A 110,788-nucleotide genomic window follows, 5' to 3' on the forward strand; every position below is an offset into this window, starting at 1 on the left:
GGCACTCTTCACTAGGTGTTACTGAAGAGATGACCTTGACTCTGAAGGAGTTCTGGAAGAAACATTTCAATGTTCTCCATTACATTAACCTCACTTGACAAAGCCTTGGAAGAGGTCACTCACCGATCCTTAAACTCAACCTGGAAGGAAACCGGACAGAATGTGTCACTGAACGTGACTTTAAAAGGTCTGATGCAAATTGCAGAAGTAGAGGAGCTTGTTGAGGATTATAAGGAGGAGCTGACCACAGAAAAACTTTCTGAACTCCACAGTGAGCAGCATCAGGTGCTTTTTGAGGAGCATTCCACTGAGGAAGAGGAAGACAGGGAGGAGGTTAGCAGTGATGCCATAAAATTCATTATGGAAAAATGGAATGAGTACCATGATTTTTTGAGAAGCACTGCCCCAACATAACTGTAACAAACAGCATGTTAAAGCTGATGAATGATAACGTGGTCTCTTATTTCCGGAGGGTTATGCAGCGCAAGAAAAGACAAGTAACATTGGACAGATTTTTCAGCAAAACTGAGCTTGCGGCTAAGAGACAAAGAAGCGAGGAAATCCCTGAAGGAGATCTCCCCAATGTCCTTATGGAGGGGGACTCTCCCTCCAAACAATAACCCCCTCCCACCCAGCCTTCCCCCACGCCAGAAGTCATCTCAAGCAAACATTAGTGTTTTCTCTCTTCATACTGTACTGTGCTTTGTTTCATATTTTTGTGATTCAAAAACAAAACAAAAGTTCAAAACGGATTAACTGGATTTACATTGAACTCTATGGGAAAATTTGCCTCGATTCACGACCAATTCGTTTCACAAATTAAGTTAGTGAACCTGAGGTATCACTGCCGGTTGTTAAAGCGGAGGTCCACCCTAAAAAAAAAAAAAAAAAAAAATGCTCTTAAAAATCTTTAAAAAAAATAGAAAAAACATTTTTACTTACCAGAAATGGCTGTTTCTAGGCAGATCGTCCTAATCTGCCACGTTCTTCATTCTTCTCCTCCTCACGTTGTCTTCTGGGGAATGGGGCACGCTGTGTTTCTGAAAACTGTGTGTGTCCCAGAACACAGCCGGCCATTCACAAAGCGCTGCCCAACTCGCACATGCGCAGTGGGAAACGGCACCCTGGACAGGTAAGTGGGCTTATCAAAAGTCAGCAGCTACAGTGTTAGCTGCTGACTTTTAAAAAAAAAGTTTTTCAGCTGGACCTCAGCTTTAACCAGTGGGCTGGGAACCTCGGTTTTAAGCAGTGGGCTCCTTAACAACCATGAGTCACCATCTGTCAGTGGGCTTTCCCACTGACAGATGAATATAAAGATAAAAAATGCAGGCAATTCTGGCTTATCCAAATCTGAAAGCCCCATTTAACAGGGAGCCCCCAAAATCCCGACCCCCCCCCCATGTGAATGGGTATCGGGTACATCATACTCATTCACCAAAAAAAGTGTCAAAAAGTAAGAAACATAGAAAACAGTTTTTGACAATTCCTTTATTAAAAGAAAAAAAATTAGTGTCCCTTGATGTCCATCACGATGGACCCAATAAAATAGAAAAATGTCAAGCGATTCGCCTCCTATGAGGCTTCCCTCCGTCTGTTCTCTCTTTGGCTTTGACAGCTCTTATATAGGCAATGATGTTGCATGACATCAGACGGGGGGTGGTGCCACTGGGTGGTGTTCCATTCACATAGGGAGGTCAAGATATGGGGGCTTACAGATTCTGATAAGCCCCCCCCCACCTGCAGACCCCGACAACCACAGCCCAGGGTTGTCTGGAAGAGGCTTTGGGGTGGGGGCGGAGTCCCCCCTGCCTCAAAGCAGCCTCCCCTCAATGTTGAGGGCATGTGGCCTGGTATGGTTCAGGAGGGAGGGGGGCGCTCGCTCGCCCCGCCCCCTTTCTGGCCTGCCAGGCTGCATGATCGGATAAGGGTCTGGTATGGATTTTGGGGGGGGGGGGGTCCACTCCATTTTTTTTATTTTTTTTTTACATTTTGGTGTGGAGTTTCCTTAGGATACTTTCACACTGGGGCGTTGAGGGCGCTGACAGTAAAGTGGCGCTATATTTAGCAGCACTTTACCGTCGTTTAAGCAGCGCTATTTGCCCGATAGCGGGGCAGTTTTAACCCCCGCTAGTGGGCGAAAAAGAGTTAAAACCGCCTGGAAAGCACCGCTGCAGCGGCGATTTGCAAGTGGGTTTGCAGCACTGCCCCACTGTTTTCTATGGGAAGGGGCGCTAAATACACCGCTCTTACATCGCTTCAAAGATGCGGCTTGCAGGTATTTTTTGACCGCCCTGCAAGCGCACCTCTCCAGTGTGAAAGCCCTCGGGGCTTTCACACTGGAGAGACAATAGCTGTTTCAGGGCGCTTTGCAGGTGCTATTTTTAGCTCTGTAGCACCTGCAAAGCGCCCCAGTGTGAAAGGGGCCTTAAAATCCATACCAGACACACCATTTTTTTTTAAACATTATTCTACTGCCGGCATTCTTTATCTTTACATTCATCTGTCAGTAGGGAAGCCCGCTGACAGATGATGACTCATATTTGTTAAAGGGGTTATAAACCCTCATCTTTTTCCCCTTAATACATCCTATGAACCCAGGGTTCTCGGCTCTTGATTGGATAGATTGATAGCAGTGCAGCCATTGGCTCCCGCTGCTGTCAATCAAATCCAATGATGTGGGCTCTGGTGGGTGGAGCCAAGTCCAGGAATTCTGTGTCTATGAACGCAAATGCTGGACTCGGGAGGACGCCCACAAGGTAACCTCTAGGGAGAGAGCTTCTTCTATGGGGTTTACAGATGCAAAGAGGAGCCGCGAGTGCCCCCGGGGAACCCAGAAGATGAGATTCAGGGTCACACTGTGCAAAATGAACTGCACAGTGGAGGTAAGTATATGTTTGTTATTTTTTATTTTATTTTTAAAAAGGAAGGTCTACAATCACTGTAAGGATGCAGGTGGCTGGCTTCCTGGCCCCCTGCTTAACAACCAGCTATTTCTTCACACAGAATTCGAATTGGCCAATCATTTTTTGACCAATCCGAATTCTAATCGTTCTGAAAAGTTGGAATTCATTAGAAAACAAATAAACAAAGTTTTAACGATTTCCAACTTTTCAGAAAGATTAGAATTCGGTTCGGTCGAAAAAACGATCAACAGATTTGAATTCTGTGTGAAGAAATAGCTGGTTGTTAAAGAGGAACTACAGGGGGGGTGTGTCCGGATGTACCAGGAACAAGACGTGTTCCAGTGGAGCTCCGTAAATCCTGATTGCATCCGCAACCATCCTGAGCCTTAGAGTGCCGGGGGGGGGGGGGGGTCTCCAAATCCTTCCTATCTGACGCCAGCTAGTATCTGCATCGGCCCCGGTGGATATCGTGGTGCTTGGCCGGCTGATCGCTGCTTTACAGGGCCGGGTTCGGCCTCCTGCTCCGTGGACCCACCGCCATCTTGCGGCCTGCCTCGCCTCCGACGTCCTCGGGCTCCGTTTCCGCGATCAGCGGGAGGAGAGGCGGAACACCATGGCGCATCCACAGCGGCCACACCTGGGAGAGCGTAGGACGGTGAGGGGGCTGGATGCTTGAAGGGGACCCTACGAAGCCGCTCCTGGGAGCCCGCGGCCCCCCGCCATCTTGTGGCCTGACAATCCGCCGCCATCCTCCTGCCTCTAACACCTGGGGGGGGTCTCCTGTTAATCCCCCGAGGCCATCGGAAGTCTGCAGCACCCATCCCAGCAGCTATTTGTGGAGCCTTGCCGTTCAATTGGTCTCGGCGGGGCCGCTCCACACCTCGGACCCTACAGCCATCTTGAGGCCTACCCTCCAGTCATCATCCGCGGACTCAGGCTCTGCTGTCTGTGGGAGGCGGGCCGTCGAATCTCTTCACATCCGCTGGCAGTTCCTGGAAGAAGGTTGGTCTGAGGGGGGGCCTGGGGAAAGAGAGAGGGACCCCTTACAGGTACCATCTTGCGGCCTACTCTCCTGGGCTCATCCTCCACCCTCATCCTTTGCCCTCAGGTGCAGTGCTACGGCATTACAGTGTTGCCCTCCCAGTGACTGCTACTGTGCCCCGGAGGTGAACGCACTGCCCCCCCCCCCCCCCCGTGTGGCCAGCCATACAAGTATTGCTTTGGCCTCTCTGTGTCTCCTCTTGTAGTGACTGTGCCCTACTGGAAGCCCTGACCTTGAGCGGGTAGCTTACCCCACTCCTGTCCTCTGGCCTGCAAGGGGAACCTGGGCACCTGCCTGTCGCCCCTCCCAGTAAAGGTATTTGGGCCAGTCCCAGGGCACCAACACTGACACAGCTTGCTGTTGCCAAGTCGTAGGCTCTCAACCCGCAGAATCCTCCAAGATCCTCCTTCATCACAAGGTGTACCTCGGATGTGTCACCCTAAGACCCGCTGCTCCAAATCCGGCTCAAGGACTCCTCGTACCCCCTGCCGGCTGCTGCCTCAGCTACAAGGCGGTCCTCGGCTGCGATGGCGTCTGGCGCGCGGGAGGCTGTGGATTCGGGGGAGGTGGGGGCTCCCACAGGAGCAGAGATCCTGGCAGCCATAACATCCTGTAAAGAAACCCTGACAGCAAAGATCGACTTCTTGAGTGTAGATGTTGGCCTCATCCGCCAGGACATGGATAAATTCCACTCGCGTGTCGCAGAGGTGGAGGATAGGCTCTCCGCGGTGGAGGATATGGTCCGCTCCGATTCCAGGGAAGTGAAGGCCTTGCAGATCCAGGTGAAAGCGCTACAAGAACGTGCAATAGATACTGAAAATCGCCTCAGGCGAAACAATATCCGCATACTTGGACTTCCTGAAAGGGCTGAGGGCCCTAGGCCCGCTGAGTTTGCTGAAGGACTCCTGTCCACCTTGTTCAACCTGGGGGAGTTGCCACCCACCTTTGTGGTGGAGAGAGCCCACAGGGTCCCACCACTCCCTCCGAGGCCTGGGGCACCTCCGTGCCCCTTTCTGCTGCGGCTGTTAAATTACCGCGACAGGGACCGCATCCTGGCGGCGGCTCGTACCATGCCTGAAATCAAGTATGAGAACACCAAACTTCTATTCTTTCTGGACTTCTCTCAGGAAGTGCAGCAAAGACGCAAGTCCTTTACCGATGTGAGACGCCAGCTCAGAGAAAGAGGGGGCTTGATGTGGCTGAACGTGATCGCCGGGGGATAGCTACGTATCCCTCTTCTTTTTCAATGCTTCGACCCGAGTGGAATCCTGGCAACTTTAATCTTTGTTCCCGGCCCTTTCTCCCCATTGAGTCCAGCTTTGCCCTTGCAGATTGCTTGTTTGTCCTGCATCGCGGGATGGAATGTGCTTACTCCTGCCTAAGGAGCTCCACTGGAGGCCACTGAGTAGTCCACCTTTTGTTTGAGACGCACCCCCCTGTCTACTTCCCCTCCCCGTTCTCCCTCCAGGACTGGACTGCTCCTTCCGAAATTGGTGCAAACTCTACTGGGAAGGACTGTACCCACCTGTGGCCCATCATCCGGGGGTCTCGGTGACCTGAAAGTTCTAAAGTTATGGGAAGAAACCCTGCATCGGTTTGTATGGGTGGATGGCCTAGTGTTTTGGTCATCACCCTCGGTTCTTGTGATGTTGGGAGAGGGTTTTTTGTCTTAAAGCTAAGGTCAAAATAAGTGCTGTTCATCTACTGAAGAGTATGTATACTAAATTTGGGTTTGCCTCCACCTACGGGTGGTTTGGGATTATCCTGTTCTTGTTTCCCCCTGACGTCCCATGATGGCCTCCTCTGATACCAAGTCGCTAACTATTATTTCATGGAACGTCAGGGGACTCAACTCCAAATACAAGCGCTGTTATTTCAATATTTAAAACTACATAGTCCCCACATAGTCCTGCTGCAGGAAACACACTTGACTGGTAGTAAGGTTCCGGCTCTGAAAAAACCTTGGGTGCAAAGGGCGCTACATGCGACCTACTCCTCGTACTCTCGAGGGGTGTCGATATTGATCAGTAAGCGAGTGCGTGTATGATCCATGAGGTTCACTTGGATCCCCAGGGGAAATTTGCTATGGTGGTCTTGAGCATCTTTAATAAGAAATATGTTATTGTTAACGTGTATCTCCCTCCTCCGAGCCAGGTGCAGGTTTTGTATACTTTATATGAGAGGTTGGCTCCGCATTGCCCGGCGAGTGTCCTGTTTATGGGTGATTTTAACGCCACATTGTCCCGTGACCTAGATAAGCCCTCTCCACAAGCGACTTTCAATCCTGACCTTGGTTCGTGGGCCCTAGCAACGGACTACCAGGAGGTGTGGAGATGGCTTCACCCCCAGGATAGAGCATACTCCTGTTTTTCCTCCACGTTCAAAACGTCCTCCCGCATTGATCTGGCATTTGCAAATGACCTCCTCCTGGCTAATGTCCAGGAGGCTAGCTACCTTCCCTCCGGTCTTTCGGATCATCACCCCCTTAAATTGATTATCAGGACCACCAAGATAAGGAGTAAAGCCCTTTGGAGGCTACAGCCCCATTGGATCAGTAACGTAACAGTTCACGACAGAGTTGCTCCCTCCTTGCAGGACTAGGTGCGGAATGTGGGGTCAGCCTCCCTGGAGATGACGTGGGATGCTTCCAAAGCGTATGGTAGGGGACAGTACATTTCCGCTGTGGCGGCAGTCAGAGAACTTGGGGACAGGGTATCTGAGTTGCAGCACAGGGTTGAGGAGGCTCTAGATCAGTACTCCGCCTCAACGACGGTCCCCAATTTCGAGCACCTCTTGTCGCTCAGGCGAGAACTGCATCTCCATGTCTCAAACGCCACCAGGCTGGGTCTACAAGATAGCAGACAGAAATACTTTGAATATGGAGATAAGAATAGCAAACTACTAGCTATGCTGGCGCAGCAGGACAGGCCTGTAGCGGTTATACCTGAAATACTCACGGAGGACGGGGTACTGGTTACCTCTCCGGAGGATATTTTATCTGCATTCACCAGGTTCTACACCTCCCTGTATGTCTCCTCACTCCCTGAATGCTTTGACCCTGCACCAATGACCTCATTGTTAGATACGCTGGCACTCGGGTGGCTCTCTGATGCAGAGCGACAGCTCCTTGTTTCGGAGATCACACCAGAGGAGGTCACGATGGCCATTGGGTCTTTCCCGGCAGGGAAGACCCCGGGGCCGGATGGGCTACCCATAGAGTATTTAAGAGCCCACGTAGAACTGCTTGCCCCCAGGTTGGCTCAGGTGTATTGCTCATGTCTTGGACAGGGCTCCCTGCCCCCCTCTATGAGAGAGGCCCATATTATTCTTATTCCAAAGCCTAATAAGGACCCCAAACAGTGCGCCTCTTACAGGCCGATAGCACTCCTTAATTGTGATTTAAAAATATTGACTAAAATACTGGCCATTAGACTTAATAAGGTAATCAAATCTCTGATTGATTCTGATCAAACTGGCTTTATGCCAGGTAGGTCCACGGATATCAATATCCGTAGACTGTTTTCCAACATTCATGCCCCCCATGATAATCAAGGCACTAGGACTATTGCCACACTTGATATGAAAAAGGCATTTGATACAGTGGAATGGGTGTATCTGTGGGAGGTGCTTAGAAGAATGGGTTTCCCCCTGCAGTTTATTGCCTGGATACGCACACTGTACACCGGTCCCATGGAACGCATTAAACTGAATGGCTCCTTGTCTCCTCCGTTCCCCCTGCAGAGGGGCACCAGGCAGGGATGCCCTCTCTCCCTGGCCTTGTTTGCCCTAGCCATGGAACCTATTGCTGAGGCTCTCAGGAGTTCGGCTGTGGTCCGTGGTCTTCGGGTGGGCTGGCTGGAGGAGAGAGTGGCTCTCTATGCAGATGATCTTCTGCTCTTTTTGAATGATCCTGGTGACTCTTTGCGGGGTGCACTTGGATTATGGATGCCTTCTTTGTCTTTACCGGGTTAAAGGTGAATTGGCATAAATCTCAACTCTTCTCGGTGGACGAAGGGGCCAGGACCTCTCCATCCTCTACCAAGCTTCAGTGGGTGGATAGGTTTACCTACTTGGGTATTATTGTCTCAAGGGAGAGCAGGGACTTTGTCCGGCTCAATCTTGAACCTGTTCTGGTAGGGATCAGGTCCAAATTGAAGGCGTGGGGCAATCTTTCCCTCTCCCTTATAGGCCGCATTAACCTTCTAAAAATGAAGATCCTTCCCAAGCTTACGTACATTTTTAGGAACTCCCCACAATGGCTGACTAAAACCTTCTTTAACTCTCTGAAACAACTTTTCCTCTCCTTCATTTGGGGACCAAAGTCCCCTAGAGTCAGATATACCACTCTCACCAGGCCTGTGGGGAATGGGGGGTTGGCTCTTCCTGATTGCCACAAATATTTCTTGCCCACTCAGCTCGTAACCGCCCACTGGTGGTTGGGCCGGACCTGACCAATGCTGCAACGGTCCTGGAGGCAGCTATAGTGGGGTCGCTGGAGGCCTTGCGGGGGTTGATATTCAGGGGGCTGAAAACTCCTCACTGCCTCACCTCTTCTATGCCCACCACTATAAGGGCGTAGAGGTCGGGGGAGGCGCTGAGGACCCCCCTGCTGAACTCCTGGTCTCCCCACACCCCCCTGTGGCTGAATCCTAACCTCCCGCAGTTCAGTACCATCCCGGACCCGCAGGCCTGGGCCAAATGTGAAATATTAACTCTTGAACATGTCATCACTAACGGGGAACTTACTCCCTTTCATATACTACGCACTAAATTTAACGTGCCTGCGTAGGCCCATTTTCGTTATCTCCAAATAGCACATGCATATCGATGTCAATTTTTAAGTCAACTGGTCGTGCTAGAATACTCTGAGCTTGAATCCATCCTTCGGGTAGAAGACCTGGAGAAACCCATGTCTCAGATTTATAAGTCCCTGCTGGTTGCTGCCGTCCCCGAGTTGTCCTCCCTCCGTAGGAAATGGGTGGAGGACATACCGAAGTTGGATGACGATGACTGGAGGGAGGTTTGGGATTTTCCATTCTCCCCTTTGGTATCAGCCAGGGACAAATTGGTACAATACAAAATTGTTCATAGAGCCCACTTCACGCCTCACAGATTGCATCAGATGTCGCTGACGCATTCTTCAGCGTGCTGGCGATGCTCCTATCGGCCAGGAGACTTCATTCACATTTTCTGGACTTGTCCAGCGATTGAATGCTACTGGAAGGAGGTTCTCCTGGTGATAGTCAGGGCTACTAAGATCAGTATCCCTTGTGACCCTAAATACTGTCTGCTGGGGCTCGTGAAACAAATGTCGATCCTCAGAGCTAGGAAAAACACTCATATCCTTGTTATTATACTATGCACGAAAGGCCATCACCATGACCTGGAAGCAATCGTCCCCCCCTTCTATCAAATTTTGGAAGAACCTGGTGAACGCTAGTTTACCCCTCTATAAGGCCACCTACTCGAGCAGGGGTTGCCCACAAAAGTTTGACAAGCTGTGGACCTGCTGGTTGGATGATACCACTACGGCAACTGATGTAGTGATTAACCCATAATCCTTCATTGAGGTCATAGTGGGCTGTTAGGTTGACCCAAATGCTCCTATGCTATTTTATCCTGTACGTATAACACTTAGCACAAAACCTCCTGCAATAACCTCTCCCCACATTGGGGTATAGCTAGTTAAGGTTGTATTGTTTTGACCTGTCCTGATGCGGCCCGTTGCTGCATAAGTGACAGATTATATGTTAAGAGAATGTGTCCAAATGTGGCCTGTTGCCGCATTTGAAGGTTTGCCCCTGCGTGGGTAATGTTTGGCCCCTGCGTGGGCAATTGGTGTACCAATGAAAACTCAATAAAAACGATTTTTTTTTAAAAAAAGAGGAACTGCAGTCTGCTCACATAATTTGTAATAAAAACATCTTTGCCATTCTGAAGCTTCCCTCCAACCACTTTACATATTATTTTATATATACTGTGGTTCTGTACTTGCCAAATATGCTGCGGAAATCTCCGTCCACTGAGTCTGGCTGCAACCATTTTAACTGTGTCACTCTTCCAGCTTTGCAGCTCTCATTGGCCCTCTTATGACCCCCCTCGCTTTCCTGGCAAGCTGTGCATGATGTCATAAGCCTAGGCTTTTTACCAGACAGGAAAAGGTTGGGCTGTATAAGGTATTTACTGACAGAAAAAAAAAGTTAAAACAAGGGCAGAAGATTAAATAGATGGAAAGTTGAAAAAATTAAAAGAACAGTGTAAAAATAAAAAATAAAAAGGTAAAAATTAAAATTAAAAAAAAAAAATAGTTTTTTTTAAACGTGCCACGGGACGCTGATCTTGCGTGCAGAAGTGAACGCATATGTGAGCAGCGCCCGCATATGAAAACGGTGTTTGAACCACATATCTGAGATATCACTGCGATCGTTAGAGCGAGAGCAATAATTCTAGCCCTAAACTTCCTCTGTAACTCAAAACATGCAATCTGTAGAATTTTTTAAACGTCGCCTATGGAGATTACATCAGGGTCCCCAGAGAGCCCCCGTCACATCAGGGTCTCCAGAGAGCCCCCCCTTACATCAGGATCCCCAGAGAGTCCTGTTTGTCCTGTCGGATAATATTGGATGGACTCTGATGTAAGGGGGGCTCTCTGGGGACCCTGATGTAAGGGGGACGCTCTGGGGATCCTGATGTAAGGGGGGCTCTCTGGGGACCCTGATGTAAGGGGGCTCTCTGGGGACCCTGATGTAAGGGGGACTCTCTGGGGATCCTGATGTAAGGGGGGGTGCTCTCTGGGGACCCTGATGTAAGGGGGGGCTCTCTGGGGACCCTGATGTAAGGGGGGGCTCTCTGGGGACCCTGATGTAAGGAGGGCTCTCTGGGGACCCTGATGTAAGGGGGGGCTCTCTGGGGACCCTGATGTAAGGAGGAGGCTCTCTGGAGATCCTGATGTAAGGGCGGCTCTGTGGGGACCCTGATGTAAGGAGGAGGCTCTCTGGGGACCCTGATGTAAGGAGGAGGCTCTCCGGAGACCCTGATGTAAGGGGGGCTCTGTGGGGACCCTGATGTAAGGAGGAGGCTCTCTGGGGACCCTGATGTAAGGGGGGCTCTCTGGGGACCCTGATGTAAGGAGGCGGCTCTCCGGGGACCTTTATGTAAGGGGGGCTCTCTGGGGACCTTTATGTAATGGGGGCTCTCTGGGGACCTTTATGTAATGGGGGCTCTCTGGGGACCTTTATGCAAGGGGGGGGGGGGCTCTCTGAGGATATATATAGTTTCATAGTTTCATAGTTAGTTAGGTTGAATAAAGATGGGTTGAATACACACGTATATTACTGTATAGACATGTATTCCCACCCAAGCGTATGGTTTTCTTTACTACGTTGCTATGGGCTCCAGCCCCGGATCTTATGTAGACCTAGCAACTCCCTTGGGTGTCAGGCTACAAAAGGAAGCGCTGTTATTGGCAGGATCTCCAGGTCGTCCACATAGGCCTTGAACAGGGAGAGCTGCTTTGTATATGAAGGCCTGGCTGAGGCCAGCATGGGGTGAATGTGTGCTTTATACACCAAGGTAATGGTCTCCACAGAACAGCCGCTGAGGAGAAGACCTGAAGCGTGAGCACGGCTCGGAACAGCTCGCAGCCTCGTTAATAATGTAAGCGGCAGCCATTCATATATTTAAGACACTCTAACGACTGCCCTACCACAGCTCTGCGAGCCAGCCGCCGTTATCCTCCTTCATCTATAATTCACTCTCATCCATGTTGGAAACAAAAAAAAAGAAGAGGGTGGGAAGTCAAGGCAGAGCCATTCATCCCGGGAACCAAGGCAACCCGTCACCGCCCCCTGTTTAACAAGGAATACAGGCGGCGCTTTTCCATTGGTTTGCCCGCCTCGCCAATCCCAGGCTTCCGTTTCCACCGAGGGGGCAGGGGAATGGGACGGCGTAGCCACGCCCACCACCACTCTGCAGCTGTCAATCAGCTGACGTCAGCGTGTGCTCTGCAGGTGCAGGGAGAAAGCTGCTGCATTGGTGCAATAGGGAGCCGAACAAATATCGAGGGGTAAGAGCAAGGCTTGTTGTTCTTTATGTTGTGTTCGTGTGCTGACATGGAAAAGGGCGACCTGTGAGGGGGGAGAAGGTCCTTTACAAGGGCAGTTAGCATTGGCTTGCCTTTTGGTGCTGATGCCCGCTCGGATACAAGATCTAACCTTCATTTGTCATGGAAGGATGCTGCTGGCGCTGTTAGCTTGGGCTTTTCGCATTGCAAATCCATGGGCAGCCTTCATATGCTTGCATCACATCAGAAGCAAAAAAAAATAAAATCCTGATTGCCTTTTAGTATTATTGCTGGCTTTGTGTAATGGGGAAAGCAGATGATGAATCCATGATGAGCAGACAGCCATAGAGCTGGAGATGAGGGATCTGATGGGGGCAGACACTGGTCATGGAGGGGCTTCTATTGTCTCATGGACATTTGTCACCCAACGTTCTGATATATGATAGTCCTAGGGTCTAATTATACCATACGTGTTAAAATGGACATGCTGAATAATTGATGCGCTTCATTTCATAGGCAATGCATTTTTTTTTTTCCAGATTATTTTACACTTTGGGGGGAGGGGGATGAATCTATGATTCCTTGATTCCTGCCCCTCTGACATTGGGAGGTTCATATACTGTAGATGTCAAGCTGTATCCTATGATGCTGGGAACGCCAGGCGATTCACATTTCATTCATCAGACAATTCTCATTTGCTTTCCATGTAAATACAATCCACCTGACTTCTTCCATTAAGGATTCAGGTGTTTGCATGTTTTTGTGATTATTTTTTATATATATATATATATATATATATATATATATATATATATATATATTATACTCAATTTTTTTTTTATATATATTTTAGAGTGTGTGCGTGTTTTTTTTTTTTTTTTTTTTTTTTTTTTATATATATATATATATATATATATATATATACACATACACACACACTTCGTAGATTGCAATGTTTTAGAACATCAGCCAATATACCATTTCTGCATATACAGGGGAATTGACAAAAACTGATGGAGCAGCTGAAAAAAAACCAATCAGCTTTGAGCTTTCATTTTTCAAAGCTTAACTGAACAAACAGAAGCTGATTGGTCGCCATGCATAACTGCACCAGTTTTAGGCTTGATTCACACCTATGCAATTTTTTTTTTTTTTGTGCTTTTTGCAGATTTTTACTATAGTCCTTTTTTAACATGGTTTCCTATGGAATACGTTCTGTAGTGCAAATCTGCAAAACGCACAGGTGTGAATCAGACCTTACTGAATTACCCTCATAGTATTTTTATATTGTATGGTGTGTATAAATACACACACACTTACACACACACTTCCATTCAGCTTCTGCAATAGGTTGTGCCCATTGAAATTCTAAGGTGGGCTTGCCAAACCTAATTAACATGATCTACTCTTTTGACCATCCATGGTCATTGTCCTATAAGGATAACCCCCTATGTCAAGGCTGTACAATGAAAAATGAAAATGTTTTATGTGGATCGTGCTTTTTGAAGAATCGTCAGAAATGGCAAATAAGGGAGGCATGTGGGTTTTTTAAGAAAAATGACAATTCGGTGCTCTATAATAGGCCACACTGTAATCCCTTTTATCGTGCAAACAATATCGTCTGTACCTACAGCCCTGCAGCTTCTTGGCTTTCACAGCCTGCACTTTTCTCAGCAGGAAAGCATGCCGAATTGTAATTTGCTCTTGCTCAATGTCCCTCATCCACTGCAGCAATGGCTGAAAACGATTCCAGATCAGCTTTTTGGTTCTACCCAGTAGTTTCTCCTCCATTTAACAAGCAGGGGTTGTCTTTGGCTCAGCTTTCTGTTGAAACATTGTAATATGCTATAGCACCTTGTAGATTACTAGTCTGAGCTTGGTGGGGCCCATTAATAGCTGCTACCCAACTTGACTATATTTTACTGTCCCTTCTCTTGAAGAATAATGGTTCATTTAATGCTGTAGACACAATGCACGTCCTTCTTCTTCCTTCTCTTTTAGCGATTGTCAACAATTGCCTTGTAAAACAACACATTCAGTTTAAAATATAAATTAAAGGCAAAACGTTTATAGATATAAAAATAAAATAAAAAATAGAGAGAATATATATATATATATATATATATATATATATATATATATATATATATATATATATATAATTTTTTTTTGTGTGTGTAATATATAGATACACACACCTCTCTCCACATCCACACTGAAGTTCAAAGTGCTGGTGTGCACATCTTAGGGTGGCAATGATACTCCTGCATGCTTTTCTTGAAAGGTAGCATTGTCAGAATGTTTCAAGGGAACCCTCTCATGGGCAGGATCACTATGTGCCATTACTATGTGGCTTTTAGCTCACTCATAGCACATAGCAGCCTATCTGTCATCATTCACTTGTCTGAATGAGGCACTAGACCGTTTTCACGGAAAGAGGTTTCCATTTTAATTCCAGAAATTTGGATTTCAGTTTCCTGTGTCTTGGTGGCAGTAGTCACTAGACTAAATAGGGTAAATAACCCCAGTGGGGGCACAGACAGCAGTAAATCCTGGCAGAAGATATAATCCTTCCACACTGCACTAATACATACAGTTAAGCACACTGAGGTGCTGTGAGATGGTGTGTGAGAAAGATTTGTGCCATCATAAAGCCTTAAAACAAAAAAAAAAGGGTATTCATTGGAACTGAACGCTGTGCTCCTAGAGACACTCCCTAGGATTTTGGTAAATCTGACCTATGCAAACATCCCACCATGGCTCCCACATGGCTGATTCTACTATGGAAAATACCCTTCCCTATACTCTACTCTCTAACTTGGAGAATCCCACATTCTTCTTCCCCAACCCACAGGACAAAGTGTTCCCTTTTTTTATGCAATAGAAACATACGTTTCAAAAATTCAGCCTAGTTGATGACCAACCAGATTTATTTTTATTTTTTTATTTTTTTGTTAAAGGACCTGCTTCTGCTTAAAAAAATAAAAATAAAATCCAAGCTGCCCATTTTTTTTGCATGCTTGCTAACTAATTTTGAAAGGAAATGCTGGTCTACTAAACTCTACTTTGATTCTTGAACCTTAATCAAGAGCCATTCAAGTCGCCCTTTCATTCACAGTTCCAACCAAAATACTGACCCTCTTCTACAGGATCTCCATCAGTAATAGAAATCAGAAGATCAGTTAAAAATGTCACTCGCTGGTACAGCATTCTGACAGCACTATATGCCTCAAAGACATGCGAGAGATGTGACTTGGCACATGGAAATATGCTTCACGTTTTTGGATCTGTCCCATCCTTTTTAGACCTTTTGGTCACAGATCCACACCATAGTTCAAAGATTTACCAACCCCACTGTCCCAAAGACACCATTGTTCTTCTTGAAATCTGCAGTAATACATTTAATAAACAAAAATACATACCCACCTAGATTACTGCAGTGCCAATCCCAGCTGCAGCTGTCCTTGCCGCCTCTAATACTGAGAACTGAGCGATCAAAGACCACTGATCACTCAGTTCTCGATCTTCAGTGAGCAGAGAACTGTCTGTCAGTCACCGATATTTATTCAGCACTTACTGGAGTGGAGGGGGTGGGAGCAGCTGGCTCGGTCTTCCAGCAGCTTGCTGAGCCAGCTGCCAGTCCAGGCATCACCTGGATGGATCCTGACTGTAAAGACAATGTATTTTCGGCTCTATACTCTTTACTCTCGTTTGGATACCTCTAAGGCAAGGATCTCAAACAGGTGGCCCTCCAGCTGTTGAGAAACTACAAGCCCCATCATGCCTCTGCCTGTAGGAGTCATGCTTGTAACTGTCAACCTTGCAATGCTTCATGGGACTTGTAGTTTTGTAACAGCTGGAGGGCCACCAGTTTGAGACCCCTGCTCTAAGGTGCCCCCAACTTTTTGGGGTTTGGCAAACTGATATACCTGCATTGGCCGATGATGATTGGGAGGAGGGCTTACAGCAATACCTTCCGTTGATGATCTCTGCACAGGATAGATTTACCCAACTTATGTTCATACATCGGGCCCACTACCTCCCCTCTTCGATTGTCAAGAAAATATTCAGTCAACCTGCCCAAATGGTAGTTCTGATCCTGGTACGTTTCTCAATATGGTCTGGTCGTGCCCGTGGATACAGGATTTCTGGAATGTAGTGGTTAAGAAAATTTAATCTAATTGGTAAACTATGGATCCTTGCGATCCACTTATTTTATTACTTGGAATATGTAACACTTTGGAGGCTTCCCAATCAAAAAATTATTTGTATTTTACATTGCCTTTTATGCTAGAAAGACGATCTTCAATAGAAAAAGGCTAAACCCCCCCGACTATAACACAATGGAAAACTTTAGTTAATGCAGCCCTGCCACTATACATAAAGAATATACAAAGCCGCGCCAACCCTCCCTTACATATATAATATGAATACAAAAAAAATAAAAATAAAGACTAGTACAATTAAGTAATAGGTTTCAAAAAATGTGAAAGTGACCCAAAAAGGCCAAAAATGGCATAAAAATACAAAGTCCAATTAAAGAAAAGTTCACAGGTGAATCCAAATGGCGGACATAAGCGTTCTTAAATGACAGCACCACAGTGGTTCAGCACTTTCCTAGGCGCGTGAGATACCCGTCACCATATATTAAATGCGCTTACCAGAAAATATATGGAATGAAGCATATATAAATCATAAATGGATGACGTCCAAGTAAACCTTCCTCAGCTGGGTCAGCACTCCATCCCTTAGCGGTGATTCCAAGGTAATAATCTGTTCCGTGGTCTCGATATGATACGTTCAGAGGCCCACAGAAAAGAAAGGGACTAACATAGCGTAATAACGTAGGAACAGTTTAATGAATAAAAGTAATGCACTTACAGGTTTGTAGATAAAATGCAGCATAAAGGAGCAAACATAAAAAGCCGGGAGGGCACGCAGTGACGCCACCACGTTGTAGGAGAGGAGGACGGGCTCCTGTTTGCCGGCCGGCTTTTTATGTTTGCTCCTTTATGCTGTATTTTATCTACAAACCTGTAAGTGCATTACTTTTATTCATTAAACTGTTCCTACGTTATTACGCTATGTTAGTCCCTTTCTTTTCTGTGGGCCTCTGAACGTATCATATCGAGACCACGGAACAGATTATTACCTTGGAATCACCGCTAAGGGATGGAGTGCTGACCCAGCTGAGGAAGGTTTACTTGGACGTCATCCATTTATGATTTATATATGCTTCATTCCATATATTTTCTGGTAAGCGCATTTAATATATGGTGACGGGTATCTCACGCGCCTAGGAAAGTGCTGAACCACTGTGGTGCTGTCATTTAAGAACGCTTATGTCCGCCATTTGGATTCACCTGTGAACTTTTCTTTAATTGGACTTTGTATTTTTATGCCATTTTTGGCCTTTTTGGGTCACTTTCACATTTTTTGAAACCTATTACTTAATTGTACTAGTCTTTATTTTTATTTTTTTTGTATTCATATTATATATGTAAGGGAGGGTTGGCGCGGCTTTGTATATTCTTTATTACTGTTGGGTGTCATATCACATTTATTGCTGCTGCCTATTTTTGTTAATTTTGTCAATTTCACACTACTTATCCTAGCGCAGTTTACATTTTCTCTATCCTGCCACTATACATGCCAACGTACATGGGACGAAACTGCCTTTTTTTTTTTTTTACCCGCCAGGGTATTTTCATTCAGTTGTGAGATTTAGGCTGACCATACACGGTTCGAACCGTTAATGGACAGGTTGAATGTACCACGTTGATCAGTACAACCAGCCTGCCGGATTCTCTTGCTCTTATCGCTAGCGGCTCCTATAGCCGCTAGCAATAATCGCTGTCTTTTCCTGGCAGGGATAGTTTCCAATGGTTCCCGCCCTCCCCCCTCAGGAGAAGACAATTGCTGATTCCTTTGTCAGCACTGTCTGTTTGGGGAATCGGGGAACCACTGTCTATGGCATGCGCTGTAGACAGAGGTGCCTATCTTTTTTGCAAATATCTCTTAAACTGTGTAGGTTTAGGAGATATTTCTTGGACCTACAGGTAAGCCTTAATCTAGGTCAGCGGATATGTGTCTGCTAAAAACAGATGGATGGGGATACGTTCGCCATTTGTCGATTGGATGACCATGGGATAGAAATGGACATGCAGGCCATTTCCATCTGACTGCCCCATAGAGGAGAGGGGGCTGTGTCTGCTCTACATAGTGGACCGGACACGGTCTTGTCCACCGCCCGCTCAGCGGGGATCAGTGGAGAGATCCCCCGCTAAGCAGGTAGATCTGCTCTGTCTGAAATAGGCCATAATGTCTGGATCACCAGATGAAAATAGAAGAAAGGTGTTTGTTTTTTTTGTTTTACCGAACAGCTATCCCATCCAAGCTACACTTGTAAGCTGCAATATAACACATTTTTGCTTTTGTGTTTTACTACTGCTCAGACTTTCTATTAGAGGATGGCTAATTTTATTCTCCATGGTCCCACTGTGTATTGGAGCATACCCACCCTCTCTTGCATGCTCCCAGGATGGACTATGGAATTTGTGGTGTCCAGGGTGTCGTGCACATAATTGTAACTACGCACTGCTGATTCCAAACATGGAAATGAAGGGGAGAAAGAGTTTTGAGAGCTCTTGGAGGATGTTAGAGGAAGGCAGAAAAACACAAGATTCCATTTAATGGAAAATGGATTGCAGATCCATCAAAGGAGAAGTAGGGCCAAAACTCTTTGGGTCACTCTTTGGGCCAAAACTCTGCGGGTCACAGGAGTGCACTTAGTTGTGCACTCCTGTGACCCGGATTCAGCTGACACCAGGCTAAAGCTATTGGGCGTGCATAATTCATCTTTTATATTTTGCCAAAAATCCGGGTATTATATTGTTTGTGTTCACTAAAACTCATTAAAGTGTATTTTTTTTCCTAAGACTTTGCATTTGATAAACCACTGTACAAATATCCTGTGACATTAAAAAAGTAAGTTCTAAGTAATTATCTAGTAAAAAAAAAAAAAAAAAATGCAGATTTTTATATGTAGGTGCGAAGTGTCGGAATTGGCTTGGACAGCAAGTAGCTAAGAAAATATAGTTTGGTCTTCACATAATTCTGTAAACACTAAAGAGCAGCAGACTGATAAGGTCATAATTGCCTTCTTTGGGGTCAATTCACAAAGCGATCAATATAGAATTAATTTTTGAGTTAAAATAACTCATGCAGTATTTATCTCAAAAGTAGTCAATTCACAAAAAAAGTGTTCTTTACCAAATATGTTAAATATTTATGTTTTGCGATATCCCTTATATTTTGCTTTATTTTTGGTGTGTGGGTTTGTTTGTGTTTTTATTTTTTTTTAATTTTTTTTTGCAGTATTTATCTCACGTTTTTTTAACCACTTCAATACCGGGTACTTAAACACCTTCCTGCCCAGACCAATTTTGAGCTTTTAGCGCTGTCGCACTTTGAATGACAATTGCGCGGTCATGCTACACTGTAACCAAATTAAATTTTTATCATTTTTTTCCCACAAATAGAGCTTTCTTTTGGTGGTATTTGATCACCTCTGCGGTTTTTAATTTTTGCTAAACAAATAAAAAAAAACAAATTTTGAAAAAAATAATTTTTTTTTTGTTTCAGTTTCAAAACTTTGTAAATAAGTAAGTTTTTCTCCTTCACTGGTTGGCACTGATGGGGTTACACTGATGGGCAATGATGAGGTGGCACCAATGAAGTGGCACTGATGAGGTGGCATTGATGGGCACTCATAGGCGGCACTGATGGGTGGCACGGATGGGCACTGATAGGTGGCATAAATTGGCACTGATAGCTGGCACAGGTGGGCATGGGTGGGCGGCACAGGTGGCATGGATGGGCACTGATAGGCGGCACAGATGGGAACTGATAGGCGGCATTGTATTATAATATACTTTACTAATGGATGCCAATCAGTGCCAAACAATGCATGCCAATCAGTGATGCCCATTGTGGGCACTGATTGGCATCCATTGTGGCACTGACTGGAATCCCTGGTGGTCTAGGGTGGCATACCTTGTCCTGGGCATCCTTGGTGGTCTGGTGGCGTCCCTGGTGGTCCAGTGTGGGCATCCTCGGGGGGCTGTGCTGATAATCGATCAGCACAGGCCCCCCCTGTCAGAGGAGCAGCCGATCGGCTCTCCTCTACTTGCATCTGACAGACGCGAGTGAGGAAAAGCCGATCACCGGCTCTTCCTCTTTACACTGTGATCAGCCATGATTGGACACGGCTGATCACGTGGTAAAGAGTCTCCGTCAGAGACTCTTTACCGAGATCGTAGTTGCAGGGTGTCAGACTGACACCCCGCAACAACGATCGCCGCAATGCGCGCCCCCGGGGGCGCGCAGCGGCTCATAATCCTGATCACGTCATATGACTTCCGATCAGGATTATGCAACCACTTTGCCACTGTCATTTTGTTATAGGGCGGGCGGCAAGTGATTAACAAATGTGCGTAATTTCCTCACATTAAATATTTTACTTAGATGAATTGACTCTTATCTCATGCAATATTTAAAAAAAAAAATGGGTCACATGACCTTCATATCGCATATTCCCTGCTGACAGCTATATGTAGAAGAAAAAATTGCCGGCAATAAAAACAAAATGGGGGGGGGAACTGCGTGTGGTCCCCACCAAAATCCATACCAGACCCTTACCCAAGCAGGTAGGGCAGGTCAGGAAAGGGAGGGGATGAGTGAACGCCCCCTCCTGAAGCATACCAGGCCATATGCCCTCAACCTGCATGGGGACAAGGGCCTCTTCACCACAAACCTAGCCAGTGCTTGTGGGGGTCTGTGAGCAGGGGGCTTATCGGAATCTGGAAGCCCTCTTTAACAAGGGGGGAGCCCCCAGATTCCACCCCCCCATGTCAATGAGTATGGGGTACATAGTACCCCTAACCATTCACCTAAATTAGTGAGTAAAGACACAACACAGGTTTTTATTAAAAAATTTAAAAAACCACTCTCCCCCCCCACTCCTTAACAGCCAGCTAGTCAATTTATTAACCACTAGCCTCCATCATTATACTGCGGCAGGTCGGCTCATTTACGCAAATTACTGTAGGTGTAGGTCGGCACCTTTTTTAAGGGCGAAAGCAGGTGCCTGCTGCGTGTGGCCGGTGGACACAATGTCCGTCAGCCACCCACGATCGTGAGCATGAGAGCCAGAATGGGGACATGTGTATGTAAACAGACCCCCATTCTGACAGGAGAGGAGAGACAGATTATCTGTTCCCACTTATTAGGAACAGCGATCTGTCTCCTCCTCCAGTCAGTCCCATCCCCATCCCCCCCCCCCCCCCCACAGTTAGAAACTGTGAGATTAATTGCAAGAACTTAACATCTGGTACTTCACATTAACTGCATCTAAAAAAAAATATTTTTTTAAATAAATACCTTAATTTGTGTCTCTTTATATCGGATTGTAGTTAAAGTGGTCTTAAAGAGCAACTCCAGCTATTCCTTGTAAAGGTTGTCCTAATACTTCCTGTTCTGAGAGACACAAAAGCAAACAAGAGCAAATGTCCTCAGTGAAAAGAAATTCTCCTTTTCCCCTGTGGAAAAACAGAAAAATCCCTTCTCCTGTTGCTCCAATGAAAAACCATTTAGATTTGTCTGCACTTTCTGTGCTAAGGACCTACACAAAGTTAAAGAGAGCTTTAGAGAAGTTCTCTCCTTTTCACTCTATTCCACTTTAACCAAAACATAACCCCTTGGGGATGAGGGGATAGGCCAAAAGAATAACTGTACTTCTGGAGATCCTTTTTAAGGCTGTTTAATTTTGTTTTATTAAAAAATCAGGAGCAGGGACAGTACTTGCATTTAATGTCCTTTGTGCTGGTGCCAACTGTCCTAGATGAAATCTTATGCTCTCTCAGGTTAGTTACATCCTCTGTGTAGAGTTGGTTACAAGGCATGGTGGGTGTAATGCAAGGTAAATTTATGGGTGCCAGACACTTCTTGAATGTAAAGAGATTTGTTGTCTCTTAAACAGAACTGTAGGAGAGAGGGTTTAGGGCCAGGACACCGTAAGTGGTTGCCATGTTAACTGGCAGACTTTGAGACTTCTATAGGTAGACAGCCATGCAGAGAAAGGCACCCAGCTGGACACCACATCTGCATGTGTAGGATCGCTGTCTCCTATGGCAACGGTCTTGTAACAGTTTCTGACACAAGTTGTAATGAACCTCTTTACTTCCTTTACAATCTCCTCTTGTAGATCTTCACTCAACTGAGCTCCCAATATTTCACTAGACTTGCTGATCCACTGCCACTGGATCCCCTGAGCTCTTCCAACCTTCTCACTCAGTATCTTCCTCAAGCCTCACCCCCGCATCCCTGCTGGGTCCCTGGCTTGGCACACAAGACTGCTCTGCAAGCATCACCTCCAGTGTCCCCGGTTGGTGAGAATACTGCTCTGGTACTTGCTTCAGCTACTCGCTGTGGTCCCCGGTAACATGGATGATTCCTTTGTGGCGACAGCCTCCCCTCTACCTCTGATCATGTCATGTTCACCGACCGGCAGAACCGGCACTTCTGGTTGGACTGCAAGCTGCAGTCCCAACCCTACACTGCTCTCTTGCTTCTGGATAGGCCCCCAGACAGCCTAGCAGCCAGATGTCCCCAGTATAGGCCTCAGGCTCTGGCCTAGCAGCCTGAGGCAGTACAACACACGTCCACCCAGACAGCCATCCAATTGGCACAGGCCCCCGAACACCTGAACTCACCCAAATAGGCTCTCCCAGCAGGCCAAGGGACGTAAGAAAATCCCTGGCCATTGGCTAAAACGCCCCATCTATTCCTAATCTGTCCTTGCAATGCCCTTGTCTAATCTAATGCCACCAGATACCTGGCCATCTAGTGACAGAAGAGAGAAGTGCAGCAATTCCAGAATTGGGGTGAAATCAATTGAACTCCAATCAATTGGCCAAGGCAACAATCACTTGGCAGGTAAATTTGCTAGCAACCCTGCCTAAACATTGCTTGTGCGGGGTCCACGGAATTAAAGTGGCTGGTGAGAAGGCCATGCAGTGCCTCCTCACTGCCTGTCAAATGTTTTCTGAAAAATGATACGAACATCACACATGTGAAGTCCTTATGGTACAGTGTAGATATTTGCCAGCACACCATGGATCTTCAAGTTGTCCAAATGGCTTGAAGTAGAATCAAATCACAAACAAGAGAGTGCAATGTTACAGAGTCACGCAGGACCCCTTTCTCAGGCATGTGATGGGTCCTTATGGTGGGTTATCGGGGACACTGTGACTGATCACAAAAGTAAACCATGCTATCATGAATGGATGACAATCGTTTATTAATGGATATGTGATCACTGTGATTGGTCACAGCGATTACATGGTACCTGAGCAAGTCACAGTAACCTGGTACCAAGAACTGGACGCAGTGGTCACAGATTGCTGCTCCTGTGACAACAGAGCATCCACCCAGCCAATGTACATTAACTGTGCTTAAAACGATATTGAAGTTTTCACAAAAAAAAAAAAACGATCAATAAATGGTGGTTTTACATACTGTTCATACTCAGTCACTGAGATTCGTTTTCTGTATTCTGCAAAAAAAAACTGGTTGATCCTGCTGCTTTCTATCTCTACCTTCTGTTCATGTCTGTGCGGCTAGTGTCACACATGTGGGCGTATACACAGTGGTAAATGACAGCCCACTCCCACCCTCTTCCATGCCCACTAACCAGCTAAACACAATGGGGGTGGGATATTACATGTATTAATGGGGGCTTCACCTCCCTCTTATTCTAAGACACAGGCTGGAGGAGCGTGACAATAAAGATTTGATTTCAAATCTATTTGTATGCCAATTTGAAAACAGTTTATTGATATTATTTATTTTTACTCTGTATAATAAAAGGCTGTGTTTTTTGAACATGTGACCAGCAGCAGAGGACTAGAAGCTCCTCCTGTTTGTTTCCCTGCAGACAGGCTGGGAAAGATCTGTGTCTTGTGACTGCTGTATATGGATTAGGAAAAAGGGACTTCAATGTGTTTTTTTTTTTTTTTTTTTGTGTTTTGTTTTTTTAATTAACATTCCAGTGCCATCATCCATATACAGAAATTGAAGTGACAATGTGAATTTGACTGTTTGTTTAGTATCACTTTAAACCCAAACACAAAATGTAATATACTGCAGTTTATAATTTTTTTGTAGAGGGTTGAGACAAACCATTTAACACTAACAGGGTGCTTACAATGATGGGCTTTTATTCATTTATGCAAAACCTTTATCCCAAAAGGGAAAAAAAAAAACTATTGGCTGCCTGTAACTTATTATAATGCATTAGCTAGTGTTCAATTGTAAAGCCTCATTTCAGATTTACTTTATATAATTTGTTTGGGCCAAGCTAGCTTTTTACTAATAGATGTACCTGCTATCGGCACTGTATAAACTGCTACATACAGTATACTGCACTGTGTCCTCGCAGTGGCACCGGGGCTTCCCATCTGCTGAGCCCCATTGCAATCCAGCAATGTGCATGAGCGTCTTGGCTCTCTGAGGACTCCCCTTCCTCATTGGCTGAGACAGCAGTGGAAGCCATTGGCTTCCGCTGCTATTAATCAGACAGCGAGCCAATGTGAAGAGAGGGGGGTTCAGGGACGAGCCACCGCTCCATGTCTGAATGGACACGCACAGCTGCAACTCGGGAGCGTGCCTGCTCGGGAACCCCCACAGCAAGCTGTTTGCTCTGAAAGCACTCAGCAGGGGATAGGAGCCAGGAGCGCTGGTGGGGGACCTGAGAAGAGGAGAATTGGGGCTGCTCTGTGCAAAACCATTACACAGAGCAGGTAAGTATAACATGTTGTTTTTCTTTGTTAATAAAGTATTTTTATTTTTTTTATCACTTTTTATGTTTACTAAACCCTGTTTAGCATAAACACTATGTAATATAAATGCTTGTTTTCACCCCCTTTTTTTTTTTTTTTTTTTTTTTTTTTTTTTTTTTTTTTTTTACATCTTAGTGATGCTAATGTGTGGTAGCCTTTGTGGCCTCCTCCTGTCTGTATTCAGAGGTGGCTGCATGGATTATTATTTTTTTTTCAGGATGGGCTTCCTGATGGTGATGACAGCCTTCATAATGTGTGTTGAAATAGCCAGTAATGGGCTCTGTCTGAAGTCCATGTTTCAAGGTGACAACAAAGGGGCACAACTGGTAGACAGGGTTGAGAGTGTTGTCACTGTGCGGCTGGAAGTGGCAGAAAAAAACAAACCTTAAAGTGTTTGTAAAGGAATTTTAATTTTTTTTGTTCACTTCAGGTTTGGCCGCATAGCAGCAGGTTTACTGCTAAAGGGCAGCACCTGAGCACCGCATCACGGGAGCCCAGTGGCAGGTACCACAGACTCTATGTCCACCGGCATCCGCGATGATCGTGCAGAAGGGCAGAATGAGGGTCTGTCTATGTAAACAAAGCAGATCGCCTCTCTGACCGGAGGGAAGGCATGGATCCTGTGTCTCTGCAAAGCACAGATAGAAATTCTGTATCCATAGGGGTCTCACATTGTCATGTCACATATAAGATATTGGCTGTAAACATGAGTATGTGTGTCAGACAATCTAAGGCCCCTTTCACACGGGACGTATCCGTGATGATCCGCCCTGTGAACATCCTCTTGCTCAGCGGGGATCACTCTGTTGATCCCCCGCTGAGCCGGCGGATGACAGGGTGGTCCATGTCAGATCTCTGCTCTCCCCTATGGGGGGGGGGGGGATCTGTCCATGTTCATCCGATCCACTCTGCAGATGGATAGAAAAATAGGATTTTCCTCCGCCTGCAGAATCGGACCATAGCGGGGACGGATGATATCGGGTGTCAGAGGATGTTCATCCGCTATCCCATAGGGATGCATGTATGTCCTTATGTCATCCGAAAACGGATGGATGAAATATGGACATACGGTCCGCACATGTGAAAGGGGCCTAAAGTGACTGAGTAAAGTCAGTATATAGTAACATGTATGTATCTATATATGAATAAAACGCCTGAGCTAAAGATGGTAGGGACATGGAGACTGTCAAGGGGAAGTGGTAAAGAGATACCAAAAGCTGACAAGGGTGACAGTGGGAAAAAAGAGCAGAACAACAAAAGGAAAAGATAGAGAGAATAAAATAAAGTGAATATGCATAATGAATCCTGTAGCTGTAGATGGCCACCTGGCGTCGCTATGATTGTTCGGAGGCAGGCGTGATGTTATGACATCCTAAACGCCCCCGTCCTCGCATGCTCAACGCGCAGAAGCAGTAGGTCACGCCCACATATGTAAACGGCGTTCAAACCGCATGCGAGGTGTCAATGCGAACGTTAGAGCAAGAGCAATAATTCTAACAATTGACCTCCTCTGTAACTCTAAACAGGTAACCTGTATAAAAATGTAAAGTGTCGCCTATGGGGATTTTTAAGTACCAAAGTTTGGCCTATCTACTGGTAGTTACTCGGCGTAACATCTTTCACATTATGCAAAAAAATGGGCTAACTTTACTGTTTTGTGTGTGTTTGTTTGTTTTTTTGTGTTTATTTATTTATTTTTTAATGCAAATACCATGCGAGATAACACAATATGATAACCAGGGTGATTGGCGCTACCTACAAGTAAAACTCCTTATATGTATGTATATCAATATATAATTCTGAATATATCATGTATTCATCTAGAAGAATATATATATAATAGAAGGAGGCATAACCCCAAAAAAACTACCAATCTGCAATTTGAAATTCACAAGCTACTCAGAATTCCCAAAAAACAACAAAGTTCCTACTAAAGATAAATTCCTGGGATTAACAAATAATTCCAATAAGCAACAGAAAAGGAAAAAACGAAAACCAGACAACAAACTAGAAACCAAAAAGATTTTTTTGTATCTGTATCGCCAAGAGACAGTATTCCCTAAAATCGCATAAATGCCAAAGTGTGGTTTGAGTAGGCAAATTCCCAGTAAGAGGCGTATGTAAATGTGCTAGTGAGCTTATAATCCCAAACACGCAAACTAAGTGTAAAACGCTAATATAGATACATATGCAAGAATTTTTTTGCCTAAAGTCGCATTATCGCCAAGATGTGCAAAAAACCAAATAGAAGGTGTATATAAATGTGCTTAGTAAAATTAAAATTCACAATGCTAATATAAGCATACATATATGAAAAAACAAAAAATATATTAATAGTATATAGAAATTATATCAAAAATATATATCAAAAAAGTGCAGCTGAAAAAACAAAGGACAAAAAAATATGTGTACAAAAAAGAAGAAAAAATATATATATAAAAAAGCAAAAGGGTCTCTTAAAAAACAATAAATAACAAAAAATACAAAAAGTGTCCAAATTCCCCAAAAAATCTCTTCAACAGTGCAATTACAAAAAGTTCAAAAGATGTGACTAAAGTGCTCCTCGTGCAATCTCCAACGTGACTTCTGTGTTCCCCCACAAGGTCCCCCACTCACCAGAAGAATAAACCCCTGCAGGGGTAATTCGCCTTGGAATCAAAGTCTACCGATAATCAGCTCTTCATTCGCATCCAGAGAGAGTTTTTTCAATCCCTGCTGATGTCCGGCTCCTCAATCGCAACCAAGGGGGAGATTTCCTCATAGGAAAAAAATTGTAGTCTCCATAGTGTGATTTGTATAAAAAATCAATTTATTGCCACAAAAATATAAACAAATAAAAACATAAAAAATGATAAAACGGAAAAAGACAATTCTCATATGTTGAGACAGGATGTGGAACCACAGTCCATTAAAAAACCTTTCCAGCCTCCATATATGAATGATAACGTTCCAGGAAAAAAGGTAAAAAATCCTAGAACAGGGCTGAGAGAAAGGTAATAACCATACGCTAATGGCACTTTATCCCAGATAACACAAAGGACTAGACACCAAAAAATATGTATAATGGTAATGTCCCAGGATATAACCTGTTGTCTAGAGTCACTCCAGTGTTTGTAAGTCCCCCAGGGATAGAGCCCTTCTAGCGCGAAAAAATAATAATAATCCGAACGTGGAAGCCGCCCGGTGGACACGCAGCTACGGCTTGCACTCCAACTGCGTTCCAACGAACGGAACTGACGTAATAGGCGTAACTCCGTCGAACGCGTTTCGTCATTGACGTCTTCAGCGGCGGTGTCACGCTAAAACGTCTTTCAACTTAAATAGGAAAAAAGGACCCGATCGAGCAGAATCTGATTGGCCAACGTTCGTAATTGACACCCAAACAGCCACCAATGGGCTATGCCCTGTGTCTGAAGGAGTGACAACCACCGTATCCAATCCGCATGTAGTTATCACCCAGTTCCCAGCCAAAAGGCGAGGGGAGGATATCCAAAAAAAAAGAATTACAAAACTCAATTTATAGTAAAAAATCAATAAATTTAAGACCCATCTATTGTCCGCCTATTGGGTACATGGCACATAAGGGTGATCTATCCCAAAGGGAACTTAAAAAGACTGTATACATGATGACAGTACTTATATGTTAAAAACAATAATAACATCGATGACCCTTATAACAAGTTATCATAAACAGAAGTATGAAAATGAGTATTTATACAAATAAAAAATTAGGGAAAACCAGAAATAGGTCACTACTGACTGAGATGGCTGAATACAATAGATTTCATTAACAGAAGAAAAAGAAAAGGGGTCATCCTCTTTACTTCATTGCAATCCAGCTATTACCTGGTAAAAGTGCTCATATCAATCTAGTCTATCTATCAATCTAGTAAAAGTTTTCATCTCTCCACAGTGTTATATAGTGGGCTGTAAGGGAAGCGACCAGGACTAGAAATGGTATAACATATCCAAAAAAATTTAGTAATAAAAATAAATATAAATATAAAATTAACCCCTTTCTAATGGATCCGCATTTAAATGTTTCAAAAGGGGGGAGAGCCAAATCCTGTCCATATGTCTCAGAATTGGCACATGTGATCAACAATCAGCAACATTTAGGATAATCCCAAGTGGATATAAAGTCCTCAGAATAAGTCGATATATACAAGAAGGAACGTTGTCTTATAATGTTACATAATAAAGAAGAAAAAATAGAGAAAAAATGCAATAGTGCCAAACACTAACTTAATATCGATGAATATATAGATTCCAATCTACAACAGATTGGTAAGTAACATACATCTCCTAAAAGACAACGATCAAGAGACCATCAAAGAAGAGAGATTTATGGATCAGCTATGAAACAGTTTAGGTCTATATCCAGGTTGAGACCCCGTGGCACAAGAGATCCCAACCTGTATATCCATGCAGTTTCATTCTGCGAGATGAGGGTGGTTTTATTCCCTCCCCTCCAGTTATCTTTAATGCAATCAATCCCATAGAAGATTAATCCAGAAGGATCTCTTCTGTGGAATTCGTCAAAATGGCGGGAAAGGTTATGGTTTGGGAACCCTTTTTTTATATTGTTAATATGTTCCCTAATCCTAACAAATAAAGGACGTGTGGTCCTGCCCACATATTGTAAATTGCACGGGCACTCTATAACGTATGTTACATGCGTACTCCGGCAGGTAATTAATTCCTTTATTTTATATTCTTTATGGTCTGTTCTTGCCCTAAACGTTTCTTTCTTTCTTGGCTGTTTCTTGCTAACTTTACATGGGAGGCATTTCTGGCACCTATAAAATCCCTTCATGTCATTAAAGATTTTGATTTGTTTTGGTGGATCGATGGCGTTGTGTACTAGAAGGGAGCGTAAGGTGGGAGCCTTTCTGTACACAAAACAGGGCTTTTTAGGGAGGACCTTAGATAGCACTTTATCTTCTTGAAGTATAGGCCAATACTTTTTGATAATTTTTTCAAAGTCCCTATATTGAGAGTTGAAACCAGTAATAAAAGCCAGTTCCATCTTTCTATCTTTTTTATCCTTTTTCTCCAATAACGACTTCCTCTCCAAATTCCCAATACTCTTTTTTAATTGGAGTAGTGGTTCTGGCCTGTATCCTTTTTCTTGGAATCTCTCTAAAATCATATCTGCTTGAAGATGATAGTCTTCTGCTGAGTGGCAGTTTCTCCTCAGTCTTAACAGCTGACCCTTCGGAATGTTACTTTTCCACTTAGGGTGGTGACAGCTCGTGGTCGGGATGTAGCTGTTTCTGTCAGTTGTTTTGAAGAATGTCTTGGTACTCAAAACTCCATCTATTTTTGAGATTTGGAGATCCAGGTAGTCAATACTATGTTCGCTGTATTTACCAGTGAAGGTTAGACCATAGATGTTGTTGTTAAGATTGTTCAAAAATATTTCAAGGTCTGTTGGGGTACCATCCCGTAATAAAATGAGGTCATCTATATATCTACGGTAGAACCTCACCTGGGGTATATTGCTACCATAGACATATTCCTCCTCCCACATGTTCATCATGAGATTGGCCACACTGGGGGCATAACGAGCCCCCATGGCTACTCCCTTGGTCTGAACATAGTATTTCTGATCATACCAGAAATAATTACAACTCATTGCCAGCTCTAATCCCTCAATGATATATTCTATTTGTTCTTGCCGCATATCTGTGTTCTCATATAGTGCCTTTTCAACTCCAATTAGGCCGTCACGCTGCACTATACTTGTGTACAGTGAATTCACGTCGATGGTTACCATCAGAAGTCCCTCAACGTCTACTATATCTTGAAGTTCTTTTAAAAGTTGTGTACTATCCCTTAAATAGGATCTCCCTTTTTGTACCAGGGGTTTCAAGAATTTATCAAGATATTCCCCTAGACGCGAGAAAATGGAATTTATTCCACTAATTATAGGCCTACCTGGGGGCTTATCAAGCCTCTTTTGAATTTTTGGCAAATAATACATCACTGGGGTTTTTGTCGAGTTTGAGATTAGATATTCTGCTTCATTTTCATTTAAAATTCTCATTTCTTTCCCTTTTTTCACAAAAGTTGCTAGTTTCTTCCCATATTCACGTTTAGGGTTTCCCTTCAACTTTTTATAGGTGTCTTCAACGCTTAACAATCTTTCCATCTCCTCTATGTAGTCAGACTTGTTCAGAATTACCAGGCCCCCCCCCCCCTTTGTCAGCAGGTCTGATAATTACATTTTTCTTCTCTCCTAGTGCCTTGATAGTTTTCCAAATGTTCGTAGTTTTCTTATAATTCGTTCTCTCCATTTTTCTTAAATCTCCTTCCACCATCTTGCTAAATGCCCCTAAACATTGATTTCCTGGTGTGTTAGGGTTGAACGTAGATTTATTTTTCAGATCAGTTTGTACATATAAAGATTCTTTTTTACTCTCTCCTCCTGCATTCATAGCAAAATGTTTTTTAATATTCAACTTCCTCATGAATTTCTTCAGATCAATAAAAGTCTCAAACTTATCTAGTGTTTTATCAGGCGCAAATTTTAAACCTAAGTCCAAAATCCTCAATTCATCATCCTCAAACTTTATATTGCTCAAATTATAGATTCCTTTACCAATTAGGTTCTTCTTCTTTTGTTTCTTCTTTCCTCCTCTGCTTCCCCTTGTCCGTTTTCTCCTTCCCTGTGTCTCCACCTGATGGTTCCATCTCTTTCTGTATTGTTCGCCCATGGTGTCTCTAAAGGGCGTGGATCCATGTGATCTGGGTGTTGTTCCTCTCTGTTCATTGTCCCATACAAAGCTCCCTGGGGTCCACCCCTGTTGTCTACTGGTCCTCTCCATCTTGGATTCCTGTAGGGTGGTCTGGCACCCCATCTTCCTGGGGGTCTGTCCCGTTGTCCATCCCTGGAAAAATCCCTATAGTCTCTGGAGTTCCTTCTAGGTTGGGGGAATCTATTTTCTCTATAGTTCCCTCTATCTTGTGAATATCTATATTGCGGGTAGTCCCTCAAAGGAGTGGATCGGGGATATCTATTTCCTCGGTCCTGCGGATATCTATGTTGTGGATAATCCCTTAAAGGAGTAAACCTATTTCTTGTGGGTATGTCATACCTCGGTGTAGTTGGGTCTTCCATTATATATGGTTCTTGTTGGTAAATTCTTTGGTCATCTATCTGGACGTTCCTACGACTGGGTGGTTTGTTCAATAATCTGCTACCTTGCATTGGGTTTGTTCTCGTAATTGATTGTGGCGTACTGGTTGGTTGGTCTAAATTCATAATTTCCATTGACCCATCCGGACTCTCATTATCATGGGAGATAACGTTTCAATGACCACCATTTTATTTGTGGTATACCACAAGGCCCCAGCTGTCATTGCAGTTGCAATGCATTGCACTGATGTATGAAGGAATCCAGAAATTTCCCAAGGCTTCTCCAGGTTATATAATGGTGGAAAAAAAAAAATATATATATATATATGTATAATATATTATATTTGGACACCTCCATTTCTATTTTCATATAGAATGTCTGGTTCCTATTGCATTGAATTATAATTTGCATATCTCTCTTTGTACAGATGGCATCAGCTACAGACTCCCGTTATGGGCAAAAAGAATCCTCGGACCAGAACTTTGATTACATGTTCAAGATCCTAATTATTGGGAATAGCAGCGTGGGTAAAACCTCCTTCCTCTTCAGATATGCAGACGACTCATTCACCCCTGCATTTGTCAGCACGGTGGGAATAGACTTCAAAGTGAAAACCATTTACAGGAATGATAAAAGAATCAAGCTGCAGATCTGGGTAAGCATGTAATTAACCAGGATACATCGGTATCTGATTATCCCACCCATTGAATGATTTTTCTGTAGCGTCTGTCTTTTCGTTTTCGATTATATACATTTTGTAGGATCGCAGTAAGAGACGATACATCTGAGCATTACACCTTCATACATTATGCACTTTTCTGATAAATTTTTTTTTTCCTTCAGTGTCTATTTTTACACTTTGTCATTTATACATTTTGTAGATCACATTATGGGCTCATGCACACAGGTGTATAAAAATGCCAGTAGTGTTAGCTGTAGAAGTAGAATGAGTTTTGCAGTAGCAGTTTTTAGCTGTAGTGTGTTATTTTTTAAGAAAAAATAAATAAATAAAAAAATACTCCCGCAAAAGCTTATGGCTCAAAAACGCTGATAAACGCAGAATAGCTGCATTTTTCAGAGTTGGATGGCTTTCACACCAAGCCGCCCATAGCATCAGCGGTAAAATGCCGCTATTTTTAGAGCCGTTTTACCGTTGGATTTGCAGCGCATTTCGGCCGCTAGCTAGAGAAAGGGTTAAAACCGCCCACAATACGCCGCAATAGCAGTGTTTTGCCAGCGGTATTTCAGCGCTGTCCCATTGATTTCAATGGGGAGCAGCGGTGGAGGAGCGGTAAACACACCGCTCCAAAGAAGCTGCTGGCAGGACTTTTCCTGACGTCCTGCCAGCGCACCGCTCCAGTGTGAAAGCCCTCGGGCTTTCACACTGGAGACAATGGAGCAGCAGTTTAAGGGCGGATTACAGGCCCTATTTCTAACGCTATAGTGCTTGCAAAACGCCCTCGGTGTGAAGGGGGTCTAAGCCCTTGTACACACGGTCAGAGATTCCAACAACCAAATCCGTCGGAGTAATTCCGACTGATTAATTCCGGAAGAGGTCCAGAAGTGATGTTGCATACACACGGTCGGACTAAGTTGTTGGAAAATCCGATTGTACATAACGTGATGCCGTTATTTCGTTACGACGGGACTACGTTCAGGCTAGTAGCCAATAGCTTTGATCTGGGAATTTGATCTGAGCATGTGTGGCACTTTGTCCGTCGGAGTAGGCTACACATGATTGGAGTATGTCCGATCGGAGTATTTTGTCAGAAAATTTTACCGGCAAGTTGGAAAAATTGGTCCGTCGGATATTCCGACGGAAACGGTCCAATGCAGACCACACACAGTCGGAATATCCGACAAAACAGTCCGATAGGAAACATTCTGACGGAATCGCCGACCGTGTGTACAAGGGCTTAGAGTGTTTTTTCAGCAGGACTGAATGTGGATTAGTGTATGGGCAGCTTTGTCATTCTACCCAAGCTGTCCATAGTTACTAGTTCCTCATTTACCTTGTTATATGCACTTTTTCAGTTCAGAAATGTAAGATATAAGTTTCAGGCATAATATAGAGGCAGAGAGAGAGAGGTGGGTGGGAGGGAATAATGTTCAAAGGGTGGGTGGAGAATGTCTTAAAGGAGTCAATGGCCACAGGAGGCAGAGATCTTAAGGGGCCAATGGCTGGGCTGTCCTGCCTTTAGCACATGGTGCTTGATAAAGGCTGGGTTCACATTGATGCGATTGGTCACATTGTATGTATGTGATTTGTACAGGAGTCGCAACGCATTCTTGTGCAAATCGCATGCAATTCTTTGCGGTGTGATTTGAGCCCATCATTTTGTATGGCTCATATCGCACTGCATCCGCATGAAAAAGGAGCAGGCGCCCTTTTTTTTTTTTTTTTTTGCCGCACTGAAACCAGATCAAATGGGTGTTCGTATCCATGCGATCCAGTTCTAGCAAGCGCACTGCATTCTGTGACCTGCTTTTTGTGGTGTCATTAACTTTTGACACCCGCAGCAGATCGCATGAGCAATCGTTATACATAATTCAGCGATTCATGTGCATTTCCCGCATTGCATTATTGTAAATCGAGATTAAATGCTTGAAGTTTTTATGCACAGGGGGACTAGTGGATAAGGTAGACCTGGTCCAACACCTATGGATGCCTTTGACTATCCTAGGGAAGAGGTGCAGTACATTAATACTGTATTGGGTATAGGAAAGCTGTGCCAAGCCTTTAAGAAGCAATAAATAGAAACAATACACTCACCAAAATATTTCTAAAAGCTATTTATCTTAATGTTTCTTAACCCAAAAACAAACATGCTTATTTTCCTTTACCTTCACCTGGTAATCGTGTAGTTTAACACAGTTCCTGTACCTGGTTAGCTACATCCACTTTACAGTATCTATAGAGCAAGCCATGGTTTTCACCTTGGCTAGACTTCAGACAAGTCTGCCTTTGTTTATCTTCATAACATGGGGGAGATGGCGACTAGTAGTTTACAGAAGGAAGATGGCATAAGCGCAATTTCTGTACTTGCTCAAAAGCTTCTTAGCCTGAAAAAAGAAAACAAATAGCCACCACATCGAAGGATTGGTAAGCTGTAGTATATTACGTTTTTGTCTTTGGGTTTAGTTATATTTTAATTGTCATGCTTGGTATTGGACACACAATTTTACATTTTCCCAATACCAAGCACTATGATTAAAGGGGTTGTAAAGTCAGAAGTTTTTTTTTTTTTTTCTTTTATCTTAATGCATTCTATGCATTAAGGTTAAAAGCCTTCTGTGTGTAGCAGCCCCCATTTAATACTTACCTGAGCCCCATCTCTGTCCAGTGATGTCCACGAGTGTCTCAGCCGTCCATGACTATCCGTTCTGATTGGCTGAGGCGCCATTAGCTCCTGCTGCTGTCCATCAAAGTCAGCCAATCAGAAGAGGACGGGCGGGGCCGAACCGCAGCCGTGTGTTTGAATGGACACAGAGCTGCAGCTCTGCTTTGGTGCCCCCATAGCAAGGTGCTTGGTGTGGGGGCACTCAACAGGGGGTGGGGGCAGGATCACAGAAGAGGGACCCGAGAAGAGGAGGATCCGGGCTGCTCTGTGCAAATCCACTTCCCAGAGCAGGTAACTGACGTTTATTATTTTATAGGAAAAACCCAAGCCTTTACAATCACTTTAAATGATAAGGGTGGTTTTTTTCAACTTGTAAACCTTAATATTATTACTTCCTTTTAATGCATGTTCATTGGCTGGGTTCACACTGAAGCATGGAGCGGCTCACAGCAGGGGTCTGGTGCATCCCTGCTCACTTTTTCAGGTCCGATTTCAGCCCAAATTTTTGGCTGAATGTGGACCTGAAATGGACCAGAAAACGCACAGGACCTCTGTGCAATTCGCACCGGAGCCGCTCTAGAGGTGTGTGTGAACCAACTCCATAGAGAGCCAGTCACAATCTCCTGACATGATAACCCAGCCATAGTTCTCTTAAATGAACCCTTTTGCTTCTGGACCAATTTTTCCAGTTTTCACATGTGTTAAAATTTGTTGCTTGAAAATGGAGCGGCTGTATTTTATTTACCTGTACCCTTAGCCCTTTCTGAGCTGCAGAGACCATCTGATTCTGAGTTTCTCAAGCCCTTGGAAGCTTTTCTCCCCCTTAGGCACTTGTTGACTTTCTAGCCATATGGTGTAGATTTTGTTGAGAAGTGGTCCATTCCCTCTGTCAATCCAGCCAAATAACCTCTTCATCCCCCTTCTTCTTCTTTGCTCCAGCTGTAAATGTATTTTTATCAAGGATGATACTGGTAGCAGGATCACTCATTTTCCCCAGGGGAAGAAATCTACAGAATAGCCTACAAAGGCAACTTCCTCTCTGAACGTCCACTCCTTCATGTTGAGGCTCTCCAAGCTTGGCTCCCCATCTATACGCAGTGTTTTGTACTCCAAGTCTTCTAAATCCTCCAACAAGCCTGTCTTGGCATGAAGGTGTACCTCCACTTTCCAGAGTGGGGTGATGTCTGTTGGCCTTTGTGGGTGCTTGGACATCTTGCATGCCAGATGCTTGGGTGGGGGAGGTGGTGTTCCAGGTCTAAAACTCAAATTTTGTTCCTAGTCCCTTCCTCATGTTCTACCTTTTTTTTTTTTTTTTTTTTTTAAACCTTTCTGTGTCTCGTAACAGACTGGCTGATCTCAATTAAACTTTCTTGGGCCTTCTGGACCATGGTATCATAGCTCCAGTCCCTGCTTTGCAGCAATTTCAGGGGTTTTACTGCAGCCTGTTCCTTCTTCCAAAACCCAAAGGATTTGCCCAATCCTGGAGCTTGAAGCCTTGAATGCCTTAATTTGTGTCCAAACAGTAAATCTGCCTTTCCTATTATGTGCTGCTGTGGAGAAAGGGTTGAAGTATTATGCATGAGCCATGCACAGGTTTTCTTTAAGGTGAGCAAAAGGCACTGGAATGGTAATATTTCAGAAGATTTTAAAATGAAGCATAAGTGTGTAATGTTAAACTATATCTACTGGTATTGTTACCAATGCGTCTTTGTATTTCAATTTTCTTCATATCTCAGTGACCTTCACAATTTATTTGCATCTACTGATTTTGGATCCCTGTGCTTAGAAAAAGTTTATGTACCTAACAGCCCAAAGCACATATTGTCCCTTTTTCTTCTGTAGCTCTGACTTTTAAGGACAAAAAAAAAATTTTTTTTTATTCTAGAAGAACGGTGCTTTAGGTCTGATGCTAGCTATATTAGAATAAATATATAGAACTCCTGCCCACCAGCAATTGTTAGTAGGGTCATGTACTGACTGATTACCAGATATTACATCAAATCCATCCAATTACACATGGTTCAACCATGGTACTCCAAGGTAGTATTCTCAGAAATACTACCAAAACCTCAAGCCACGCCAGAAAGACAGCAGGAGATTAGGGAAATTAACAAGTGGCTGAGGAGCTGGTGTAGAAAGGAGGGGTTTGGGTTTCCAGAGAACTGAGCTGACTTCTCAGTTGGTTACCGGCTCTTTAGCAGGGATGGACTGCACCTAAATGGGGAGGGTGCAGCTTGGCTGGGAGAGAAGATGGCCAAAAAGGTAGAGGGGATTTTAAACTAGGTGATGGGAAGGAGGGCCCAGATGTAGAGCTAGCCAGTGTGGAACAAGGTTCAGCGAGTAATATTGGGGGCACTAACGGTAGGGTGACAAGAATACACAATACCCAAGGTAAATAAGTTGGGAAATCTAAATTGCAGCCTCATTACAACTAACAAGAATATGGCATGGGACCAGACAAAATGATGAGACGTGTATACCAGTGCTAGAAGTCTGGCTAACAAGATGGGAGAACTAGAGCTGCTAATGTATGAGGAGGATTTCAATTTTTTGGGAATTTAAGACTTGGCTTGACAGCTCTCATGATTGGCTGGCAACCATTCAGGGGTAATTTCTATATCGCAGAGATAGGGAGGGTAAGAAAGGGGGAGGGCTATGCCTGTATATCAGAAATGATATGCAAGTGAACGTGAGGGACGATATCACTAATGGAGCTAGGGAGGAGGTAATCCTTGTGGGTGGAGCTCCAAAGGGAGGAAACTAAGGGGAAAATAATACTGGTCGTATGCTTTAGGCCCCCTAACCAGAGGGTGGAGGGGGAGGCAGACCTCCTAGCACAGCTTGGAATGGTGGAAAGAATGTGAAATGTCATTATAAGGGGGAATTTTAATTATCCAGTTATAGACTGGGCAGAAGAAACCGCACATTCATCTAAGGCTCGCCATTTCCTAAATGTCTTGCTGGACAACTTAACGGATCAGATGGTGAATGCACCAACAAGAAAAAATGCGTTACTAGACCTACTGATTACTAACAATACAGACCTGACCGCGGATGTAGAAATATGGGGTAGCTTAGGAAACAGCAACCAGATGACATAAATAGGATAAAATCCTAAGAACAAAAAACACTAAGGAAAAATGGGAGTGCTTTAAGAGCATACTAAATAAAGGTACTGGCCAGTGCTTTGCAACGGGTAATATGTTTAAAATGGCTAAAAATATCCTGGTGGCTAAACTCCAATGTAAAAATGCATATAAAAGCAAAAGAAATGGCCTTCAAAAAATACAAGGCTGTGGTTTCATTGTCAGCATTTAAACTTTACAAAGCGTGCAATAAGAAATGTAAGGGTTGCAATCAGGGTGGCTAAGATAGACCATGAAAGGCACGTAGCGGAAGAGAGTAAAAAAACAAAAAAAAAAAAACAAGATTTCTTTTAAGCATATAGTAAGAAAGCAAGTCCAGAACATATTGGGCCACATAAAGGATGATGAACAGAATTTGGCTACAAAGGACAGAGAGAAGGTGAAGATTTGGAATATATTCTCCTCAGCCTTCACAAAGGAATCGGGGAGGAGGAGGAGGAGATACAGTAACCAAGTCTGCAATGTTAATTTTCATAACGCATCACAGAAAGCACATTCATGGCTAACCGTAGACAGAATCAGAAATAGACTTGAAAAACTTAACATAAATAAGTCACTGGGACCAGATGGCTTACACCCGAGGGGTCCTTAAAGAAGTAAACTTCCTCTGCAAACTTTCACCTAAGGCTTACCTATAGGTATTGAAAATATCTTCTAAACCTTTACAGTTATGGAGATATTTCCAGTGCATGCAGCCAATGACATCACTGGCGCATGCGCTCTGAAGGAGCGGCCCATGGGTGCCGTTCCTTACAATCCAGTGATGTCATCGCTGGAGCCTGCAAGCCCGGAAGAAGCTCCGGAAAGATGTCGGCTGTGACCGCTGTGTGCGGGGATCGTTGCAACAGCTTTGTTTTAATGCAAGTTTTTTTAAATGAGCTAGTAAGCAATGCATACTAGCTCATCATGCCTTTGTCTTGAAGGGTGTTTGTTTATTTTTGGAGGCCAGCCAGGTGATAGCCAGACCATTTATTCCTAATTTTTATGGACAGTTTACTGACTGGAATGGTGCCAGCTGATTGGAGAAAAGCTAACGTGGCACCAATATTTGAAAAAGGGCTGAGACTTGTCCCTGGAAACTACAGGCCAGTTAGCCTAACATCAATAGTCTGCAAGTTATTGAAGGGGATGATAAGGAACTATATACAAGTATACAAGATTTTAGTAATGAAAACTGTTCTATTAGCAGCAGTCGGTATGGATTCATGAAGGATCGTTCTTGCCAAACCAATCTATTAACCTTCTATGAAGAAGTGAGCTGCCATCTAGAGAAAGGCCCATAGATGTGGTGTATCTGGATTTTGCAAAGGCATTTGATACAGTTCCCCCACAAGCCTTTATTGTGCAAACTGAGGTCTGTTGGCATGGACCATAGGGGTGAGTACATGGATTGAAAACTGGCTACAGTGGTGAGTCCAAAGGGTGGTGATAAATGGTGAGTACTCAAAATGGTGTGGTGTGGAAAGTGGGGGTCCCCCATGGATCTGTCGTGGAAGCAATCCTGTTTATCCCATTCTCTAGATCGTTTATGAATAAATTTAAACCGCTCAATCCCAGTATTTGCGAACAATACCAAGTTAAGCAGGGCAATAACTGTGTAGGATGTGGAAACCTTGCAAGAAGATCTAAACAAAATAATGGGGTGGGCAACTATGTGGTAAATGGGTTTAATGTTGAAAAATGTAAGGTAATGCATTTGGGTGTCAAAAATATGACCGCAAGTTACTGGCTAGGGGGGAACCTCCTGAGGGAATCTAGGATGGAAAAGAACCTGGGGGTCCTAGTAGATGACAGGCTCAGGAATGGCATGCAATGCCAGGCTGCTGCAAGCAAAGCCAACAGAATATTAACATGCATTAAAAGGGGGATTCACTCCAGAGATAAAATGATAATGCTCCCACTCTATAAGTCTTTGGTCCGGCCACATCTTGAGTATGAGTATGTTCTGATCACCAGTCGTCAAGAAGGATGTGCTGGAACTGGAGAGAGTCCAGAAAGGGCAACAAAGCTAATCAAGGGATTTAGAGGACCTCAGTTATGAGGAAAGACTACAAGCATTGAACCTATCCTTTGTGGAGAACAGACGCTTGAGAAGGGATATATCAATGTACAAATACCGTACTGGCATAGGGGAAAAAAGTATTTTAGTGAAAGGGAATTTAAAAAGACACACGGCCATTCACTAAAATTGGAAGAGAAGAGATTTAACCATAAACTGCGTAGAGGGTTCTTTACTGTCAGAGCGGTAAGGATGTGGAATTCTCTTCCACAAACAGTGGTATCAGCAGGGAGCGTCGATGGTTTCAAAAAACTATTAGATGGGCACCTCAACGACCACAACATTACAGGTGTATATGATGTACTATTGCCCCACACACACACATTTTGAACTGGATGGACGGATGTGTTTTTTTTTTTTTTTTTTCACCCCATCAACTATGTATGTAACCATGTTTTTACTGCCCCCCAGCCGCTCCTCCTTAAGATGCAAAGGCGGCAAACCACGTCCACATTGCTTTACATTCCATCTGTGCGATATGTGGCCAAATGCAGTATTTTCTGTTTTTAAATCAATGAAAAACCTTTAAACAGCCGAATAACATCAGTGTTTTTTTTTTTTCCTCCCTGTTCGCACGGGATACATAGACATGCACACTGGGTGAATTGCAAGGTATTTTTTTCATAAGTACACGCTCTAGGGCATTTTAGTTTAAGGAAGCTACCAGAATAAGCCTTAATTGTCATAACGGTTTAGGTTTACCATTGAAAAAGTTGTATTAACAATCTGTTATGTTTTAATAAATATATGTGTGTGCTATTCTGCCTAAAAATGAGTGCAGACTTTGGATTCTAGCAGTCACTTGAACACAGTTGCTCCTCAGCTAAGGTTGCCACCTGCCCAGTTTTAAGCAGGACATGGGATTGTAGGTCGCAGTTTCTATGTATTATTAATAAAAATATAATACAACCAATTTGGTATTTAAAATGGCTACGGCACCTTTATTGGTATATTAAATCAAATAACTTTATTCAAATAACAATCAATAAATAAACTATATTCAAAAATTAAAAACAAACTCTAAACTCGCTCAGTCATAGAACTCAAGCTGTAAATGAATCAATTCATAAAAACCAAAGTTCCCACCAGCCAGGTTTGTTGCTAACAAACACGGCTAACCCAGCACCGTGGCCCTTTCAATGCTATTCTGAAGGCCTAAATTGAAACTATCTAAACTGATATAGATGTACGCCATCCTGCCTATATAAACCTATATAATCCTCCGTCCAAATCAATGTGACGGAAAGAGGACCCCCCCCCCCCCCAAGCAATGGCAGGAATTTAACAATGGAGTGATTGACTCTCTTTTTAACTTTTTTCAAGTGATCTGCTTCTTGTACAGTATAACCATGGTAAATGAGAAACCATTTCCGAGAAAATACACGTCTGGAAAAAGTTTCAAACGATGCAAATCTTGTTTTAATAAAAACATTAAATCCAAAGTTTTTATTTTACCAACATCATTACCTTCAAGATGTAGAATTAAAATAGATGGTGAGGGCTAAGCATGAAACAAAGTAGAAAGATGAAAGAAAAAAGACCAGACCATTGTAGATCTCCAACGCCTTTCCAAAGGATGTGAAACTTATCTGAAGGTAAAGATAGGTTGGAACCTTGCCAACGTTGTGAAGCTCTCTTGTGAGCCCAAAATAAATAGATATAATAGATAGAGATATATATATATATATATATATATATCTCTATCTAATAAATATGTAAATATTAAACATACTAGACTGCCATCTACCTAACTTTATAATGACCACATCACTAAACCCCAATCTAGCATCTTCTGTAGGGGCTCCTATGCAAAAAGGAATGAGGGGAAAATTTAAATGTGAAAGACCTAATTAAAAAAGGCAACAGTTTAAAACTGCAGAAAAGAGTCCAAATGAACCAAAAAATTACTTCCAATAACTGGTCTAACAGAAAGTATCTATTAAAAATGAAAAGAGGGCAAAGCATGGAGTCGCCACAAGCGAATAGACTGAGCCAACGGCCTTTACCTGTTTGGTCTGTTTTCGATCTTTTAATGAAAATGTGAACCTTGTCATCTAAAATGGAAACTTCTGATAATTGTAAACCATCCAAACTTTGTTTGGTAACATTTCAGAGATACGTAGAGCAGCAAAGAAAATTAAACCAAAAGCTGCATGAAATAAAGCCTCATATTCTGAAATGCAAACACAAGAAGTAACCAAACACAGCTTGGATAATATATCTAACGTAATTGGTCTGGGCTTGTCCTGAAACAACCTTACCTTCTTCAATCCTTTTAAAGCTTGCCTAACTGAGAAGAAACTATTACAGGCTGGTAAATTGTGCAGCTTTAGCAAAATAGAAACCCCAACTAATGTCTTCTTAATATGATTGAAAGAAAAATTTAACTGCATAAGTGAACAAAGAAAAGCTAAAATGTAATTTTCAGTAGGAGAAAACACAGAAAAACTTAACTCTATATTAAAAGAGAGCCATTTCTCCCATGCAACTGAGTATTCAGTCCATTTTCTTGGAGCAATCACATTTTTTTACAGCTGAAAAAACTGGAGTTAGATCAGATCCCAAAGATGACTCTGGCAAAGGTACTCAACCATGTCTGCATTTGGCAACAGCTGTCTGAAACAAGCCATCTGGATGCGAGATAAGGCATTAGCGATGACATTGTGCTTACCTGGCACATATTTCACTTTAATCCAAATATTTAACTTTAAACACAAAAGAACTACCGTATTTATCGGCGTATAACACGCACCCCACGTTTAGGAGGGAAGTTTAAGGAAAAAAAACCTTGCATTTAAATGCCCATCAATGCAGCCTTATCAGTGTCATTTGCAGCCTTGTCCGTCATTGCAGCTTTGTCATGCAGCCTTGTGCATCGTTGTCCCCTTGTCAGTGTTAATTTCAGATTTTATTTTAAAAAATGGTGCCACTGAGATGTCTTGTGTATCTCGGCGGCGCCCGGTAGTTCTCGGCTGCCTTTGGCCGTTCTCAGCGGTTTTTGGCCGCCGAGAAGGGCCGAAAGCCGCCGAGAAGGGCTGAAGGCAGCTGAAAGCCATGAGAAGGGCCGCAGGTGGCTGAAAGCCGCCCAGAGGCTCAAAAATTGCAGAGGATCGGTGTATAACACACACCCGCGATTTTCGCCTGATTTTAAGGGGGGGAAAAGTGCGTGTTATACGCCAATTAAATACGGTAAGTAATGTAAAAGTTTAATAACGGATAAAGATTTGGAAGAAAGGATGATTTAAAGTAAGAAACACACCTTTATTATATGTATTAATAATTGTTAGCAAATTGATTTCCCCAAATTTCTAAAGCAACTACCACTGGAAATGGTTCCAATAAAACTATAATTTTTTTAGTAGCCTTCCTGGAAACCCAAAAAGAAGGCCATTTGCTGGAACACCAATGTGTGTGAAAAATAACAGCAAATCCACAAGAGCCAGCTGCATCTGTGAATAACTCGATATCCACAGGAAAAACCAACATCCTGAAACGGCGTTCCGTAATAGTCCTTCAAAAATTGTGACCATACCAATAAATCATCCTTTTAAATCACAAGTGATACGAATGTGAGAAAAAGGAGATTTTAAGACTGGACATGGCCATAGATAATCGTCTGGAAAATATTCTGCTCATAGGCATAATACGAGTCGCAAAAGCAAGACCCAAAAAAAGATTGAAGCTCTTTCAATAAAAAAATTTTTACGACACAGAAAAATTGAAATGAAAGATTGGAGCCTATCAATTTTCAAAGCAGGGAGCTCAAATTGAAATAATATGTTAATTCTTATACTTAAAAATTCAGTAATCGGGGACGGTAAAGCCGGTCTTTTCAAGTGCCAAAGAGCATTTAGATATGAGAAAAAAATAACCTAAAAATTAAGGAGCAGACAAGTTTGAAGGGCCAATGAAAAGGAAATTGTCAAGATAATGACTTATTCCACTATGGCCAGAGTCATAAATCATTACCCACTGAAGAAATGTAGCAAAAGCTTCAAAATAATATGACAAGGAACAACCCATAGGAAGGCATTTATCATAGAAAAAATATCTATCAAAACAAAAACCTAAAGAATTATAAGATTCTGGAGCTATGGGCAATAATCTAAAAGCTAACTTGATATCAGCCTCTGCTAATAATGCACCCCGGCCAAATGTTTTAATAAGTTGGATAGCATCATCGAAAGTAGCGTAGTTAACCGAGGCAGATAATGGATCAATTTTATCATTCAAAGAGTTACCTACCGGGAATGAAAGGTAATGTATGAGACGATAAGTGTTAGGCTCTTTTTTTAGGGACTAATCCCAATGAAGAGACACGAAAATTTGTAAACGGGGGAGAAATATGACAAAAATGACAACCTAAACCTGAGAAAATAGGAAGTTTAAAAACCCACACAAAAACCTTCACTTAACAGCTGTGCTTTCTCCTTGTCGGGGTATAGCATTAGCCGATGATGCATTGTGGATAGCCTCACTGGCGTGCAGGCTTTTTCAATGATCCCTGTGGATCTGAATACTGGAGGATCTTTTAAAACATTTGGATACTGGTTGGTTGCTGAAACAAAAGGAACATTCATGTCGATAACGACATGAATTCAACCATTTACATGGAGTTTCATTGTAAGCGTAACATGTACCTTTTTTATACATTGAAACTGAACCATTAGAGTTCAATGTTGACTGTGGTTGCTACTTTGAAAAAACTTTTTGGGGGGATAGTAAGGTTTAACCACAACCCAACATCTTTATTACCCCATTTAAGATTAGGATAAATCGCAATTTTTTGACAAAAAGATTCATCGTAGTTAAACCATCCCATACCACCAAAGCTTTTGTAAGCTTCTAGTATATGTTCCAAATGTTGAAACAATCCGCCACATTTTTATGGATGCTTTTCACCCATTACCGCAGAAAAAATGCAGAAAGCCTGCAGCCAGTTAAAGAAAGACCTAGAAACCGGACGGCACCTATTATCATAAATGCTGTCTTCTGATCTCTTTTCTGATTTATTAAAAAATTATTTTGAAATGGGTAATAAGGATAATAAATCCAAAAATTCTCCTTTCCAGATTTTCTCTTTTACAGAAAGGGGACAAGTGAAATCCTAATGGAGACCTTTCACAGGGTATAACCTCTTTAAAGAATGTCTCAGGAACAGATGTAGGCAAACTGACAGGAATGTTAGTAAATGTAGAAACAGTGTTAGTATTAGACACAAAATTTAGAAAACCAAACATTAACAGGAGAAGGTGATACAGATGGTGATTGACGTACAGATAAAAACGAATTGAATTTGGTTAAAGAAGTAATTGGTTAATCAACTCAGCTTGAGAAGACTCACACGCCTGATCAGGCTTCGGATGACTACAAATTACCGGAATGTTGACTCCCTCTGATGGGATGCTGCTGACGTCGGGCCTTGCTGGTACTGCAGTGGATGAGGGGGCCCTCACAGTATCCAGCCTGGACGGCCTAGATGCCTTTGATGCCGATGCTCTGACTGGAGTCACATGCCTGGAACGTTTCCTTCCTTCCTTTTTTTCTTTTCAAACGTGGCAGCCATAATCCCATGTTGTGTGCTCCTTAACTGTGCCCACTTTTCAGTCAGGTTTTGTCTGTCCAAGTTCAAGACCTTCTTCCCCTGCTGTCCAGTTTTAAAGATGTTCATTAGCCTGAAGAAAACCACAGTAGAAATGAAAATGGCAGAGGAAGGGGATGGTAACCGCATGGCATTTGTGAGCTGATTGTGTTGCTAACCTGTAACATGCCAAGATTGCCAGCAGCCCTTCATTCTCATGGCAGCCCTTCAACAGCTCCAGTCTTACAGAAGTGACATGAAGAGGTCGGGGGCAGCTTCAAAGATAACCCTGTCTGTATTCTCCAGAATGGAGTGCACAGGTAGTTCTCTGAGATTGATGTAAATTTAAGCCGGCCATAGATGGTTCGAATCTAGGCCAGTTTAGCATGTACCAGACGAGATCTGAACAATGTATGGACAGGCTGAATATACCCCGTCAATCGATCAACTTTGGTACAACCAGCCTGTCGGATTTTATATGCAATTATCCTCATCGCTGTGTTCTCCCAGCAGGGACCAAGCAACTTTCTTTCCTGCAACTCGTGGTTACAGGAAAGAGAATTGTTCTGTCTATTGCCCGCTTAAAGTGTTACTAAACCCAGCACCCTGCATTCACTATATCTGGAACATGGAAATACCCTTTGTCATCAGCAGTAAATAGCAGTCTTGTGACTTCTATCAAGGTCTGATTAAAGCTTGTAGGAGGAGTTTTAATTTTCCCATGATTGTCCTATGAGGATGCAAGACCCCTGTCCCTCTGTCTAGACAGTGCTGATTGGCTCTGTGCTGATCACATGCACTTTCCCGGGGGAAAAAACACTCTAGCAATACACACCAAACTAAGCATGTGCAACTTGTTCCCTAGCCTCTGTACTATTGGAAGATATATTGGGGACTCTGGAAAAAGGGGAGGCTCAGAGGAAATGGGATAAAACGGCCTTTTTACACAATGCACAGGATTAACCCCTTAGGTTCTACAGTGAGTATAACAAGCATGCTTTACTGCATATACAGACCCGATTTTACTGTTGTGGGTTTATATGGTTACATTTAAAGTGGTTTCAAAGGTTGAAAACATAACAATCGCTTTCAATTTTTTACTGTAAAAATCTCCTTTTCTTGATTGTAAACATGGCTTTGCTATGGTGGACTTTATTTTTTATTTTTATTTCTTAAGTGAAAAGCTTGGACAGACATATTGATTGCAAAGATAGCATGTATCCCGTAGAAGAAAACATGTCCTACTAAAAGGAAGTAGCAGGTTGCTTGTGGGAGGTTCTGGGGATTAATTGGCAGATCTGGCTGCTGCCCAGAAAACATGAACTTGGAAACCAGCCTGTAAGCTGGATAGAAACTGCAGTTTTCTTAGCGACAACTTGCAGAATGTGACTGTGGTATACAGGGAAATTCAGAAATCTAATGAGACTTTTAAAGAGAACCTGTCTTTCAAAACACACCAGCTACTATATTGATTTTTAATCCCACTGGGTGCTTGAAATGCATCCTCGGAGACATGTAGGACCAAGAGTGGGTTTCTCTCTCATGCTGCATTGGAAAGAGCCTGCATTTTCTATTTCTGTCATGGATAATATAGTTGTTGATCGCTGTTCTTGTAGTGCTGACTAGATACCTTCAGAGTGACATTCTACTATGATCCTATCAAGTTCTGAAAGGTTTTTGCAGGGGCAGAAGTTTGAATCTAACACCATATTTTTCACTAGCGTTGCTCTTTAGAGAGCAATCTGCATTTGGATCACTTGTCAGAGCATTTGACAGGTGATGAGAGTTGCATCAGCTCCACGTGGCCTGCTTGAACTCCTTGAACCTTGCACTTGTGAGGAGCAACCGCATTGGTGGTTGTGGGACACCCCCATTCAGTTGAATGTAGGGTTGCACCGATACCACTTTTTGTTCAAGTACTTGCCGATCCCAATCCCTTTTTTTTAACGTCATGACAGTAGCACTAATGTGCAGCACTGATAGGTGGCACTGATGAGGTGTGGACTGTCAGTAGATTTTCATTTTATTTTTTTATTTTTTTTACATTTTAACTTTTAAATATTTTTTTTACAATCCTTTCCCTTTTTATTTTTATTTTTTTCTTGATATATTAGCCCAGACATCTCCCCTTTGAGGCAGGGAAAGGGACCGAGAACAGACATTCCCCAGTCCCTTTCTCAGCACTGAAGATGAATGAACAGGAGACAGGCGATTTGCTGTAGCTCTGAGGTGCTGGAGCCATGGAGTATTTCATTTTTTTGGGGGGTTTTTTTCTGAGCATTACTGATCTATGATCGTGGAGGTGGTCTGCTGGAGCTCTTGGAGAAGCATTGGAGCCATTTGATGTGATTTGATTCCGGGCTGCTGTTCTCTTTTTGATACATCTATGCCAGATTGACCTCCTACGATGAGGAGTCCTGATGAGGAGTCCTGATGAGGAGTCCTGATGAGGAGTCCTGATGAGGAGTCCTGATGAGGAGTCCTGATGAGGAGTCCTGATGAGGAGTCCTGATGAGGAGTCCTGATGAGGAGTCCTGATGAGGAGTCCTGATGAGGAGTCCTGATGAGGAGTCCTGATGAGGAGTCCTGAATATTTTGGTGGTGGGACATCTCGTAGGAGCACTTTGGTAGAATTGATCACCATCTTAATTCTGGAGGAGTCTATGAATTTGGGATTTCATATTACTTGTTATGACACTTTGAAAATCATTTTTGCACGTTGCACTTCATTTTAATTATTGCACAGAAGTTGTATGAATTCTAAATTAAATTGCACTTTAATTTATTAAATTTAACAGAAGTTTTTTTATTTCTATTTATTACAATTATTTCTATATAAACGTGATAAATTATTTTGATTGCACTTAAGACACTATTAATTTAAAGAGACGGCACACTCATTTTGGAGGGGTTTTTGTCCATACTTGGGGTGCTGCAGTTTCTTTGTACAATAGACACCTAAGGCAGTCTTATCCAAACTTTTTTTTATGCAACAATTCAGAAAGACCCTAAAATGGCCCCTCCAAACTTCCCTTACCCAGGCATAACTAATTCCCAGCAAAATTATGCCACTGTGCTTTTTATAGCAGCTAAAAAGACTATTGCCTGAAGTTGGAATAAACCTTCCATGGCCTAGCAAGAAAACCTGTATAAATGTTCTTCTTTCCTAATATTTGTTGTCATAATTACGTCCCATGAAATTAATTTTGTTTTGCTAGACGTGTATTCGTCATCTAAACAGGCAAATGATTTTACATATTATAATTGTTGAAACTAGGCTTTCAAAACATTCCTTTTGTTCTTATAATTAATTGTGATTATTGTGAGTACTAAATAAGCAAAGCTCATTGACTATATTTATGAATAGGTCTATGAATATGCCTTTTAAACAAAGTAACTTAAACTTTAAACTCACAGCAACTAATGAAAATCTGAACTAAAAAAAAAGGTTCACAAAAATTAAAATGCCATAAATCTATCCCCTATTTTGTAAACGCTATAACTTTTGCGCAAACCAATCAATATACGCTTATTGGCCTAAACTGATGAAGAAATTTTAGTTTCCTTTTTTTTTTTTTTTTTTATCGGATATTTATTATAGTAAAAAATTATTTTATTTTTTCTCAAAATAGTCGTTTTTTTTTTGTTTATCACGCAAAAAATAAAAACCGCAGAGGTGCTCAAATACCACCAAAAGAAAGCTCTAATTGGGGGGGGGGGGAGAGGGACATTTAATTTTGTTTGGGTTCATCATCGCATGACTGCGCAATTAAAGCAACGCAGTGCCATATTGCAAAAAAATGGCCTGCTCATTAAGGGGGCAAATCCTTCTGGTCCTTAAGTGGTTAAACTTTTTTTTTTTTTTTTTTTTTTTTTTTCTTAAAGGACTAAAAATTTAATGTAGAACTAACGGCCATTCTTCTTCTTCTTCTTTTTTTTTTTTTTCAGTTTTGGATATAGTGCAGATGGATTAGAACAGCTGTCAGGTTACTGTTGCTGTCTGCGCCCCTATTAGGGAGAGCTCCCCACAGTTTACTGTATGTCGTGTTTACTGTTATTACAGAGAGTCGAACGTCACAAATTTTGGATTCTTTCCAGAACAGGAATCAAGGGAAATTTTTCTAAAGGAGAGACTAGTTCTGATTCCCTCCCTTTTGGAGGGAGTTTCTCTCGCTTCCTGTTTTGGTTATGGGACAGGAAGTGAAGGGTAATCTTTCTACTATGGGATACAGATTACAAACACAAGAAAACTGAAGGGTTAAAACCCTCTACTTTACTTTACTTTATAATAGAAAGTATTGCCTTTTTTTTTTTTTTTTTTTTATTGGAGAGTGATCCTGCCAAATGAGCAAATGCATTCCGTTTTATTTCTCTGTGCTTATAAATTTGTCATGTTCATTGGACAAGTTTAAAGTGGTTGTAAACCCTTACATATACCCAGTCAAGTGACTAGCCTCAGGTAATACACAGAGATTAAACCAATTCCCCATCATTTATATTTTTATAGTGCTGTCAATTTACGCAGTGCTCTACATATACATTGTGCATTCACAATAGGCCCTGCCTTCAAGGAGCTTACAATCTAAGGTCCCTAACTCACATACATACATACATACATACATACATACTAGGGCCAATTTAGACAGGAGCCAATTAACCCAACAGCATGTCTTTGGAGTGTGGGCGGAAACTGACGTACCCTGAGAAAGCCCACGCAGGCACAGGGAGAACATTCAAACTCCAGGCAGGCAGTGTCGTGGTTGGGATTTGAACCAACAGCCCTAGAGCTGGTAGATGAAAGTGCTAACCACTACATAAGTTGTACCTGTTGATCTGCGGCAATCTCTTCTATAGTTCTAAAAACGCAAATTTTTCTTTAGCAGCAGGGGCAGGGATCTGATGTGTCACACACTGCAGAGCACAGAGTTTTCCATATATGACAGCTGAACAGAAAACGGACACACCCTCCTCTACACAGGCTTACTAAGTCTATGAGTTCACCTGGAGTTTGGGCCATCTCCCTTTTCTCAGGAAACTCCTGTTTCAAGTGACTCATGCAAATAGTGGAGAGAAATTACCCTGTGTTCTTTGGATTTAGGCTAGTACACACTATAGTGGGGTGTACTTTGTTCATTTATTTTTTTTCATGTTTATAGTTTACAACCACTTTAGCTATTCTCACCCTCTGTTGCTGATACCCTTTTTGTAACAGTTGTCACATCGGCAAACTAAATCTTGCATGTTCCTTGTTTGTTGGTTCAATACCAAATCTTCTCGTAAATCGGTAAGATGAGCTGCTTTGATACCTTAAATAAGATATAACAATATTCACACATTAGTCATGGTCTAATAGCAAAACGTGTGGGATTGCTGTCAGAAATGTGTGGGATGTTGAAAGGAAAGCTAAAGAATAAATAACATTTAATGCAAAACTGCACCAAAAATGTATGAGATTGTAATGGTGGGGAACCTCTTAGTTTGCTGTACGATGACACACTGTATGGCCTTGAAGTTGACTGTTGTAGCATTGGGCATGCCAGTGTTCCTCCGGTGATACTCTGACATCTGTTTACAACACCCGATGCTTGTAGGTTTTGCAAGTAAACTTTGGTAGAATCATAGCATGACCCAGGTTTTTCAAACTTGGAAAGCAGGTTGCAGTAAAGTTTAACGAACAGCAAGTCCCTCCCAAGCAGCTTACCTTCCCATACCCCATCTCCTCTCCCAGCAGCTCACCTAACCATAGCCTCAGTTCTTCCAAGCAGCTTGGTTTTCCCCATAGCCAAGCTCCCCATAGCTCACCTCTCACATACCTCAGCTCTTCTCATGGCAGCTCATCTCCATATAGCTCTGCTCCCCTCCCGGCAGCTGAGTTTCCCATTACATAGCTCACATCTCGACAGCTCACCTTTCCTCCTGGCAGCTTGGTTCACCATTCAGAGCAGCTCCAAATGTTGGGAGCCACTCCCATGCACAGCCCATCCCTGACTCCTGGATACCCTGCATATTCACCCCAGTGTTGCAGCTACCAACACTTCTGAAGCAAATCTGATGTCTGGCTTCCTTTGTCACATGCCTAACCAGCATCGCAACTCTCAGGCTCCCTGCTGCTAAAGATTCAAGCTCTGAGTAGAGGGGACTAGGGACTTGTGCAGCAGGGAGCCTAGGAACCATGGCGTCAGGGTGAGCATGCAAAGGAAAGTCTGGTTTGCTGAGCTACTTCTTTCCATCCCCTACACTTGTGTGTTTTGCTTGGTCCCAAGAGATCATCCTCCAGCACTGTGTCAGCAGGATAGGCTGAGGCAGCAGGACACTAGAGCTATAGGTCTTGACAGCAATACCTCCCTCTCACATCTCCTTGCCACAGAAAGATTTTTAGAACATCCATGTCTCCATTAGCACCCCACCAACTCCTATCTCTAGCACATTTATATCCTTCTTGCTTATTTACTGCACACTATTAAAGCCTCAACACTCCTTCGCTGCTCATACTGCCTGCTGTCATACACTCTGTACTTTTTTTCTTCTGCATCCCCTGATTAGCCATAACATTATGACCACTGACAGGTAAAGGGAATATCTCGCTACAATTGCATCTGAAAATTGGTGGGATATATTAGGCAGCAAGTGAACATGTTGTCCATAAGGTTGATGTGGTGAAAGCAGAAAAAATGGGCATCATAATTTGTTGTGTATGGGGCTGTGAAGCCCATGGTGACCTATGTCCACAGCCAAAGGATTTTACCATGGTCACATGAACATCAGAACTGAACTACAGAGCAAGGTAAGGTGGCCTGGTCTGATGAACCACGGTAAGGTGGCCTAGTCTGATGAACCACGTTTTCTTTTACATCATGTGGATGGCCGCATGCGCGTTACTTACCTGGGGAAGAGATTGCACCAGGATGCTATATTCGAAGGCAAGTTGGCAGAGGCAGTGTGATGCTTTGGGAAATGTTGTGCTGGGAAACATTGGGTCCTGCCATTAATGTGGATGCTACATTGGTGTCCCATGCCTCAATGGGTCAGGGCTGTTTTAGCAAAAGGGGGCCATACTCCATATTAGGTGGGTGGCCATAATGTTATGGCTGATCGGTTCATACTGCCCACTGTCGCTCCACATTACTCTCTTGTACATACTGGTCATTATCATACCCTGTACATTATTTTCCTGCACATACTACCTTAAGTCTATACTCCACAAATCATACCAACTAAAACAAATATTCAATATTATACTACCCCCACTGTGCCTGTTCTGGAACAGGCACACCTTTTTGATAATGTATATAAATATTAATATCCATGCTGTATATAAATTAATATTGAACGCCCTAAAAATCTACGTTTTACTCAGCAGCCTTCAGAGTCCTATGTGTCATTTATGTCATAGCAGTCATAGAGACCCTACAATCCAGCATATTATATCCAATCTATTGTACACCTAGGTAGCTTCCATGCATGCAATAATGTGTGTTTATAAGCTAGACCTGTGCTTCCATATTGATGAATGAATGCCTGCTTTAACAGCTAAAAAATGTCACCTGAAATACCAGTGTTTGACACTGGAGAGGTTTCTGATTGGTTGACCAATCACTTTGGATCTTGTTAATCCAGATGAAAAGACCCTACTTGTAATTACTGGCAATAACTTTTTAAAGTATTTACCAGGTAAACAAGTCACCATTTCCCATGAATGCCCCCGTGAGTCTAATTACCATCAATAAATACTTCTTGTAAGGTCAACTCGCGTTATTTATCATCCTTAAAGCGGAGTTCCACCCAAAAATGGAACTTCCGCTTATCTGGTTCATCCCCTCCTCCGGTGTCACATTTGACACCTTTCAGGGGGGAGGGGGAGCAGAATCTGCGGCAATCTACACCATGTCTGGCCCCTCTTCCATCTCCCCCGCTGTCTTCTGGGAGATGCACAGGTCCCAGAAGACGGCAGGGACCAGTCGGGACACGCAGTGTGACTAGCGCATGCGCAGTAGGGAACCAGGCTGTGAAGCCCCAAGGCTTCACTTCCTGATTCCCTTACTGAAGATGCCGGCACCTCCCCCGGGAGCCGAGGGAAAGGTTGGCTTCAGGTGAGGACATCACGGGTGCTTTGGACAGGTAAGTGTCTGTATTTTCAAAGTCAGCAGCTGCAGTATCTGTAGCTGCTGACTTTTTTTAGTTTTATTTTTTTTCGGAGGAACTCCGCTTTAAGCTTAAGCCCTGGACCATTTTGCTGGCTTAAGACCAGAGCACTGTTTGAGATTCGGCACTGCGTCGCTTTAACTGATAATTACGTGGTCGTCCGACGTGGCTCCCAAACAAAATTGACATCATTTTTTTTTTTTTCTTCCCCACAAATAGAGCTTTCTTTTGGTGGTATTTGATCACCTCTGCGGTTTTTATTTTATATAGAAAAAAATGCTTTTACTATTTGCTATAATAAATATCCCCCAAAAATATATAAAAAATATTTTTTTCCTCAGTTTAGGCCGATACGATTCTTCGTAAAAAAAATTGCAATAAGTGATTATTGATTGGTTAGCGCAAAAGTTATAGCGTTTAAAAAATAGGGGATAGTTTTATGGCATTTTTATTAATAATAATTTTTTTTTTTTTTTTTTACTAGTAATGGCGGCGATCAGCGTATTTTTTTATTGCGACTGCGACATTATGGCGGACACATCGGACATTTTTGGGGCCATTGTCATTTATACAGCAATCAGTGCTATACAAATGCACCGATTCCTGTGTAAATGACACTGGCAGTGAAGGGATTAACCAGGAGGTGGCAGTGTAGTGGTTAAGTGTGTCCTAGGGGCGTGTTTATAACTGTGGGGGGCGTGGCTGTGATTTTACAGAACACTGATCTCTTCTCCAATCGCAAGGAGAGCAGAGATCAATGTCACTTGTTGCTAGGCAGAACAGGGAGATGCTGTTTACAGTATCTCCCCGATTCGACGATCGCGGGTATGCCTGCGGCGATCAAGTCCACGGGACCTGCGGTCAGACTCACGAGGGTCCCGACTGGCATGCGTGCGATGGCACGGGGGCAATTTTAAATGGACGTACCTGTACGCCAGTTTGCCTGCCTGTGCCATTCTGCCAACATACATCGTTGTGCGTAGGTCGGGAAGCGGTTAAGTATGTAAACCATGTACCCTTTGAAATGCCTATTTAGATAAATGGGCTATTCTCCAAATACCAAGATGACCTTGTATAAAATCAACATAGCAGAGAGTCATTAGCTATCCTTTTTTTATTTTTTTATGTAGAATATAGTTGGCTTATGTCAAAATGTGGCCTGTATGTCTTGATGTAGAGAAAAGAATGTGTGTGTATTAGAGCTGCACAAATGCTTTTGGCCCGACTTTTGCCTTACATCTGTAGTGTGATGTTTATAATGTCAGTGACTGTTTAAAAGTCTTGGGAAGTGAGCATAGAATGCTAATGAAAACTTGGATATGACAAATGCTTGTTTTGAAACATGATGGAATAAAATTGATGGTTGAAATGACAGCATTAGAAATTATTTTCATTACTGGGTCCTTTTTGATACAATATATGTGCACGTTAAGGACTGTCTCAATCCTTTTACTGTATCGAGTACATCGATGTTTTCCAGATATACGGACTTCCTCAGCATCTTAGTGCTCTATCTCCAATATACCATAATAGATGGGGTTTCTGTATGATTAGTTTTTTTTTTCAATCGCTCCCAACAAGTCTGTCACCCCTTCTAATTGGACTAGCCCATTGCCAGTCATTGATGGCGAACTAGAGGGTTTGTTTAAACCCCATGCTATCATATTATAATTTAATGATTTAAATATTGACAGGCTTTCGGATGGTGCAATGCGTCCGTACTGTGTTCAGCGTTGTTCAGTATTGTTGTATGTTTGTCTTGTTTATTGACATGTTTATGGTAATTAATTTATTGCTCTACTGGATTAATTTAGCTTTTAAGAATACCACACTAATTCTAGTATAATCTTTTTGATACATTTAATTCAATATTTGTAAATGGAATAAATGTAATCATTTTTGATTAACTTCAGTTTGATCTAATTTTTGTTGCTAATAGTAACCTTTTTACCCAATGTTCTCTATACCAGGGTATTACCCTTCCTCTTTTTTTCCTATATGCCTCATATTTACCTGTAAATGCCTCCCTTGTGTCTCAAAAAGATCCAAGACTGCTGCTGGGCTGCTGTCAAAAGTTGAATAGATTTCTGAAGGATTGACCACTAATTCAGGTTGGCTGCACACCGCTGCACTGTGAGTGGAAGCGTGTCCTCTCCTGAATGTTACACTTCTCTTACCCTAACCTAGAAACCCTTTTTAACCTGGGAGTCTGTTTTAAATAAAAATGTATTTAGGTCAGTTATTAAGGTTTAATTACAGGCAGCACGGTGTGTCAAGTTGGCATTACTGTAAAAGTATGGATTTATCTGTGCTATACAGCAGTGATTCTAGATGTACTGACGGCTAAAAGGGGGCAAAAAAGAATGACTTTGCATGATTGCCCACTTTCTCATAAGCAATAACTGACTTTTTTGGTTACTTTTGTGCCTCCTCGCCACGCCCCTAGGCTCCCATTCACACCTGAACGTATTGATTTACTGGTGTAAGCCAATGCTTTCTGTCACAGACAGAATGATGCCAAATGCACTCTGCCTGGAATAGCAACAGCCGGCTATACCTGAATGGAAGAAGGTTTTCTAAAGGCTAGATTATTACTGAAGTCAGTGTATATATGGGCAGAACTGTTCTGCAGTTGTTACCGGGCTGCTTTCAAACTGATCCGCTGCTGCAGTGCTCCTGCGGGTTACCTGAACTGAGCCATAGACTTCTGTTATTACCTGCGGGTTTGGTGTGCTTTCAGAAAGTGCACCACGTCTGCAGGATGTAATAGAAGTCTGTGAAAAAGTGCAGCTATCCCACAGGAAAGCCACAGGTGCACTGTGCTACACCCGCAGTGTGGGTAAAGAGCATCAATGTGAAGACAACCTTTGGCCCCTTTTGCACAATCGGTCCGACCCAATCGGACCCTCCATTCACCTCTATGGTGAACTTGTGTCCTTCTACACCCACCTACCTCCAACCCGATCTGCTAAAAAACAGAAGGGGATCCGTCCTCTTCCATCCGGGTGGATCGGAGGGCCCACACGTGGGCTGTGTCCGCTCTGCATATGTAAAACAGATCTGTCATCCACCCGCTTTGATAATTGTGGCCCACGATCGGTAACTAAGTCACTTAACTGGTTCCCTGGCACGGACAGGCAAATGGGCGTACAGGTACATCCCTTTTAAATTTGCTGCTGTGCCATCACGTGTGTGGCGGCCAGGACCTCCGTGAGTCGGATAGTGGGTCCTGCGGACTCTATCACTGCGGGTATGCCCGCGATCGTCTCATGGGGAGATGCTAACGTAAACAAGCATCTCCCCTAGTAACAGTATCACTGATCTCTGCTCCCTGTGATTGGGAGCAGAGATCAGTGATGTGTCACATATAGCCACGCCCCCCCCACAGTTAGACACATGCCCCAGGGCACACTTAACCCTTACCCTGCCCCCTAGTGGTTAACCCCTTCACTGCCAGTGTCATTTACATAGGAATCATTGCATTTGTATAGCACTGATTGCTGTATAAATCACAATGGTCCCAAAAATGTGTCAAAAATGTGTCTGCCGTAATGTCGCAGTCGCAATAAAAATCGCAGATCGCTGCCATTACTAGTAAAAAAAATTAATAAAAAAATGTATTAATAAAAATGCCATAAAACTATCCCCTATTTTGTAAAAGCTGTAATGTTTGCGCAAACCAATCAATATACGCTTATTGCGATTTATTTATTTTTACCAAAAATATGTAGAGGAATACTTATCAGCCTAAACTGAGGAGGAAAATATAAATTTTTTTTTATATACATTTGGGGGATATTTATTATAGCAAAATGTAAAAAATGATTTTTTTTTATCAAATATCACCAAAAGAGCGCTCTATTTGTGGGAAAAAAAGGACGTCAATTTTGTTTGGGAGCCATGTCACACGACCGCGCAATCGTCAGTTAAAGTGACGCAGTGCCGAACCTCAAAAAGTGCTCTGGTCAGGAAGGGGGTAAAATCTTCCGGGGCTGAAGCAGTTAAGTGGCCTACTCTCTTCAAAAGGTTGGGCACCCCTGCACTGGAATATTAATATATATATAAAAATATTAACTAACCTTTTCATTTAGAAAGTTAAAATGGACTGGGCAAATAAAAAAATAAGTTTTTCATATTCCTGACCTCCATAGGGCAGAAATCAGTTCAGATGCAGAAAAAAATGTACATGAATCAGCCTACTGTGTCCATTCTTCTTCTTGCAGTAATTCTTTCTGGAATTCGAAATTGGAAACTTTTGTCTGCTTATATAGACGAGGCTAATGTCCATGATCTGAAGAAGTGGAATTACCAGAGATTACACCATGTCACCTGGTTTCTTCCCAAATGCGTTGGGGAGAATTTATCAAGACTGGAGCAGCTGTGTATGGCAACCAATCTACTTCTATCTTCAGCTTGTTGCATTACACATTGAAAATGAAAGCTAGAAAATGATTGGTTGCCATGCACAGATTCTGGCTGCTCCACTTATGTTATATTTCACTTCATTGAATCTTCTGTGGAATAACATTACATGAAACTGCAGATTATTATTGTTACTTTTTTGCAAATAACTATCCATATGTTCTTAACCTACATGCATAATGTTTATTTTCCAGGACACTGCAGGCCAGGAAAGATACAGAACAATCACCACAGCCTACTACCGGGGTGCCATGGGCTTTATTTTGATGTATGATATTACCAATGAAGAATCATTTAATGCTGTACAGGACTGGTGAGTACTAAAATATGCTGGAATGTGTTGCTTACTTTTGTCATTCTATAGTTTTCTGCACTTATTTTCATTATCGTGATTTATGCATGCATTTTCAAGAAGTAAAATCTCGCCATTTTCAAGCACACTGGAGGCACAGGTGCCTTATCCATCCCAAGGCCAGCAGCCTGCCAAAATATGTGACAGGCCGAAATGCACAGTGGGGTAGATTTACCTAAACTGGTGCCGCTGTGCATTGTAACCAATCAGCTTCTATCTTTAGCTTGTTCAATTAAGCTTTGAAAATAAAACCTGGAAATGGATTTGTTTCTATGCAGAGTTGCACAAGATTTTACGCTCTTTAGTTTTAGTAAATAACCCCCAGTAGGGAAACAAATAGTGTAGCGCTAAGTGAATGAGTAAAGAAATTGAATATTGAGAAGTATTAGTAATGAAACCAGTACTATACCACATACAAATGACAAAATATATAAAAAAAATAAGTGAACCAAAGTACAAATATTAGTTTGCTTAATACACAACGTATGTATAAGAACACACAACTACTGGTGAGTATTAGTGGCTAAAATGTAAGTCCCAGCAAAAACAGTCCACATGTGTTGAATAATGGACAAGTATCGGTGTTGGTCTTCCCAACGAGAGGATCAAATAACCCACAATTCAGTTTGACTGGGAACAACGACTTGTCTGAAGTAACTTCAAAAAGAATAAATAAATACTCTTACCAGAGAGAATGGAATCATCTGTCATATGACAGTGGGTCAACTGCGCTTATAATCCCAAGTAATGGCAATCGGGTATTGTGGGTTGATGGTAGTTCACATAGATCACCACGCTGTCTCCGGATTGCACGGACTTCCAGTGTTGGAGGCTATAACATGCGTCTCCCGGGTCGGGAGGGTCCAGTTGTTCACATTGGGGTGCCACCCCAAGTGCGGTGAGTATTCAAAAACGAAAAAAAAAAATCTCCAAATGGTGCAGGTCAGACGATAACCATTGGGTTTATTTAAGAAAGGTCATAAAAAGCATGACATAAAAACATGTGATCACAAAATAAAATAGAACTTAAAAGAGCAATGTGGGGTGCCAAATGCAAGCCTGATGCATTTCGACAACAAAAGGTCGTCAACAGGGGCATGAAGACCCTGTTGAAGACCTTTTGTTGTCGAAACGCGTCGGGCTTGCATTTGCAATGGTTATCGTCTGACCTGCACCATTTGGAGCCTTTTTTCTTTTCGTTTTTGAATACTCATCTCGCTTGGGGTGGCACCCCAATGTAAACAACTGGACCCTGCCGTCCCGGGAGACGCATGTTATAGCCTCCAACACTGGAAGTCCGTGCAATCCGGAGACAGCGTGGTGATCTATGTGAACTACCATCAACCCACAATACCCGATTGCCATTACTTGTGATTACAAGCGCAATTGACCCACTGTCATATGACCGATGAGTCCATTCTCTCTGGTAAGAGTATTTATTTATTCTTTTTGAAGTTACTTCAGACAAGTCGTTGTTCCCGGTCCAACTGAATTGTGGGTTATTTGATCCTCTCGTTGGGAAGAGCAACACCGATACTTGTCCATTATTCAACACATGTGGACTGTTTTTGCTGGGACTTACATTTTAGCCACTAATACTCACCAGTAGTTGTGTTTCATTACTAATGCTTCTCAATATTCAATTTCTTTACTCACTCACTTAGCGCTACACTATTTTTGTTTCCCCACTATCACTGAACTTTGTTTGAGTGTTCGCTGCTGATTTTCTCTTTAGCTATAGCGCAGTGTTTTCCCTTTAAATAACCCCCAGTAGCGGGGAGCTGTACCAAGCAGTAATCACATTTTTAGGGATGTATGCCACGAACTCAGAAAGGGATATAAAATGATATAGATATAGATAGATAGATATATCACCCATGTGCAGGTAGCCTAAAAGATGAATACTATACCACACCACAGATATATATATATATATTTGATGCTATCTTCCCATTCATAAACATTGCTAACCATAAAGTGAGGTTGTGTTTGGCCAAAAAACTTAAAGTGGTTGTATACCCACATTTTTAACTTTTACCTACAGGAAAGCCTATAATAAGGCTTACCTGTAGGTAAAAAAAATATCTCCTAAACCTGTACGGTTTAGGAGATATTCCCCTCGGTATGCGCCGCTGACTGCAGCGGCGCATGCGCACAAGGGGTTTCTCGCCGTCAAAATCCGGCAGCAGCCGAGCGGCCGGACTGAAATCTCCCGCGCGCATGCGCGGGAGTGACGATATCGCGGCTCCGGCCACTCACAGCGCCGGAGCCGCGATACCCGTAAGAAACGCAGAGGGAGCATGTCAGCTCCCTCGGCGTGGATCGGGCCAGATGTCGGGGCCTCGTTCTAAGGTAAGTATTTCATAATGAGCTAGTATGCGGTGCATACTAGCTCATTATGCCTTTTTTGCTTTGCAGGTTTAAAAAAAAAAAAAAAATGTGCGGGTTTACTACCGCTTTAATGGCCATTTTGCCCAATGCATGTCCACAGTTTGACACCGTCTCTGGGCTGACTGGGAAATTGAATCTACCTTTTTACACTTTAGAAATATAACAATATGCACATAACTACTCATACTGCAGCCACACTCCCCTAAAGAGTAATTTCACCTTTACAAAAAAAAATGATAAATGCATTTTTTGCAGGTAAAAAAAATTATGCATCTATTTTATTAGAAATCTGTGAAGCATTGCACCCACAATCAGCAGATTGTGGGTGTAATGACACGGTCCTGGAGACTGTCTGTATGTGTTACACGCTGACAGGAAGACTCTGTGTACTATTGGAGCTTTCAATTGCGCCCTTGTAGTTCATTGAGAACTAGAAGCTGACAGCTGCAAAGGCTGTCGGTACTTGTAGTTTTCACATTTACAGAACACTGTGAATAAGTGGTAGGGCTGGGTGGGAGCGGACCCCCGAGAAGATCTTGCTGTCAAAATGGTGGATCGGGGGAGTGCAGTGGCTGGCGGATTTATAACATGTTACACCCTGAATATGGGCATAACGGGTTGCAAAAGGTGAACTTGACCATTACAGAAGTCTGTTCTAATAACAATTTAGATTTTACTTTTTCAGGTATCCATGCAGCAGTATTCTTTGGAGAATTTCACATTAATTATTGCAGTAAAACGTTGAATATATGATGGGTATATAACCACAGATGTTCATAATATTATTGTGTATATGTGTGTGTGTGTGTGTGTGTGTGTGTGTGTGTGTATATTTTTTATATATAATATGTGTGTGTATATAATAAATATATAATTTTTATATATATATAAATAACATTTTTATTTTTCTAATCTTTTTCATTTTATGAGAGGCTGTGATATTTAATATAAAACAAGAGAGATACATTTGGAAAATTTTGGCTTTATCTCATAGAGTTTGTATTTTCATAGGGAATCGTATACATTTTTTTAAATTTATTTTAATTTTATTTTTTTACCAATATTTTGAATACATCGAGTAACCTGCATAGATAATAAAGCTCATTGAAAGGCATTTAACTGGACAGCACAAGTTTACTATCAGTATAGCCCTTTGCATATCTATATCTTTAACTGCCCTACTTTAAAAAAATAAAAATAAATCCAAATCACAAATTCAAAATTTTCTAGGGGTATTGAATATATGAGGTGGGTGTGTTTACCAGTGGAGATGTTTTTTGTTAGCTTAAAGTTCACCTTTTCACAAAAAATGAAAATAGGAACTAACTCCAAATATCCCAGCCACCGCTTTCTGCACATAGCGGCTGTGATTGCCCAGTGCTCCCAGTGTAGCGGTCTGGAGTGAGAATCCATAGTGTTTGTAATGGCAAGCACTCATTAGTCATTGCAGCCATGTGACCGGTGAGAAGCATCTGAGGCTTCTTCTGCTAAGGAAGGCCAGAAGATTCTGTTTGATCAGTGCAGTCACATGATCACGCTGACCAATGAGCACTTGCTGTTATGAGCATATTGATGGGAACTCATTTGGGAGCTCTGTAGGTGCTCTTTGAATCGAGGATGGGCATATGAATAAAAGGTTTGTTTCCTCTTCATTTTAAGGAGTGTTTTTCATTGCTAGAAGCTATACTATGTAGTATAGCTTCTGCGAATGGAGGAGGGACGTGGAAAGAATAGGCATAGTCAGCATTCTTGAAAGAGTACCTGTGATACATCCAGCAGTTTGTATTAACATCTTAGTACCAGAAAATGACTGCTGCTTGTTTATGAGCGAGTCAGAGGATGGAAGATTTCAACCAAGAGAGTGGCCCAGCATAAAGTAACATTTCTCATTCAAGAATTACTGTCCCTTTTGCTGATTAACCTGGTTCCTGACCAGCTGCCACAGTTATACTGCGGCAGGATGGCTCCCCTGGGCGAGTCATCGTAGCTATACGTTGGCCTTTTAAGACTCTGTAGGAGGCACGCTCAGCGTATCCCTGGACCCGATGCGAGTGCGCCCTCCGGGCACTCACGATCGCTAGTGACAGAGCACACACGGATCCCGGCTCTCTCGGGAGAGGAGACAGATCGTGTGCTCCTACTAAGTAGGAACACTGATCAGTCTTCTCCCCCAGACAGTCCCCCCCCCCCCCCCCCCCCCCCCACAGTTCGAACTCGCCTAGGGAGCACAGTTAATCCCTTGATCGCCCCTAGTGTTGATCCCTTCCCTGACAGTGACATTTATACAGTAATCAATGCATTTTTATAGCACTGATCGCTATATAATTGTCAATGGTCCCAAAAATGTGTCAGGTGTGTTTGAGGCAGGTATGTTTATATTATTGCAGAAGAGATATTGGATGTCTCCTCTAAAATAAAGAGCCTGCCTGTTCACATTTTATTTTGAACTTTAGTTCCGCTTTAAATATGATTTTAATCATGGATTTACAGTTATAATTGCACATTTGAAACACAGTATTGTTCCCAGTGTGCTTAACCACTTAAGGACCGCCGCATGCCAATGTACGTCATCACAATGGCATGTACAGGCACAAGCACGTACATGTACGTGCTTGCCTTCCAGCGGGTGGGGGGTCCGATCTGACCACCTCCCGCTGGATGCGGCGGTCCGTTTCACTGCAGGAGCGATCTGGGATGAGGGGATGGCCATTGGTTTCTGGCCATCCCCTCTCGATCGCTCCTGGCGAATGAGAAGCTTCCTCCCACTGTGTATAGTAAACGCAGGCAGGGAGGAAGTGATGTCGTTCTCCTCGGGGGGCGGTCTTATTGACCGGACTACGAGGAGAAGTGAAAGTAAGTGTGCACCAACACTACACTGACCTGTAGGCACACAAACCCGCCCCCAGATTCCCCCCCCCCCCCCCAGTCACTGTCACTGATTGCAGTGATCATTTATTTACTGATCACTGCATTCAGTGTCAGTTGTGACAGTAAAAACTGTCAGGGCAGTTAGTGTTAGGTCCAGGGTAGCCCCCTACCACCCCCCAATAAAGGTTTAACCCCCTGATTGCCCCTAGTTAACCCTTTCACCCCCTTTTGCCAGTGTCACTAAGCGATCATTTTTCTGATCGATGCATTAGTGTCGCTAGGTAGCTAGTTATTTTTTTAGGTTCACCGCCAGGTTTTTACAGCGCTAGGTACCCCAATATACTACCCAATAATGGTTTTAACCCCCTGATTGCCCCTAGTTAACCCTTTCACCCCCTTTTGCCAGTGTCACTAAGCGATCGTTTTTCTGATCGCTGCATTAGTGTCACTGGTGCCGCTAAGTAGCTAGTTATTTTTTTAGGTTCACCGCCAGGTTTTTACAGCGCTAGGTACCCCAATATACTACCCAATAATGGTTTTAACCCCCTGATTGCCCCTAGTTAACCCTTTCACCCCCTTTTGCCAGTGTCACTAAGCGATCGTTTTTCTGATCGCTGCATTAGTGTCACTGGTGCCGCTAAGTAGCTAGTTATTTTTTTAGGTTCACCACCAGGTTTTCATAGCGCTAGGTACCACCATATACTACCCAATAATGATGTTAACCCCCTGATTGCCCCTAGTTAACCCTTTCACCAGCGATCACAGTATAAGTGTCACTGGTGACGCTGGTTAGCCAGGTAGTTATTTAGGTTCCCCGTCAGGTTTTTATATAGCGCCAGGGACCCCCATATACTACCTAATAAAAATTTGAACCCCCCTGACTGCCCTAGTTAACCCTTTCACCAGTGATCACTGTACGGGTGACTGTGGTTAGTTTGCTTTTTATAGCATCAGGGCACCCACCATTTATTACCCAATAAAGGTTTAACCCCCTGATCACCCGGCGGGTGATATCAATTAGGTTTTAGGGACAGGTTCTGTGTCGCCCCAGGCAGTGCTAGGTTAGTGCCAGTACCGCTAACGCCCACGCACAAAGCATAAACCTCCCGTAGTGGTATAGAATCTGAGCAGCAGTTTAGGGTTCCAAGAAAACGTTAGCGGGATCAGCCCAGATACCTGCTAGCACCTGCGTTTTGCCCCTCCGCCCAGCCCACCCAAGTGCAGTATCAATCGATCACTGTCACTTACAAAACACTAAACATATAACTGCAGTGATCGCAGAGTCAGGCCTGATCCCTGATCGCTAACAGTTTTTTTTGGTAGCGTTTTATATTTAAATCCGGAAGGCAGTGCTTGGTTTTCGGGGTCCCGTACATGGCTAGGCTCCCAAAAAGTCCCCCACATGTGGTATCCCCGTACTCGGGAGAAGCAGCTGAATTTATTTTGGGGTGTAATTTGACTTCTGCCCATAGCATGTGTGAGCAATGTATCATTTAGTGACAACTTTGTGCAAAAAAAAAAAAAAATTATAATATTCCTGCAACTTGTGGCAAAATATAAAATATTTCATGGACTAAACATGCCTCTCAGTAAATAGCTTGGGGTGTCTACTTTCCAAAATGGGGTCATTTGGGGGGGGGTTTTGTGCTATTTTGGCATTTTGTGGCCTTCGAAACTGTGATAGGTAGTGAGGAGTGAAATCAAAAATTTGCACCCTTAGAAACCCTGAAGGCAGTGATTGGTTTTCGGGGTGCCGTACGCGGCTAGACTCCCATATATGTGGTATCCCCGTACTCAGGAGAAGCAGCAGAATATATTTTGGGGTGCAATTCCACATATAACTATGGCATGTGTGAGCAATATATAATTTAGTGACAACTTTTTGTAAACTTCTTTATTTTTTTATTTTTTTTGTGTCATTATTCAATCACTTGGGACAAAAAAAAAATATTCAATGGGCTCAACATGCCCCTCAGCAATTTCCTTGGGGTGTCTACTTTCCAAAATGGGGTCATTTTGGGGAGGGTTTGTACTGCCCTGTCATTTTAGCACCTCAAGAAATTAGTTTAGGCAGTCGTAAATTAAAAGCTGTGTAAATTCCAGAAAATGTACTCTAGTTTGTAGACGCTATAACTTTTGCCCAAACCAATAAATATACGCTTATTGACATTATTTTTAATTTTTTTATTTTTACTAAAGACATGTGGCTAAATAAATTTTGCCCTAAATGTATGACTAAAATTGAGTTTGTTCGATTTTTCTTATAACAAAAAGTAGAAAATATCTTTTTTTTTTTTCTTTCTCAAAATTTTTGGTCTTTTTCCATTTATATCGCAAAAAATAAAAATCGCAGAGGCAATCAAATACCATCAAAAGAAAGCTCTATTTGTGGGAAGAAAAGGACGCAAATTTCGTTTGGGTACAACATTGCATGACCGCGCAATTACCAGTTAAAGCAGTGTAGTGCGAAATTGTAAAAAGACCTCTGGTCCTTAGGCTGAAAATGCCTATGATAAAATACTGGATTTGGTCTCGTTAACCTTATAGTATGAACTGCTGCTGATTTACACTCACCGGCCACTTTATTGGGTACACCTTGCTAGTACTGGGTTGGATCCCTTTTTGCATTCAGAACTGCCTTAAGGCCCCTTTCACACAGGCTTTCTGATCGGACACTCCATTCAGCCCTATGGAGCAGCGGATGTCAGCAGTGACATGTCTGCTGACACCCGCTGCTATCCGATCCTCTCTACAAAATCCAGATGAATGGCGACCCTATTTTCCATCCATCTGGTAAATCTGATCGGATGAAAATGGACAGGTGGTCCGTTTTCATTCGATCTCCCCATAGAGGAAAGCAGGACTGACAGGTCCATCTCGGCACAGTGAGCGGAGATGGACCTGTCATCTGCCTGCTCAGTGGAGCGATCCCCCGCTGAGAAAAGCGTAGTCCGCCGGGCATATTGCTCATGTGAAAGGACCCTATGTCTTTGTGGCATAGATTCAATAAGGTGTTGGAAACTTATAAGGGCCTTGTTAAGAATTTGGACATCTTTATGTTTCAATAGTAGTGGTAGTGTTTGGAGGGGATACAAAAGTCGTGCGAAACTAACCATTTTGAATAGAGTGCATCTCCCAAAGAGTGATGGCGGTAACTTTGCCCAAGCCTCCATCTCTCCCACTATTCTAGTAAACAGGAGGGTAATTTTAATGAGTAGAGAGAGGAAGGTTCTTTACCGAATGTGAATGCCTGGGTAGGTGATATGTTTATTGTTCATGCGAGAGGGGAATGGAGGTAGCCATGACGCAGGAGGTTTGGTCCCTAGGGGAAGAAGTTCGCTCTTCGTGAAATTTATTTTTAAGCCCGAACATTGGCGGTAAGATTAAAAAATTTCCTGAATGACTGGTATGTCTGAGAATGATGAAGAAGTAAAGATTATGATGTTGTCTGCAAATAGAGCAACACGCAAGTTTTCTGGACCGAGTGTAATCCCGTGGATGTTGGGTGTACTGCTGATGTGTCGTGACAGGGGCTCAATGGCCAGGTTGAAGAGCAGGGGGGAGAGGGGGCACCCCTGCCTCGTACCCTTATGAAGACTTATTGGGTTGGATTGCACACCTGCGGCAATCACTGTGGCTGTGGGGGCAGAGTAGAGATTATGAATGAATTGCAGAAAGGGCCCTGTGATTCCAAATTTTTGCATTAATAGGGATAGCCACTGAATTTACGTTGTCAAAGGCCTTTTCAGCATCTAATGTAAGGATTGCTATGTCTTCTGTTGGTCGGTGTTTGGCAAACTCTAGGGTGGCTAGCACTTTTCTAATATTGGATGCTGCCGATCTGCCTTTGGTAAAGCCCGATTGCGCATGGTGTATAAGCGACAGGATTATGGTTGCTGGTCGAGTGGCTAGAATTTTGGATAACGTTTTTTTGAAGCTAGGTTTAACAGGGATATGGGACGGTATGATCCAGGGTCCTGTGGGTCTTTACCTTTTTTGGCTATAAGTTTTATGTGGGCTTGGTGTCCAGTCAAGAGGTATGGGCCCCCTTTCCAAATTGAGTTGTAAACTGTAAGTAATGTGAGGGTGATGTTAGTTTTTAGTATTTTAAAAAATTCGGGTGTGTATCCATCGGGACCTGGGGATTTGCCATTCATCAGACCGCTAATGGTTTTTGTTAGCTCTTCCTCGGTGAGCATTTCCAGATCACTAGGGTTGATCTGGGGAAGGGGAGCAGAGTCAAGCCATTTTGACGATATAGATGGGTTCATAGGCTCCTGCGCATAGAGATCTGTGTAAAAATTTTTCCAATGTTTTGTTAATATCTTTAGGAGACATGGATAGGGTGCCATCTGAATTGCGTAGGGTTGCTATATGAGTAGGGGTGAAGATGACTTTGGTAAGTCTAGCTAGCAACTTTCCCGCTTTGTTCCCATGGTTGTGGTACTGCAATTGAGCGTATGACATTTTCATCCGTTCTATGTTGTTAGCCCAGGTATTGAAGAGTTTCCTTGCATGTATCCATGCTTTATGGTTTTCGTTGGTACTCTGTGTTGTGTTTGGGCCTGTCGTACTAATGTGCTAGCTTCTAGATATTTTTTGAAAGCATTTTTCCTGTGGGCTGAGGTAAAAGATATCATTTGTCCCGTCCCGCCTTCACTATTTTGTATGAAATCAGGTGGACTAGGCGGGCAGGTACCAGGTGATATCTTCATTGTTTGATTCATTGCTTGGTCCTGCACCCTGTTATATTGCAATACTCTATTTGTTGTCTGCCCTCACGTATGCCAGCTATGAATAAGCACTTGTTATAATGTGAAACATGTCAGCTGTTATTACCTTTTTGGCTCTGATGTCACTTGCTGTGTTCCTGTAATTTTTTGAATAAAGGCACCATTTTAGTTTTGGAGTGCGGCCGTCCAGAGTTCCTTAATCATCTACATTGCCCACATAAACGCTTTGCCTGCCTCCCAAAATAAATTTGGGTTCTCTGTGTGTGCTGTTATTGTGTGTGTATAATCTAGCCATGCTTCAGTGAGCATCTGGTGGAAATCAGCGTCCTGTGTTAAATATGTTGGGAATCTGCATTGCCTATGTTCTGGGCTATGTCTCAGGCTGTCAAGTGTGACCGAGATCGGTGAATGGTCTGAGATGACTAATTTGTGTATATTGGTTTCCCTGACCTTGTGGATCAGAGAGTGAGAACAAAGAAAATAGTCAAGTCTTGCAAAGGACTTGTGGACTGGGGAGTAAAAAGTGTATTCTTTTCCCAGAGGATGGGATAGTCTCCAAGCATCTATCAACCCGAGGGCATGTATCATGTGGTAAAGAGGAGTGTGTTGGGTCGATGAGGATAGTTTTTGAAGGTGCGTCGAGCATGAGCTGTCTTCGCTATCGCTGTTGGTCGTGTTAAAGTCGCCTCCTATGACATGCAGGGTGTCGAGGTCGTTGGCCAGTTTCGCTGTTAGATCACTGAAATATGCCTTATCTGGAGAATTGGGGGTGTATATATTGGTTAGTCTGAGTTCGCCGGATGTGAATTTGAGGAGAACGGAAAGAAATCTGCCTTCCGGATCTTTGTTGATCGATAGCAAGTCGTATGTTAAGCTTTTATGCAGCAGAATGAGTGTGCCTGCTTTCCGGCCCTGAGAGGCTGAGCCCAGTACTTTTCCCACCCAAAGCTTCCGTGTGCAAGAGAAGTCGTGTTCCTCCAAGTGCGACTCCTGGAGTAGGGCTATGTCTACTTTTAGCCTTTTTAGGTGTCGGAGCACCGCCGAACGTTTCCCAGGTGAGCGTAACCCTTTCACATTCCAGGATGATATACATAGAGGTTGCATTGCTCAAGTGGGAAAGGCAGGCCGCACAGCGACGCTAATATATCTTACCTTCAGTCGATAGATTGAGACAGGGATAAAAAAAAATAATTGGGAGTATGTCTTCTGTGTGTGTTCGGGTGAACCTTCCTTTCTCTGGGTAGGGGAAAGGGTTAGGAGGATAGGGATAGCAGAGGTAGTAGGGGTTGACTATGAAATAGTCTTCTGTGACTTCTCTTTTTTCCGTATGCAACTTTCACACCCAGTGATTCGCTAGCCCACAGCATGCGGTATTACGTAGGGGGAGGGATGGGGTCTAGGGTCAGGCGCAGTCCCTCTTATTATGTGACTAAGCTAGGAGTGGGTGATCTGCCTCATTCGTGGTCTTTGATGATATATGTGAGCGACCCTATGTGAAGAAGTTGCATAGGGTTTCTCTGAGTAAGTTGGGTATACATTCAAAGTTTTACACTAACGAGGCTGAACAAATGTTGTGTGACATCATATAACCTTATAACATAAACAAATATTCGTTGACCATGTTAGTAATTTTGATTTGAGGGTAGGTGTCGAAGTCTGCCCCACAGCCACGAAGGTGACATTTGCAAGTAGATGGGGAGACATTCATATTTCAAAATCCCAGAATCCCACCCATACCTTGGTACAACCGTAGCCAGCGTTGCTGTGATGAGTCAGCGAAAGTCAGAGTGGTCTGGTGGAGAGGTAGGCTTCAGGCATTTAGGGGGATCCTTCCTGGGACTTCGTTGTTCCCGCGGACCCTGTTTCACCTTGTCCGCATAAGAATCAGCAGTCGGATGTGTGGACGTAAGTGTGTGCGGAGGAAAGCGTTGGCCTTATCCGGTGACTGGAAGTTGAGCTGTTACCCGTATAGGGCCTGGATGCGTAGGGTTGCCGGGTATGCCAGGGTGAATCGAATGTTACGTTTGAACAGTTCTGCACATATTGGCTGGAATTCTTTCCTTTTGCATGATACCTCTGCAGAGTAGTTCGTGAATAGCAGCAGTTTGTGCCCATCTACAATGACCGAACGCGACTTTCTAAAGCTGTGGAGAATGTCCGTGCAATTGATGTAGTTGAGATATTTAGCGATTACCTGTCTCGGTCGTTTGTTATCGTTAGATGGAGCTCCGATTTGGTGTGCCCTTTCCACCGCGCAGCGACAATTTAAGCCAAGGATTTCCGGGAATGATGGTGGTACACAAATTGAGCAGCGTGTCCTGTCTGTGCGATTCTGGGAGCCCGACAATTCTCAGATTGTTCCTCCTGGAGCGATTCTCGAGGTCTTCCATGCGATCGTATAGGTGTTGTTGATACTGGACAAATTTTTCAAGTGTTGCTTTCATGGTGTACTGATCATCTTCTATGGATGATATGCGCTGTTCTGCTACATTCAGCCGCCTTGAATGCTCCCCTAGCTCCTTACGCAATTTGCAGTATTCCCTCTGCTACCGCTTTATCATCTGCAGCAGTAAGTGTGGGTATAAGCAGTGCGGCTACCACTTGAGCTATCTTGGGGGGGTCGAGGTGTAATTGACTGCCTGAGCTGGAGGTGCCCATCCCCTCATTCGCCAGGGCATCTTCCCTTGTGCTGCTGTGGGCGGCGGGCAGCTGTATGATCTGAGTGGGCGCCTGTGTTGCGGCGGCCAGTTTAGGCAGCGTGTGTGATCCTGAGGGAGAGCCATCTCTCGACCTGGATCCTGAGCGCGAATGCGGCTGGAAGAGATATCTCTCCATCCGCTGCGATGTGTAGGATCTGCTGGACGATGTCTCCACTCGATTGGGGACTGCGCCGGGGTTTTGTATGCTGTTTTTCACCGCGGGCTGAGCGGAGCCTCTGGGTTTGCCTCCTCTCACATATGGCGCCGGAACCGGAAGTGTTGATCAGCAGTTTTTGAAATACTTGACCATGCCACGTTCAAAGTCACTTAAATCTTTCCCGATTTCTTCCCTGTTCTGATGCTCGGTTTGAACTTCAGCAAATTGTCTTCGCCACAGGTAGATGTGTAAATGAACTGAGTTGCTGCCTTGTGACTGGCTGATTAGCAGTTTTTGTTACCAAGCAATTGAACAGGTGTACCTAATAAAGTAGCTTCTGAGTGTGTTTGTTTGAGTTAATGACTTTAGGGGGTTTGTAAGGATTATAAACCGACCATCAGGAAAGAGCCCTAATGATTGTTTCATTAAGTTTAAGGGCTATGATATTTCTGTAGTTTTTGATTAATCTTAACTTGGAGTTCCATAATTAACAATTCTAACACCATTAAAAATGGGTAATCTCTTATTGTGCCATTCCTGTGCCAGTGGACTCCTGTCAGATGCCTTCTCTACAGCCAAAGCGAAGCTTTGCTTGTTGAATGGGATTGATTATTCTTCTGGTCTCCCCTTATGCTTGTCTGTTTTTATTTAAAGCAACCTGACTACGAATAATTTGTTGATTTTATATGTAGGAGTCTATAAAAAATGGAAATTTGAATTGAAAGTAAAAATTACCTTGGAATTTCCACTTAATTTCCTTGTATTGGTAGCATTACAATATTACTTTGAAGCATGCGTTTAGGGATGGTTTCCTGGGAGGCTAATTATGTAATTAAAGTGTTGATAAAGAAACCATCGCCAGCTGGAAACTTACCCTCGAGTAGCAAAGTTAGTGCAATATGGATGTCTTGTTGGGAGAATGGAGAATTTAATAGGTCTAACTATTAAAATGTCAGTTTAGGGAACTCTAAGGACTCCTTCACCCGGGCACAAAATAAGCTGCGTCAGATCTGTAGTGTGTGTGTGTGTGTGTGTGTGTGTGTGTGTGTGTGTGTATGTATATATATGTATGTGTATATATATATATATATATATATATATATATATATATATATATATATATATTTTTACAGGTCAAAGAATAATATTTAGAATCAACAGCATATGATTATGCTAACCACTGTAAGCATGAGCGCACACATTTACATGCAGACAGTTACAAATGGGCCATACATAGGATTTTTATATTTTACCAGGAACGCAACCCCTAAATATGAACCTATGTGCATTGTCCCAAAGCATTATACAGTTACATAGTTAGTCTGGTTGAAAAAAGAAACAAGTCCATCTAGTTTAATTAAATAAAAAGGGGGAAAGATACATTTTACAATCCTATATTCACAATCTTATAGCCACAGTTTTTCCAGAGGAAGGTGGGAAAACCCCAGCATAGCATGCTCCAATTTGCTTCAGCAGGGAAAATAAATCCTTCCTCATCCCCCAGGAGACAATCGGATATTCCCTGGATCAACTTTACCTATAAATATTAGTATCCGGTTATAATATGCACATTTAGGAAAGAATTCGGGACTTTTTTTAAAAAAAATCTACTGAGCTGGACAGAGCCAGCTCTTGAGTGAGTCTATTCCACATGTTCACAGCTCTTACTATGAAGAACCCTTTTCTTATTTGGAGATTAAATCCCTTTTCCTTCTGATGTAAGGAGTACCCCCTAGTCCTCTGTAACAACCTTTAAAGTGAATAACTACCAAGTTCACTATATGGACCACTTCTGTATTTATACATGTTGATTGTATTCCCCCTTAATCTCCTTTTTCGAAAGAGAGAATAAATTCAGTTCCTCTAATCTTTCTTCATAGCTGAAATGGTACTTTTAATTGCAGACCCTATAAAATGTATAACTATCTTAACCACTTCAATACAGGGCACTTAAACACCTTCCTGCCCAGACCAATTTTCAGCTTTCAGCGCTGTCGCACTTTGACAATTGCGCGGTCATGCTACACTGTATCCAAATGAAATTTTTATCATTTTTTTTCCCACAAATAGAGCTTTCTTTTGGTGGTATTTGATCACCTCCTGGGATTTTTATTTTTTGCTAAACAAATAAAAAAATACCGAAAATTTTGAAAAAAATATGTTTTTTTGTTTCAGTTTCAAAACTTTGCAAATAAGTAAGTTTTCTCCTTCACTGATGGGCACTGATGGGCAATGATAAGGCGGCACTGATGGGCACTGATGAGGTGGCACCAATGAAGTGGCACTGATGAGGTGGCATTGATGGACACCGATATGTGGCACTGATGGGTGGCACTGATGGGTGGCACTGATGGGTGGCACTGATGGGCGACATGGATGGGCACTGATGGGTGGCACAAATTGGCACGGATTGGCATGGGTAGGTGGCACAGGTGGGCATGGGTAGGTGGCACAGGTGGGCATGGGTAGGCACTGATAGGTGGCACAGATGGGAACTGATAGGCGGCATTGTATTATAATATATTATACTAATGGATGCCAATCAGTGCCAATCAATAATGCATGCCAATCAGTGATGCCCATTGTGGGCACTGATTGGCATCCATTGTGGGCACTGATTGGCATCCATTGTGGGCACTGATTGCAATCCCTGGTGGTCTAGGGTGGCATACCTTTGTCCTTGGCATCCCTGGTGGTCTAGTGGCGTCCCTGGTGGTCCAGTGTGGGCATCCTCGGGGGGGCTGTGCTGATAATCGATCAGCACAGACCCCCCCTGTCAGAGGAGCAGCCGATCGGCTCTCCTCTTCTCGCGTCTGACAGACGCGAGTGAAGAAAAGCCGATCACCGGCTTTTCCTATTTACACTGTGATCAGCCGTGATTGGACACGGCTGATCACGTGGTAAAGAGTCTCCGTCGGAGACTCTTTACTGAGATCGTCTATTTGCTATAGGGCGGGCGGGAAGTGGTTAAAAAGTAAGGCTCCCAACACTGAACCTTGAGGTACACCACCAACAACCCTAGACCATTCATTAACCACTATAAACTTTATTGTGAAAAAAAAACACTACGCCTCTGAATATGGTCTTTTTAGCCAGTTTTCCATTTAAAAACAGTTTTTACCAAGCCTGCAGACATTTTGCCTTAAGCCTCGTACACATGATCGGATTGTTGGTCACAGAGCGTCGGACTTTTGTCCAAAGGGACTGTGCCAGCAACTTGTCTTGCATACTAACGGCACACAATTGTCAGCCAACAAACACGAACTTAGTGATGTACTACGTGGAATTTCAGCTCTTAAGCGCCACCCTTTGGGCACCTTCTGCTAATGCCATGTTTTGAGCATTGATTCCGAGCATGCCTGGTTTGTACTTTGGAGTTTTGTGTGACGGACTTGTGGACAGACAATACGAAAATCTGTCCGTTGAAAATTTATTAGCCTTCCATCCAATATTTGTTGGCTGAAAGTTGGACAACAATTGTCTGAAGGAGCGTACTAATGGTCGGATTTTAGGCAAACATTCTGTCATCACACAATCCCCTGCCAACAATCGGATCATGTGTACGAGGCTTTACACATTTTTTTTTTTTTTTTTTAAAGCGCTCTCTCTATATATAATATTAGAGATAGATAGATAGATAGATAGATAGATATAGATATAGATATATATATATATATATATATATATATATATATATATATATATATATATATATATAGATATATCTATATATATATATCTGTACTGTATTTATCCCCTTAAAATCAGGGGAAAATCGCGGGTGCATGTTATACGCCAATTCCCTCCGCTGATTTTAGGGAAAGGAGCAAGAGGAGCCAGGATACACAAAGCCGAAGTACACTCGGCTTTACTCGGCTCCTCTCGCAGTCCCACCCCTGACTGTGAGCAGATCCGAGACTAGCCAAAGTACATTCGGCTTTCAGTATGTCAGTATGTCTCTTGCAATCAGTGGAGGTGGGCGGGACACCGAGCGGAGCCGAGTAAAGTCGAAGTACGCTTGGCTTTCTGTATCCTGGCTACGCTCGCTCCTCTCCATCGGAGCCAATTTTAAAACCGAGAAATACTGCAAAGAGACTGGCAAGGCTGCAAAGGCACTGGGCTAGGCTACAATGATGGACAAGGCTGCAGATGGACACTGATAAGGCTGCATTGATGGGCATTTTAATGTAATGTATAAATATTTTTTTTAACTATGGCCGACAACCACATAGGTTTTATTCTTATCCTTTTAAACTTCTTACCCATGGAACTATACTTTCCAGTGAGTTCACATGGTCTTTTTGAAGAATTCCCATTTCTGTTTTGTGTTCATCTATGCCAATATTCCCTCCCAGTCTAATGCCCCATACACACGGTTGGAAATTCTGATGGAAAAAGTCGGATCGGATTATGTTGTCAGAAAATCTGATCGTGTGTAGGCTCTATCGGACTTTTCCTTCGGAATGTGTATGTAAACCCTAACTTGCTTTCCTTTTTTGGTCTGTTAAATATACCATTGAAAGCAATTTGTTTTACCCGAACACAAAAATTCCCTTTTTTCCCCTTTGAGAAATCTTATGAGTTAAACTTCCTGTGCTACCTGCTTGTGCTGTACTCCTATCAGTTACATTTATTCCCAGCTATCTCTTAGGACTGAAAAACACCTGGGGTCCATGTTGTAGAGGAGAGGGGGAGGTGTTCTGTAGTCTTGTCCTAGGGTGACATCACTGCTGCTCCATAGATGCAGTAAGGTTATTAAACACTGTCATCCTAGGTCAGGAAGTGTGCTACTGGCAGGATCATCTGTTAAAAATATACACATAGCTGTGAAACCAGTCTTACAGTAGGGAAAATAATTATTTGATGCCCTGCAGATTTCGTAAGTTTGCCCACTTACAAATTTTTTTTTATTATCATAGGTGTATTTTAAATGATAGAGCCAGAATATCAACCAAAATCCAGAAAAAAAAAACACATGATACAAATGTTATAAATTGAGTTGCAGTTCAGTGAGTAGAATAAGTATTTGATCCCCAAGCAAAACATGACTTAGTACTTGGTGGAGAAATCTTTGTTGGCAGGCACAGAGGTAAGACCTTTCTTGTAGCTGGTTACCAGGTTTGCACACATCTTGGTCCACTCTTCTTTACAGATCTTCTCTAAATCCTCAAGGTTTCTTGGATGTTGCTTGGCAACTCAGTTTCAGCTCCCTCCATACATTTTCTATAGGATTAAGGTCTGGAGACTGGCTAGGCCACTCCATGACCTCAATGTGCTTCATCTTGAGCCACTCTTTGTTGCCTTGTCAGTATGTTTTGGGTCATTGTCATGCTGGAAGACCCATCCATGACCCATCTTCAGTGTTCTGGCTGAGGGAATAAGGTTCTCATCCAGAATTTTACAATACATGTCCCTGTCCATTGGCCGCTCAATGCGACTAAGTCGACCTGTACATTTAGCAGAGAAACGGCCTCAAAGCATGATTCCACCTTCATGCTTCACTGTAGGGATGGTGTTCTTGGGGTCATAGTCAGCATTTTTAATCCTCCAAACACGGTGAGTCGAGTTTAATGCCAAAGAGCAAAATTTTGGTCTGATCTGACCACAGCACTTTCTCCCAATCATTTAGATGTTCATTAGCAAACTTCAGACGGGCATGTACATGTGCCTTCTTGAGGAAGGGGGACCTTGTGGGCGTAGGCATGATCTATTGCATTCCAACATTATAGGCAGCCCCACCTTTTGGTCTGGTTGGGTCTGAGTACAGTCCCCCAAGGCTCAGTAGAGAGGTCAACCGGTCGGGAAGCTGCAGCAAGAGTCAAAGTAGTTGCAGAGCAGCTGGAAATCTTGATAGAAGAGCAGTCAGAGAAAAAAATGCCTATATACAGAGGTCAGATTCTCTCAGTAGGGGGAAGTAATCTATCACCTAAGGACACTAGCGAAAAAACTGAGGCTAGCTGGGAGTGGCAAGAATTATAGAAGATGTCCCTGAAGCCTTCTTTTTTTTTCCCCCAATTACATAAAGGTAGCTGCATATAACTACATAGCAATAACTAATGGTCCTATGTCCCAATACTGTATGACAAAAAAAGCATTTCACAAATTATGTCTTTTAACACAAAGATGATTTATTAGACGTGTAGTTTTCCAAAATGCATTAGCACAAGACTATACCGTTTTTCTTATTCCCATTTGTCATATCCAAAAAAATATATATTTTTGGCTGACAATCGGCCAAAATGAATCTCCTCTACAAAAAAAATACTTTACATGGTCTGAACATTCCTCATTACTCTGTTTTAGATGTCTATAATCAACCCACCTAACATCTATGATGTAATAATATGTGTAACGCTGTATAAGCTAGAATACAAAAAAACTATTACACCAAGCTCTATAATTTTTGCATTTAATGATACTCCAGAGGCCAGCGTATGTACTCCCTTCACTGAATTTAATAAACTTTCTAGAAAAAAACAGAACCAAGTCTAAGGTTGATGTCAGACTGGCGACTCTGCTGCTAGCATCCCTGCTTTGTGAAAAATACCAGTGACGGGGCGGGGACCGGAAGTCGACCTGTACGGACATGTAAGGGGAGAGCTCCTGCCATCCAGCTGAGCTTACTGCTCTTACCCCTTCCACAATTCCCCAGAGCTTCCTAGCCTGTCAGTGCACCACCCGCACACACTATCGTGGTGCTCTCTGCCCTCATAGCCGCCTGACAGGCCGTGGCTCCAGCACGAGGTGTAGCGGCCATCTTGCTCCACCCGGACCTGGTGCCTGCACTGACCCCTGCCTCAGCCACTGGAGCTGCCCAGACTGTCACACCCCTGTCACTCTGCTGTTTGAAAACTGGCACTCCCCTGCTCCTACAGCTGCCTGGAAAAAAAGGTCGGGACACGGCTCCAGTACTGGGAGCCACCTTGCTACACCCCAGCCTGGCCCTTTGTGTGTGTGTGTGTGTGTGTGTGTGTGTGTGTATAGTCACTGTAGCTCCCTGCTCTGTCAGATCATTGCCCCACAATAGTATTGCAGCAAATGATCATTTTCAACTATTTCTCTTATGTGGGGGGGGGGGGGGGGAGGCGTGGCTGACGAAGGGTGGCTGAAGATATACCACTGAGCTCTGTGCTCTTCCGACAACTGCAGGTTGTGTTTCCAGATAATCACACCTGACCTGCTGATGGCACTTTCCAGCTCTAACCCTGCTGACTTTGCTCATCTACCACAGGGCACTATCTAGCGCTACCTGTTACGTACAGCCTCACGGGAATCTGTGTGGGGAAAGACAAACTGGTAGCCAGCTGAACTCCAGGCAAACCCAAGCAGAGCTGCTCCCCCCACCCTCAGGTGGGGCTTCGGGCTCCACATCCACCACTCTTCTCTCTGCCTTCCTGGCTGACTTTGAGTCCTGGGCGTCCAAGATGGAAACTTCTCTCCACAGTAAACTGAATGCCCTCAAGCAACTGGATTTGGCATTAGAGACGACAGTGTCTGCCCTGGCTACCACCCAAACATACCATACAGCCCATCTAGTAGCGCTTGAAACTGCATCCACGGCTCATCTCTACCGTTTACAGCAACACCAACTCCGAATAGAGGATAGTAAAAACCGGAGCCGCAGAAACAACATCAGGCTGTAAGGTGTCCCAGAGGCAACCTCAGCTACTGATCTCAAACCCACGATCGTCTGTATCCCTAATCAGATCCTGGCCTGGGAAGTTACGTTCCCTATTGCACTGGATGGAGTGCATAGAGTGGGGGTGTGACCCATGCAACGTCCTTTGCCGGGTACACTCCTATACCCTGAAGAAAGATCTTGAGCAAGGCCTGGCGCTTGGTCCCACTGGAATTTGACAGATCCTCAATACACCTATATCCAGATCTTTCCCGGAACACGCTGTACATGTGGCAAGTGGTCCGCCCACTGCTGGATTTGATTCGCCAGGTAGGTTTAACCTACACTTGGGGTCACCCCTTCAGTATCAAAGTAACCTGGGATGATAACCACAAATATATCCTGTCAGATCCGGACCAACTTTCTGCCTTCTTCCTCTTCCTGGACCAAGACCCTATCACCGTCCTGTGCTATTGACAGTTTAGCTGTCTTGCTTGGCTCAGGGACTCTTTCATTGCCCTCTACTGGTGCAGTTGTACCTGCTGGGGCTCTGGAAGTGAAGTTGGCAATGTTGTTGTTGTTTATTAATTTATGGCAGACCCGTTTGGCACCAGACTGCCCTAACCTTTACCGTATACCCTCCCCTTGTTGGATACACTGATAATGTCATGACTTCTACGTGTGTTTGGATACACTTGGAGCCTTCTCTTCTCAATTATCTCTTTAACACCTCTGATTATTTTAAAGGAGACGTGGTCTGGGCAAAAGTAGAGCCAACTATTTATTCTCATGGGACTCTTCCTATTGTAACTATGTTTTCTCAATACATTGGACCAGCAGGCCTGCGGACTGACTTTGTGTTTCCCGACTACGGTCTCTTGGCTTGTCCCGGGGCTTTCAAGTCTTTCCTCAGTGCCAGACCTAACTGTCCTTGTAGTTTAGGACTAGTAGACCTTATCAATAGTAACTGTGTGTTTACACTGCTACTTGAGCTAAACTATGATGACGATCGTAGATAATGCTGTTATACATGTAGTAATTGGTGTATTCAATGTACACATGACCACGTAGGAGTACTTGTGCCTTTTATTTTGTCCCCAGCCTGCTCATATCCTGCCCATATCCAGTAGTACCAGTGGCGGTTAATAAGTAGGACTGGGCACCCGCAGTGCTTCCCCGAAATGTGACTAAGGTATACACTGTGCTTTTCAGTAACTAGGAATTTAAGCAATAGATGTCATGGTCAATGGGTGTGCTACATGTACGTTTATATATGCCTGCTAAGTTGTTGGGATCACAACTCAGCTATTCTGTGTCCTTTCTCCCTAATAGGATTGGCACAGTTTGTGCCTACCATGTGATATTTCACGCAGTGTTGCAGTTTTGTGGACATCTTCGTATTTTTTGAGACACTTTCCCCAGTTCTCTCTGACCAACCTCTTTCCCTTTCTCCTATCCCCTCCCTCTACCTCACACCCCTCCCTCTACCTCACACCCCTTTCTCCCTTATTTTTCTTATTCTCTTTTACTCTTGTCACTCCATCATGGCCCACATGGTGATTACTCATCCCCGGCTACAATTCTGCTCATATAATGTAAATGGCCTCAATGTTGCCTCCAAAAGAGGACAAATCCTCTATCAAATGCACAAACACCAAGTTAATGTGCTTCTTTTGCAAGACACATTTTCACTCTGCCTCCACCCCTTCCTGTTCCAACAGATATTTCAACAGATGGTTCCACGGTACTAACCCAACCCAGAAAGCCAAGGGAGTGTCTATTGTTTTCCATAAGTCACTCCCATTTAGAAGTGCTTGATCATTTCTCTGACCCTCAGGGAAGGTATGTTTTTGTGAAATTCTTGCTATAGGGTACCAAATTCACGGTAACTAACATTTAACTACCGAATCGATCAAGTGCCATCCTCGTTACAGTATTTGAGGATCCTGTCTGGATTCATGGAGGGTAAGCTCGTCTTAGGTGGGGATTTCAACACTCCTCATACCCACTTCTCTCATGTACATCAGACGTATAGTGGCATAGACTTCATAATGAGTGACCACCTGCCTGGATTGGTCTCCTGCATATGACATTGACTCAATGGTTTGGTCTGACCTCTCTCCTATGCACCTGGCATTCTGGCTCCCCGCTGGTACAGATGCCCTTCTACTATACACCATTTCAACGCGACAGTACCAGATACCTGTTGGCGGTGTCTTAGCTCCCAGGGTACCATGCTCCACATATGGTGGAAATGCCCTCCTGTACAGGGATTTTGGCAACAGATCTTCAATCTATACTGTAAACTGATGGTGACTTCCACTCAAATTTCACCTGAGGAGGATCTTTGTTCTATACTCCCTGGTAAATTCAAATTCATTAGATGTATTGCCACACTTTCTTGCAGTGGCCAGAGTAGTGATTCCCCGTCACTGGAGATCGACAATCTGTTGGCAGAGGAATATGGTAAAGACAAACCGTTTTCTCTCACTTGAACTTCATGGTCCATGTTCCGATACTTCTCAGAATTTATCTCCTGGGCTGAGAGCGTACTGGATGACGTTGCATTTGTAATATGATGGAGTGCTTCTTGTCCCCTTTCTGCCCCTATTCCTTTGTCTAAATATACCCTTGGGAATCCATTGAGCAAATGTACCATGTACAGTGGGTGACTCCTACGACGTATTATTTTTCATAAAGACAGGTTTTTCATATAACCTTTCCTGATGCATTACGTATGGGACAGCTATGATCCCCTTTTCTGAAATGATGGTAAATCTTACTTTAACCTGTAATATTTTCAGGGGTTGCTAACACAGATGGTCTCCAGATGTGCAACATAAACATGTTTTCATTCCATTTTTATATAACCTGGATATGCATTTGTTTTGATGTGCATGATACTTATTGTTGGTGTACCTTACCGATGTTTGAAATGTTTATATGTTAAATGTCTCTTGTTCTCTATATGAATAAAAGAAGATTGAGTTAAAAATGCCAGTGACAAGATTGCTAAGAGGCTGTCTGTTTGTACCTATCCAATTCTTCCCTCTAGCTGAGGCAGTGAGTTGACACTCCAATCACTAGCAATCTTATTGCACCCTACTAACCCAAAATAATCTGGTACACTGACATATGCAGACAACCTCTGCCTCTTCTCAATGGGCTCTTTCTGCTGTCCTGGGTCCCAGAGTCTCTTCAGTCCTTCTTCTTAGTCTCTGGCTTTAACAGCTTGGCCATTGAAGTCCAAGTCTTAAAAGACAAAGGGGTCTCGGAGTCTGTTATCCCTATCTTCCTAAAAGAAAGAAAAGCCACCCACTTCCAGGAAGATCTTCTATCCTACCTGGAAATCTTTTTTTTGCCTGGTGTGAACACAGGCACATCAATCCCAGAGAATACTCTAATCCTCGCATTCTAGACTTCCTACAATCATGTCTTGCCTTCAGCACTCTGAAAGGACCGGTTTCTGACTTCTTGCTTATATCCCCTTGGAAAAAGTTTTCTCTAATGTGTATCATGGAATTAAGACCCCGTTGCAGTGCCCTATGCTTCCTTGCAATCTCAACTTGGTCCCCTACCCTGCAGAAACCAGCCTTTGAACCCATCAGGTATATTCTCGCATATGATCTCTCCTGCATAGTAGCCTTTTTGGTTGATATCACATCCGTCAGACATGTCTGAGTTGAGGGTTCTCTTGTAAGGAGCCATTCCTCATACTTCACAAAGACAGGGATGTCTTACAGCCAAGACTATCCTTTCTTCCCAGGGTGGGGACAGTCTTCCACCTCAATGAGGCTAAAGTCCTAACATCTTTATGCCCTGGACATAGACTCTAATGGTTCAATCTCAAAGCTATAGCTTTAAGTGGATAAATTCCCTATTTGTCCGGTCCACAGGACCTTGCAAGGGACACTTTGCTTCAAAGTCCATTGTCATGAGATGGATAAGAAATCTGATCGCTAGGGCTTGCACTCTCAAGGACAAATCTCCTGCACTTTTACAGTTTCCTTCCACTAGACCAGTGAGAGTTTACTGGGCATTTCAGCATCAGGCCTCTGTAGCCTAGCGGTGTAATGCTATCACCTGGTCCTCTGTTCATGCTTTTTCAAAGTTCTACCAGGTGGATGTATAATCTTTGCAGATGCAGCTTTCAGTCACAAGGTTCTTGCAGGGGTATTCTGGAGTTCAGATTTTTTGATGCTTGTTGTTGGGCCTGTTGGCAAAATTCTGCTTGCCTAATTGTTGCCCACAGCTCCCAGGATACTTTGCCTATGTTCTGTACTGTATAATTAAGATAAAAGGAATTTTGACCTCCCTGTAAATTCCATATCTTGGAATACAGTACAGAGCAAAGGTCACTCGCCATTCCTTGATTAGTCTGCATTGCTTGTTGCAAAGCTGAGAACTCAGAGTGGTGTAGGGTTCGAGGGAAAGCACCCAGGGGTATGTCCTCAACAGCAGTGCCAGTGTCCAGTCACCTAAAGTTATGAGCTTATATCCCAGGGTCTATGAATACATTGCCTGTGTCCTGTCCTGTTTTGTTTGCCAAGATTTGGAATTTAGTTAAGACAAATTTCTTTTTGCAGAACATTGACTATTTTTTATCCCCATACCACTAGCACTATTAAATAGGAATAATATCATAGTTACTTTCTGTTTTTCATGCCTAGGCAAATTATGTTATATATCCCAGATGTCTGGGGAGTGGGTTTCTCAGCTAAACACACGCTCCTGGCTTCATGCCTGAGCTAAGTGCAGATGGTTTCCAGGAAGTAAATGCTACATGAATTGCCTGCCCTTATTCAAGATGGCAATGGCCAGAAATGCTAGGGGAGTAATTTCTCAGTAAAATAAAGCATGGTGGCAGGGTGCTTTTGAATATAAAAAAAAAATGTAAAATAGCATTTTTTGTCTGATTCTTGGATGCAGTGTTCTGCTGTTAAGACATGACCCCCCCCCCCCCCCCCAAACCAACTAAGGCCTTTTCCTAGTGATGGGGCTCCCCCATGTCTCAGAATTAAGGGACATCTGGGCACAGAAAATATCAGATGCCTTAGTCCAAAGTGTCATTTCCAGGCACTTTCCAGAGGCTGCAAACTGGACTTTTGAACGTTACCTCCTCAATTCATGTTTTCAAATTTTATGTTTTTTCCCATTATGGATCTTCTTGCTGCTGTTCAGTGTTTTTTTTTTTTTTCTCCAGGGGTCCTTTACCACTGTACCACCAGCAGAACACTTTCAACTCTTCCACTCAAACCTGTTTATGGTTCCCAAATCAAATGGAAGAACCCAGTCTATTCTGGATCTAAAGATTCTAAATTTGTTCTTGTGGGTTCAAATGTTTTGCATAGAAACTACCAAGCATTACCATACTCCTTCCATGGGATTTTTATGGGTTTAGTAGGCATTTGGGATGCTTACCTACACGCTAACCTCTTTCCTCCAACACGTTTTGCAGTGGACTTTGGGATTACCAATTTGTCTCCCTCCCTCTTGGCCTCTCAACAATCCCTACAGCTACAAGCTGCACTCTACAACTAGTACCGTTGCCAGTACCAATGGTGGCACAGCCAGTCCAGTACCAGTGCTTGTACTTCCAGTACCAGTGTCTGGATAGCCAGTGCCATCCTCTACCGCCAGTACCTGTTCCTAGTATCAAAATGAGATGCATAACTTACGATCCTTTAAAAAGCACTTGAACTTGATAGTTGGATTTGTAGGGCTCCTCTCATTCATTTAATTTGCATGTAGTGTTGCATGACTGAGTAATTGCCTGTCGTATGAATGCACTGAAAAATGGCTTGGACAGGAAGGAGGTGTAATTATTCCAGTCCTCATGTCGTTAGGTTTACTTATTTTGAGATTATGAGAAAAAGGAGGGCTGTCATAACAGATGAGGAAAGTCCGAGAAAAATGCAGTGTCTCTAGCTACATACAATCTGCAGGTCATTGACTAAACTTATTAAAACAAGAGCGTCCCATTGACTAAACTTATTAAAGCAAGAGGGTCAGTGAGACAGACGGGTAACACACACATATATATATATATATATATATATATATATATATATATATATTGTATGTATGACAATTATTTTCATCTATAGTTTGCTAAAGTAGACAAATCTTATACAGTATATTTTGTTATCTTTTGTACTTTACTAGGTCCACTCAGATCAAGACATATTCCTGGGATAATGCTCAGGTTTTACTGGTCGGTAACAAGTGTGATATGGAAGATGAACGGGTAGTGTCTTCAGAGCGAGGAAGACAACTGGCAGAACACCTAGGTAAGTACATTGACCATTATTACATTTTATTAATTTAAAGCAATGAGGCCAACAAAGGCTACAATGTTGTACCACACAATAGGGTGCTAATGTTTTCATTTTTCTAAATTTGACGTTTATTTGCAAAGCTGAAGAATCTGCCATTTTGCTAGTTCAGTCTTAAAGAACACTTAACAAAGAAGTTGAGTGACATAAGCAATATTTTTATACATAACATTTAGTTTGGTAATCGCATATTTCCATTATGCATTGCTTTCCATTTATGTGCTTGATTTTATCATCCGCCTCTCTCTTTACTAGCATACAAGTGTCTCACCACTAATTTATTTATTTTTCATTGTAAGCCTAATTTAACTTTTTTATCTTTCAGGTTTTGAATTTTTTGAAGCAAGCGCCAAAGACAACATAAATGTGAAGCAGACATTTGAACGCTTGGTGGACATAATCTGTGAAAAGATGTCTGAGAGTTTGGACACAGCTGATCCAGCTGTCACTGGAGCCAAACAAGGACCTCAGCTTACCGACCAGCAGGCTCCACCACACCAGGACTGTGCCTGCTAAGGAACATGCCTTTCCCATATACACACAGCACTCCACACCCCTGCCCTTATCTCCTGCATAGTGGTGACCTCTCCTTCACTGACCTTGAAACCTGCATATCATCTGAAAATGACTTTGTCTGTTACAACCTTTTTAGTTAGAATCTATGTAGCAGTGAGAGAGTAAAAACTGAGTGGTTGAATAAAAAATATAGTTTAAAAATAAAATTATATAAATATTATATATCTATATAGAAAGAGTTTAACAAACTGAGTGGGTACAACAATTAGATGATTGGAGAAATGCCATGTATTCTTGCATCATTCCAAGGAGTTTTTTACAGCTTTACTGCACAATAAAAAGTAATTTTTCATATATTGGATACCAGGGCTGATTTGAACGAAAACCTGTACTGAAAAAAAAAATACAAAGACTGCTATTGTTGAAAATGCCTATTGAGTATCTGTTTCTGTTACAAGCCTGAAACAAGATTGCAGATAAGGAAAGCTGGACTGAAGTCAGAACTCCTAATCTACAAACTTGTTGCAAGTCAATATTCAGAAAGTACTGAGACTATTAGATTAGCATGACAACCAGGGAACTAGTATATTAACGTAAACATCCTTCATGCTTCTTTATTAGAAGTTTCTTGCAATCTCAGCACAAAGAGCAGTTGACCTGGATTAAGACTGGAGCCCTACGTTGAGGCCTGTACTTTTTACTCGGGCATTAAAATATGTCGCTCAATCTTCAGGCACCGGACAAAGGCTCCTTTTTACATATTGCCTTTCTGGTAGTGTGCTGCAAAACAATCCCAGCATCTTATGAAAAAAAAATAACAAAACATATTTTAAAATAATTCAACATTTGACCATGTTTTCAAGAACATGCGTGACTTTTCCTGGAGACACCTGAGCACTTCTGCCTTTAGTACTTCTGGGAGAAATTTATGAATGAAATCTCCAGAGCAACAATATTTCTTTGCTGTGAACATCACTGTGGGATCTGAAAAGTCAACAGGCTGCAGTATTAGACATTGCAAACAAATATGTTTAATCTTATATTCAACTGTCTGTGGCATTGCAAGAAGGGAACAAGGGTCAATTTTAATGATTTTTTTTTCCCCTATTAATCCTGGGATCATTATGGCTTAAACAGCTCTGTTGTGCAAGTATTCATATTGGCACTGACTGTATAAATTCGATTTCTTCAACCATTTTGTTGCCGTACCCATCAGAATTCAGAGACCCTATAAATGTGTACGCATGAAACGTGAATGTTCTATCAGTTTATCCAGCATTGCTTTTTTATTTTATTTTTTTATTTTTTTGTCTGTGTGTGTGTATGCGTGTGTGCATTTAAACACTTCTATATTGTAACTCTTCCCACTTTTTGTGTTAAATTATTTACATATATATATATATATATATTGTTATATTTTTGTTTTACTGTGTCTGAATCTGCAATATGTATGTAAGAATTTTATCTTCCTATTTAAATGGAGTGACGTTTCAGGTTCCTGCCACAAGGAGGCAGCTGCTTGTAGAGGAGTACTGTGGCCAGTAATAGTCCTTTTTAATGTCCTGACTTTAGTCGGTGATAAAATATTACCCTCAACATAAATAGTTCTATTTAATTTTCCATCTCCTAGAGTATATAGTAACATAAATATATAGCAAATTGTATGTTAAATATTATAGGGTTTTAAAAACTGCAGTTGAGTGCTGTGACTTTCCGCTGCAATTTTGTTGATGTAGTTACAATAGAAAATGTGAAAAAAAAAAAAGATCATTTTTGTTTTAATAATTGTATTTATAAAAAGAGCCAGCTCTATATAAAATCTGTTTAAAGGTGCAACAGTTCCATTTGATTATTTTATGTTTTGAACTAGAAACTTACACGGTACAGACACAATGTTCTGTGGTAAGGATCCACATCACAGTATTTAACAGTCAGTATCACTGCAGCCACTTGAAATAAGCTTATTGAACTAGCCTTACAATAATTGCAGTGTATGCCAAAATGTTTTTTGCTTAATTTAGACACGTTCATTTTTCACATCTGTGGGACTGTATTTTTCACACACCATAACCATTATATCCCTTTCTTTTTAGTTGTATATTCTTCTAGTTAACGTTGTTTATAATGACAGGTACTCGTTTAAATGACTGAAAAGAGATCTTATATAAGGAAGTAAGCAATGATAAATTCATTGAGTGAATTCTTCAGGACATTGCTGGAGATGGCTCCAGTCAGGTACAGTGGGGCCTTTGGAGATTCTTGCACATAAAAGAGAAACTTCTGTCTTGGGTGTTGCAGAAATGAATAAAACGTTGATGGTTGCACCTTTAACAAGATGGTTTACTTGATTTTTCCAAGCTGAGAATAAAATCTACAGTCTGCTGTAAAAAAATGTAATTTTGTATTTTTTCCTTAACAGTTCTGTCACTCTAAAGTAGTATGCACAATAGCTCTTAATACCTTTGACCAGTTTCAGCCCACGTCTATTCTGGCGCTCCTCTCCTACATGTAAAAGTCATGACCCTAGGGAATAAAATGGCGGTCATTGCAACTTTTTATGTCGCACAATATTAGTAAAAAAAAAAAAAAAAAAAAGGGGGGGGATACACCGCGCTCAAAAGCAAAAAGAGAATAGCTGCAACAAATATCCATATGGTGCATATCAATATAAAACATATATGTTGCACTTATAAATGTGAACACTCAAACTGTAAATAAAAATATAGTAAATGATGAACACTAATGCATAGACAAAAAAAATGAATCAGTGCAAAAACAAACAAAAACCTTTATAAAGGAAAGGTCCATAAACGGTTCAAAGAAAGAGCACTGATGCTTTCCGAAGCCCGTGAACCCAAAAAAAAAAAGGTCCGGGGGAGGAGCTCTCCGGGCCTAGTGGCAGTTTTGATTGGGAGTGTGGCTCTTTCGCCTTGGATTATCAGGGAGACGTGAGGCTATGGAGAAACAGGAATTCCATCCCGCCTGTGTAGAGGACTATATCTTCTTGCGATTTTAGACCTCGCTATTCAGGGGGTCCACGGTTTCCGGTAAGGGCATTAACACATCAGTTGGGGACTCCTTCTTTTAGTGAAGGTGTTCTTTGATTCTTGGACAGTTGTCTCCCTCATTGGACATGCCTCCCCCCATCAGTGCTCTTTCTTTGAACTGTTCCTTTATCAAATGTTTTTGTTTATGCACTGATTAAATTTTTTGTCTATGCATTAATGTTCATCACTTACTTTATTTTTTATTTACATTTTGCGTGTTCACATTTTATAAGCACAACTTATACATATTTGTGCAGCACGTCTTCAAATTAATTTATGCACCAAAATGAGTTTAGGTGTATTTTTTTTACTGAAGATATAGATTTGATAAAAAGTAGCACAAATGCCATTTAAAAAAAAAAATGCAACTGACACCATTTTATTCAGGTTCTCTGCTTTCAGAAAATATATGCTAGGGGTTTTAAGTAATCTTCAGACCTAAACGTGTGCAAAAAATAAAACAAATGTTTCTTGCGACAAAAGGGCTAAATCACCTGAACATTTTTAATCTTTCACAGCCTCTGTGAGATATCCGCACTGTTTTCTGGGTCTACATACAGCAGGTAAAATAAGTATTGAACACGTCACTATTTTTCTAGGTAAATATATTTCTAAAGGTGCTATTGACATGAAATTTTCACCACATTTTGTTAACAATCCATACATACAAAGAAACTAAAACAAATACGTTTAGAAAATTAAGTTATGTGTAATAAAATAGAATGACAAAGGGAAAAAGTATTGAACAGGTGAAGAAAGGGAGGTGCAAAAGGGCACAGAAAGCCAGGACACCAGCTGATATCTATTAGAAAGCAATCCTACCCCTTGTCAGTGCAAAATAATATCAGCTGATTCAGTCTCAACTAATGGCCTATAAAAAGGTTTCTCATTACCAAGGTGCCACAAGAAACCTCTCATGATGGGTAAAAGCAAAGCACTCTAAAGATCTTTGCAACTTTATTGTTGCAAAGCATACTGATGGCGTTGGTTACAGAAGGATTTCTAAACATTTGAATGTTCCAGTGAGCACTGTTGGGGCCATAATCCAGAAGTGGAAATAATAGGATTTTTTTTGTACTCACCGTTAAATCCTTTTCTCTGTAATTCACCGACCGACACAGCTCCTCTCTTAGCCATTGGGTTGTTATGCCCTATTACTAGGAGATACTAGGCATTAGTTGTAATACAGCACTCAGAACTCTTTGGTTCCGCCCCTTGGGCAACAACCCTCCAGCCTGCCATGCAGTCATCAGTACGTCAACAAGCAGTATAATGTAAAGAGAAAAAGGAGGGGTGGGTGCTGTTTCGGTCGGTGAATTACAGAGAAAAGGATTTTACGGCGAGTACAAAAAATCCTATTTTCTCTTATATTCACCGACCGACACAACTCCTCTCTTAGCCATTGGGACGTCCCCAAGCCGTGCCAAATGGGGTGGCAAACAGCATAGAATCTTCATCCACCATGGCAAATGGGAACTAGTGAAACTTTACCCACAAAAACACAACAGTGCGTGGAGAAATCCACCACAAAACCAGGGTGACTACCCACAACCGCACCAAAAACTGTGGAATGTAATGCAACAGCGCATTAACTTAACTGTACTGCATTTTTATCGAAAAACCAGGAAAAAAAAAAATATATATTGCATATTCAATTGCAACTATACGGCCAAAACAGGCATCAGCCGATGCACTGACGTCTACCTTGTTGAACTTGGTAAAAGTGTGGACAGACAACCAGGTTGCTACTTTTACACACCTGCGCGACAGACGCTTGGTGTCGGAATGCCCAAGACATTCCGATTTCCCTGACCGGAAAGGGGTAGGCTTGCACTACAATCTGTCTGATCCACCTGGAAATGCTGGCTGAAGAGACCGCCATGCCTTTCTTTGGACCAGCCACCAAAACAAATAATGAGTCTGACTTCTGAAAGGGAGCAGTGGCAGACAAATACATCTTAAGCCCTTGTACACACGGTCGGAGATTCCGACAACCAAATCCTTCGGATTTTGTCCGACGGATCTTGTCCGAAACTGTTGCATACACACGGTCGGACAAAGTTGTCGGAAAATCCGATCTTTCAGAACGTGATGACGTAATTTTGTTACGATGGGACTACGTTCAGGCTAGTAGCCAATAGCTTTGATGTAGGAATTTGATCTTAGCATGCATGGCACTTTGTCCGATCGGAATTCTCTACACATGATCGGAGTATGTCCAATCGGAGCAGTTTGTCGGAAAATATTTCCAGCAAGTTGGAAAATTTGGTCCGACGAATACTCCGATGGAAACAGTCTGATGGATACCACACACAGTCGGAATATCCGACAAAATGGTCCGATAGGACGCATTCCGACGGAATCTCAGACCGTGTGTACAAGGGCTAAGAGCTTGACCCACGTCCAGAGCGTGAAGGGCCACCTCCTTAGGGTGTCTCAGCTTAGGACACAGAGATGGTAACACAATGTCCTCATTGATATGAAAAGCCGAGATCACTTTCAGCAGAAAAGACTGTTGCGGACGCAACACCACCTTATCCTTGTGGATAACCGGATAAGGCGACTTGCAGGACAAAGCTGCCAGTTCCGAAACCGTGATGGCCACTAGAAAGACCACTTTCTGGGAAAGAGTCGACAGGGAGATCTCCCTGATATTTTCAAACGGCAGTTTTTGAAGCGCTGATAACACCAGGTTTAAATCCCAGGGGGGTAACGGTGGATGCACCGGAGGGACTACACGTCGCACCCCCTGAATAAAGGTACTCACTAATGAGTGAGACGCCAGGGGTCGCTGAATAAAAACAGCCAAAGCTGAAATTTGCCCCTTAATGGTGCTTAACGCCAATTTCTGGTCTACTCCCTGCTGAAGAAACAGCAGGATCCTGGGTATGGAAAAGGAGCACGGATGCCATCCTTTCTCACACATGGAGATGTAGGCCTTCCAGGAATGATGATATATCTTCCGAGAAGATTTCTGCGCTCTCAACATAGTTGGGATCACAGAGTCCAATAGACCCCGGTTCCTCAACACCTGGCTCGCAATAGCCATGCCGTTAAAGCCAGCGATGGTAAAACAGGATGGAGAATCGGACCTTGAGAAAGAAGGTCCTCTCGTAACGGCAGTCGCCATGGGGCGTCCGCCACCAGGTGCACTAGGCCTGCGTACCAAGGAAGCTGAGGCCAATCTAGGGCAATCAGTATTACTGGGATCCCCTCGACTTCCCCTCTGCGAAGCAGATGTGGTAACAGTTTTAGTGGAGGAAAGGTGTAGATCAGCTAGTACTGATCCCATGGAGCCACCAGCGCTTCTGCCCATGGATCTCTTGTCCTGGACACAAATCTCAGCACCTTCCGATTGAGATGGGAGGACAGAAGATCCACGTCTGGTGTGCCCCACCTCAGGTACAGTAGCCTGAATACCTCCAGCTGCAACGCCCATTCTCCTAGGTCCAGCATCTGGCGACTCAGATAGCCCGCCTGCTAGTTCTCCACTCCCGGGATGTAAATGGTCGACAGGGCCAGTACGTGTCGCTCTGCCCACAGAAGTATGTTATCAACCTCCTGTGCGGCGGCTGAGCTATTTGTTCCCCCTTGGTGATTGACGTATGCCACAGCCGTGGCGTTGACTGACTGGATCATGATCGGAGGCCCATGAAGTCTCACAGCCTGATCGCTCTTATCTCTGCGACACAAGTGCGGATGCCAGTACTGGTCGCATGGTTGACCTCACAACCGTAAACAAGGAACACTGCCTCTGCCTTCCTGTCTGTGGCGTCCTTAAATGCAGGAGTCCCCTCTACCGGGATTGTGGTTACTTTGTTTAACCTGGATACTGGGGGGTCCACGACTGGAGGAGCTGACCATTTTTTGAGAAGGCCCTCCTCCAAAGGGGTAACGCACCGCAATGTATTTGGGGACCGAAAAGGTCAGTTGCGGTCGACCCCATTCCTTGTAAATTAACTTGTCAAAATAAGTCAGATATGGGAACACCTTAGGTGAACGGGCTGGCGTACGGGACCCAAAAGGGACCGCTACATCAGCAGAGATATCTGCTGGTTCCTGAATCTCAAGGGTATCACGCACAGCTGTGATAAATGCTCCAACAAGCGCTTTGTTGCACACAGACCCAGACGGGGACTCACTGTCCTCGTCAGCGTCATCTGGAACGACAGAGCAGGGGTCACCAGCCTTAGCAGGACCCAAGTCTGTGTCAGTGTTCTCCCCAGAGGATGGGGGGCAGGGGCTATTTTTTTACCACCTTTGCATCCATGCACCGCCTCCATCTTGGCAACGAACGAATTGAGGACTGCCAACAAAGCTCTCCAGAGGCACTGTGCAGTCTGCAGTCGAACTGGTTGCAATTGCCTGGAATTTGGGGGAAGAAACACAAGTTTCTGAAGCCATGCTGATCCTACCCTGTCTGCCACCTGATGGGGAATTAGGACAGTGATGGTCCCACCCTCCCAACTGCTGCTGGCTGAGGGGCTCTTTCCTGCAGGACTTACCACCCTGACTGGTTCTGCGTTGTCTAGCTTGATAAAAATCTGCTGCCATTTACCAGGATGATAAACATAGAACAAGGGTGGACATTTCAGCAAGACAATGATCCCACACACAAAGCCAAGAAAACTCTTGTTCTTGGTTTCAAAGAAAGAAAATAAAACTGCTAGAATGGCCCAATCATCTGGCTGGAATTCACTAGAAAATAAATGGAAAGAACTAAAGATCAGAGTTCATAGAAGAGGCCCACGGAGCCTTCAAGATTTAAAGACTGTGTGGAAAAATGGGCCAAAATTACACCTGAGCAATGCATGCGACAAGTTTCTCCATACAGGAGGCATCTTGAAGCTGTCATTACCAAAAGGATTTTGTATGAAGTGTTAAACACATTTGAGTTATCGTGTTCAATACTTTTTCCCTATGTCATTCTATTTTATTACACATAACTTAATTTCTGAACTTATTTGTTTTGGTTTCTTTGTATGTCTGGATTGCATGGGTTGTTACCAACATGTGGTGAAAATTTCATGTCAATAGCACCTTACTAGAAATATATTGATGTGTTCAATACTTATTTTATCTGCTGTACCTGTTGTGCCCATACAAAGGCGCTTCCACACTCTCTGCTGTATTTTTTATTAGATTATTATTATTATTATGAATGCAACAGGAAGTGCTGTAACACTTAAATCGCCCAGGTGGACAATAGCTGAGTAAGGAATGGTGACGCAGAAATTTCACTCTTAAAGCCCCATTCACACCTGAATGTTTTGTAGCTGAAGCTCAAAACGGTAAAAAGCTCAGGGAGAAAAAAAAACAATTATTCTCCATGGTGTCCTTCAAATTTCCACTCCAAAACACCTGAAGCTCAAAAAAAGTTTTGGAGCTTGATTAGCGCAAATTGGTGCATTTCTGAAGCAGCTAAAAGCAGCACCACATATAAACAAATACAAAGCTAATACAAAAAGGCCAAGGCTCCAAAACGCTTGGAAAACGCTGTACACAAATGTGTAGCACTCGGGTGTGAATGCAGCCTGACTTACCTTAGGCCTCTTAGAATCCAGAGGCTGACTCAGCCCACTAGGCTTGGACTATGGCTAAAATGCCAGTTATGGGTGATTGATCTGGGTTCATTGCTGTACATTGTGTATGTTTTTAATATAGAACTTAAAACCTAGAACAAAAGGGATCCTTATTCCTGTGTAGTGATTGCATCCAGTAGAACTTTTGAGCATGTTTTGTGAACACATCTAAAAGACGTGTGATGTGTTTTGACAAAATTTAATGATGCGGGAAATTAAATTACATGGTGGCAGCTATTTTTTTTTTTCCATTTCAAATTATTGTTACTACATTTAATTGGAAACACAAGTGGCACGAAAAAAATCATTAATATCTGTAGTGTAGCCATCTGAGTTTATATGTGCATTAATATCCAGGATGTGTTGGCATGAAGGGAGTTTGGGTATGCTAAGATGGTCATTACTCACTGTGCTGGGCTGAGGCTATAGAAAATATCTCCCAAAGAATCAGACACAGAGATTGCCCCATCCTCAACTGGGTCACCTGATCACCAATAACAGCATGCACCCATGAGGAAATTTATTAAAGAAACTGTTTCCCAAATGTGCAATTTACATGCAAAATGTTGTCATAAATCGGGAATCAAAATGTCTGTTTTACGACCAAGGAGACATTTAGTTCTGCTTCATGGTCAGCTAAATAGCAAATGTCAGCTTGCTAAAGCAGTTGCATATTCATATGCAATTTGCATACAAAAAATGTTAACATGAATCTGTGGGTCTGTTTGGTAACTAAAGTGACATCTTTTGTAAACCTAAGAAATGATATGGACTTTTTAAAAAGTTGTTGATTTGCTGATTGCATCTAATTTATCAATTTGTGTACAGACAATAAATCTGTCCCCAACTTGCATTTTAAAATATAAGATTCAATGTTCTCAAGTGCATAAAAGCTCAATTTGTATAAAAAGAACATTAACAAATATCCTTCAAGTAGTACTACACCCTAGATAAGTTACAAACCATATATCCCTCTGGATGTTTAAAAAAAAAAAAACCTTGGAGCAACTCAACATATCTGTTGCCATCACCCTCTTATATCTAACTGACAAGCTGTCCATATTCATAGCTACCAGCTCTTTTACTCCTGGATCCTAATCACACCTAAAACATACCTTTCAAGTTTACCTCCTTCAGATTTTTCTAAAACATATCCAAACAATTGCTGATGCACATCCTCACGGCAGCAAGAGTTCTAATTGCCCTTAAGTGGAAGCGGCTTGAACCTCCTCCTTTGATGGAGCGTCATACTAGGATCCAGGGTGTCAAAAGGATGGAATACCTTACAGCTACCATCAATAATTATGTTGACAAATATATTAAGATTTGGCATATGGAAAACACGCCTTGAAAATTTTTAGCGATCAGCACTGGCCTATTTTTATGTCTGGAAGGTGGAAGAAGGAGGCTTGAATCTCTACCCTTCTACTGCTCCTTTTCTTCTTAAACCTTATTGTCCCCCATATCTAATTTTCATCTTCGGCACCTATTGCAAAAGTATTACAGAATTATGTTAACCCCTTTAAGATATAAGGTAAATGTCGAATCCCCTACACTATGATGGCTATTGTAGACTCCGTTTTTATTTTGTACTATGTATGTTGTAGTGATATCCCTCTGTCTAAGCCACTACTTGTTAATGCTTAGCTACCCGATATACTTCACAATTGCTTCATCTACATCCTGTATATTTACTTGAGTTAGTACTCTGTGTAATCCATGGAACATTAATTATCCTTTCTTAAGATGCATCATAAGACTGTTGTTTCTTATATTTTGCAATTACTGTAAACTCCCTTTTCCACTTTAAAAATTAATGAAATAAAAAAGTTATCAGAAAAAAAATCCTACTATTGCAAATTGGATGCGGAGATTCACAATGGTGTGAACCCAGCCTCAAGGCAGCACTGATAAGTGTCCCCACAGTACCCTGATCCTTTTCTCTGCTTCACAGTAGTTCTGATTGTTTTTCCAACATGTTTCCTATGCCTATGTGCAACAGACGTGCCCCCTGGGTGGAAACAGCCCAGTAATCTCAGTTGATACATTAAACTGAGAATATCACTTGTAATTATCAGGCAGTAGTTCTGTTAACAGAGCAGGGAGGGTGGCTTTTTGTATTTCTTGGAATTTCTGTCTCTATTACAGTGTTAATTTAGTCGACTAAATGAATACTATTTTAGTCAACTAAAATACGACTAAAACTAAAACAATTGAGATAACTAAAATACAACTAAAACTAAAAGTCATTTTAGTCAAAAGACTAAAATGAGACTAAAACTAAAATGCCATTTTAGTCAAGACTATGACTACAACTAAATTGCAATTACTGAAATGTACTGGAGGTTTTAGTCAACTAAAATGTACTGGAGATTTAGTCGACTAAATCTAAAACAATTGCAGAAGGCTAAAATGGGACTAAAACTAAAATGCCATTTTAGTCCTAAGACTAAAATGAACACTGCTCTATTAAACCACTACAGTTTTTATATAACACTGCACATAATGGTCCATGTACACTGAGCTCATACAAGCACCTATAACCTGTCAGCTTCTGCCAGTGTAGTTGTACTTGACGTCCCACATGCTGAATTTAGGAATCGCTGAACTCTCAGTAGAATGTCTGCAGTGTGTTTGCAAATTTTTTTTTTGCATGACCCAAAGCATTGCACAGGGATAAAACCATGTCCTATACACGTGCATCGTATTGAAGTCAGTAAAAAAGTCAAAATGCCACGTGCAGCGTAGGTCAACTTTTTGTTGGGTTCAGCAATTGAAAAATGTGCTGTATTGACTGCAGCTAAAAGATGGAATGGGCACTTTACAAATAACTCCTAAATAAGCTTTTCATTATTAAGTGAATACAGTTTTGTAATGTTTATTATTTAAAATAAATATTTTTCCTCCAGAAGCCAGAATCAGCTGGAGAGATGATGTTCAATGTGGAGAGGTTGTGCAGCAGATTCCAACAAGGTGTCACGCAGTAAGAGACACACAGTCGGGCAGGAAATTACTTCACAAGAACTGCAGAAGGCTGGGGTGAAGCCACAATGCTCACAGGAAGGAGGCTTGAACCAAAATAGTTGTCATGACAATGCGTTTCACAGTCTTGCCACTTTTTCAAACTAAAATGACTTCTTGGGCAATGGCTTGGGACATGGGACCAGCAATTTATTAACTCTGTGTTATTCAGTCCCGTTGTTCCAGCTCTACTGTACCTTTGATCCACCACTACTCAAGTGAGGAATTCATGGAATAGATGCAGAAGGTATGAGATTTTGCATTTCTGTATTACAGCAGCTGCTACAACTCAAGCGTTGACCATGTTCCTTCATTTGGTGTCTGTAGCAGAAGGTGTCAAGAAGTGCAGAAAACGTGGTGTGCATGTTTTCAGTAAATATGGTGGGCAAAAATGTGTCTGCCAGGAGGGGTTTTGTGACAACATTTAGTAACACAATAAAGTGAATAGCTCTCTATACCTGTGTCTATGTGTATACTTTATGCACTAAACATTGGGTATTGTCTTGGTCCAAATTACAGGAACTTTCTTCTACAGGAAAGGTCTTACCTTAGCCATTTCACAAGGCCTGTTAGGGGTTCAGGTTTCCCCCATGATGGCGGCAAAGCCTCAACGGTTTCTTCAGTGTCTGGGAACCATAGAGAAGGACCACGGCCCTGGACTGTTTGGTTAAAGTGGAAGTAAACTCCCCTATCATTTTCAGCCAAGGAAGCTGCCATCTGTGCCTCTGTTTAATCTTCAACTGCTATGGTGCTGCACATGTGATTCCTTATGACACCAGCCATTGGATGGTTTGATAGTTTGGCTGAGAGCACAGCCAATGTGCAGTTAACATTCCCGGCATGCCTTTTTTTTAACTGTTTAAATCGATGGGTTTACTTCCACTTTAACTGCATGTGTTTTTAATAAAGTGCTAATCACTTAACATAGAATCCAATGCCCAAATCAAACATTGCACACCAAACCCACGCAGTGGGGTCTGGGTACAATCCTCAAGGTAAATACTGAGCGTTACGGATCTGGATCCTACTAGATAGCCCAGGACAATAATAAGTCAAATCTTGATGGATGTGGCTGAAGAAAAAAAAGTAAAACAATAGCAAGAGAAGGGTGCACCAACCTAGCGCAATACCACAATAAATTTTGTTTTCATTAAAGCCTCATACACACGGTCGGACTTTGTACAAACTTTTCCGTGGACTTTTGTACAAAGGGCGTGGTCCACAAGTTTGTATTGCATACACACGGTCTGACTTTTTGACAACAAACACGAACGTAATGACGTCACAATGTACTGACGCCGCTTCAAAAGAGGACGTTCAATGACTCCAGCGCCACCTTTGGTGAACTTCTGTATTGTAGTCTGATCTTTTGCATTGGTTCTGAGCATGCGTGTTTGTACCTTGTACAAAAGTCCGATGCTTTTGCGTACACACGGTCGGACTTTGCTCCATCGGACTTTTGTTGCCAGAAAGTTTGTCCGTTCGCACAGCCAACAAAAGTCTGATGAAAACAGAAAAAGTTTGTCAGATGGAGCGTACACACAGTCGGATGTTGCTCCAAAACAGCTAATTTGCATGTTTGTTGTCAAAAAGTCCGACCGTGTGTACGGGCCTTTAGAAACAATTGTTAAACTAATTGTATATAAAGTAGCAATTCACTACTTTGGCTCTGTAGAAGAGGGTTCACCCTCGAAACATGTCAGCCATCACAGACGCCACTTGATCCTTCCACACTACTGGTTGACTACAGCAGACCTGAAGGCAATCTATCTCATTTGCTATGCTATGGTATGATATACTTACATAACATATACCGTGTGTATGTAAGTATAATAAATTGTTTTTTAATCAAAATAACATTTATTGGGTAATGTGCCAGGTTGGTGCCCCCTTCTCTTGCTATTGTTTTACAGTCTGAAGGATATCCATTGTCCTGAGGGGGGCAGCAAGACCACTAGCGCAGAAAAAGGATATTTATACTATGCACCTCCAAGCTTACCACTCAGGAATGGTTGACATAGATAAAAAAATCCTTACACTAGCAAACAACTGAAGTTTCACAAAGTGGTTGGGGTAATATAAGCATTCACTAGGGGTGGCAAAGAATTTTGGTAGTGTGCAATCACCTGAAGGTAGCCAACCCATGGATAATAAATACAAGCCCTGTGTCTTGTACTGTACGATTAAAGAGGAAGTAAACCCTGATGAGTTTACTTCCTCTTTCATTCCCTGCAAAGGCAAAGCATAATGGACTACTATGCATCGCATAGTAGCCCATTATGTGTCACTTACCTGACAGGAGCCAGCGAAGTCGCCGCTGTCCCCTGTAGTCCGCCGCATCCATTTTGCTGTCACGTCACTCCTGCGCATGCGCACGGGAGCCGACACGCGCGGCAGATCCATTGTTGGAAATGCCGCGCTCAGTGCGCCTGCGCGTCGCTGTCTACGGCGCATGCGCCGTAGACAGCGGTGCCTGTCTTCAGGCAAATATCTCCTAAACCGTATAGGTTTAGGAGATATTTCTTGGACCTACAGGTAAGCCTTAATCTAGGCTTACCTGTAGGTCAAAGTGGTTTGTAAGGGTTTACAACCACTTTAAGCCTGCATTCACACGTAAGCAGAGCATATCTTCTTTCAGGCACTTTACAGCCGTTCCCATTAAAATCTATGGGATCAAAAATGCCCTAACACGCTCACGAAAACGGAAAATTGTATACTCATCTTCGGTAATTTTCCTTTCCTGACGCATCTTCATGGCAGCACACACTGGGTTGTGACTCCGCCCCCACAACCTGACAGGATTGGATAGCTATAAATTTGAAGGGGAGACCTCCTGCTGCATTCTCCGTATATATTAACACCAAGAAACGGAGGGAATTGTGTGCTGCCATGAAGATGCGTCAGGAAAGGAAAATTACCGAAGGTGAGTATACAATTTTCCGTTTTCCTGACGCCTTCATGGCAGCACACACTGGGAAATAACTCGCCAGTCGGGTGGGTGCAAGTAAAAAATAAACTTTAATTCCTTATAATGCAGAAGAATTTGCTCTAATAACAGATTTGCCGAAGTCGGTCATGGATAGGTAAGCTGAATCCACTTTGTAGTGGGAAATGAAGGTATGTCTGGAGGACCAAGATGCTGCTCTGCATATCGTCTCTGGAGACACCCTACAATATGCTGCCCAGGAGGTAGCCACTGCCCTTGTAGAATGAGCCCTGATTCCTTCAGAAATTGCCAGTTGCTGGGAGGAATATGCTTTAATGATCCTAACCAGCCAGGATGTGATGGTGCGTGAAGAGGCTGCTTGACCCCGCTTAGAACCGTGAGGAATGACCAAGAGAGAATCTGTCCTTCTGAACGGGGTAGTAGCAAATAGATAACTGACAATGGTTGACTTCACATCCAAAGGGTGCGGATCCCCCTGATCGTTATGGAAGGATGGAAGAATGATATCCTGGTTATAGTGGAATGGAGTGGCTACTTTGGGTATAAACTGCTCCGAGGGTCTTAGAACCACTTTGTCGGGAAAGAGCACCAAATATGGTTCCGAGATCATTAGTGCTTGTATTTCCGATACCCTTCTAGCTGATGTAATTGCAATCAGGAAAGTTAGCTTCAAGGTCAAGTCCCATAAAGAAATCTTTTCAGATGGAATAAATGGAGGTGAGGACAGGGCATGAAGAACTACTGATAAATCCCATGATGGAAAAAACGGCTTCCTGGGAGGTTTGATTTTCAGATAGGCTCTCAAAAACTGAACAACTAGAGGATGAAAGGCCCACTTCGTGTCCGTTTTGACTGATAGGGCAGACACCTGAACCTTGAGGGTGCTTAGACTTAAGCCCTTATTGACCCCCGACTGGAGAAATTCCAGAATGTGAGCAGCTTCTGGAGAGACGTTATTCCATCCTCTCTGCTGAGCCATGGAACAGAATCTTTCCCAAACTCTAGAATAAACGGAGTTGGTCGTGAATCTCCTAGCTTGCATCAGAGTAGAAATGACCTCCTGAGAACAGCCCTGGGCTCTCAGTCTAGCCCTCTCAATTTCCAGGCCATCGGGTGCAACCTCTCCGGAGCGGGGTGCAGGAACTGTCCTTGGGACAAAAGATCCGGAGATACCCGAAGTGGAATAGGAGGTTGAAGGCTGAGTTACAGAAGAGTCGTGAACCACGGCCTCCTCGGCCACAGTGGGATAATTGCGATCAAAGTAGCTGAGGATCTCCGGAGTCTGGATAGAAATCTTGCTATAAACGGAGTTGGAGGAAAAATGTATCCCAGCCTGAAATTCCATGGGTGACTCAGACAGTCCACCCCTTCTGCCGATGGAAATGACCCTCTTGATAGGAACCTGAGACATTTGGTATTCGCTGGTGTAGCCGCAAGGTCCATCTCCGGCATTCCCCAAATTTCTGTCAGAAGAGCGAAGGATTCAGGGACCACTCGTTGTTGGAAAGGGACTCCCGACTCAGGTAGTCGGCTAACATGTTCTGCGCTGCTGGGACATATATTGCTCCCAGTCCTGAAAGATGAATCTGAGCCCAATCTAATATGGGCCGAACTTCCTCCATCAAAGTGGCACTCCTGGTACCTCCTTGCCTCTGAATGTAGGCCACTGCCACTTTGTTGTCCATGCAGATAACTACATTCTTGCCTCTCAGGAGAGGCGCAAAGGCTCGCAAGGCTTAGAAAGCCGCTCAGAGCTCCAAGATGTTGGAAACTAGGCCCAAAGCCTGAAAGAGCCATTGTCCCTGAGCTGCCAGGTCTCGAAAATGGGCTCCCCAACCTGTCTGGCAAGCGTCCGAAGTTATAATCTCTGGATCTGGAGGAATTATCGGCCTGAATCTCCCGAGATTGCTGTGGTGAGTCCACCACCATATCGATTGCTTCACTGAACTGGGAACCCGGATGGTCTGACGCATCGATACTCCATCCCACTGCCTGAGAAATGAGCTCTGGAGAGGTCTCATGTGCCACTGGGACCACTGGACCATAGGTATAGTTGCTGACATGGACCCCAGAACACTTAGGCAGACTCTGGCCGGCAACTGATCTGTCGACAATAGCCTCTGCATTTTTTGTACTAGAGGTTTGACTTTCTCTTGTGGAAGCTGTATCCTGTTTAGTCTGGTGTCCAGGTCTGCTCCCAGAAAGACCATTCTCTGTGTTGGATGCAAACTGCTCTTTTTCCAGTTGATTATCCATCCAAATTTCTGGAGGGTCGCAAGGAGAATCTCCCGATGGAGAGTTAGAGATTCTTGATCTTTCGCTAACAGCAGGATGTCGTCCAGATAGTAGTGGACTTGTAATCCTTTCTCCCTGAGGAAAGCTATTAGTGGCAGCAGAATTTTGGTAAATGTCCTGGGAGCCGAGGAGATGCCGAACGGAAGACACTGAAATTGGAAGTGGTGTTGATTTATGGCGAAACGCAGGAATTTCTGAAAAAACGGGTGAACTGGAACATGAAGATAGGCGTCTGACAAGTCTATAGAAAGCATCCAGTCGTTCAGGTTTATGGCTAGGAGAATGGATTGTAAACTCTCCATTTTGAAAGACTCCACTTGGACGCTTCTGTTGAGTCTTTTGAGGTCTAGTACGGGCCGTAAGTCACCTGTTTTCTTCTTCACCAAAAAAGGAGGGGAATAAAACCCTCTCCCTCTTTGGTGCGATGGTACCTCTAGGATTGCACCCTTTTGTCTTAATTCCGTTACATATTTTACTAACAGGCTTCTCTTGGTTGAGGAAGACGGAAGCCTGGTTGCGCGGAAGTAGCTTGGTGGAAGACCATTCTTGAACTTCCATTTGTGGCCAAATTTTATCGTGGAGAGTGCCCATAAGTCTTTTATGTGACTTGCCCACACTTTGAAAAAACTCTTCAGCCTGGCGCCCACCTGGGCCGGGTGGGCAGGCAGATCTTAAAAATGATTTAGGCTGATCCCCAGTCGGGGTGGCCTTGGACTTCTGCAACTTGAGGAAGGAGGTCTTTGTGCTTCTCCAATCTCTTCTAAACTCCCTACCTGGACGGTAGGATCTGGACTCCCAGTATTTGTCCGGTAAATTACGCCTGAAGACTGGACCTTTCTGCGGCCTAGGTCTTCTGTCGGAAGGGATCATACCTGATTTACCTCCGGAAACTTTGGAGATGGCCGAATCTAGTTTAGCACCAAACAGATTTGAGCCATCTTAATGAATCCGACACCAGTTAGTTTTAGAGGCTACGTCTGCAACCCATGGCTTGAGCCATAAAGCTCTTCTTGCAGTTACTGAGGCCAGCATTGATCTCGCAGAAGATCTAATAATGTCTACCGAAGCTTCTGCTACGAAATCCCCTGCTAGTCTGATCTCCTGCAAGGAGGATATTATCTTCTCCATCTCAACGCCGTCTTTGAGATCTTTTTCCACTCCGGATGTCCATCCTGAGATGGCCCTGGCTACTGCCCCTGTAGTAATAGCTGGTCTACAGGCTCCTCCAGCCGTGGAATAGGCTTTTTTTAATTCTAGATCCATTTTCCGATCTAAAACATCCCGGAAGGAGACCGCATCCTCGATCGGTAGGGTTACATGACGGGCTAAGCGCATCAATGAAGAGTCAACGACGGGGGCATTCATAAGGGGCTTCACCTTCGCCTCCTTCAAAGGATACATCTTTGCCAGTCTATTAGAGAGGCTCGCTCTTTTATCTGATCTCTCCCATTCGTCCTTGATGAGGTCCTCAAGCTCCTCAATAAAAGGGAAGGTCTCTGGATCCCTTTTCAAATTCGGAAAATATTTCCGTACCTTAGGAGGATTAGCCGCGTCTTCCTGCCAGCCAATTGCCTCCTTAACGGATTTTGCAAAAGGCTCCACCAGGGAAAAGTCAAAGCCAGCTGACATATCCTGACATTCGTCCTCAGATGAGGATTCTGAAGCTTGGGTGAGGCGAGGTTCCGCAGAGGATGTGCTGGGAACTGCTCTATCTAGAGCTGGCGTTGCTGACTCAAGCAATGTGTCTCGTACGGACTCCCTAATGAGATCCGTGGCCATTCTAGCGTCCGCCTCCTTTTCTCTAGTGGCCTCACAGAAGCAGGAACGACAGACGAGCTTGTCTGGCAAAGATGGGGCACCGCATACCCAGCAGGCATTTGGTGCAGGACGGGCATGGCGACTTTGATGCGAAGGAGATTTCCTACGCTTTGACTGGCTACGGTGCGTGTGGCTATGCCGTGAATGGCTATGCCTCCGGTGGCGTGAAGGGGATCTTGAGCGGCTTCTATGCGATCTTCTGCTTGAAGTATGGCTGGATCTTCTTCCCTGTCTCGAACTTGCCGTTCTTGACTCAGCTGGGCTGCCGAAAGAAAAAAAGGCAGCACAAAGCGTTCAGCACTCTTTTGATCTCCCCTTCAATACGTACCTACTGGAAAAGCCTCTTACCTAACTTGCTGATGGTGGTCTGCGTGGGCAGTGGACTCCATAAGGAAAGGGTACAGGACAGTCTAAAAACGTAAGAAGGAACGCATAAGCAGGAAGGGACTACTATGATTCGTACCGAGAAAATAAATTTTTACTTTTTTTTTTTTTTTTTTTTTTAATATTTATTTGCTAAAAATGCATAGAAAAATACATTGAAAATTATTAAAAATAAATTAAATATTTAACAATAATTAAAATAATATTAAACATAAGCAAAAACAGTTAAAAAACAATATAAGAAATCCCACAGGGACTTACCTTAGAAGAAACTGAATTTTAGAGATGCAGAACAGTTTTTTTCCCTCAGCAGCAGCCATTAACAGAATATACATAGAATTTCACACAGGAGCACTGTTTTTAAAAAATGGCGCCACACCGCCGCTGTGTGACGCTCCGCGCATGCGCAGAAGCGATACGAGCGCCCCAGCGCCATCTTAGAAGAGGGAAACCTTTAGGAAAGTATAGGAGGAAAAACTCAGTACTGGGCATGCGCAGAACGGCGGAACGAACGGCGGACAAGAGGGATAACAGGTGCCAGCAGACCCGTACCCTCCGCTGCAGAGAAAACAAGGTACAAAATATATTTGACCACAGGAGGGAAACTTAACGGTACTATGCACATAAAGGCAAGAAAGAAATGGAAAGGAGAGAAAAGGGGAATCCACTGCAAAATAATCTTCTTTAAAGCTTGTAAAATGCCAGGCAGAAAAAGATATAAACACCCCTTGAGACCACCAGAGCGGGGGGCTCCCTCCATAGAAGCTCCTTTAGAGACTGTACAGTAGGGACTTCCAAACAGGAGAGGCTTGAACCTGCTGGGGCGAATGCGGTAGAGGCTTAATTCATCTGTCACATGGAAACGCGTCCGACCAACCTGTCAGGTGAGGATAAAAAAGAGAATGCAGCGGGAGGTCTCCCCTTCAAATTTATAGGTATCCAATCCTGTCAGGTTGTGGGGGCGGAGTCACAACCCAGTGTGTGCTGCCATGAAGAAAAAAATCTTATGTACTTCTTTGAGTGTTAAATGCAGAGCGACTGAGCGCCCAAGTGTGAACAAGCACAATTAGAAACAATGGGATTTTGCATAGTCAGGTCTAGGGGAAAAAAAAAAAAGCATAGATATGCTAAAAAGTGTGAATTTGAGCTAAAGATAACCTATGCAGTTACATTGCATATGAATATTTCATAGTTATTATTCCAGCCAACGGATTATTTCATTTTTTTTACATTTGTTCCATTCTAAAGCAGATTCAACATCTGCAAATACTCACCTCTGATCCAGTGATGTGAAGTCCATGGGTTTCCTTGCCAGTACCAATATGTTTTCCACAGCTTCTTCCGGGTGTGGGGACCTTAAAGCGGGATTCCGCTGCCGTTTTTTTTTTTTTTTTAACCTGTGTCACTGGTGGGCGATTCCTACGGTGTCTTTGCAGTCACGATCGGCGTCTTTTTAACCCCCGGCGTGACGATTTCATTGCTAAGAAAAACTTTTAAAAAAGCAGTCTAGCGGTTTCCATTTTCACTGTGGGCGTTTGAAGCCCACAGGCATTTACTTCCTGGATGCGATGATGCTGAGCTCCCAGCATCCACTGCTCCATCTCGCACATGCTCATTGAGTGTCCTCTTTGTTTTCCTTCCTCTTGCCTCATGTTCTATAGTGGTAATGGCAGATAGAGCTGCCTGCCCACTTTCAAAATGGCAATTTCGGACATGCCCTCGTCACGTGACCGGCGTCCTCCTTCCGAAATATCATGAGATTTCGGCATGACTGTGTCCCCCACTGATTCCTGCGAAATAGCTAAAAAAGTTCCCAGGGACCATTGCGAAGCCGATAAACACGCCTACTCCCACGGGAGGAGAGCCAGGAAGTCGGCATAAACATTAAAAATAAAAAGGTAAATACTGCATATTATTTTATTTCAATGGTCATAACTGCATCTATGTTCCAAAGCCATTTGAATAAGATGAACTTGCAATTTTCTGTACAAAACCGCTTTAACTTTCTTGATTGTCCACCAGGGAAATTATGTATGTCCTGTGTACAGTGCCAGGACAAGGTCCCCCAGCGCCCAGGGCAAACTTTTCAAACTGCGCCCCCCCAATCATCTTGCCTACACATGATCTTTATACCTACAACTGGAGTGCAGAAGTCAGGATTGGATAAATTACAAAGTGCAAGGAGCAAAAAGAAATGTGAGTGCATGAGTCAGGAACAGGGTTTTTGTTTTAACAAATTGGGCCCTGCTTCTAGAGGATGTGGCTTTCACTGTGCTGGCTATTGGGTGAGGCTTAAAGGGATGCGCAGCTCAAGGGTTCAGTAGCAAGTGATGCAGATTTCAGCGGTCAGTAGTAATACAGAGTTCAGAACTTTTTTTCTTTTTTACATTTAGTGCAGAGTACAGCAGGTTTACAACACAGCCAGATAGAGTTTAGATTTCAGAATAGATCAGGACTCACAGTTGCAGAAGACAGAAACTATCCATCCGCTCACATCTTCACTCTGCCCTGTGATGAGCCCTGATGTCTGCAGTTCTGGACGGGAAGCAGTGATCGGGCTGTAGTGTAGTGTTATCTTCTTGCTCCGCCCCCTGTAGAGAAGCTCTTCCTGTGACAGCCCCGATGGAGCTGGCCAGACTGAGAGGAACTTGAGCCGGCCTGGGAGAGAGTGCCCCTCTAGCTTCTGAGATAAGACATGGATGTCACTGTACAGAGAAGGCAGCCAATGGTGTGGGCGCATCGTTAGCCCCATTCTGGCAGCAACAGAGGATGCAGCATAGAGCGGCGTGAAAGCCTGACAATTCTGTAATTCTCATTACTGGCAACCCGGTGCCCCTCCCACACTCCGCCCAGGGCAGCCGTCCCCCCCACCCCCCTGTACAGGCCCTGCCTGTGTATTCCTCAACAAGGTTTCCCAATAATGTACACAAAGCTGCACATGCACATATAATATTATTATCATAAATTATAAAGAAAAAACAGGCAGGTACATTTTTTTTTTTTTGCAGAAGAGACATATATATAGAATGTCTCTTCCACAATAAAGAGTCTGATATTTTTATTTTTGTTTCACTTTAGCTCCTCTATGTGCTTTACTGAAAAAAACAGCCAATTGCTGCAGCTCAGATTACACAGAGCTGAATGAAATGACTTGTATCTAAGGAATTAAAATAGAGATAGTCTCAAAAAGAGAATGTAATGTTGTGCTTTCTTTAGAAAACCCTGAATTCTCTGCAAAATTCTTGTTACCAGAACAACCTGCATTAAATGTTTATTTGTAAAATAACACTGTACATAAAGCCTAAAAATATATAAAACATTGAATTCAGAAACTTAAATTTATCCAAAAACATGATCATTCCCTTAAAGTGTGTCGATGGCTATACCTTACAGTGGGAAGATCACAAAAGAACTAATAAGAGAGCCAAGAAGTCAGTCAGGCTCTGCAAAACTACAATAGAAGAATTAGGCCTCAAACTTTAGTGCTGTGAAAACAGAGGCTGTAATCTGTACCTGAACTTTAAGATCCTGCAATAGATTGCAACAGGGCTGGACAAATCAGGGTTAGGGTGGCGTAAAAAGTGACATCTTGTTCATAAGCTCACCCAGTCAGACCTACTTTCCAGACAAGTGACCCCAATGCAAGTCAGGAAGCATGACCCGGGTTTTCCTGATTTGTGTTTAAAATCAGGGACTCTTGTTTCAGCACTGCTGACAGTTTAAAAACACCATAAAGAAATAAAATAAGGAATTTCTGATGAGTCAAAGGGCTCCAATCATCCCAGAGTATTTTTATCAATCCAATTAAAAATTATAGTTCATTCTTTATCATAAGTGTTGTGGCATAACCACTTGAGTTTCCAGGCATTTTTCCCCCCTTGGGTCCCAGAGGGTTTTTGTTTGTTTGTGGCAAAGTATTGTTTCCACACGGTATATCTTTTAGAATCAGTCTACCTCAACACGGCGTTTTTTGGGACAGATAGGGCTGTCATTTAGATTTGGAGAGATATAGATTATATATATATATATATATATATATATATATATATATATATATATATATATATATAAATAATTTTATTTGTGAATATATAGCAACATTTCCTGTCATTTTTTTCTAACTCAGCCCTTACATTATTTATGCTCCCCCTATATTTATTCCAATATAAACAATCAAAGTTTGCTAATTAAAATGATATTACATTAGTGTGACTTTTATGTAATGCCGCAGAATGGTAAAGCTCAATATGAGCATATGTATTGTACCTTAGAACATTGTGTGCGCATCACATTGTGACGCACACAGCAGAAAAATAAATTAACATTCATTTTTATGCAACGTTTAAGATAAAATTAACCGGGGTAAACGAGCACAAAGAAGTGCAACAGTGACTTATTCAGAGTGTAAATGACATTTGTGTTCACTCAAGTTAGCATTTGATGCTTGCATATAATCAAAATGAGAGAGAGTAGATCCAGTGATCTAGCTGATCGTTTCAGCTCCTGAGCTTAGCTCTTAGTCCCAGCTGTCACAGATAACGGCTTTAATGCTGGAATCTCTAGATAGGAACAGCAGAAACCACATAGTCACTATCCCTGCACCGTTTTAAAATGGCACTGGGGACTCAAGTGACTGAAGTCTCTAATCATCTTAAAGATTTTAATAAGTAGAAATATTAACCCCAAAGCTCTGCTCATATTTCAATGGATTGGGAAGTAGATATGGATTGAGTGAGGAAGCCTCGACAGCCACAATTACTACTGTATTGAAAGAAGGTAAAGAGAGGACAATTTGCTCCAATTATAGACCTATATCATTAATGAACACTGACACCAAGTTGTTTGCCAAGGTATTAGCCCTTAGGATAAAAAAACTCATGCCGAGTCTGATCCACCCTAATCAGGTAGGGGAAAGATAATGGAGTAAAGACATTTCTGCTAATACAGAAAATGCAGGAGAGGGGAATACCCAGTCTGCTCTTGTCGATAGATGCTGAAAAAGCGTTCGACAGAGCGGACTGGGGATTCATGATGGGCACCCTAGAGGGAATGGGGTTTGGCCCCAGGTTTTTGAGCTGGATAGAAGTACTTTATAGAGAGCCAACAGCGGCGATAAGAGTCAATGGAACGTTATCCCCACCCTTCAGGCTGTACAACGGAACCCGACAAGGGTGCCCCTTGTCGCCACTGTTATTTGTATTGGTACTTGAACCCCTTTTGGAAACGATAAGAAGAAATCCTAATATAAGGGGGGTAGAAGTGGGTAATGAGTCACATAAGGTCGCC

At 42.9% G+C, this 110,788-nt stretch overlaps 1 protein-coding gene and 1 long non-coding RNA gene across 3 annotated transcripts; one reads left to right on the forward strand and one right to left on the reverse strand.

Annotated features, from left to right (window-relative positions):
- The first annotated feature begins 11,863 nt into the window (after positions 1-11,863).
- On the forward strand, positions 11,864-88,800 carry RAB3A (RAB3A, member RAS oncogene family). Its single transcript, XM_077476331.1, has 5 exons — positions 11,864-12,010; positions 32,476-32,703; positions 58,934-59,052; positions 85,723-85,847; positions 86,218-88,800. The coding sequence occupies exons 2-5, from the start codon at positions 32,476-32,478 to the stop codon at positions 86,406-86,408; spliced, it is 663 nt and encodes a 220-aa protein (XP_077332457.1). The 5' UTR covers positions 11,864-12,010; the 3' UTR covers positions 86,409-88,800.
- On the reverse strand, positions 42,307-52,327 carry LOC143974704 (uncharacterized). Of its 2 annotated transcripts, none has more exons than XR_013272271.1 (3): positions 51,978-52,327; positions 51,374-51,481; positions 42,307-46,269 (listed from the first exon to the last, which is right to left on the reverse strand). It is a non-coding gene; the product is annotated as an uncharacterized LOC143974704 (long non-coding RNA). The 2 variants fall into 2 exon arrangements; XR_013272270.1 differs by having other exon boundaries at positions 52,084-52,326.
- Positions 88,801-110,788: the final 21,988 nt, after the last annotated feature.

Source organism: Lithobates pipiens, unplaced genomic scaffold, assembly GCF_037356315.1.
Source record: "Lithobates pipiens isolate NorthernLeopardFrog02 unplaced genomic scaffold, aLitPip1_a1.2 Scaffold_13, whole genome shotgun sequence".
Taxonomy (NCBI): domain Eukaryota; kingdom Metazoa; phylum Chordata; class Amphibia; order Anura; family Ranidae; genus Lithobates; species Lithobates pipiens.

What these genes read in the sequence shown, in the direction of transcription:
- RAB3A (XM_077476331.1), top strand. Translation starts at nt 32,476, where the DNA reads ATGGCATCAGCTACAGACTCCCGTTATGGGCAAAAAGAATCCTCGGAC. An exon ending in TTTAATGCTGTACAGGACTG is followed by an intron (nt 59,053 to 85,722) that starts GTGAGTACTAAA and finishes GTACTTTACTAG; the next exon opens with GTCCACTCAGATCAAGACAT. An exon ending in ACAACTGGCAGAACACCTAG is followed by an intron (nt 85,848 to 86,217) that starts GTAAGTACATTG and finishes TTTATCTTTCAG; the next exon opens with GTTTTGAATTTTTTGAAGCA.